Here is a 144179-nt window from a genome sequence, read left to right on the forward strand (position 1 = left end):
TTGTGGTAAATCTTTGGTTTTCTCGTCCAGCTCTTCGGTTGTCTTGTCCAGCTTGAATTTCAGTTCCGCTATTGCTATGTCTTTTTGTCTGAGCTTTTCAGGATACTTTCTGTACTTACTTAACTCCTTCTCCAGAACGCGTACATGATTTTTCATTTCACTAATGGGATCTTCCTCCATCTCTTCAGTGGGAGATATTGGAATTTTCGAACCACATTTATCAATATTGTGGTATTGTTTAGCATATTTTTTCTTCACCCATTTAATTGTCTCATTATGTGTGGCAATCTGATTCACAAGATATTTATTTTTATTTGTTAATGTATTATTATCATGTATTATTGATGCATTCGTCCGTTTTAGTTGTACCAGTTCAGTTTTTAATGTCATTATTTCTTCACTTTTGTGTTCACAACAGTCAATACGTTTTAAATGTTCCTTCAAATCAGACAATGTCTTCTCTAGGTTGCTGTTCTTCTTTTGTAATTGCGACAGTTTTTCTTTTGTTTCATACAGTTCTGTTTTTACTGCCATGAGTTCCTCTTTCAAAGAAATATTTTCTGATTTACTTTTATCCAGCAATGCACTTTTCACTGTCTCCTCATTTTCCTTCTCTGCAATCAGCTCATTCTTTGCATGTATTTCCTTTTTACTCTGTCTGAGTTTTTTGTTTAAACTAACAGAGTTTTCCTCAAGTTGTTTGTTCTGAGTCTCAAGTTGTTTGATCTGAGTTTGGTGGTCTATAAGTTGGAGTGACAACTGTTCTACATGTTTATCACTTTCTTCCTTTTTTTTCTGAAGATTGTTGAGTTGGACTTTGCTTGTCTTCTCTAGTTCTTCATTTCTTAAACCCAGTAATCGGATTTGCTTTGATTGCTCAACATTGATTTCTAATTGCCTGTTGACTTTTTGCTGCAGAGATTTTAGTTGCCTATTTTCTGATTTTAATTTGCATTGTAGGTCATTAATAATCTCATTTTTTTCCACTTTCTGTTTTTCAATTTCTTCTATCAACTTTGCCTTTTGTATTTTATCAGCCTCAGTTTGGCTCTGACATTTTGCAAGTCTTTTATTTAATACATCGTTTTCCTCCTGAAGAGAAACGTTTTGTTCTTTCAGGGTTTCCACAGTCTTCAACACTTTCTTTTTGCTGGATCGTGCGGCCTTGAGAGACGCCTCTAGAGCATGGCCAGACGCCTCTAGATCATGTACATGTTTATTCTGACTATCTAATAGCCTTCTCAGCTCTTCCATTTCTGCTTTGGCCTCTAGATATTTCTCAAGTTCCCTCTCAACTCCCTTTAATTCCCTTAATTTTTTTCTTGCACCTATGTACCGGTAGTTCTTTTGCGATTCTTCCATGTATCTGCGTCTCACTTCAAGTAACGCGTTTTCAATTTCTTTTTCCTCCAAGTCAGCATTCTCTCGGGCATTCTTGTAGTCGGTGAGGGCCTTCACCTGTTCTTTTAAAGGGACATATTCCTCTTTTATTTTTTTATATTTTGCTCTTAGCTTATCTATCTCTAAATTACTTTCATGAAGCTTACTCCTACAATTATGCAGTTGCTTCTCAATCTTTCTTTTATCTGTTTCACATGATTCGAGCTCATCCATTCTAAGTTGGTTGATCAGTTCCAGCCGTTGGAGACTCATTTTACTTTCTTTTTTCTCATCCATGCTAGCTTAAACACTTCCCGTTTACTGCAGACAATTGCAAATAATCCCACTTCTTCTTCTCGGTTTTATTGGCGGATCAAAGGAGCTGTTCAGACTGAGATCTGCCCAAATGCGATATGGATCGGATATGAAACTACCTCCTAACTAACTACTGGAGGTGGTTTCGATCTGGTTTGCAAAAATCGGATCTCATGCGGTTTGGGACTGTTCAGACTTCAAAATAGTCATCCAGTTCAATCTGGATGGGCTAAAAATCGGATATTTGCCTGCAGTCTGAACGCGGCCAAAATGATTCCACTTGCGCAGGCTTTTTTTGTCTGTTTTTCTTTTTTTTTAATTCTTTATTTAAATCTTTAAATACAATGAAAAATTAAGAACAAGGGTAACATAAAAATACAGATTCGAACACCATATTGAAAATAAATAAACAAAAGTATATATAAAGGACAAGACCGTTGAATGTAAATTAAAAGGATAAATACAAATAAAAACAACAATGTGCGAGAGTAGGTTTCATATAGTCAAATTGAGCGATTTACAGAATCAACAATATACTTGTGGAAGTCCCAAAATGTATAAGTGAAGAAATGGCGCGGCGCGGGCATCGCTTATATAAACATGGCCTGCTGACGTCACTGGATGACGTCAATTTGTGAACGTTCGGGAGCTCGCGGGTGTTTAATGCCGCGTTCCATTTGTCCTCGGAAGTCGGAATTCCCCAGTTCCTAGTCGGAATTTTCAACTGGAACGCCACTCGAAGTCAGATTTCCTACTGGGAAAGTGGGAGAAGCTTCACCACCCCTGAGTTACCATTCCAAGTTGGCAGCCATTCCCAGTTCCGATTTCCGAGGTAAATGGAACGCGGCATTAATGCCTGATTTATGGTTCCGCGTTAAATCGATGGCGTACCCTACGCCGGAGGGTCTGCGTTGGTGTAACGCAGGACCATAAATCAGCCTTGAGGGAGAATGAGCCGCGTCGAAAACCCCCCTACACATAACCACGCCTCCAGCAACAGATCCACGAAGCAGGAGTTCTACATGCTCAAACACAGAACATGAGAAAATACGTTTCACTGTTTTTTGTCTAAAAGAAAATAAAGTTTATAATCACTGCCTCGGTGCTCCCGTATGCCCACTCTGCTGGTATCAAGAAAGAGCGACATCGCCGATTCGCCGACATGCATGGTTTCTTTAAGCCTGTCCATAGACATGTATCCGTTTTTTTTTTTTTTTTTTTTTTTTTATTAACAATTGCAAACATAACAATGATAAGAAAAAACTTCACATTATGCAAATTCACGTCGAATTCTAACATATAAAGAGTACAACACAAATAAAAACAAAACAAAAAGCACAACACATTACAACCAGCCAGGGGGGATGAAATTATAACAGAAAGCCAAAACATTTACATACATTTATGGTTTTGATTGCCTTTGAATTATTAGAAAACTTAATAGAGTCCAGATACTGTTTTAGTTCACAATAAAAAGTAAAAAAAGAGGGTTTTTTGCGTAAGAATTTAGATTTGTGGATGTGGAATTTTGCGAGGATAATTAACAAATTAATAATAAACGTTTCCTTTGGCTTTGTTCTAATTGTTATATGGTCAAAAACACCAAACAACACATCCTTGAAAAATAAATTAAAATCAATATCAATTCTTTCAGACACAAAATTACACATATATCACTCCAAAAAGTTTGAACAATGGGGCACAGCCAGAATAAGTGAGTCATTGTTTCCGAATTTGCAGAGCAAAAAGTACAGTTTGAATCAATATTTTTTTTGAATCTTTTTATAATGTGATCATTTGTAGGATAGAATTTATGAATTAATTTGAATGAAATTTCTTTAACTTTGTTAGTCACCAGGTATTGGTTGGGTGAGAGCCAGACCTTCTTCCAGTTAATATTTTTTACATATTTATTCCAATATGGGATCACGTATGGAACTGAGGAGATATCCCTTTTAAATAAAGTTCTAATTGTTTTATTATTTTTATTATGGTTGCAGGATAGGCAAATTTTTCCAACTGTCGTATCAATCAAGGGTAGCAAGGCTAATTGTCGGGTTTCCACTCTAATTTGAGACTTAAATAACATGCACACTCCAGATGGGATTGCTCCAAAAACTTTTGCATAGTCTCCAGGTGATATAGGGATATTATATTCTTCTAAGAATTCAATGTACGAATAGAGACGACCAACCCTGTCAAACAATTGAGCCACAAATATTATGTTATTTTTAAACCAATGTTCAATAAAAAGGGATTTGTGTTTAAAGAGTATATCCTTGTTGTTCCATATGATATATTTATGGGGAGAGAAGTTGTGTTTGAAGATGAGAGACCATGATAGGAAGGCCTGGCGGTGAAATGATGACATTTTTGTTGGGATTTTGTCAATATTGTAGTTGCATGCCAAGAAAAAATTCAGACCACCCAGTTTCGACAGAACATAAGAGGGTATGAAATTCCATATGGAGTGGGGATTTTTATATAAATTTTTAAGCCAATTTATCTTAAATGTGTTATTTAAAGTGCAGAAATCAAGAAAATTTAGTCCTCCATTTTCATATTCATTTAGTAGAACAGATTTTTTTACATGGTGAGTTCTATTTTTCCAAACAAAGTTGAGAAGCAGCCTGTCTATCTCTGTAATGAGTTTCTTGTCTATATGAAGAGACAGAGAAGCATATGTAAGGCGTGATATGCCTTCTGCCTTTGAAAGTAGAACTCTACCCCTGAGAGAGAGATCCCGCAGCAGCCAATGGTTCAGTTTTTTTTTAGTTCTCTGAATGATAGGGTTGAAGTTCAATGAAGTTCTTTTTTGTTGGTCCTTAGTAATAGTGATACCCAGGTAAACAAGTTCCTCTTTGACTGGGATATTACAGATAGAAGATTTGGAACAGTCCTTAATAGACATAATTTCGCACTTCTTGAGATTCAAATTTAGGCCAGACGCCTTGGAGAACTCATTTATGGTATTTATTGCAATAGGGACTTGGTTTTCATTCTTAAGAAAAAGTGTTGTGTCATCTGCCAGTTGAGTAATGGTGAGCTCTCTTCCTAACAAAGTGATGCCCTGTATCTCACTTGACTTGATGTGATCCGCCAGAAGCTGAGCCACCAGTAAGAAAAGGTACGGGGAAGCTGGGCATCCTTGTCTAATTCCTCTTGAAACATCAAATCTAGGAGAAACTCCACCTGTTAGTCTAATTGCACTGTTACTTTTGTAATATAGACTCTTTATTGCTGAGAAAAAATATTTTCCAAAACCAAATTTCTTGAGAGACTGTAAAATAAACGGATGTTCAATAGTATCAAATGCTTTATAGAAATCCACAAAAAGAATAACTCCATCATCCTCCACCAACTCTGAATAATCTAAAATATCTAAGACAAGTCTAATATTATTTGTTATATGTCTTTTATTCATAAAGCCTGATTGGATTTCTTCATAGACATGTATCCGTATCCGCCCCATCGAGCTGCTGCGATACGTCAACGTCGCCGCCATATTGGATGAGGCAAGGCTGCGCTGTAAACTAATACAAGTAAATGGACTTATTTTCATAAAGCGCCTTTCTACAAAGAAGTTTACGTTTTACGTCTAATTTATTCATTCACACACGCACTAATATACTTGGGAAACAGTTAGGCACCAAATATAATATATTTAATTTTCTCAGATGGGGAAAAATTAGAACTTTATTGATCCCACATAGGAGTAATTCATGTTATATCAGCTATAGAGAACAAGGTAGTGCCGAAAAACAATATATATCCCCCTCACAAAAATAAGAAAAATAGAGAAACATATTTTCTCATCAACAAAACATATTTTAAAATTTTCAAGTAACAAAATAACATATTTGAACCATTTTTCAGACAATAAAATAACTGGAATACTGAAAATATGGTTTAGCGGGTTTTTGGGGGCCTGCAGATAACACTATTGAGTGAATCGGTAGATTTGTGTATATTTATGTAGAGAAATCGGCATATATATATATGAAAATTAAAATATTGTGATAAAGTCCTTTATTTTCTGTAATGCAAAAATGTCATACATTCTGGATTCATTACAAATCAACTGAAATATTGCAAGCCTTTTATTATTTTAATATTATTGATCATGGCTTACAGCTTAAGAAAACTCAAATATACTATCTCCAAAAATTTGAATATTCTGGGAATCTTAATCTTAAGATGTAAGCCATAATCAGCAATATTAAAATAATAAAAGGCTTGCAATATTTCAGTTGATTTGTAATGAATCCAGAATGTATGACATTTTTGTTTTTTTAATTGCATTACAGAAAATAAAGAAATGTATCCCCCCAAGGTCACAAGGTCAGCTTCAGGGTTCAGTATCTGAACCATGACCTGTCTCCTATTTATGGAAGAGTATTAGGGCCAGGCAGGAGAAAAATAAAAATAATATTTTAGAGGAGGAAGATTTTTTTTCATTATGCCCTTCGAGAAAAAATGGAAATGTCGAGAAAAAAGTCAAAATGTCGAGGAAAAAGTCAAAATGTCGAGATTAATGTTGAAGTACAATTTCGAGAAAAAAGTCGAAATGTTGAGAAAAAAGTCAAAATTTCGTGAATAAAGTTGAAATGTTGAGAAAAAAGTCAAAATTTCCAGAATAATGTTGAAGTACAATTTCGAGAAAAAAGTCAAAATGTTGAGAAAAAAGTCAAAATTTCGTAAATAAAGTTGAAATGTTGAGGAAAAAAGGCGAAATTTCGACTTTATTCTTGAAATTGTATTTCAACATTATTCTCGCCATTTCGACTTTTTTCTCGAAATTGTACTTCAACATTAATCTTGATTTTTCGACTTTTTTCTCAACATTTCGACTTTTTTATCAAAGTGCATAATGAAGAAAAAAATCTTCCTCCTCTAAAATATTTTAATTTTTCTTCTGCCTGGCCCTAACACTCTCCCGTATCTATTGTACTCAGCGAGCTGAGCACAGTTTAGTTCTTCACTGTAAAGTCAAACAATGAACTAGTGAGATTTTCTAAATGACAGTCAGAATGACTGTTTTTCTTCTTGGAAATCAAAGTGGGACAATCTGGCTCTGTGTTCTTGCCCTGTTCAACGCAGCACAGCCGCTTTCATTGGGAAACTGATCAGGCACAAGAGCGTTCTGGTTTCTGAACACGTTCCACATAGTCTGCATTCGTGGGATGACTTTTCTCAACGGTGCGTTTCCAAATAAACAAAAAAAAGAAGTTGAGTAAGATGAGATGCTGCACTTTTATCACACCGCAGACAAATACAGCTCCTCAACCGGAACTCAGACCTCATCTAATGCCCAATCCCAATACACCCCCTACTTTCTACCACTACCCCTAAAAAAGAAGTCACAGATTTTAGGGCACTTGAAATCTTCCCAGGGCCCTGTGCCAATACTCCCACTACCCCTACTTTTCAGCACCACCACTAATCAGAAAGCTGAGAGCCAAAAGCTGTTTTAATTTCAGCTGTAGCGCTGTTAATATGGCACTTTATTAAGTTTTAATATTTTTTCAGGCGTAAAAGTAACCGTTAAGATCCCCAACCTGGGCTCAGTTTATCCAAATAACGCCTGTTAAGAAATTTGATCCGATGTTTTCGGAGATGATGAGACCGGGGCGCAGCAGCAGCAGCAGCAGCAGCAGCAGCAGCAGCAGCAGCAGCAGCAGCAGCAGCAGCAGCAGCAGCAGCAGCAGCAGCAGCTCACGGCCGGGTCAACCTGCAGCTCTGTGGAGAATTACCGCTGGCTGAAATAAATCATTAAGGAAGATAAATGTTGGTTTAATAGATGAAATCTAACAGTTGTAGCTACACCTGTTAAGAAATTTGCTCCAAAGATTTCAGGATTTCTGACTGCCGGCTCTAGAGCTGATTTATGGTGCCGCGTTAAATCGACGCAGAGCCTACGGCGTAGGGTACGTCGTACGGCGCGTGTCGCCGCGTAACCTACACCGTAGGCTCTGCGTTGGTGTAACGCAGAACCATAAATCAGCCTTTATTCTGGCGAGGTTTGAAAAAGACTTCGCAACAACGGGCAAATGAGTGATTATGTACATTCACTGAGTGAATATTATGAAAGTAAAATATATACTTCTCGCTAGAAATGTAATCAAAACACATTTTTATGCAGAAACTAACTCAAAATATTGATTTTATTCACTAAAAAATAAGAAATGTCCGCCATGTTTTTTTTTTTTATTCAGTCTGCAAATGACGACGACAAGCATTCTGGGAAATTTTTCTGTCCCTAGATCAATTAGTGAGGATTGGAAATCCCTCGATCCGTAGGGACAGATTCCTAGCCACTACACTCGTTTTCTCCACTCCCCCTAGGTGAAAAGAGGAATTGGGACACCACTACCATCACGGGAACGCGCAAAATTAAGGGGTAGGGATGAAAAGTAGGGGTAGTGGGAGTATTGGGACAGGGCCTAAGCCTCTCAATTCACTGGTATATTCTCATTTCATCAACGCTTGCGTCCATTGTTTTTTTTACACTTTAATGAATGTATAGAAAAACGAACAGTAAGTGGCTGGGGATGCAGCAGCACCTTCCAGTTTATAACTTAGTTCATCCTGAATCTTTTGAATTTCTCGCAACGTTTAGTTTTCATCAATGATACTTCTCTCACAACAATAAGCTCCGTGTGAGTAAACGGCAAGTTAGATTCTAAAAAAGGGATACGAGACATATGGAAGACACGATCAGTTTATTTCAACAATGTGTGCGTATTTGCAGCCAAGTGAACACGTTCCCCACAGCTCAGACACATCCCTGAACTTGGTCCCCCTTTAATTCCGCCACAAGAGCATTCAATCAAACATAAACCATGTGACCTGCAGAGAAAAGCTGAATCACCCGAGTCCTCAGACAGCGGAGTTACTTAAATATTTCTCCGTGGATATAAACACGTATTTCACTGTTTGCTTTCACTTATTAATGATCTGTGTGCGTTACGCAGAAATAAGAAGGAACTTCACAGACATCATTCCATACATGAATACTTCGTCTCCTCCCTGGAGCATGAATCAAACTGAACTCAAGAGCATGACACTAATCAACCTGCAGAACTCTTACTGTCACAGTTTGAGTACATTTAAAAAAAACAACCAAACATTTAGAGTGAAAATGTAAAGCGGCATAAAGCGTAAAACGCTGGAGCTTTCAGTGCACGCGTCTCCAAACCAAGTCCAGGAGGAGTTTGCAGGAAGCTTGACGTAAAGACGACCACCTGGCCTGTTAGTCCATGTTCCAGGCCAGATATCAGCACCACTCAAGGTGACCAAACTTGCTTATTATTTTTGAAAATATCTATGTCTGTAAATGATATTTTGCTATGATAACCCTTCCTGAGTGGCAGCTGGATCATAGTTATCAGTTCATGAAGTTCAGAAAATTACATTTTAGATGCTGCTGCATATCCTGGTTTAGACTCATGTGCAGGAAATCTGTTAATGTTTCACTATATTGTCTTTGGTATCATTTTAAGCATTCATTCAAGCTAAGATGTGAATCTTTCTGACCAACATAGACGTCACTGCAGCTCTTTAAACTCACATTTTTACACGATTATCGCCTAAATGATATACTATATTTTAGGCCTGTGTCATCTAGGAACAACAGAGACACAAAATACAGAAACTGGAATACTCACAGGACCATAAGGATTCAGGAAATGTATCACATCTTAGCTTGAATGAATGCTTTAAAGGTCCCCTTTAAAATGATACCAAAGACAATATTGTGAAACATTGACAGATTTCCTGTACATGAGTCTAAACCAGGATATGCAGCAGCATCTAAAATGTCATTTTCTGAAGGGGGTTTTAACTTCATGAGCTGATAACTCTGATCCAGCTGCCACTCAGGAAGGTTTTATACCAGAATATCATATACAGACATAGATATTTAAAAAAATTATAAGCAAGTTTGGTCACCTTGAGTGGTACTGACCAGTGAGATTTTGGGCTCTGGCCCCTGGACTATGTGGGATCATGGATCAGAACAGCCGTCTGCCTCCTGCTACTGAAACGCCTCACGGCCCGACGGTGGAAGAGAAACCGAAAGGAAGAAAAAAAAAAAAAAACTATCCCCAGGACGATTCAACTGAGAGAAGGGGAAAAATGACTTTCTAGATCCCACAGAAGTAGGTCTTCCGGTGCACAGAGATACGGAGAGTTAAGACGGCCTGAAACACGGCAGTCCTCCGGCTCCAGGTTCCTTCCACGCTTTCCTCTGACCGGAGCCTTGAGGGAACACCCTGTGCTGCAGCTAGAAACGCTTCGTTGTGATATGGAGGGACTTTCTGGCAGATCTGCAAGTCTAGGAAGAAGTTCATGATTTTTGAGCTGAAGTCAGAGTTTCCAAGGGTGTGAAAAAACTCAGAATTTTGCAAGTTCAAGTAACAAGTTTGCATGTTTGCAAAGTTAGAAATTCTGAGTTTGTAAAAACTGATTTTACAAGTTTGTAAGTTAGCACCTTTCTAAGTTCATTCAGTCAGAAACCTGAACAGCCGTTTTTTCCACCTTCAAATAGTACAGTATTACACGGAGGAGAAGAAGAAGAGGTGGCACCTCGGGGTGGGATCAGGACTCAGAACAAACACAAATAGGTACATTTTCTTAGCTGTTCCCTAAAAGGTTTCCCTGATTCCTTGTCTTTTGGACTACTGACTTCATTTTCCTTAACTTCCAGGTTAACCGGGGCAGACCTGGACACACAGAAGATGGATGGATGGATGGATCCAGATCAGCGGTCGGCAACCCAAAATGTTGAAAGAGCCATATTGGACCAAAAACACAAAAAACAAATATGTCTGGAGCCGCAAAAAATGAAAAGTCTTGTATAAGCCTTAGAATGAAGGAAACACATGCATGTATCCATATTAGTTATAACTGGGGGAAGATATTTTTTTTTTCATGATGCACTTCGAGAAAACAGTCGAAATTTCGAGAAAAAAGTTGAAATTTCGAGAAAAAAGTCGAAATGTCAAAATTAATGTTAAAGTACAATCTTGAGAAAAAAGTCGAAAAGTTGAGAAAAAAGTCGAAATGTTGAGATTAATGTTGAAGTACAATCTCGAGAAAAAAGTCGAAATGTCAAGAAAAAAGTCAAAATGTCGAGATTAAAAAGGAAAGGAAAAAGGAAGAAAAAAAGAGAAAAAAGGAAAAAAAAGAAGAAAAAAGGAAAAAAAAGAAGAAAAAAAGGACATTTTTGAAAAAGCTCCAGGAGCTCTAGAGCCGCCCTAGTGGCTCTAGAGCCGCCCTAGTGGCTCTAGAGCCGCGGGTTGCCGACCCCCGATCCAGATGAAATATTATGAATTATGTTTTAATCTGGGAAACAACTAACAGGGTAATAAGATAGTGATGCATGTTTTGATCTGTTATTTGAGCATGAACCCCACGCTGCTCACTGAAAACCTCCCACCTATGCACATAAATAAATGAGGTAATAGTTTCTCCGTTTGGCTACAGTCACGAGGAAGACGGCCCTAAGAGTCCGTTATCTGCTTGGCTGTTTTAGACTTGGGTGGTATGATCTCGACCCTGAAAGGGATGAAATATTTGAGAGCAGCTTGGGTGTCCTTCAAGTCCAGAGAGTATTCCTGTGCGATCTTCTCCGGCGTCCAGGTGTGGGGCTGGTGGTGGTGGCCGCCCAGGGCCTTCAGGGCCTCGGCCACGGTCAGCTTGCCCTTGGGGACGTCTGTGAGCTCCGTCAGGCCCATCATTGGCCCGGGGAAGTTGTACTTGAGGGGCCTCCGCTCCACGGCCTGGACCCCGGGCTCCTGCGCCGACGCCTGTGGGGAAACATCCAACCAACACTCCAGTCTAGTTTAAGGCTGCAGCTATCCAATATTTTAGTAATACAGTATTCTACTGAAAATTACATCGATTCATCGGATAAAACATATTTTTGTTTAGTTAAAGAGCAATTATAAATATACTAGTGATGCACCGATTGTTCGGTAACCGAAATTGTTCGGCCGAAAATGGCAAAAAAACACTTTCGGTGTTCGGTGGAATAAGTGGGGAAAAAAAACGAACAATTAATAACGGCGTTGTAAAATAAGGAAATAGACTGGCCGCTCCGTCCCGTAATGTTGCGCACTACATAAATCGTTGGCCAACCAAAAACTAACCCCATAAGAATTTTACCTAACATTCACCAGGAGGTGGAACCAAAACAACATAATGCTGGGAAATAAAAAAATTCATTTTTTTATGTTCAATAAATATTTTCTACCTTGTAATTTTGTAAAAGATTTTTTTCTTTGAAAAGCATGCCTAAATCAAATGTATTTGATTTATGCAATGGTGAAAAAATTGGCAAAATAAATGAAAAACTGCTGAAGAACCATGTTCGGTATTCGGCCAAGTGTTTATTGTTATTTTCGGTTTCGGCCACAAATTTTTATTTCGGTGCATCACTAAAATATACATAAGATGTTAGATGTTAATTGACATTACTATGACTACCATATTGGCCCGAATATAAGACGTCCCCCTCTTTTTCAAGACTCAAGTTCGAAAAAAGACTTTTTGAACACCAAATTCAATTTTCATACAAAAAATAATTACAGTACATCTGAAACAAATGATTATAACAATATATTCGAGAGAAAAAGCATGTTATTTTTTGCCTCATTCAAATCATCATCTTGAAGTTTGCATCATAACTTCTCCTCAGCTGCCGGTTAACCTGCCGAACTTCCACCCACTTTTCTCGTTTCTCCATTTTCTATTATCTCTTCTCTTATTTTCTTATCTTTTCTTTCTTAGTGCTATTTTTTATTTTTCTTCTTCGTGACAGGGGTTCGCTTTGGCCTGGGGAGTTAAGTTCAGCATTCGCTTTAAAGATATCTGGCACCATCTAGTGTTGTGAATGAGTATGATGTCTAGACCCCGAATGGAAGACGACCCCCACTTTTTCAGTCTTATTTCAATGCAAAAAACACCGTCTTATATTCGGGCCAATACGGTAAATTAGATAATACAGTAGGTTCATGGCTGTGCATTTAAAAACCCTGAACTTACACCAGTTGACCAAATTCACTGCCTTCACTCAAAAAACTAAGGATCTTACCAAGAAATGTTCTTATTTCTAACCTAAAAATGCCATTACACCTGATATCAGACATAACTTAAAAGGTTAGGTGTTTTTCCCACGTGTTTCAATTGAACTTTCTTTTGTGTCAAGCACATTTTAAGTTCTAGTTAAGTTTTAAGTTAAAGTCTTGATAAGATTTTGAGTTTTGGCAGTGTTTAAAACAAAATTACTAGACCTGCTGTATTGGAGCACATTAGGCACCAGTTGATGTTTTATCCATCAATGACTACAGAGCTAAAATTGACAACTACCAGTTAGCTTTATTACGTTTTTATTTTTCACCCTCATCACTCTACAGCTGTGTTTTTACCTAGTCTAGTTACAATGTAAGCCAGTGGTCTCCAACCCTGTCCTGCATGTTTTAGATGTTTCCTACTTGTTCCAAAGCAGCGTCAGAAAATTGGGTATTTTTATAAATACAGAGAAAATGTTCCTCTTTCCTGCAGAAAGCAGGTTATTGAGGCAGATCTTCCTGTCAGTTCTGGATTACGGTGATGTTATTTATCAACAGGCATCTGTTTCCACCCTAAAATGACTTGATACTGTTTATCACTCAGCTCTGAGATTCATCACTGGTGACAGTTATTCTACTCATCACTGCATCTTATATGAAAAACTTGGGTGGACTCCCCTTCCTGTCAGGCGTGATAGGCGTTGGTTTCTCTTTGTTTATAAAGCTCTAATTGGAAGACTTCCTCATTACCTTAGCTCCTTACTGAGGCGGCAGAATGGTAGATACTCAACCCGCTCCTCTGATTTTCTCATGCTGGAAGTGTCATGTCCACGGACTGAATTTGGAAAAACTGCATTTAGCTTAGTGGTGGGGAAAGAAGGGGGAAAAAAATAAATAAAAAAAAAAAAAAAAAGTTGCGCTCTTTCGCAATAATTAATCGATAAACTGACGGCAAATATCGATATTTTATTACAACACACATAATGGATTTCACAGCACTATTGTTCATGCACTTTAATGTGTCCGGCTGTTCAGTGTTTACATTTACAACCCTAGGAGGCAGTGAGGTTCTATGCAAATGCACTTTCTTTGTACATTGTATGAAGTTTTGGCATTGAATAAATGCATAACTACAGACGTTTTCCTTGTTATGGGTATTTTTTCTTTTTCAGTCACATATATCGTGATATTATTGTTATCGTGGGCCACATATCGCCACAGTATTGAATCGCGAGTTACCCGTATCGCCCCACCCCTAATTTAGCTACTGCGCGGCTCACAGTTGGAACATTTTACAACATGCATTGAAGTTGGAAACGCTTGTGCAGCTTGGTCAATTCAAATCCTTGATTGCTGACCATTTTACTCATGTTGGTAATTGTTTTTAATATTTCCTCTTTAATTTTTTTTGTATTATTCTTTTTTATATGGTTGTTGTACATTCGGCATTATTGTAAATGAGGGTTTGCTCTCAATGATTTCTCCGAATTCAAATAAAGGTTGATTGATTCCTTGCATCATCACACCTGAATCTAATTAATGGTCGTCATCAGCTTGTCATCCAGGTCTGTACAAGTCTGTTAAAGCAGCACAATGTAACTTTCAGCTTTTGTTGAGTTTGGCTCCTTTGGACAAAAGCGGTAGTGCTTTACCAGAAAGAACACTACATTTCCCATGAGCACCAGCGCGTACTGCCGGAAAACTCCTGTCCCGTCGCTGCATTTGTTTTGATAGTGAATGAAGACGGGACGGACTTTCAAAACTACTTTTCTGTTTCACCAAGTGAACAGACGGAACGCAAAAAAAAAGATGTTAAACTGCTGGAAAGGAACTGGAATTTACCGGGATACCTTAAACAAGGAAGCCAGGGAGCGGTATATGGAGAAAATAATGATTATTAACGGTCTGGATCCATATGAAATCCCTACTAAAGAGTGGAGCTCCTCGTCGGAGCTGCACCCTTTAGTAAGGATTTACTGCCGCAGTTCTGCACAACCCACGTCTCTGGCTTCCTTGTTTAGGAGTGTTTGGCAGCTGCTTTGGTAAATGTTTGACTCGCCATGTGTTTCAATAAATTTGTATAATAGTACAAATTACTTACTTCTCTTTTCTTTTTTTTCTGCTATATTATGTTGAAGAGGCTCCGTGGCGTGAGCAATATTTTTGTTTTCCTCGTGAGATTATTTTTTTCCTCTGCAGCTACAAATAAGAGTTAATATCTTTTCCTCAACAAACTAGTTTTATCTGAAGATTGGGGTTAATCGCACCACAGAGAGCTGGCCAGCAACTGCGTTTAGCTGGAGAAGTGGGAATAAAACCCGTGTTTTGATCCGACCCCGGTCTGTGTGAGTGTTCGTTTGTGGTTTACTGAGGAACGTTATGTTTGGTCGTTACAGCCGCGATCCAACCGAGCCGACGGAGCTGCTGCAGCCACAACACAGCAACGGGTTACCAGCTTCTGCTGAGCTTTGCGCTCCAAGCCCCGCCCATTTTCGTCTCGACTACAAATCGGGAAGGAGGGGGAAGTGACGTATGCTGTAAAGCAGTCAAAGCCGTAAAAATGTGTAGTTTTTTAGTGTGGCAGGGTTCCTACCATGCTCCTCAAAGTTACATAGTGCCAGTGAAGGTGATACAGACCCCTCAGACCATGACAGAGGTTCATTAAACCTGTTGGAAGTTGATGTACCATCACAATGATGATGATGAAATATTAGATTAAGCTGGAAAAGTTACATAGTGCTGCTTTAATGACAAAGTCCTTTGTATCAGGGTGCAATGAAGCAGGGAAACATCTAGAACATGCGGGACAGGGGGTCCTGAGGACCAGGGTTGGAGACCACTGCTGTAAACCACAGAGATGTGAATCTGTACATGTCACGTGACCCCGGTCCGGAGTCACGTGACCCCTCGCCCCCCACTGACCTCTGTCTCGGCGGCTGCCGGGTCCGTGGACTCCACGTACACGGACCTGAGGAGCCCCAGCAGCGGCTCGTTCTTCTGCTTCACTGCAACACAAACACGAGCTGCTCAGGCTTTGTTCTGGAGGCTCCTGGAAGCTTCTGGAAGCTTCTGGAGGCTCGGAGGTCAGCCCCGCAGTGACCCCCGAACCCCCGCCGGCGGCCGGACACTCACCCTCGGACATGACGGCGGGCGGCGGCGCCTCGGCGGCGTGGCGAGGCGCCGCCGTCGGCTTCTCCTTGGAAATCTCTCGGAACGTGCGGTTCTCCAGGTTAAAGTTCCGCACCATCCTCCCGATGCGAGCTCCCATGTTGGATAAGCGTAACACACACCGCTGTCAATAAAGTTGATTCAAACTGTCTACGGAGAGCCGGGAAGGTCACGCTTACGCGGCTCTGACGTCAGAGCCCTCGAAAAGGAAATCAACCGAAATTAGAGTACTAGAATCAAAGATCCTCTATACACGTTTATAGAACGTCTCTGCTAGAATGTAGTCCAAATGTAGTCTCTTACTGGAATAACTTCACTTCAGATCTGAACTGGAAGAAAATATGGTGTTTGCCCTCTAAATATCTTATTATAAATAAGATTAAAGAAGTGACTCTGAAAATGATTCATTGTTTTTATCCTTGCAAGGTATTTTTACAAAGATACAAAAAGGACATTGATGTGGTTTGCTCATTTTGTAAACTTATCTGCAGAAGACTTATGTGATTTATTTTGGTCTTGTCCCATCTCATGTATTTTTTGGCAAGATATGTGTTCACTAATTTCACAACATATTGACTCTGACCCTTTCATATGAAAATGTATTGTTTGGATTCTTTTCTTACACCTCTAACAAAGCAAATCAATTTGACATCATCAATTTAATTTTGTTACTTGCAAAATTTCATATTCACAAATCTAAATTCTCTAATCAATCCAATATTCTAAAAATAGAAAAATCCATCCAAACCACTAAGTAATGTACTACTGTATGTTGACAATTTGAAATAAAGAATTGTGAAAAAAAAAGTTTGATGACTGTTGTTGCGATGATGAGAACAGACCGCCCTCTTGTGGTGACACTAGAAACTACCGTTTTCTTCCACTTAACGACATTATCATCTGTAATTCATTTTAATGACAGAACTATTCATAAATATTAACTGGAAGAAAGTGTGGATGCTCCCTCATAAATGTTTAATTGTAAACAAGGTTAAGGAGGTTTCCTTCATAATTATCCATAAGTATTACCCGGCCAGTCATTATATGCAGAAATTAAAAAAAAAACATTAATACAAACTGCTCATTTTGTGACCTTTATACAGAAACTGTTTTACATATGTTTTGGTATTGTTCTTACACAAAAACATTTTGGTCAAAACTCTGTAGATTTATTATTGATCATCTCACCGAAGATTTTTCTTTGCTTTGGGAAAATGTTGTGTTTGGTTTCCTTTAATGTCCTAGAGAAGAAGAAAAATGTTACTTTTTAATAAATCTATTTTGAAAAAAAATGTATACATAAAAGTAAATTCATTAACAAAAAACTTTGTGTTTCAGAAGGAAATGGAAATGTATTTTAAATCACTTATTGATTCTTCTAATCAAAAGGCGATTAAGACTGTGAATATTTGCAGCCTCTCCAAAGTTTTTGTATAATCCACTGTAACCCCTGGCTCTTCTGTTCTCTGTTCCACCTGTTTACTGTTCACTGGACGTTGAGATCTACTAATGTAGAAACATGCAGCATATGTTGCCTTCATTCTAAGGCTTATACAAGACATATTTGTTTTTTGTGTTTTTGGTCTTTTTTTGGCTCTTTCAACATTTTGGGTTGCCGACCCCTGAGCTAGGCTGATCTCATATACATTTCAAATACTCTGACATAATGGAGAAAACTGAAAACAAACAAATAGAGGCTTTTATTGTGAAAGTGCGGAGCGGAAGCGGCGCTGGCGGCTGATGGCGCCGCCGCCGAGAGTAGTTTGATCATTCCGGCATTGACGGTGGACGGTGTTTGGAGACTGTTCTGTTTACGGGCGGGGGCTGGACTGCTGACGACCCAGACGGATATGAACCGAAGGAAACCTCGTGGTTTATCCCGTAAAAACGTGGATAAATAGGGCTGTTTGGAAACAGAATGCGGGTCCGGAGCTGGCGTCCCCGCGGACCGCTGCTTCATCCCCGGGGCAGCGTTCCTGCTGGCGGACACTTTCACCACTAACTGTCGCAGTTTGGGAACCAAAATCCTTTTTGTTTTGGTTTATTTATTTATTTTTTGTATTATTTTGTAAGAAGCCCGTTTGTTTTGCATGCTTGGTCGCAACGACGGAGGAGGAAGCGACGTGGGCGGTGGATGCTCGATCTCCCCCGTGGGGGGTCGGGGGAGGAGGTGAGAGCCGGGGACCGGGGGGGGGGGGGGCCAGAGCCAAAAAGTGATTGCCTGCCAGAATCTGATTTCTCCCCTGAAAATGGGTCTTTTGACCTGCCAAAAATTGATTGAAGGCCAAATACAGTTAATGAAAGGTTGTTTCTACCTAAATATGATTTGATCTCATTCTTGAGCTTCATAATATAAACACTAGAGCTCACAGGGTTGCTTTTAACTCTTTTAAAGGACCATTACAACACAAAATAGGCATTTTCACCTGCCAAAAATTGATTGAAGGCCAAATACAATTAATGAAAAGTTGTTTCTGCCTAAATATGCATTCTTGAGCTTCATAATCTGAAAATCTGACGTTTTAGCGCTATTATTCAACGGGCTGCTGTGCGCGCTCCCGCGGCCAAAAATCAGAAGAAATCAGATTCTGGCAGGCAATCACTTTTTGGCACAACACCGGGCCACTCTACAGAGCCCCTAAAAGGACTCAGATTTTTTTAATATATATAATGAGTTTTATGCGCGCGCGTAAGCCTAAATTATGGTTCCGCGTTAAAACAGTGGGCAGGTTGGGGTGAAGCTGCTGTGACCTACTCGATTGCGCAACCCCTTTGGTCGTGTCGGCGCTGATCAGAAATCAACTGGAGCCGCGAGCGGCTGAGAGTAAAACAGAGCTCCTGTGGATCTGATCGTTCCTTATCGCCCGTCTACATCCCTTTTTAATTCTCTCCTCAGCCACCAGGTTTATGAACATCTGCACCTCAGAGTTGGATCATGAAACAGACGTTTGCGCTGTATAATAAAATCGCTGCGAGTCGCTCTCACGCTGACTCCCGCTTCCTGATTCAAACGTCTGACGGTCCCGCCCCCCGACCAATCAGTGGCGTGGAGGGTGGTGACGTCGGATATAGTGCCGGCTCAGCCCGGTTAGAACCTCGGCAGAATGGTTACAGAAAAGTATCTGCTTGGCGAGGCTCCACCCGCCTTGGCCCATAGTGGGAAAGCGCAAGACGGGGGCGTGGCGGGTAGAAGCGAGCTGAGTAGGTACTAGTGGAAAAGGGCCATAAGATAGAGATGAAGGGAGTAAATACCCAGTCTGCGTTGAAGTTCTAAGTTTTAAAGGAGCTTGAGGCAGGATTTATGAAAAGAATTCGTAAACATTTTAAGTTGTCTAGTAATAATGTCAGATGAAGCGTTCCAAACCAAAACGAATGATCCTCGAGTCTAGTGTATCTCTCCGTTGCCTTGAACAGGCTGTGTGCTGCAAAATGTGCTGCAGTGCTGGGGCCGAGTTTCCCGCGCTGTCCTGCGGATGTGACGTCATTGACGCTGCATGTGCGTTCTCCCCGTTCTCCCGTGCCGGCTTCACTGTTGGCTGCAGTACCCCCGACGGCCGTCGTGGTGAAGGGTGGCGCTAGAGAGTCTCATTTCTTAAAAGGAGCCTCATGCTCCTTTAACTCCACATTTCCTCCAGAGTATCTCAACTTTTTCTTGCTTGAAAGATGCCCATCATCCATTCCAGTATGGATAAGTTTATTTGAATGCGTGGAGGCTGAAGTGGCTGTTTTAGTATTGCCGGTCCCTGTGCCCCTAAAGAGAGGTAAAGGGAGGGACTGGCTTTCATGCGTAGGCCCACGACTTCAGAGATCGACACGAGATCACCTCACCTCGTCTACCAGATTGTGATGAGGCGTAAAATGTGTTTGTTATGACCACTTGAATGACACAAAGTCTAGCCAGCTTTACTGCTGGCGGTCTGTTGGTCGTCTTGTGTCCGGAGGCTCGCAGCGCTCCACTTGTCTTTTAGTGTGGCAGCCTGACGGGGCAGGAATTTTCCATTGGTACGTTTAGTTTTTGTTTCTCCCCATTTGTTAAGCCATTATAGTGATACCCACCAACCTGAAATAAAAAACCCTCCACTGTTTATAAAGCTGATAAGAAGTTTTATGGCTGTGTAGTGGAGCATTAGCCGTTGCTTACTGGCAGCTGCTCAGACCCATCGTTATCACGTTTTAGTGATCGAGGTGATGCTCTTTTATTTCCTTCTGGAAAAACATTTTCCAATTTCTATCGGTTGTTGCTCTATCACTCACTTTGAGATCAGTCGTGCATACGATGAGATCTTGAAGGCAAGGCAAGTTTATTTGTATAGCACAATTCAACACAAGGTAATTCAAAGTGCTTTACATCAACATTAAAAGCGGCAAGACATAATTAAACAGTAAATAACAAATACAATGAAATAAAATGATAAGAAAAGAGGTAAATTAATAAAAAGCACAAGTTGTTAAAAAGTAAGGGCAATACAGCAGGTACATCTCATTCTTACAATGGCAAGAATTATGTTTCTATACGGTCAAAACGTACAAAGACCGGGTCAAATACAGGATTACTAAAGTAATCTGTGCCGATTTGTGCGGGGAATCAGACCAATCTGACAATTTTACATCACAATGCCTGTATTCAGGACTTATCCATCACTAGTGTAACTTTGAACGTTTAAAAAAAATCACAAGTATTTAATTTAAGAGTACGCTTCAGTAAACAGTACACAATTAAACAGTAAATAACAAATAAAATGATAAGAGGTAAAATAGCTGGAGAAAATTCTGGCACATCCACTCTTTGATTTGGTGAATACAGTTACTCAATGAGAGTAGGGGACTGTAGTCACGTGGTGACAATGAAATATAGAGCTGTGTGTCATCGGCATAAGTATGGTAGGAAATGTGATGTTCCATAATCTGAGCTAGGGGTAGCATATAGATGTTGAATAGAAGCGGTCCGAGAATGGACCCTTGAGGAACCCCACATGCAGTTACACGGTTTTATAGTTGTGGGCGTGGTTTCACGCATCGGAGGCCAACCTCTGTAAATCGTTACGTAACTGTACAGACACTGCAGAATTTGGTTGCTTTCCTCCTTCTCTGAGTTGGCAGGCTTAAGGGAGACCACTTTATATATGTTAAAGCAAGAGAAAACCTGTTTTTCATAATAGGTCCTTTTAAGTAAAGTTGTTAAGGCCTGTAAAGATGCCATTGCAGTAAGATCAGTACTTCCTCTTTCACTTGATAAAAAAACGCTAAACTTCAGTGGGTCTGTGTCGGATGGACAACAAACAACTTTTTTCTTCTGTGCAATTATTTTCACAAAAATGAAACAAGAAAAAAACTGATGTGGGCAGTATGAAGTATCTCCTTACTGCTTCAGTAGGTGGATCATCGGCCCTCGATGACCTGGTCATCAGCAGACGTCCAGACCTGTACGAAAGCACACGTGTGGGTACTTGGCTGGTGTGGAACACACAGGCCAGTTAACACAAAACCAAAGAGGACGAGCAGAAGTGCTCTCAGGGAGGCAATCAGGTTTACAAGTGGGAAATATTCCAGATAGATGCTTTTCTTCCCAGCAAGTTGATTCCCAGGTTAGACCGCGCAGTGTTCAGAGAAAATAGCTCAGGGGTCGGCAACCCAAAATGTCGAAAGAGCCATATTGGACCAAAAACACAAAAAACAAATATGTCTGGAGCCGCAAAAAATGAAAAGTCTTGTATCAGCCTTAGAATGAAGGAAACACATGCTGCATGTTTCTATATTAGTTAGAACTGGGGGAAGATTTTTTTTTTCATTATGCACTTCGAGAAAAAAGCTGAAATGTCGAGAAAAAAGTCGAAATGTCGAGATTAATGTTGAAGTACAATCTTGAGAAAAAAGTCGAAATGTCGAGAAAAAAGTCGAAATGTCGGGATTAAAAAAAGAAAGGAAAGGGGAAGAAAAAAAGAGAAAAAAAGGAAAAAAGAAGGAAAAAAATGAGAAAAAATTAAAAAAAGAAGAAAAAAAAAAGGAAAAAAAGGAAAAAAAAGGTGTGGCAGCTGTTGCTGGAAAAGCTCCAGGAGCCACTAGGGCAGCGCTAAAGCGGGTTGCCGACCCCTGAAATAGCTGAATCAATTGCAAGAGCTAAAAAAAAAACGAGGGGGTGCTCGGATATGAAAAATCACAAACCAAACCCGTTGTCACACCTAAACAAGAGGAACCTGCTTTCAGCTGGATCTCTTGTAATACATTTTCATGTCATTAAGTGCTGGTTGTGTTTTCTTCTGTAGGAACTGAAATGGCTGATGGTTGGCTGGAGTCGCGTGCTGGTGGTGTTACGTCCAAAGAGATGCACCTTCCCATCGGTTTGTCTGACGCGTGGACTCATTTGAAAGTAAGGCGGCAATCTTACCATCTTATTTTTGACCACGTTTTGATGCATTTAGTCTTTTCCGTCAATGCGCAATTTAAAACTGTAAATCAGGAAGTTGTTAGGTCTAAATCAACATTACATAAATTCATAACGAGGAAAGACACAGAGACTACCTTGGAATGGGTTTTTAACGCACTTCTGCAGAAGGGGGAGAGCAACGCTACAGGGGCAGAGCGTTGCCCCTGTAGCAGAGCCCCCAGCAAATGCTTCCCAAAGATCCTCCTTCTGCATTATGCTTTTATTAAGAAACTTGACAGGAAATGACCATATAAGGACAATGAAGAGTAAACAGTAGACAATGGGGTGGAAGTGATAACGTGTGTTGAATCCATCACACTACAGTAGACAGATGTCACCAGAACAGTCCAAAACCTGAGTAGATCAGGAAATGGCTGCTGTGACTTCTGTTAGCCAAGCATGTGACAAAACAAGTTTAAAGGTTGAATTAACCCAGTGGTTCTCAAACTTTTTTTCGTCATTCCCCACTTTGAACAAGTGGGGATTTTCAAGCCCCACTTGCCTCCGTCGCCCCAACAGAAATCTTGACGAATTACTTGAAATTATTTTAAATGTATTGAAATTACTAGCACCAAGTATATCAGTCATATTTGATACTGAATCAAAATCAAAAACGACAATTAACACAAAGTTCAAAAAGAGAACAACTTTATTAGAACAACAGAATAACTTTATTTGCAAAAACATAAACAAGAGAACTATCCCTGCATTAGTGCTGCAGTGTGCCTGTTTTGCACTGCATAAAGTTCAAAAAGAGAAAATAAAAGTGCAGTTGCGCCAACTTAATTTGCAATCTGTGCAAAAAACTAAAACATAAACAAGATAACTTTCCCTGCAACACAGTACTAGTGGCTGCAGTGTGCCTGTTTTGCCCTGCACATCTTTTCAAAACAGGGTTGCAGGCTGGAAACTGCCACCCTCAAATCATGCTCAATGTTGAGCTGGGATCTGTGCTTTGTTTTCAGAGAAGCTACAGCTGAAAAGCCTATCTCGCAGAGATATGAAGTTGCAAAGGGAAGAAGGATGTTAAGAGCTTTCTGTCCGATGAGGGGATATCAGAGGTCATGTCAATGAATTGGTCCTCTTCAGGTTGGCTCAAATCAGCAGGCACTGCAGATAGAATAAAAAAATTGTATTACTTTATTTTTCATTTCATAATAAACATGAAGAAATCTGTATATTTCAGTTAGTAAGTATATACAACATAAATAAAATATATGATTGATTATGATCAATAAAATCTTAAAATACCAACCTGCTGCACTGAATGGATCCATAACCCAGGCATACTGAGGACTGTTGTTCGGGAAGTATTTCTGAAACATTTCTCTCAGAGAAGAGATGTGCTGCTTTATACAGGGGATCACTGTGGTGGCTCCAGTGTGAATTGTTTCAGCAACTTCACTCAGGTTCTTAAATACCCCTTTTACACCAAGCTGGTTCCAGGGCTGGTGCTAGTGCTGGTGCTAGAGCCGGTTTGCGGTTGGTTCTAAGTAAGGACCGTTTGCTTCTACACAGCTGGTTTTGGCCTGGAGCTGGCCAGAGAGCCACGTCATCACGTCACCATGCCCCCTCGTTTTCATCCCCACCCTGATCAGGAAGCTGAGAGCCAAAAGCTGTTTTAATTTCAGCTGTAGCGCTGTTAATATGGCACTTTATTAAGTTTTAATATTTTTTCAGGTAAAATAACCTTTAAGATCCCCAACCTGGGCTCAGTTTATCCAAATAACGCCTGTTAAGAAATTTGACCCAATGTTTTCGGAGATGATGAATTTCTGGCTGACTGCCGGCTCCGGAGCTGATTTATGGTTCTGCGTTAAATCGACGCAGAGCCTACGGCGTAGGGTACGGCTTACGGCGCCCGTCGCCGCGTAAACTACGCCGTAGGCTCTGCGTCGATCGTCACACCATATGAGGAAGCTGAGAGCCAAAAGCTGTTTAATTAAGTTTTAATATTTTTTTCAGGTAAAGTAACCTTTAAGATCCCCAACCTGGGCTCAGTTTATCCAAATAACGCCTGTTAAGAAATTTGAGCCGGCAGCTGCTCTCCTCTCCTCTCCTCAGGAGCTCCTCTCCTCCTCCGTAACATACGCCGTAGGCTCTGCGTTGGTGTAACGTGGAACCAGAACGGCGGGCTGGGAGGCGTCCCCGCGGGCCAGGATTTTTTATTAAATAAATGGATGGAGCTGCCGCTGCATCGGCGGGCTCCGCAGCCTCGCGTCCAAGCGTCCCGGGGCTGGAACGCTTCCCCGCGGGCTGGGAGCCGCTGCATCGGCGGGCACGGAGTCCGCAGACGTTACTGTTGATGGATTGTACCGTAGACCACTGTTGCTTCTGTTTTACATCCATTATTAAATAAATGGATGTAATAATAAAAGAGTCTGCTAACCGCCGTCTTCAACGCTCCGTTGTTTAAAAACGGCGCGCTTCCGCGTTTATTCTGCTTTGGTTGTTCAGTAACACCGTCCCCAGCCCCGCCCCCAGCCCCCGACGTAACTGGTTCTTTGAGCTGGCCCAGCAGCTCAAAGGGGCTGGCGTAGCACCAGTTTTGAGAGTCAGGAGCCGGAGCTTAGGCTGTGTAAAACCAAAGAACTGGTGCTAAGTCTGGCTCTAGCCCAGAACCAGCCCTGGAACCAGCTTGGTGTAAAAGGGGTAAAAGACCTCTACATTTTGCTGATCGAGGCGTCTGCCCCATGCCTCGAGTTTTCGGGAGAACGCAGTGATCTTATCTGCCAGGTGAGGTAGGTTCTTGTCTTTGCCTTGTAGCTGAAGATTTGAGTCATTCAGCTTGCAAAAAACATCGCTGAGATAGGCCAGCTTCAACAGAAATTGTTCATCTCTGAATTTGTTTGCAGCCTCGGACATGCGCTCCTCCTCCAAAAAAAGCCGAATCTCAACTCTCAGCTCAAAGACGCGCGACAACACTTTGCTAGCAAGCCACCTTGCTTCGCTGTGAAACAGCACGGATGTGTGAGCAGCTCCCATCTCCTCGCAAATTGCAGAGAGCAGTCGCGCTTTCAGGGGTCGGGTTTTAATGAAATTAACAATGCCCACAACCTCTGTTAAAACCTCGTTTTAACAGAGCAAGCGCTTCCCTGTGAATGACACAGTGCATCCAGTGCGCATCTGGAGCAACCTTCTTTATCAGTGCCTGCAGCCCGTTTCTTTTCCCTGCCATGGTCTGTGCGCCATCAGAGCAAAAACCCACACAATTTTCCCATTTAAGACCGTGTTCTTTAAAATAACTGTCCATGATCTTAAATAGCTCATCAGCTGTGGCTCACTTTTTTACGTATTTGCAAAAGAGCAAATCCTCGCACATTGACTCGTTGTTCACGAAGCGGACGTATGAAATAAACAAACTGTCCTTATTGCTGTCGGTAGCCTCATCCACTTGCAATGCAAAACGAGTGTCTTTTATGTTTTGTATCAGTTGATCTTCAAGATCATCTGACATGTCACATATACGCCTCGCAATTGTGTCATTTGAAAGCGGGATAGTTTTCAATTTGGCTGCGCTTTTCTCATCCATCATTGCTGTCACCATGTCAAGAGCAGCGGGCAAGATCAGCTCCTCAGCAATTGTATGTGGCTTTTTGCATTGGGCGATTCTGTATGCAACTTTGTATGAGGCCATTTGTGCTTGGCAGTTAACTGACGCAGCCTTTGCCATGCGTTGCTCCTGCTGTTGATATTCTGCCAGTTTTCTTTTAAAGAAATCCAGTGGTTTGGTAGCGTGACTGGGGTGTGTTGTCTCCAGGTGTCTTCTTAATTTGTTTGGTCTCATGCTGTCTGCTGCTAACGGCTTCAGACACAGAACACACATCGGTCTCTCCTCTGCACCGACCACTGAAACCGTAAATCCGAGACCAAGATAGCTTTCGTCATATTTTCTTTTCGGTTGGATTTTTGGTTGACTTGGCCCCTCTGTCTTGTCTTGTGTGTGTGATGTTGCTGGCTCTTTTCTCTTCCGTGTCACAAATCTATCCATCTTGCTCAGAGTTACCTGCTGCCTTGTTGTACTGCTACACTGTAGCAGCTACAGTAATATCGGCCCGCTCCAATTAACATTCCCATGTCAATCATTGTATTTGTTTTAGTTCCAGGGTACATTTTTCTCCGGTCTCCTAATGCTTTTGAATAATTTTAGCTATTAATTATTACTATGTTTGTGTGTGTGTGTGTGTTTGTGTGTGTTTTGTTTAGAATTAATTATCTTTATTGTCAATAGCATTTATAGTAAAATAGGCATGAAATTGAAAACTTCCTCCCGTTTGTCGCGCGGCTCGCGCCCCACCTGTCATGTCTCCGTTCCCCACCAGTGGGGCGCGCCCCACACTTTGAGAAGCACTGAATTAACCTCACAAAGTGAGGATCGTTTTGTCTGCTGTCTCATTTATCTTGGTCCAGATTTATTTGACTTTTCCCCTCCCATGTCCAACAGAATGGTCCGCCTCTAGGCTTAGATAGAGATGTCAAACTCAGACGACTCTGGGGTCTCTGCTTGTTCAGTGTCCATTCAGTAAAGGTTTTTCCAGACTAGAGCCCTGCTATAGCGGGACTGTTTTCTTCCTCCCTCTCCCGCTGCATTTCTGACCATTACCGCCTGCAACCTGTGTGTTCCACTCCCGCCCGCATCCGCAAAACTCAATTTTTTCAACAATTCATGCTGCACAATAATAGAGATGCATCGATTTAGTGTCTTCTCCCGTCCCTCAAGAGAAATGTCCTGGACAATTCTATCTGATTTAATGTTAACATGATAATTGAGGAGCTTGATGGATGATTGACAGTTCATAGGTCACCTGACCCAAAGTTAGATGCAAATCCATCATTGTCGTCATTGCACAAGCTATTTCACCTTTCTCGCAGCATCAATTATGTGATAGAGGTTATAGCAACGAGAGTAGCTGTGAGTGGCTCAAATAACACTAATAAATAACATAAAATAAACAAAATTAACGAGGAGAGAATGTTGCTGACCGACTGCTGGTCCCAATCCCTCGGCTCTTCCAAGATGCTCCACAGACACTAAACACAGTTTCTCCAAATATCTGACTGGCCTTGCTTTGTCTTTGTTTTGTAAAGACCTTGTTTGAGGTTCTTTTCCACCTCATTGATTTCCATCTGGGCGCTAGGATACATCCTGATCCCGCAGTGTTTTTTTTTACCTGCCCCCAGCAAAGTTCAAACCGCCCGCTCCCGCCAGATTAGTGTTGGGTCCCGGCGGGACCCGATCCCAACGCAGCCCTTTAGTCCAGACCGTTCCTCCAAAGAATGCTGGGATTGACTCTAGGCCTGTGTTGAAAAGATCCATTCTCCGATTTTAAATCGATTCTCATATTAATTTCATAAAAATCGATTCATATGTCTAAAGATCGATTTAAAAAAAAAAAAAAAAAAAAAAAAAAGAATTTTGTTTTTTTCCATCATTACATTACAACTTTTGGTACTTTTATGTTTATGCCCAAAAAAGGAATGTTTTGTTGGACCAGAATAACTGGTGCCATGTTTTTGCCTTTAAATATGTTTAAAGGTATGAAAACATTAAAGTTTTCAGTTATAATTGCATAAATTGTCTATATTTCTTTGCTTTATATACTGTCTTGGGGTTACATTTGCATAAATGTTAAAAACCAAATTCTCATAAAAGGGGAAAAAATACAAGTGATTTCTGTTTCCTCCCTGGATCTGTTTGGTAATTCTGACCCACGATGTTTCTGAAAGCAGTTCTATCAGCATTCTGGGAGCTGATTGGTCCTTACAGCATCATTAGCTGCAATACTTGCTGTTGAATCTCAATATTATACTAGTATTAATATGTTGCATAACTAGACAGTCATATAATTCATGCAACAGCTGAAAAAACAGTTTTATTAACAGTAACCCAAATCAATATTGAATCGAATTGGATTGAATCAAAGCGTGATAATCGATTCTGAATCTTAAGAATCGGAATCGAATCGATTCTTGACATTTGAATCGATCCCCAGCCCTAATTGACTCCAGCAGACGCCGTAACCCAGGACAGGAAGAAGCAGCACACCCTGTAAGCCAGGGGTGCTCACACTTTTTCAGCATTAGAGCTACTTATAAAATGATCAAGTCAAAATGATCTACCACCTACTACAAAAAATGCAAAACATATATTTATTTATAAATATATTGAGGATTCTTTATATCGCATGAGCCAATATTGCACAACACAACACAATTAACTATGTTCACTCAAAAAACTAAGGATCTTACCAAGAAATGTTCTTATTTCTAACCTAAAAATTACATTACACCTGATAACACACATAACTTAAAAGGTTAGGTGTTTTTCCCACGTGTTTCAATTGAACTTTCATTTGTGTCAAGCAAATTTGTTCTAGTTAAGTTTTAAGTTAGAGTTTTGGCAGTGTTCAAAATAAAATTCTGAGCCCTGCTGTATTGGAGCACATTAGACACCAGTGCTGCTTGTTTTATCCATGAATGACTACGGACCTAAAATTGAAAACTACCCAGTTAGCTTTATTACGTTTTTATTTTTCTGACATTTTCTGCCTTTTCTTTTAGTTAAAACTGTAGCGGGAACAGAGGTTTATGTACCGGGTAAAGGCTGATTTATGGTTCCGCGTTACAACAACGCAGAATGGTGCGCATCGCAGCGTACCCTACGCCGTAGGCTACGGCGTAGCCGTGGAGAGCCTGCACGTCAGCGCAGCACCGCTAGCCGGACCGGCGCTCTCCGCCCTCGCCGGAGAGCACCGTAGACTCTGCGTTGATTTAACGCAGAACAATAATTTTGGCTTTAGAGGGGGAACATAGGAGCCAGAAGAATATAGCGTGGATTAAAAATAAAAGTTAAGCACTGAACTACATGTGTCTCCCGTCTGGGCCATTGCAGACTGCCTGAGCACGGCATGTTACTAAACAAACATATCCGCCGCCTCTTTCTTCCCCCTTTAACGTGCGCAGCGCATGGATGTATGGCGCAGCGTCAGCGCGTTGTGTCGCATTAAATGTAGTCCGGGCGTAATACGAGGATTTGAGCTAGTGAAATTAAACGAAAAAAAAAAAAAAAGAAATTAAAATTCCTCCATTTTTTGTAATCGAATTACTCGAATTATTCGAGGAATCGTTTCAGCCCTAGAAAAAACCAAAGGCTGAAAACTGGCCGTAACTCGCTGACAAGTTTGCTAGTTAGTTAGCACTTAGCGACCTATGACCTCAGACAAAATTCAGATGTCATCTGATTGGCTGCCCTGTATATCAATCAAAAGACGGGATGGATGATAGGTTGACGTCAATTTTTTTAATGTCACGCGATCTACCAATAATACTGTAGCGACCCTGCAGTTATGTTCAGTTATGTTAGTAATGTTGTCATGTTCAGATGTTCTGTTTAATGTTAAGCCTGTGGGTAGAGAACAGGTAGGGGCGGGGTAAGCACGGGAGTTGTGAGTGTGAGTGTGCGCATGCGTAGAGCGGCTGAGCGGCGCCCGTTAGGAGGCGCGTCAGTTGAACAGCTGTTGAGCGGAGTTGAACAGCTGATTGAGTAACTCAGCAGCGTTTTTGTTGTTTTGGCGTGGTTACGGCCATCAGTAACCCATTTCTGTGACAGATAATAAATCTGTTAAACTGGTTTACGCTTCCTCATCCTTCTGATACATCCTGATCGCTACATTTGGTGTCAGAAGTTAAACAACGGATTTTCCTCCACCCTGCTCTGCCAACGTCAGCTCTTCCTCGCCAGTTAAACGTAATGGCAGCGCGTCAGGAACGATCCGGAGCTCGCCAGAAGGTCAAACAGGAGGGGATGGACGGTGTATGGCGTGATTATGACAATGCCCCAGAACGTTTGTCTCGCCTTAGACAGACAGCCATAGAGCTGGCTGCTGCTGCCGGTTTCGACTCACCCAGCGCGGGGCGGCGCTCCAGCAGGGGAGCTCCTGCCGAAAGTGACGTGGTGCCGGATGTAATCAAGGATGGTGGCGCCCATTATAACCAGTTCCAGGTGAAAACACCGAAATACAATGGTAAAGCGGACTGGGAAGCCTTCCAGGCTCAATTTGAACTGTTGGCTCAGGCTGTGGGCTGGTCTGAGGACAAAAAGGCACTCCAGCTAGCTCTGTGCCTTACAGAAGAAGCCTTATCCTGCTTGCTCCTACTCAGCCCATCCGAGAGGGCGGACTATGGGGCCTTGGTTGGGGCTCTGAAGCGGCGGTTTGGTCAGTGCAGCCAGCCTGGTGTGCTGCGTTCAGAGCTGTCAAGCAGACAGAGACAGCCAGGGGAGCCGCTCCGCATATTGGCTAATGACATTGAAACCCTGGCACGGAGAGCATACGCCCACATGTCTCCTGAGGTGCAGAGCGAGCTGGCCAGGGACCAGTTCATCCGAGCCATAACCCCAAGAGAGCTGCGCATCCAGACTCAACTGGCACACCCCAGCTCTCTGCAGGAAGCACTGGAGCTGGCGTTGGAGAGAGAGGTCGTTGGAGGAGCAGTAGAGGGCGGCCACCCGGAGAGCAACCCTGTTGTGAGGACGGCGATGCAGGGAGACCCAGGACAAGAGAAACCAGCATGGGCGGCCGAGTTGACTGAACTGATCCGTGCTGTGTCTCTACAATCACCACAGAGCGGCACCCGCCCTCGCCGGGGCCCCCTTGTGTGTTGGCTGTGTGGCCAGGCTGGCCATATAAGCGTGAGGTGCCCCAGGCGTGCTGATATTCAGGGAAACGCCCCCGGGTCTGTGTAAATGGGACGACACAGACCCCCACCCCGGTGTCCCACCCTGCCTTGATTTCATTGGACGGAGCCCAGCCGCACGGACGGGGGAGCGGGGCTCCACTCCCCCCAGAAGCAGATGACATCGCTGAGTCTGTGAGGGTGGTTGGTTGGACTCACATGGGGGATTTCTGCCATGTTCCAGTCACCCTGGCAGGGGCTCCATGTACGGCCCTTGTCGACACCGGCTCCACAGCTACATTAATGAGACCGGACGTGGTTCCAGCAGGGACACAGTTGACACCCACTCTTGTGAAGCTGCGAACAGTGACTGGTGGGTTAGCCCCCATGCTTGGGAAAGGGGTTGTGGCTATACGGGTGGGGGGGCTGTCAGTGTCTTTTAAGGTGTGGGTTGCAGAAGTACAGGACCCCTGTATATTAGGACTGGACTTCCTGAGGGCTGCTCGCTGTGTGCTAGATCTGGGGAAGAACACACTGGCCTTTCCAGGGGGTCCCACAGTTGAAATGGTGCACCCCACGCTAGCCACGTCACCACACCCACCAACCTCGAGAGTGGCTGAAACACACCCCCCGCTCCAAATCCCCCCTCCTGCAGCAATGCCCCCCAACACCAATGCTACCCCCAGCCCCGCCCCCAGCCTCACCCCCACTCAACAACCCACAGCTCTGGGAGTGGACAGACTGGCAGCAGTGAGGGAGGTGTGGAAACGCAGCTGTGATAGCTTGGAACCTGAGCAGCAGGAGGAGCTGTGGCAGGTATTGTGGGAGTTTAAGGACATTTTTGCTTTGACAGAAGAGGAGGTGGGCCTGACACACTTGGTGCAGCACGAAATTGACACAGGCGATGCACGGCCCATCAAAACACGCCCCCGCCGCCTCCCCCTGGCCCATCAGACAGCAGCAGACAGTGCTATTGATGAGATGTTGTCAACCGGCATCATTGAACCCTCTGACAGCCCCTGGGCCTCGGGGTTGTGATGGTCAATAAGAAAAGGAGTCCAAAGATGAGATTCTGCGTGGACTACAGACCGCTGAATAGTGTGACCAAGAAGGACTCATACCCGCTGCCCCGCATCGACGAGTGTCTGGACTTAGTGTCCGGCTCGTCCTGGTTCTCCTCCCTAGACCTGCGCAGCGGGTATTGGCAGGTGCCCCTCAGTCCTGAAGCTAGACCAAAGACAGCTTTTTGCACTGGACGGGGGCTGTGGCAGTTTCGAGTTCTCTGCTTCGGCCTGTGCAACGCCCCGGCCACGTTTGAACGGCTAATGGAAAAAGTGCTGGCCGACGTCCCCCGACAGAAGTGCCTGGTCTACCTGGACGATATCCTGGTCCACGGGAGCTCCTTCCAAGCGGCCTTAGGAGCTCTGCGACAGGTTCTACAGAGGATAGCAGCAGCGGGGCTGAAGCTCCACCCCGACAAGTGCTGCTTCATGAGGAGAGAGTTGGAGTTCTTGGGACACAGAGTCGGAGGAGAAGGCATCAGCACCTTGGAGGACAAGGTGCGGGCAGTAAAGGACTGGCCAGCCCCCACTAATCTACGGGAGCTGAAGAGTTTCCTTGGACTTGCGTCTTATTACAGGCGGTTCGTGCGTGGCTTCTCTTGTATAGCCGCACCCCTGTTCTGCCTGCAACGGAAAGACTGTGATTTTGCCTGGACTCTTGAGTGCGAGCTGGCCTTCAGCTCTTTGAAGAAGGCCTTGACGGAGTCTCCCATCCTCACCCCCCCAGACCTCAACCTACCGTTTGTCCTGGACACAGATGCCAGTGATGTTGGGATGGGGGCGGTGTTGAGTCAGGTGGGGTCAGAGGGGGAGAAAGTGGTGGCGTACTTCAGCAAAACCTTCAACAAGGCGGAACGGCGCTATTGTGTGACACGCAGAGAGTTGCTTGCAATCGTGAGAGCAATCAGCCACTTCAGGTATTACTTGTGCGGCCTGCCCTTCACGGTGCGGACTGACCATGCAGCCCTCCAGTGGTTGATGTCTTTCAAGGAGCCTGAGGGGCAGATTGCGCGCTGGTTGGAGGAGCTGGCGCCATACGTCTTCACAGTGGAGTACAGGGCTGGGGCTCGCCATACCAATGCTGACGCCATGTCCCGGCGCCCCTGTGCTCCCAGCGGCTGCCGGTACTGCGAAAAGAGAGAGGATCGGGAGAAAGAGCTCCGGGCAGGGGAGGAGCAAGATCACACACACCATGGGGCCGGGCCGGTCTGCAGAGAGACGCAGGTTATCGACCCAACTGACTGGAGAGCGCAGCAGGAACAGGATGCTGATCTACACCCGGTGCTGAGGTGGGTGGAGTCAGGACAAAAGCCACTGTGGAATGAGGTCGCTGGGTGCTCGCCTGCCACCAAAGGACTGTTTTCAAAGTTTGAGGCTCTCCGGCTGATGGATGGAGTGCTTCAGAGAGCCTGGAAAGAGACTGCTACAGGGGAGGAGAGGTGGCAGGTGGTGGTCCCCAGAGCTCTGAGGGAATCAGTGCTTAGAGCCTCTCATGGAACCACGGGAGCAGGACACTTTGGCGTCTCCAAAACCCTGCGTCGACTCCGCCAGAGCTTCTACTGGGGCCAGCTCAGGAGGGATGTTGAGGACTTTTGCCGTCGCTGTGACCTTTGTACAGCGCACAAAGGTCCCACTGATCAGTCACGTGCCCAACTTCAACAGCTGGCAGTGGGTGCCCCGATGGAGAGGGTGGCAGTGGACATAATGGGCCCGTTCCCACGTACAGAAAAGGGGAACCGTTATGTCCTGGCCGCTATGGACTATTTTACAAAATGGCCAGAGGCATATGCTATACCCGACCAGGAGGCGGTGACCGTGGTAGATGCTCTGGTGGAGGGCATGTTTGCCAGATTCGGAGCGGCTGAGGTCATCCACAGTGACCAAGGTAGAAACTTTGAGTCTAGAGTGTTCACTGCTATGTGTGACCGGCTGGGCATGCAAAAGACACGGACTACTCTCCATCCGCAGAGTGATGGACTGGTTGAACGTTTCAACAGGACTCTGGCAAAACAACTCGCTATCCTCACCGCGGAGCATCAGCGTGATTGGGACATGCACCTCCCTCTCGTCCTATGGGCCTACAGATCGGCTGTGCAGGATTCCACCTCATGCACACCAGCCCTGCTCATGTTGGGGCGAGAGCTAAGGACACCAGCAGAAATGGCTCTTGGCAGACCCCCAGACACACCGACAGTCCCACCGGGACCGGAATACGCCAGGAGGCTCCAAGATAGGATGGAGTCAGCACATGCTTTTGCCCGTGACCAGTTACAGAAGGCTGGCATGAGACAGAAAAGAAATTACGATACAAGAGCTAGAGGGGGGGACTTCAAGGTCAGGGACCTGGTGTGGGTGTATAGTCCAAGAAGAAAGAAGGGCCGGTGCCCTAAGTTGGACTGTCACTGGGTGGGCCCCTGTGAGGTATTGGAGAAGCTGGGAGAGGTGGTCTACAGGGTCCAGCTGCCACCTAGAGGGAGACGGGTGGTCCTCCACAGAGACAGGCTGGCCCCATACAGAGGTGATGCACGCCCACATCAGCGCCTCAACCCCCCTACACCTTCTCAGAGAAACCAGGCAGTCACACCCCCGGATTCAGTGACTGTGTCCCCCTCTGATTCCCCACACTCTCCCCCACCCACAAACTCACCCCCTGCTCTTAGGCAGGATGTTCCCAGACTGCAGGTGCAGCCGCGTGAGTTCACCCCAAGGCGGCCTCAGAGACTGAGAAGAGCCCCGGGCCACCTCAGAGACTTTTTATGCCACCCCTCGGGGCGAGGGACTTAGTAAGGGGGGGGTAATGTAGCGACCCTGCAGTTATGTTCAGTTATGTTAGTAATGTTGTCATGTTCAGATGTTCTGTTTAATGTTAAGCCTGTGGGTAGAGAACAGGTAGGGGCGGGGTAAGCACGGGAGTTGTGAGTGTGAGTGTGCGCATGCGTAGAGCGGCTGAGCGGCGCCCGTTAGGAGGCGCGTCAGTTGAACAGCTGTTGAGCGGAGTTGAACAGCTGATTGAGTAACTCAGCAGCGTTTTTGTTGTTTTGGCGTGGTTACGGCCATCAGTAACCCATTTCTGTGACAGATAATAAATCTGTTAAACTGGTTTACGCTTCCTCATCCTTCTGATACATCCTGATCGCTACAATACCTTTGCGATCGACTGGTAGATGGCGATCGACATATTGAGGTCCCCTGCTGTAAGCAATTGTGAGCCTTGCAGGTCTCCCCTGATGAATGTATCCGTGTCCTTCCAGCTGTCAATGAAATAGTCAATTTTTCTTCCAGATTTGTGTCAGGGCCAGCCGGCCGAGCGTGACCCTGCTCCACACTGGAGACGTGGACACGAGAAGTGCATGAGCCGAGGGCACCGCTGATGTGCTGCTGTTTCTCTTGTCTGCCGGAGTGTAAAGGGGCTGTATCTGCCATCCAAGCGGTTAGATTGGGGTTTTCCCGTTAATGCCATATCATAAGGTCTTGAAAATGCGACAGTGGCAAAAGACAAAAGCAAAGGAAGACGCCATCCGTCCTCTGCCTCTCTGTTTTCAGATATACCTTGTGAGAACACTCCAGAAAACTGGGGCTTGTCTGTTATTTTGCTGATATTCCTTGAAAATAGTGCAGGTTTTTCTTTCCTTTTTGCTCAACTTTTTCCAGACAGGTAGTCAAGCCCATCTGGTATAAATGTAAGAAAAGTTAGAATTTCCTGCTCCTGCTGGGGGGGGTCAGTAACCATAGCAACGCGCAGCATTTTTAGTACGTGTGAACTGTGCGCGCGATTAGGGTTACAGGATTCAGGAGTCGGTGTTGAATAGAAAGGGGTGTGTGGTTTGACCATAAAGTGACGCTGTCACGAAAGACAGACATGTAGGAAGCGGGGGGAAAATATGCCGCGACTGGAATCCAACCCGCGTCGCTGTACCATACGGGCGCGCGCTCGTGTTGAATTTTGCGTTTGTGGTGCCTTCTCAAAATGGCAGGGAAAAATGCACAGCCAAACGAAAATATGAGGACAAACACAGGAAGATTTTAAAAGAGTGGGAGAGTTTACAGCTCCGCATGTCGTCTTTTTTTTCCAGAGACTGGCACTCGTCAATCCATTCATCCATCATTAGCTCCTCCCCGAAGACCAAAAGTTTACCGTCAACATGCCAAATTAATTGTTAACTAAAATAAAAAATAGACTTTAACACCAGCTACTTTTTGCTACCTGCTGTAACCGTCAAAACATATGTAACAGTTGGTTGTTGTCATGGATACATTGTTGCTTTCCTGACGCGGAATGATCTGCTGTGATAAGGCTTTAGAATAGAAGCCGCAAAGTCCTGAGGTCCAAAGGCCTGCGCAAAGTCAACAAACTAATAACAATACCATCTATAATATAACTTAAAGACAAGACTATCTCCCAATGTTTCAAAGCAAAATAAAACTGGATTAAACTGGACAGGCGGGGCATGTTTGCTTCCATGAAATCCAGCTCTCAAGTGAATGACAGCTTCTTGCAAGTTGTGAGGTCTCTGTCTGGTTAATTCAGAAAAACAGCAGATTTCTTTTTCCATTAAAACTTTTCTCAGAATTCTGAGATAATTATCTCGTTAATTCAGAAAAAACTAGCAGATTTTCTTTTCATTAAAACTTTTCTCAGAATTCTAAGATAAATATCTCAGATCTTTCTCCCATATCATCTTGTGATTACTACAAGCATTATTATTTGTCCAAGGACACATATCATACCATACGGAACAGTATTAGGGCCATGCAGGGGAAAAAATATTTGAGAGGGGAAACATTTTTTTAATGTGCACTTTGAGAAAAAAGTCAAAATGTCGAGATTAAGGTTGAAATACAATTTCAAGAATAAAGTCAAAATTTCGCCTTTTTTCCTCAACATTCCAACTTTTTTCCTCAACATTTCAACTTTTTTCTTGAAATTGTACTTTATTCACGCAATTTTGACTTTTTTCTCAACATTTCAACTTTTTCCTCAAAGTGCATAATGAAAAAGAAATCTTCCTCCTCTAAAATATTATTTTTCTCCTGCCTGGCCCTAATACTCTTCCGTACATACCATCTTGAAGCTTTATGATGCATTTTGGGTAATTGTAAGTAACATTCAATTGTACCTCTGTCCTGACCAGCAGGAACCACCTTTTTAATAACAGTGTCTAATTTGTAAGTATTTCCAAAAGTGGCCTCTACCCTCTAGATTAATTCTTTCTTTAAGTCTAAGATGTGAAAGAAAATTGCACTGCAAAAACTCAAAATCTTACCAGGAATATTTGTCTTATTTCTAGTTAAAATGTCTCATTTTTAGTCAAAAAATGTCAAAAAGTTAAAAAAAAAAAAAAAAGTAATCACTAGAAAAATAACTTATTTGACAATTTTCACCTGTTTCAAGTCAATTTTCACTTGAAATAAGTAGAACAATCTGCCAGTGGTACAAGATTTATCTTCTTATTACAAGCAAAAAAATCTTGTTCCACTGGCAGATTTTATTTTAAGTGAAAATCTACTTGAAACAGGTGAAAATTGTTGTTTTTTCCAGTGATGAGTCTTGTTTTAAGTGTAATGAGATTTTTTTTTACTAAAATGAGTATTCTTGTTAAGATTTTGAGTTTTTGCAGTGCAATTTTCTTTCATATCTTAGACTTAAAGAAAAAATCTTTTCTAAATCAATTTTCCTGTCACGTCTTTTAAACTAGTAGTCCAACATACTTACTGACAAAATAAAAAAATACTTTATAACCTGTGAATAACTGAATGTTTGGCAGATCAGCCCTGCACAATTTTAAAGTTCTCAGGAAAAATAGTAGAAATGTTCTATACATTTTCTTTGCATTGCATTCTTTCCTCTAGTACTGTAATTCTATTCAATTGTATTATTATTTTATAAAGCTTCCTCATTGCCAATTACACAATTTTATGATCACTATTATTATTCTGTGTCTGTTGTTGATATTGTCAGTCATTTTAGAATTACCAAAACCCAAGACTAATGTGAAAACATTCTAATTTTGATTCTTATTGAACATAGAACTCTACATTTACATTTGTATCATAACAATTCTGTCTCTTGTTTTATTCCCATAAATCCCCATCGGTCGGACATCCCTCCTCGTCTTACAGCTCACGCCAGCGAGTGAACGCAGTGATTTCCTGCCAGAATCTGATTTCTCCCCTGAAAATGGGTCTTTTTACCTGCCAAAAATTGATTGAAAGCCAAATACAGTTAATGAAAGGTTGTTTCTACCTAAATATGACTTGATCTCATTCTTGATTTTCATAATATAAACACTAGAGCTCACAGGATTGCTTTTAACTCTTTTACAACACAAAATAGGCATTTTCACCTGCCAAAAATTGATTGAAGGCCAAATACAGTTAATGAAAAGTTGTTTCTGCCTAAATATGACTTGATCTCATTTTTGAGCTTCATAATCTTAAAATCTGACGTCTAAGCGCTATCGTTCAACGGGCTGCTGTGCGCGCTCCCGCGGCCAGAAATCAGATTCTGGCACGCACTCACTTTTTGGCACGACACCGGGCCAATGTTTATTTTTGTTCTGGGCATTTAGCTTGTTACTCCCCCGCCTTTCTTTTTTTTTGCCTCCTCCGATAAAACTTTCATTTTCTTGGGTTTTTTTGCTGCTTCTGCCATGATACCAGCTTCTCCTGAGCTCTGCGCTCCACGCCCCGCCCAGCTTTGGTCTCCACTACGAATGGGGAAGGAGGGGGAAGTGACGTATGCCGTAAAGCAGTCAAAGCCGTAAAGATTTGTAGTTTTTTAGTGTGGCAGGGTTCCTACCATGCTCCTCAAAGTTACATAGTGCCAGTGAAGGTGATACAGACCCCTCAGACCATGACAGAGGTTCATTAAACCTGTTGGAAGTTGATGTTCCATCACAATGATGATGATGAAGTATTAGATTAAGCTGGAAAAGTTACATAGTGCTGCTTTAATTAATCCTTAAAATGAATTGACATAGTTGAATTAAACACTGCACTCCTAATGTATAAGGCACACAAGCATCTCCTTCCATCCTTATCCAGAGTCTGTTCCAGGCTAGAGAGACTGCCATAGATAATAGAACCAAAACTAGGATAAATACTAAAGAAAGATGCATATCGGTTGCAGGAGTTAAAATATGGAACAGCCTAAATAATGAATTAAAAAACTGTAGTTCAATAAATACATTTAAAACGATGTATAAATCCAATATAATCGAAAGATACAGAACATTGGTGTGATACAAAACTATATATACACATTGTTGTAAAAATAATATCTACATACCAAAAATGTAATGATTGGTCTTTGGTTTCCTTTAGTTTTCACTCTTCTAGAGATTGTTTCTGTTTCCTCTAAGCATTGATTATTTACTTTCTCTGTTAGTTGTTTTTCTGAGATCCGTCTTCTGTTTGTTTTGTTTTTTTACTAGTTTTTTTCTGTCATATTTATATTTGTCTTCCTTCTTGTTTTGCATGTGTGTTTTACTTTGCTGTTTTTTTGTTGTTGTAGATTGTTTGTCCTTGTAGTATTAGTACAGTAGTAGTACTATGAAGTAAACTAAGGGTGCTTTCACACCTGTGGCCCGTTTGTTTTGTTCCGATTCAGGGGCTGAATCGATACGGTTGTTCCGTTTCTCGTTTGTGGGGTTTGTGTTCACAAGGCCACCGTCTGTAGCGGTTCAAAGTAGAGTTGTCCCGATCCGATCACGTGATCGGAAATCGGGGCCGATCACGTGATTGCAGACTCGATCCGGACTCGGGCGTTATGAGCCGATCAGGAATCGGATATATATATCAGGATTTCCGTTGTCCGGTAAAATATGCCGAAGTCCGGTATTTTATAATCTCTCCGGTCAAAATGTCCGGTGAAAATACTCACTGGGGCTGCGGGACTAGGGACTAGAGTCCCCGGGAGTACCGCGGAGGGACACGCCGAGCCCCGGTGCCGGGAGCCTGGAGGAAGCGGAGCTGCGCCGCAGACATCCACGTGTGCGTTGATTTATGGTTCCGCGTCGAACCGACGCAGAGTCTACAGCGTAGGTTTCGCGGCGACGCGCACCCTACGCCAGACCCTACGTTGAAGACTCTGCGTTGGTGTGACGCGGGACCATAAATCAACGCACACGTGGAGTAGTGGGCTCGGAGCGGCGGCCATACACCGCATGCGCGCAGAGCACGCCTGTTTGTTTTGAAGCTGAAGCAGCCCTATGCTATCATGTCTGTTGTGTGGAATTACTTCAGAGTGAACGAGGATTTTTTTATACTGACTTAAGAATGTTCAAGCTGCCTACCTCCTATGTGCTCAGTTTACAGTACACATGTTAAAATATAATAAAAGGGTCATCCTGCATAATTTTCTTTTCTCTTCTTCATTTTTTATTGTTTTATAAAAGTATCGGATCGGGACTCGGTATCGGCAAGTCCTCAAAATCAAAGGACTCGGACTCGGACTCGGGGGCAAAAAAACCTGATCGGGACATCCCTAGTTCAAAGCTGGTAACAAATGCCATGCTGCACAAACCCTGCCCGAATTGAAATTTTTTTTATTTCACCATGCCGCGCTGGGACGACATCTCGGAGAGAAGGTGGTGGAGGCTGCACCGACTCCTCTCCTTGCGCCGCGGTCGCACATACACAATGAATGGCGTTGTATCGGTTGCTGTGTGGATTATGTTCTCACTACAAATAAAAAAAATGAACCGTTTCAGGTCTGGAATGGAATCGGGCCAAGACCACCTCTCCTAGTAGCTGGGAGGGAATATGTCAAAAATCATAAAGATTGTGCACTTGGTGACAAGTTTTTGATATTTGGCATGGTGTTAGGTATGGACATAAGGTTTTCAAAAACCACCGCAAACAAATTGGGATGGCCCCCTAGTGGCTGGTTTGCAGAAAATTCAAAATGGCTCCCGCTGAAAAGACCAAAGGTCATATCTCAGCTTCTCTTAGTCCTAGATTATTGTTTATTGTCACTTTCTCTACTTGTTTTAGTGCTAGGAATTCAATTCTGAGATATATTTCCTATTTCAAGGTCATGTTGAAGGTCAAATTTAATTTTCAAGGTCATTTTTTGCACAAAAAACTCCATATCTCTAGAATTAAGTCACATAGAAAGATTATATAGGGCTCTAGACCCATATTTTCATCCCCAAGAAATGTAATTTTCTGTTTATTGGACAGGTCACTATCACTGTAGTGTCAATCTCATTGGGTGAGTGCAGTGGCATTCATTCAGGCTTAAAGCTAGGGTCTACGATTTTACATATTGTACATTTTTATCAAAATCATTTATAAGGTTGTTATGGCCCAATAGTGTTACCTATGAAATATGATTAGCAAAAAGAACCAAAAGAAAATATTTCTTCTATCTGCTGTAATCCTGCAAAGAAGTCAACCAATAGGCGCCATTCGGCCCGAACGGCGCCTATTGGTCAATCTGCTTGAATGTCAGTGATTGGACAGTCCTCACCTACTCCCTGCCTCCCAAAGTACGGCAACACGAAGGACATTTGAGAGAGAGTATTTGCAGAAGCGGCGCATCTTTTTGGTCCTGCTGGCTCCCGTACCAGAGGGTGTGTGTCGGAGGCGGGAGCTTCATGTGAGGCAGAGCACAGGGGGGAGGGAGTTTGTGTGGGGAGTAGGTGTCTTTTTTTTTTTTTTTAACTCAAAATCATAGACCCTAGCTTTAAGATGAACATAACCTCAGAACTAAGTCACAGTGAAAGAATATGATTTTATTAAAATAACACACACACAAAACATCAGCTGTGCATATTTAAACTCACTTAAAATCTACAATGCCTGCCTCTACGGCCTCGTTTATTGGGCCCAGAGTATGAAATCAGAGCTACTTCACCCTCACACTTACAAAAGGTGGTACAGCGGAGTCCAGCTCTGTAGCATTTACAGTTTCCCTTACAGGAAACCACACAGCCACAGTGAAGGAGAAGTGCGCATCCCTTGCAGACATCTTCCAGATCTGTCCAATATGCCACCCACACTTTGGTTCTGGCATTCCATTCCCAACCCCAATCAAATGGGTCTGGAATCTTAGGAGTTTTGGAGAGGGATTGCTTCCATCTTGCCATGCTGGAATAAGGCGTGCTGGGTTGGGGGGATTGAATCCAGGGACTTGAGGCTATGGGTGAAAACAAGCTTCCTGGCTTCATTGACTGACTCTACACTGCAGTCCTTGCTATACATTAGAACAGTCCAGCGTTCGAGATGTTGCATATGCACTGATTCCAGTGTGACGCTGGTTGGGTCTTGGGTGATTTCAATGAGGGTGTTGGTGACTTCAGGAAAAGCTGTCCATGCATTCCATGTGTTTTTTTTTGCCAACTCAAAACATTGCTGATACAACGTTACACCCGGTGAATGCGTGGAAAAAGGGCAGTGCTTGGCATTTTTGAGGTCCCAGCATTTCTGAGATGTGGCGAATTGGAATATCTTTATATGCTTTTCCTGATCCAAAGCCAATCCACAGTTCTGAGAGGCCCGGCTCCTTGAACAGGTTGATGGCCAGCACCACTACATCACTATCTACTGTCTTTAGGTAAGCCTTGGAGCATGGATTCAATGTGCTCAAATACATAAACAAACAAAACAAACAAAAAGGCGTGTAGGTTAGTTGGTTTGTTGCTCAGGACAAGGTCAGCCTTTGTTGTGAGAAGGTGGTACTCTGAGCCAGCTGTGATCTCTTGAAGGTTCTGACTAAGGTACTGAAACAGCTGGTCTTTATTTTGACTGTCCTTGAGGAACTTCTGCCATTGAGCTCCCTTTGGCAGAGGCATCTTAGCAGACACTCATGTTCGACACCCTGCAGTCCCACCCCGTTTGACACGAGTTTGGGATTTGAGACTTGCCTCTATATATGTATTCCAGACCGCATCCACTCTTGTCGTTCTGTCAGTCATCAGGCTGCACAAGTAGGGTAGCAAGTGCATTTGAGTGTACTCTCCAAACACTCTGGCACGCTGGGTCTTGATGATATGTATTACTGCTGCCATATCAAGCACAACTACAGAAGCCTCTTTGGCTGATGGAGAGGGGCCAGAACCAGGCATTCCTGGTAGGCATCCACGAATATCTGACTCGGATCCTGACCGGAGCTTGCCTTGATCACATCAGACAAGGATGGAGGCTCACGCTGATTCTCGTGCTCAAAGAATTCATCGATGTCTAGATCAGGACGGGCTTGTAGGGACAAGAAGACCTTGGTGATTAGAGCTGTATTTGCCTTGGCAGAGCCCAGCTTGCTTGCATGCCACCTCAAACTCATCAATGGCCCATAGGAAAGTAGGTTTCAAGAACTCGATGATCTCCTCCTCCTCTTGCTGACCATAGAGGCCTTTGATCCACTATCTTCCTTTAGAAATTTGATGCTGTGCTTCTGACTTTGATCAAGTGCCATTAATGTGAACTTCTTTTCACCACTTTTTACGACAAACTTGCCCTCCATGAAAGCCTCATGTACTGATGGGTGGGTATCTGGTAGACGTGCCATCTTTCAAGAAGACTGGCATCCAGCGGGCATAGTTTGTATGTCCAAAGGCAAATAACCATGGCCACAGATCCTCACAAGCTTTCAGGGTTAGTGGCTAATTGCCCACTCGCTGACCCCGGATGAGGCGGCAGTTGATCATCAGGTAGTCTCTCACTGTCAGCCAGTAAGAGATTGTTGGAGCATTACTCATAAGTCAATTCTACCACATCTCCAAGGTTTCATGAGGCCCATAGCCCTCTAGGCAGTATTCATCATATGCCTGTACTTTGAGTACATGGAGCCAGGCAAGAGTAAGCTGGTATGCATACCGTGTACGTTTGACATGCTTGCCACTTAGAAGAGATGCTGCAACACCAGTGTTGAAAATTTTGCGAGGGAAAACACCCGGTCCCAGCCAGACCCAGCCAACAGCTTACGCCCAGACTCTTGGGACATCATCTTGATGTAAAGGAAGCCCATGAAGCACACCATCTTTGATTCACCAACCTCATTAGGGAACTTCCACTGACATTTTTCTGTTGGGCATACAGAGGACAGTCATCCGCTATGACTGGAATCTGGCCAGGATTCACAAACTCTGTTGCCTTCATGACCACAAGCATTGAGTGTTTCTGCGCCCAATGCTTGACATCTTCATGGCTTTGGCCATGTGAGATGAACCCAGAGTAGGTCACTGGTGTGTCTTGAAGTGTTGCATCGTTTTCTATCAGGACCTTGTGGACATGGTCTAGCCATGCTTCGTCAGGCACCCCTGCTCGGTTGTTTTAAGAAAAAGTTGGTCTGGCTGTTCCAAATAGAATTGATGAAAGCTTGATTTCCCCAGCATATTCAGCTATATACGGCACAATGGCAAAGTCATCCGGAAGCTTGATAGTGGTGCCTTCAGAAGCTGAAGGCACCACTATCCCCCCCATGTTGTCACATGTCAGATGGTTAGTCAGGGATATAGCGGTGCCATGGAGCTCAAATCGACCACACTCGTCAATATTATCAACTCCACCAGTACTTGCTTTCGTTGTGGCTTTGTTCTGAAGTTGAGTTCATCTTAAGCCTGAACGATGGCCATAATGCTCACCCAATTAGATTATTGATACTACAGCGATAGTGACCTGTCCAATAAACAGAAAATTACATTTCTTGGGGGGAAAATAGGGGTCTAGATCCCTATCTAAGCTTTCTATGTGACTTAATTCTAGAGATATGGAGTTTTTTGTGCAAAAAATTACCTTTAAAATTAAATTTGACCTTCAACATGACCTTGAAATAGGAAATATATCTCAGAATTGAATTCCTAGCACCAAAACAAGTAGAGAAAGTGACAAGATACAACAATCTAGGACTAAGAGAAGCTGAGATATGACCTTTGGTCTTTTCAGCGGGAGCCATTTTGAATTTTCTGCAAACCGGCCACTAGGGGGCCGTCCCAATTTGTTTGCGGTGGTTTTTGAAAACCTTATGTCCATACCTAACACCATGCCAAATATCAAAAACTTGTCACCAAGTGCACGATTTTCATGAATTCCCTCCCAGCTATAGGTGATCTCGGATCGCTTGTTTTGTACCGTTTCAGAGCGCGATTGCTGTGTTCACATATACCAAACGTTCTGATCTTTAGGGGGAAACGTTCCCTGTTCCGGTACAACTGCTTGAAACGGTACAGGTGTGAAAGCACCCTAAATTAAAAAGGGTCGGCACAATAAGCTTAGGCTTCAGCTACACCTTTTGGTCAGTTTATTCCTTACTTCTTTCTTTAATTATTTCTTTCCTACAAAAGGAAATGAAATGCTTAGTATTTATCAAATGAAACTGATCGACCAAATAAACTACTTCATCATCATTTAACTAGAAATAAGACAAATATTCTTGTTAAGATTTTGAGTTTTTGCAGTGTGCCATTTTCAAATTGTGCCCTCCTTCCTTGTAATGAGTCCACATCTGTGTTCCTTCCAGGAGCTGGGGTGTTGGCCGGAGGCGCCGTGATGCACTGAGGGGGCAGGATCTGCATCGTCTGCATCGTCTGCATCGTCTGCAACATGCGTAGCGCGGCCTCACGAGTGACGCTGCACGTTCACGCTGGGGAAAGATGCTTCACTCCAACACTGCTGGGCTTCCAGAAGCTGGGAGGATCAACTCCAGTGGCTGGGGGCTCGTTACGAGGCGTCTGAACCTGACGGAGGACGTCTCCATGGCAACCGTGTCCCAGGACTCCTGGTCTCCGGCAGAGCCGGTCCCCCCGACGGGCCCGGCCCCGACGGGCCCCCCGGCCGTCAGCCTGCCTCTCCAGGTGTTCCTGTGCGTGGCCATGGCCGCCATCCTGCTGGTGGCCCTGACGGGGAACGTGGTGGTGTGTCTCATGGTGTACCAGCGCTCGGCCATGCGCTCCGCCATCAACATCCTCCTGGCCAGCCTGGCCTTCGCAGACATGATGCTGGCCATCCTCAACATGCCCTTCGCCCTGGTCACCGTGGCCACCACCAGCTGGATGTTCGGAGACGCTTTCTGCCGAGTGTCGGCCATGCTCTTCTGGTTCTTCGTGATGGAAGGAGTGGCCATACTGCTTATAATAAGCATCGATCGCTTCCTCATCATTGTTCAGAAACAAGACAAGCTGAGCCCGCAGAGAGCCAAGCTGCTCATCGCCGTCACCTGGGGACTCTCTTTTGTTCTCTCCTTCCCCCTGGCGGTGGGCTCCCCGCCCCTGCACTTCCCCCCCAGGGCCCCGCAGTGCGTGTTCAACTACAGCGGCGAGCCGGGCTACCACGCCTACGTGCTGATCCTCACGCTGGTCTTCTTCTTCGTGCCGTTCCTGGTCATGCTGTACACGTTCCTGGGGATCCTGAACACCATCCGCCACAACGCCGTGCGCATCCACAGCCACCCGGACGGCCTGTGCCTGAGCCAGGCCAGCAAGCTGGGCCTGCTCAGCCTGCAGAGGCCCTTCCAGATGAACGTGGACATGAGCTTCAAGACCCGCGCCTTCACCACCATCCTCATCCTGTTCTCGGTGTTCACCGTGTGCTGGGCGCCCTTCACCGCCTACAGCCTGCTCACCACCTTCAGCCGCGGCTTCTACCACAAGGACAGCTTCTTCCGGACCAGCACGTGGCTGCTGTGGCTGTGCTACCTCAAGTCGGCCCTCAACCCGCTCATCTACTACTGGCGGATCAAGAAGTTCCGCGACGCCTGCCTCGACCTGATGCCCAAGTACTTCAAGTTCCTCCCTCAGCTGCCGGGCAACACCAAGAGGCGCATCCAGCCCAGCGCCGTGTACGTTTGCGGCGAGCATCGCTCCGTGGTTTGAAATCCACTCTTACACACTGTTTTGAAAGGAGTCTAACCTGCCGGTAGCAGGGCCGGTTGTGTCACCAGGTTTTGGATTGGACTTCACAGGAACTCAAGGCTGAGAGCAGCACTGCAACTCAATGAGAAGAGCAGAGGTTGGTAGGTCTAATCCAGAACGTCCAGGGCGAGGCCAAACCTGCACCATTTGTTGTGGCTCGTACTCTCAGAGTGACGTCGTGAGGCCCGGGAGTTGTTTAAGTTACAACATTGAACCCGTCTTTCAGCACCGAAACTTTGCAGATCATTTGAAGAAAAAAAGAAGCCAGATGTGTCACATAAAAGTATGAAAATACAGCTGTTTTAAAATGTTTTCCAAATGGAATCCTTCAGGGAACGCCGGGTCGCTTGGACGACTGTCCTGCTTCTAGCTCGCAAGTTTAATTCACGACGATGTGGCAGAACGCAGTAAACCACCACGTATCAAAGCAGCCTCGTTCCTCTAGGGCGGGGGTCGGCAACTCGCGGCTCTAAAGCCGCATGCGGCTCTTTAGCGCCGCCCTAGTGGCTCCTGGAGCTTTTTCAAAAATGTTTGAAAATGGAAGTAGATGGGGGAGGGAAATATATTTTTGGTTTTAATGTGGTTTCTGTAGGACAAAAATGACACAAACATTCTGAACATTTTCCAATACTGTAAAAATGTGTAGAATAAATATTACATTTCAACATTTCTGTTAACGAAGATTTGTACGGAAGAGTATCAGGGCCATGCAGGAGGAAAGATATTTGAGAGGGGAAGATGTGTTTTTTCATTGTGCACTTTGAGAAAAAAGTCAAAATGTCGAGATTAATGTTGAAATACAATTTCAAGAATAAAGTCGAAACTTTGGCTTTTTTCTCAACATTTCAACTTTTTTCTCGACATTTTGACTTTTTTCTCAACATTTTGACTTATTTCTCGAAATTGTACTTCAACATTAATCTTGACATTATGGCTTTTTTCTCGACATTTCGGCTTTTTTTCTCGAAGGGCATAATGAAAAAAAAATCTTCCTCCTCTAAAATATTATTTTTAATTTTCTCCTGCCTAATACTCATAGATTTGCGTAACAAAAAGAGTCACATGGAAAGACATTAGCATGCTACATTAGCAGCCGAAGACCCAGTTATTACTAATATAGAAACATGCAGCATGTGTTTTCTTCATTCTAAGGCTTATACAAGACTTTTAATTTTTTGCGGCTCCAGACATATTTGTTTTTTGTGTTTTTGGTCCAATATGGCTCCTTCAACATGTTGGGTTGCCGACACCTGCTCTAGGTGTTTCTGCACACAGTTTCTAGTTTCAAGTCTTCTTTCAGCTGTTTGACTGTAGTGAAGTTGTTCAGGTTGCAAAGCTGACTTAAGGATAGTTTCTGTCCGGAGTTGGAAGGAACAGTCTTAGTGTCGTTAGAACGTTTGAGGAGAACTGCACTTGCTTGAACACCGGAGGACACGTGGAAACAGGGTGTTAGAAGTTGTTCTGAATGTTTGCTTCACTGTGCTACTTTTATCCTGTAAAATTACACCTCTATTCTCAAGTGAACGCTTATTTCTTGTAAACTTGTGATTCATTTATTTTTGTTCCCTCTCATAATTTAAGATTTGTTTTTCCCTTCTTAGTGGCGTGAAAACTCTTTTGCAAATAATTTCTTCACTTGCTTGGGTTTTCTGCGCTGTGCAGTGATTTAACCCTAACGGCCCGGAGGACGTGAGAGCTGGGGGGAGTGTGGACTAAGATGAGACGGTTCAGCAGGAGATTTGCACAAACAGCAGTACGGAAGTACGTTCGTATCAGGGCAAGGCAAGAGAAAATAAAAATAATATTTTAGAGGAGGAAGATTTTTTTTTTTTCATTATGCACTTCGAGAAAAAAGTCGAAATGTTGAGAAAAAAGTCAAAATTTGAAGACGATATTGATTTGAAACACATATCACACTATGCAGTTGCATAACTTCAGAAACGTACCCTTAGTGGTAGCCTAGTGGTTACAGAGGAGGGCTGGAGTCTGGAGGACCCAAGTTCAAGCCCCTGGATTGCAACCAAAGTCAACCCCTGAGCAAGGCCCTTAACCCTTACTGCTCCCCGGGCGCCGTGCCATTGCATGGCGACCACTGCTACTAGTTCAACTAGAAAATGGGTTAAATGCAGAGAAAGAATTTCCCCATTGTGGGAGTACTAAGGGAAGCTTTCTTTCTTTCTTTTTTCTTTCTTAACGTTCCACTCCAAGGATGTAAGTTAGTTAGTTAGTTACGGCTGCTGCTGCAGAGCTGTCAGTCGCTCTAACTGGATTTGATGGACCAGAGGAGACAGTTACACTTTATTCACCAAATTGTATTTCAACTTTATTCTCGAAATTTCGACTTTATTCACGAAATTTCGACTTTACATGGTGTATTTCAACATTAATGTCGACATTTCGACTTTTTTTTTTCAAAATTGTATTTCAACATTAATCTCGACATTTTGACTTTTTTCTCGAAATTTTATTTCAACTTTTTTCTCGACATTTCGACTTTTTTCTCGAAGTGCACAATAAAAAAAAATCTTCCTCTAAAATATTTTTTCTCCTGCCTGGCCCTGATACTCTTCCGTACAGCAGTGAATCTGAGTGCAGAAAAGCCGTTTCCACTGGAGAAGCTGCTCTCACTCGCTAATGTTAAGTGCAATTGAACCTGGTTCAGCTGAAGCAGAAAGGACGAGGTGGAGAAGGAAAGGAAACAGAAACGGTGCCTTACAGAGAAACATTGAATCGCCATGCCAACAGATGTTATTTTGGCAGCCTAATCGTGATAGACAGACAGCCGAACCCTGGAGTCCGCTCACGCTCCTGCACACCGGAAATCTGCTTGTTGACTGTGCGGAGGAACTTTTGCATGATTTTAAAACCACAAATCTCCTCCAGGAGCTAGTGCTGGGTGTGGGCTCTGCGACGCCTCGCTTCAGACTCGGGCCACCTCTTATGTTCATATTTTGTAACCAAATATATTACCAAACTTCCAAAAACATTCAGCTATGTATTTGACCAAATCATGTGCCGTGGGTTTGCATCTCATTTTCTGTTTGGTCGTGTTGACTAGAAATACACTGAGGCATTATTTTAATGTCATTTTATAACAAAAACAACCTTTTTGATATACTTTATTTTAGGATTTGGATGTTCATTAGTCAAAAAAAAAAAGAAAAACTGCCATCCCCCCTTTCCATCCCTTATGTCATTTCATCAATGAATGTGGTTTTACTGCTATTTCAACATTTAGAGTCATCACCAGAAAAATAACACCAGAAAAATAACTTATTTGACAATTTTCACCCGTTTCAAGTAAATTTTCACTTGACAGAAGTTTATTTGAATATTATAAATTTATCTTCTTATTACAAACAAAAAAATCTTGTTCCACTGGTAGATTTTTCTACTTATTCTAAGTGAAAATCTACTTGAAACAGGTGAAAATTGTTGTTTTTTCCAGTGATGAGTCTTGTTTTAAGTGTAATGAGATTTCTTTACTAAAATGAGACATTTTAACTAGAAATAAGACAAATATTCTTGTTAAGATTGTGAGTTTTTGCAGTGATCCATGTTACTTATCCTGTGAAGGACAGAGTCATATTGATAAGTTCAGAAAAGTGTTTTTTATTGTTGTGTTTTGATGTATTTGATGTAAGCCCAGTGGATATTTAAAGCTTACAGAAGGCTGCATTTAACTGCTGCTATGTCATTCCTGCAGTATTTCTGCACAAATTATCTTTCCACAAATTATAAAATCCACTGGGGATAACGAGACATAGGACTCCCCATTGCACAAAATTCAACTTCAGATATTCTTGATCACGTACAGCTGGTGTTATTTTTTTCCTTTTTTTTAAGACAACATGCTAATATGCTATGATAATCGCTAAATAGGCCAAATATATTCAGAGGTCAGCACCCCCCCCCCCCCCCCCCTTAAACATCTTTATTCAGAGTCACTGCCCATCAAGAAAACCCAACCAGTCCACCTGCTATCCGCCAACGGACTGTCCTGCAACCAGCTAGCAGGAGGCCAACTGCAACTTTTGTGCCGAGACGTTACGTCATCCACCTTTCTGATCGGCCTGCGGTGAACTTTCTGTCTGCTGAATCCATCAGGTCTGAGCGGAGGATTCACGTGTCTACTTGAGGAGTTTTGGTCTGGGCCAGGGTTCGGCAACCCGCGGCGCAAAAGAGCCGCATGCGGCTCTTTTGCGCCGCCCGATTTTTTTTCTCAACATTTAGACTTTTTTCTCGAAATTTTGACTTTTTTCTCGAAATTTTGACTATTTCCTCGACATTTCGACTTTTTTCTCAACATTTCGACTTTTTTCTCGACATTTCGACTTTTTTCCTCAAGATTGTACTTCAACTTTAATCTTGACATTTCTACTTTTTTCTCGACATTTCGACTTTTTTCTCGAAGTGCATAATGAAAAAAAAAATCTTCCCCCAGTTCTAACTAATATAGATAAATGCAGCATGTGTTGTCTTCATTCTAAGGCTGATACAAGACTTTTCATTTTTTGCAGCTCCAGACATATATGTTTTTTGTGTTTTTGGTCCAATATGGCTCTTTAAACATTTTGGGTTGCCGACCCCTGGTCTGGACCTAAGCAGTTTGCTAGTCAAAGGGTCAGATTTACTCAGCGTTGGACGCTCAGTGTTGGATGGAGCAAAAGACACAAGGGAGGAAATTTGGAAAAGGTCTTAAACTAATGGATAGATTTTTTTTTTGGGGGGGGGGGTGGGTGGTCCATTTGGAAGTGGACCAAGACCTCCAAAGGGGTCTCAGTTAGTGTTGCCAACTCCCTGAAAAATAAACCAGGGACACCTCATCGGCAGGGTCGGCCAAAATGAGGGAAACGATTTTTTTTAACTGTTTGACTCAAACCTGAATTGAATTAGATGCATATTTCTGAATGCCATGAACACATGGAAAACACATTATTATCCAGCAATTCACTTTAATACAAAATAACAAAATGAACTGAATAAAATAAGTATCTTTCTTAAACAGAAACCTGTCCTGCTTAACTTAAAATTGTGTAAATTAATATAAAACAATAGAAAGAAAACAGAACATCCATTCTGTAATAGTGCATATTTTTAGTGCAACAACAAAAGTGCAAACAGAAAGTGTGTAGAAAACTTGTAAACGTATTTGAGCCTCAAAGGCCATGACTGTAGCTACAGTTGTAGTGAAACAGAAACAAATAACTTATGAACTCAACAGCTCAATGCCATTTTCCATTGGCATTTTATTACTATTTTTTGTCTCTCACAGTAATACGGGACAAAGTGCGTCTCTTTTCAGCTCAATACGGGACGTACTTTAGTTTATAAATACGGGACGATTCTGTTTTTCAAGGGACGGTTGGCAACACTAGTCTGAGTCTCCTCTGGTTTCATCAAGGTTCCAGTTCAAGTGAACCGCACCAACAGTTTGAATGCACCTCTAGTGTGTTTCTCTATTGGAAAGTTGTTTTTTTTTGTGTTCACGTTGATATTTCAAGATTGGAGGGACAAAACAGACGTGTGGAGAAGGTTTGAACAGGTTAATGTTTGATCTGCAGATGGACTTGGGTGTCAGCGTTCACACACGCTCAACCGAACCGCACTAACAGGGTAACCACATCACCTTTTAGGCTCTGCAGGGAAAACCAAAGGACAGCCAGCCGTTGTTGCCGTTCCGTCCCAGTTTCAACTTGTAGACCAAACAAGTTTGATCTGCTATTACTGCCTTTTGTTAAGACTTACTTTCATTATTCCAATTTCCAATCCACAAGAGGCCACGTTCATGCCAAAATCCACTCTAAATTGGACATATTGTGCCTGAATTCAGGAATAACATTGAAATAAACTCATTTTTAATGCCGGTCTTTGATAGTTTAAATGTGAAACTCAAATTACTTGGCCAGAAGCGATTTTTATCTGAAGCTCTGACGTTATCACTGTAGCGACTACTCTTTTGATGCCGACCTGGCACAACATTCTTCTCTGAAGACACAAAAATGTAATTTTATGTTAGAAAAACATTTAAGAGAAGGAATTTTCTGAAGGAAACCCTATAGTAAAATAAATGCTTTACAATTCCTGAAATGCACTGAGTGACGGATACTGTGTGAGAATATCATGGATGTTTCTTTTTTTCTTTTTGTTTTTTTTCTTCTTTGGGCTGGGTTTGACTTGAACTCACCTCTCTTCCTTTACACCAGATTTCTTGAAAAAAGGTGATGTTTTTCTTTGTGTAGATTCTTTTCAGAAGCCTGTAAATTACCAGCTGAAGTGGTTAGATTGTGGTGAGAAAGGGGACACTAAGCATTTTAAGTGTGTATTTGTATTTAAATGTTTTAATTGTGCCTATTAATTAGTCGATTTGCCAGTCAGAATGCTGCTATATCTGGTGAAAATGTGCAATTTCAGTGTACTGTTGAATATAATAAAGAATTAGACATTTCTTACATTGGTAAACTGCCTCCCGCGGGGTCTTTGCTCGTGTGAGTGTTTGGGGGTCGCTCAGTTGCGTTTGAGTTGTATGGTAAAGTACCTTTGAGATCTCTTTTTCTTTTCACAATAAAGGCATTTCTCCTGGGTGTCAAAGTTGGTGTCTGTGTTCTTGCTGAGCCCGGATTCATATTCCACGGTTGGGGAAAATCAAGTGAAGAAATCGGGGATAAAAATATACAGGACTGTCTCAGAAAATTAGAATATTGTGATAAAGTTCTTTATTTTCTGTAATGCAATTACAAAAACAAATGTCATACATTCTGGATTCATTCAAATCAACTGAAATATTTCAAGCCTTTTATTATTTTAATATTGCTAATTATGGTTTACAGTTTAAGATTAAGATTCCCAGAATATTCTAATGTTTTGAGATAGGATATGTGAGTTTCCTTAAGCTGTAAACCATGATCAGCAATATTAAAATAATAAAAGGCTTGCAATATTTCAGTTGATTTGTAATGAATCCAGAATGTATGACATTTTTGCATTACAGAAAATAAAGGACTTTATCACAATATTCTAATTTTCTTAGACAGTCCTGTGTAAATAAAAAGAAATGAGATGAACAGGCTTTGGTGTGAAATGAGACCTTGTAAAGGAGGATGGTATCGTTATTTTCAGTAAAACACGTTCTGCACAAGCGAGCTGAAAGAGAAAGACACTGCTCCAAAACCACCTGGAAAAGAACAGATTACAGTTTGGAGCTGCTCCCGTGGACACATCTTCATTTTGGAAATGTGCCCTGTGGCCTGGTGAAACTAACATTGAAAAGTAAGGTAAGGTAACTTTATTGATACCCAAAGGTAGATTTGTTTGCAGGTAAAAAGTAGGAACTTACAACACCATACAGTACAGTGACAGTGACACAAGACAAACAGGAGAATAACAAAACAAAACCTTGACGGACAAACAAGACAAATGCTCCAGATTGAATAAGCAATACAATAGATAAATAAATAGACCTAGATGGAGGATGGGAAATCATGTCCTATTTAGGGCATTAATAGCTGAGGGGACAAAACTACATTTATACCTTTTAGTTTTGCACAAAGACATTTTAAACCTACGGCCAGAAGGGAGAAACTGGAATGTGCCGTATAGTGGATGAGATGCATCATCTGGATCAGCTGTAGCTGCCCATTAAAGAGGAGAGAAGTTGAGTTGTGGCTCTCCAGTTAGCTCACTGGCCAGGGGCGTCACTAGACTTAAGACTGTACTGGGGCACAGCTGGGGCACAGAGAATTCATGCGAGTGCGCGAAGCGCACGAGCAAAAAATTTTTTAGCACTTATTTATAATAAAAAAGCTGAAATGGTGCTTTAAATCAGTGTTTCCCAACCCTGGTCCTAGAGGCACCCCTGTCCTGCATGTTTTAGATGTTTCCCTGCTTCAGCACACCGTGATACAAGTGGCTCTGTCATCAACAGAAGTGTCAAGACCTTGATGACAAGCTAATTAGGACCATTAATTAGAATCACGTGTGATGATGCAGGAAACATGTAAAACATGCAGGACAGGGTTGGAGATCCCTGCTGAATACAATCATGTATTGTCCTAGTGGCGTTTCAACTTTATTCAGAGGCTGTAAATCTCCAACATTGTGGTGCATTATCAATTTGTCTACCTGTTACTGGGAAATCAGACCTCTTGGTCTTTCTGGGAACTTTTTTGATTGTTAAGGACTCGCAGATATTTTCTCACACTGGACGGATGCTTTAATTCCACATGACGTTTACAATTTGAAGTTGACGAGGCAGACGTTAGGACTTGTTTTCTCGGCGCAGGTGGACATAATCTTCACAGAAAGGTTTCCTACCGTCAGACTTTTTGGGAGACGATGTGTAAAATTCCCGCAGATAATGATAAGCGGATCATCATCTGACGGCTCGCTGACGCTGCGTCTGCAACGTCTCTCTTCACCTGTCAAGGCTGATTTATGGTTCCGCGTTAAATCGACGGCGACGACTACGGCGTAAGGTACGTGCCGACGCGAACCATACGGTCTGCACGCCGCGTACCCTACGCCGTAGCTTCCGCGTTGGTGTGACGCGGAACCATAAATCAACCTTCATTCGTAAAGACTGCAACGGGCTCGTCGAGCATTTTAAATATGCGCGCCGCCCGCTGGTGAAATAAGAAGGATTATTGAACGCGTTCATGCACAACACTGGTGTATGCTATGTGGAGTTAAAACTCCGAAATACATTTTTTACTGGTGAAATTTTTACTGGGGCACTGCAGATCAATACTGGGGCAAGTGCCCCAGTAAAATCTGTCTGGCGACGCCGATGTCACTGGCACCTCACAATCTGATTAAGCCAGTTTTTATTTTTTAGGGGTAAGTTGCCAAACCTGGGGCCTCATTTAAAATGGAGTGGGTAGAATTCAAACTAAAAGTGCACGTACACCCAAAAGCCGAAAATGGCGGGCGCAAAAAAAAATCCGGATTTATAAAACCGCGTGCACGTAAGGTTCTCTTTATAAATCACAGTCCAGCTGGAAGGTTGCGCAGCTGAATCCGCCTCATATCCCGCCCTCTACACGCCCACTTCATACCAAAAATGGTATGTTTTTGCATATGAATGAGCCTGCTGAGCATGCGCAGTGGCTTCCTGCAGCCTGTTTGGCTTCAGGATGAATGAGGGTGTCCAGCCACCGTGATATTGAATTTCACTGAGATCTGAGATGGAGATGTTGTGGATGAGGTGGAGGACAGGAAAACGACATTATTTTGTGGTCACAGTAAAAGTATAAAAATAAATAGTATAAAATAAAGCGAGTGAGTGGCAGCACGCCGTTGCTGCGCGGAACGCCGTGAGTGCCCCGGCGCAACAGGGGGGGGCATGTCCCCCCGTCTTTTCAAAATCATGTTTTTGCCCCTCCACTTTTTATAGTTTAAAAACTAACGGTAGGATCAGCCATTAACTGCAAATCACACCCTGTGTGAAGGGCCCGGCAGCCCCGCTTCACCCCCCGCTCCCCCTCCTCCCCTCCCGTCTCCCCTCAGAGCTGCTCAGGGCGGGTTTATGGTTCTGCGTCACCAACGCAGAGCCTACGGCGTAGGTGCGCGTTGCCGCGTACCCTACGCCGTAGGCTCTGCGTCGTTTTAACGCGGGACCATAATTTAGGCTTAAACACCCGTACTTAAAGGTTTCCAAAAGGTTTCACGCGCGCGTAAAACTCATTATATATATAAAAAAATCTGTGTCCCTTTAGGGAAGAAATGAGGGGCTCCGTGGAGCCCCTAAACGCTCTACGAAGCCCCTCATTTGTTCTGTCCTAAAGCGGTGGAGGAGGTTCCCGGCGTGTCACCGCGGCTCCAGCACCAGAGTCCTGACTGACGCTGTGTTTCAAACACAGAGGGACACGATCAGCGCTATTATATTTTAAGTCTGATATATGTTGTGATATGTGATGACATTATTAGGAGTATGACATGAATCTGGCTTCATTTCACCACCTCAATCCCTGCGTCGCCAGTTCCCCGTGTCTTAAGTAAATTCTTACGGGAGGGTCCGTGTTGCCGTAAAGATAAGCAGATTTTTCGGTTAGTTTTTTCTTTTTGGATCCGAGGCTTTGCGTAGATGGCGGCTTCCGCAACTTTCAGGCGCTTTTTCTGCGCAAGCAAGCTTTATAGATGAGGCCCCTGGACGCTAAGATAAAAGAGATTAAAGATTCAATAAAACATCTATAGAACATGGTGAGCAGCTTTTTATCAATATGAAAAGATGACAGCTTCCTTAAGCAGTGGAGACGTTGGTTTGCCTTTTTCTAGACGGCCTCACAGTTTTCCATTTAATAACGTTTGAATTTAATATTGTCAACGTTGAAGCGCAAAATAGGAGGTATTATTTTAGCAGATGTTTGTCCAATGAAGCACATCTATCATCTCCTCCAGGTTCTACATCTTTAGTGTTATTGTCTTCTCTGTTTAGATACACAATCAAATATGTCACAGCAGCTTCTCCAACCTCCTACTTCTGCTCTGGGTGTTGAAAAGAAACGAGGGCAAGGCGAGTCGCGCTGAGTAGGTACTAGTGGAAAAGCGCCATTAGAACCTCGGCAGAATAGTTACAGAAAAAGTATCAACTCGGCACGTTAGACCCCTAGTGGAAAAGAACCAAACCAAGGCGAGGAGAGTCGGGCTGAGTAGGTTCTAGTGGAAAAGCGCCATTAGTACGTATGTGGAGAACAGGAAAACAGTATAGTAATTATTTTTATACATTGCTACAGAGACAAGAAGGGTTCAGGTTGTGTTCTGTTTTAAAATGCATGTTGATGTTATTTTTACCCATCCCTGCATATAAATACAGAACGCCCAGCGAAGATGAGCTGAAACCTCCCCCACCTCCCCTCTGATGTCCTCCTGCTCTGCAGCCTTAACCTCCTCTTCTTATTATTAGGAGTCCTATTTTGTGCATTACTTTATCTGTGATGTCTAAATCAGCCGCCGCCACATTTAAGCAGCTTTTCTGTTGTCGTGGCTACACATTACAACACGAGTTAACAGCAGATATCTTTTAGCAGCGTGGCCTCGAAACCAGTGTAGTAAAAATGTTTTAGAGTTCAGAGTTTAACAGAAATAAAGCTCAGCAGAAACTCTCCAGTAGAAGCAATGTGAATTGAATTGAATTGAATTGAAATTTTATTTCGAACATGAAACAGTAGTAGTAGTGAAAACAAAACAAAAAAATAATAATCAATAATGAATAAATGTTTAGAGTATCAACAACTTAAGGCAATAATAAATAAAACATACAAAATTAGCCAATTAGATTTACAACTTCCCGCTAAGATAATAGATTTATTGAATCTAAGCACTTTAAAGTTGTTATCAAAACTCTACAGGTTAATGTCTAAACTGGACGATTCAGTCTCTCTCCCGATCTCTAAGTGGGAGGCGGATCTCTCTCTTAATACCGACCAGTTTTCTTGGTCACAAATATGCTTAAATACGTTTACTATGACTAAAAACCCAAACCTACAACTTATACAGTACAAAGTTCTTCATAGAATACATTATACTGGACAAAGGATGTTCCAGATGGGCTTTGTCACCTCTAATATCTGTTCACAGTGCACAGAGAACACCCCAGATAATTATATGCATGCTTTATGGTTCTGTACACCGGTACAGAGGTTCTGGAAGGAGATTTGTGAGGATTTATCCACATGGATCAACCACAGAATCCCAGTGTGCCCCACGGTATGTATATTAGGTCACCTGGGAGACACTCAAATAGATCCTAATTGGACACACCGGGTTCTCACTGCCTTATGTATCGCAAAGAAAACCATTCTAGTAAATTGGAAACAAAAATCCAGTTTATGTATCAACCATTTTAGGAATCTTTTATTAGATCATATTAGTAGTGAGATAATGACTGCCTCCACTGAACAACATTCGGCTGAATTGCACTCTCTGTGGTCCCCGTTTATTGGCTTCGTTACCTAGTGGGGGCGGGGGGGTGGTGATCTCGTAGCCCTTGGGGTTGGGGGTCGGCTTGGGGGGTCTGGGGCGCGGGCCTCTGGTGGCCCCTGGGGGGCGGTGGGGGGGGCCGCGGGGCCCTGTCCCTAGCCGGTGGGGGCCTTGGGGGCCTGTGGGGGGGGTTACCTCATGGCGGTGGGGGGGGGGGTGGCTGGGGAGGGCTCGGGCGGGGGGCTGTGGCTGGGGCGTCTCTGGGCCTCCCGGGGGGGGGCGGGGCCGTGGACGTGGGGGTCCCACCCGGAGGGCCCGGCCCTGCCTGGGTGGGGGGTGGCTGTCTGCGCTGGGGGGGCATTGCTGCCTTGGTCCTCCGTCGCTGGGCGGGGGCCAAGTGCCCCTGCGGATGTGGGGACTCCGGGACCCTTGGGGTGTCCGCCGGGGTGGCCTCGGGGGGGGGGGTGGGGCCGGGTCCGGGGAGCGGGCCTCCCCTGACCGGGGGGTGCACGGGCGGGCGCGACGGCGGGGTGGCACCATTCCCAGGTATCTATGTCTTATGTTGTCAGTATGAATGGGAGGATGTTGGACCATTTCCCCCTCCGTCTGGGGGCTCCGGCGGCGCCGGGGGCGCCCTTGGAGGTACGGTGGGGCCCTTGCCCGGCTCGGGGGGCCGGCCCCCGTCTACTGGACGGCCGGTGGGGGGACGCGGGTGTCTTATCAGGGCCGGCTTTGCTGGTCCTGCTTCCTGGCTTCGGCCTCCGCTCCCCCTCTTGCCCCCCCTACATATTCATACGCACATAGGCGAAAGGCGGGGGGTCCGGGTCGTGGGGGGCACTGTCCCGCGGGGCCTGGCACTCCCCGCCTCACGGTTTTAACAGCAAAATAGACACTGCACATTCAACACTTTATAAATACACTTGACAAGGACACGTAGTTCGGGAGGGGGGGGGGTCGGTGTCAATCGATACTTGGCCCTCCCTCCTCCCTGTTTTTATGGCATTAATCACATGCACTCAACACAAGGGGCGGGAGGGGGTCCCACATCACCCGCGTTCCCTCACCGGCCTGGGCCTGGGACGGGTGGGTCGGGTTACCCGGGCCTGGCGGGGCCCGCCGTGCAGCCTGGGGTGCCTTCTGGCGGTGCTGGACCCCCCCGGGGAGGGGGAAACGGTGCGTGATTGTATGTCTGTGTCGGTGAGAATGCGGTATGGAAGGGTCCTGCCATGGAGGATTTGAGCCTCCATTGGCAGGACATCAAAAACTTAATAATTTATCAATATTATATTATACAAAGATGGTTATTATTATTATTATTATTAGTATTATTATTAGTATTATTATTATGTATAGTATATTATATTATTATTAGTATAGGTATCGGATAGGTGAATGGATGAATGAATGGGATGCCTGGGTCTGGGGCCCTCCGTTGTCGGGCCTGCGCGGGTGTCGCCTTGTTGGGGGGTTCCCTCTCTCCGGGCCCGTCTCCGGTCCCCCCCGCTGCCTCTACGGCGGGGCGCCCCTCTGGTCTTGGAGGGCCACTTTCGTGGGGGACGGGTGCGCCTGCCCGCGTCGGCGGCCGGGGCGGCTCTGTCTCTCCGGGCAGGCTGGCCCCCTGCCGGGTGGGGGTCGTTGGCCTGAAGGGTGAGGGCCTCCTGGCCGCGTGTCCGGCCCGGACCGGGTGGCCGGGGATTGCCTGGGTCGCGGTCCGCCGCCGCGGGATCCCTGGCTGCTTCTTTCCGCGCCGTGGGGGCCCCGCCCGCGGGCCCCCTCGGCCGCCGCCGGGCGGTGGGTTGCCTCCCTCCTACTTCTCCCCTCTGTGGGGTTGCCGGTGGCCTGGGTTCCGGGCTCTTCCTTGTCGGCCTCTGGTCTCGCGGGTGGCGGGGTTGCTCCCCCCCCTCCCCCACTATAGATACACTTCAGGTGGAGCTTTGTTTGGTTTATTACACACACACACACACATACACACACACACACACACACACACACACACACACACACACACACACACACACACACACACACACACACACACACACATATAGTCATTTAGTCACATGCATACACACACACACACACACACACACACACATGCATGATCATATACATACACACACACACACATAGACATACACACTGGCTTGTTCACCTGCATGCTGGCTCTCTAGTTTTTGGGTTTAGGTAGCGGTAGCGATAGCTTAGCTCAGACTGCGATCAGATCTCAAGATTTAGGTCGATTGCTGTTCGTGTTTTGGATGGCTCCGTGCCGGTTTCGTGCTTTGTTTGTGTTTTTTTTTGTTGCAGATTTCCAGTGCTTGACGTGTGTCTCCGTGTGTTCCTGCTTCCTGGATTGGCAGTGGATGTCGTCACCCCCCCCCCCCCCCCCCCCAAAAAAAAAAAAAAAAAAAAAAAAAAAAAACACTGGGTTTGTATGTGTATATTTATGTATGTGTACGCATATGTGTGCGTATATATATGTATATATTACATATAGTAATAATGCACATATATACACTTTTGGTTTCTACCGTCATGGTATCAATCAATAATATGTGTGCAGACAAGGTTAAAAAAAAAAAAAAAAAAAAAAAATAATGAATAAATGTAAATAAGAAAAAAATAATATAAAAATATAAATATAAATAAAAACATGCATCCATCATAATTAACATGCTTGAAAAGGAGTAGGAAGAAGTAAAAACGTATTAAATCCTACCCCCTAAACTCTATTTCATTATAATCAAAATTAAATTAATTTCTATACAAAAAACAAAAGATATCTATATGTATATCTATATACATATATAATACATACACACACACACATATATATATACATACATACACATGCACTTTTTGGATATGCCATACATATATATACATACACATATATATATATATATATATACACACACACACACACACACAAATGTTATATAAATATAAATAATAATCACACATCCTCACACTTATACACATGTGGATTCAAACAGGCCGCTGGTCATTTTGAAGAGAAATGATAAGAATGGCAGAGTGGAACATAAGAGCCTCTCTGAGTTGGTCTCATCTGTGTGCTGAACCTCCCTCCCTCCTCTGTCACCACGCATCCTCCTGAGACATCCACAAGTTCCTGTTGCTTAGTAATAGTCTTCAGCGCCATGATTAAAGTGAGCTTCAAAGCTCCGTGCACGCTCATTAATCACTGCTAGCTGCATAATGAGTCCCAGGGAGGAAGCTGATTACCAACGCCCGCCTTTATCATCACTGATGTGCTGCAAATGGAACTCTGCTCATCAGAGCACTCACCGCCCCCGTTACCTGAGCCCGTTACCCGCCAGGGGGGAATGGAAATGGAAATGTAAATGTACTTTATTTATATAGCCCTTTACAGCAACCTCTAGCTGAGCCAAAGTGCTTTACAGAATAAAACATACAGAAATACAACATACAATCATAAGACAGAGCAAAAGAAAAATAGAATACCGGTAAAAGAAAAAGAGTAAAAAGTGTCACCACACTACTGGGTATTAAAAGCCATTCTAAATAAATATGTTTTAAGCCTTGATTTAAACAGGCCCAGGTCAGAGATAGTGCGTAAGTTCCAGGGGAGCTTGTTCCAGAGCCGGGGGGGGGGGGTTGAAAAGGCTCGGCCCCCCCAGCGCTTGAACTTTGACCTGGGAACCTCCAACAACAGTTGGTTTGAGGATCTCAGCCCTTCCAGGCTCACGCACCGTTAAAAGCTCCGATTAATAGGCGGGACAAGGCCGTTGAAGGCTTTAAAAACATAATTAAAAGCTTAAGATCACTTCTAAAATGGACAGGAAGCCAATGGAGTGAATAGAGGACCGGAGTAATGTGCTCATGTCTTTTAGTGTTAGTTAACAGACGGGTAGCTGCTTCTGCACTAGTTGAAGGCTAATAGAGGACTTGGAGACGCCAACATATAGAGCATCACGATAGTCTAATCTGGAGCTGATCAGAGCGGGAACAGCTTTCTCCAGGTCGTGACGATTTTAAAAAGATTTCACTTTGGCTAGGAGGCGTAACTGATAAAAACTTGTCCTAACGACGTTATCAACTTGTCTGTCAAATTTGAAAAAAACTATCAAAAATCACACCCAGATTTCTGACATAAGGACTGAAAGACGAGGACAAGGCGCCAAAGCTAGTCGTCACAGTTTCCCCAAACACAATGCTCTCTGTCTAGTCCTGGTTTAAGTGCAGGAAGTTCTGGCCCGACCGCTGCTTGATGTCAGCAACACATGCAAGCAGGGAACTTTGTGCATCCGTATCTCTGAGCTTCAATGGCAGATAGATTTGCAGATCATCCACATAGCAATGAAATGATAGGTTGTGCCTGGCTATAATAGACCCAAGTGATAGAGAGAAAAGAATTGGACCAAGAATAGAACCTTGCGGGACCCCGCAAGAGAGAGAGTCTCCAGTCATCACAGAAAAGGTTCTATCATACAAATACAAAGTAAACCACTCGAGTACAGTACAGTGCCAGGAAGGCCAACATAATTGTTCAGGCGTGACGGGAGGATTGTGTGGTCCACTGTATCAAATGCTGCTGTGAGATCTAGTATCACTAAAACAACAGGGCACTTGGCATCAAGAGCTATGAAGAGACCTGAACCCAGATTGAAATTTTTTAAAAATTGAGTTGTTTTCCAGAAAGTAACTGAGTAAAAACAACTTTCTGTAAAACCTTAGAGTGAAAGGGCGTGTGAGAGACAGGTCTGAAATTCGATAACACTGAGGAGTCAAGATTAGGTTCTTTTAGAAAGGGCCTGACCCCAGCGTGTTTAAAGGCAGCTGGGACGGCTCCTAAACTAAGACAGGTGTTCACAAGTACCAAAAGACTAAGCCCAACAGTATTAAAAGCACCTTTTAACATTTTGACAGGAACAACATCCAGAGGACAGTTAGTAGGTTTCAAAGATTTCACAATGGATGGGAACAACAAGGTGCTGGCCTTTTCTGGGCCGCCAGTGTTGGCCACGTGACGCTGCAAGCAGCCGCTGAACTCATTTGCTCGGCTTTCATGTGTCACAGCAGGTTAACTCCTTTTTGATGACATTGAAAGTGAGCAGCTTTGAACGGAATTACGTTTGAAATGAAGTTCAGGATATGATCAATTTCATCACACGAGCTGCAGATCATGAGCAGGCAGCTGCCAGTGGCAAGTGTCGCATTAGACTTTGGTATTTCTATATTTGTATCAAAGCTTTTAGATCCACAGGCAGAGTACTCGGCTTTAACGCAGGAATAGTCTTCTCTTTTTAAGCAACATATACAATATCAGTGATCTGCACATTTCTGCACTTAGTTTTCCAGATAACACACATTTTTGTTTCTTGTAAAATGTGGTCGAAGACATGAAAATACAGAACCCACAAGCATCTGTGAAACACCTTTTCAATTTTTCAATTCAATTCAATTCAATTTTATTTATATAGCGTCTATTACAACAGACGTTGTCTCTAGGATCTTTCCAGAGACCAGAACATAAACCCCCGAGCAATTATTACATAAACACTGGCAGGTAAAAACTCCCCTAGTGGGAGAAAAACCTTAAGCCAAACAGTGGAAAGAAAAACTCCCCTTTAGGAGGGAAGAAACCTGGACCAGGACCTGGACCAGGACCTGGACCAGGACCTGGATCGTAAGGGGGGACCCTCCTGCTGAAGACCAGCTGCGCAGAGCAGGAAAAGAGAGAACAGATAGAGAGAATGAAGAACAGAGAAAGGAGAGACACAGACACATGGCTAACTGGTGCAATACAAGGATGACTATATAAGCAGATGTAGACAGCAGAACTATTAACTATTATAGTCTTGTTCTATAGCTGCAGCTACGACTACTGACTCTAACACACTAGAGTTTACACTAACTAGAGGTTTACTAAACACCAGCTAGAGGTTTACTACTAAATATATACTTTACTAAACAGAAAGGTTTTAAGTTTAGTTTTTAAAGGTGGAGGTGGTGTCAGCCTCCTTAACCCAGATTGGAAGTTGGTTCCATAGTAATGGTGCCTGATAGCAGAACGCCCGCCCTCCAAATCTACATTTAGATACTCTAGGAACTACGAGTAAACCTGCACTCTGAGAACGGAGAGCTCTGCCAGGAACATAAGGCCCTATCAGGTCCTGCAAATAATATGGAGCTAAGCCGTTTTGGGCTTTATACGCAAGTAATACAATTTTGAATTGGATTCTGAATTTTACGGGTAACCAATGGAGCGACGCTAACACTGGAGAGACGTGGTCTCTCCTGCTGATTCCTGTCAGCACTCGTGCTGCTGCATTCTGGATCAGCTGGAGCCTATTCAGCAAATTACTTGGACATCCTGCTAATTTTCCTAATCTTTGCAATATTACGGAGATGGAAAAACGCTATTTTACAAACCTGATCAAAACAGTCTACACTAGTGGTCCCCACTCCTGGTCCTCGAGAGCCGCTGTCCTGCATGTTTTTGATGTTTCCCTGCTCCAGTAAACCCTGATACAGATGACTGTGTCACTAACAGAACTGTGCAGGCCTGGAGGAAAGATTGGTGATGACCACTAATTAGAATCAGTTGTGTTGATGCAGGGAAACATCAAAAACATGCAGGATAGCGGCTCTCGGGGACCAGGAGTGAGGACCAGAGTCAAGTCAGAGCCTAGGGAAGTCTCTAAAGCTGAAGAAACACCTACAACCGGCTGGTTGATTTCTTCTCTAATTCTCGTGATTTTACTGTTTAAGAAGCTCATAAAGTCTTCACTACTGAGAGCTGCAGGAATGCCAACATTGTAGCTCAGGCTCTGCCAAGCAGAAGTTGCTGGTTTGATTCCTGGCCCGGGACCTGGGAAGGTGAATGTGGCTCGTAGTTTCAAAGCACTTTGACTGGTCAATGAGACTAGAAACTTGTTTACTGGACAGAAACACCCAGATGGAACCGTTGTTGTTGTGGTTTGTTGTACCGTTCCGTCGTATTCTGAATCTGATACTTCGGGTGTTAATGTCTCTCCTCTCCTTGAAGGTTTTGGTTTTACTCATTACAGAAGGAGATGGCAAACTTAAATAACTGAGAATGAGCATAATATGGCCACTTAAAACATATTTGTGCTTCTTTCACTTTAAAACTGGATTTAAATGTGCCCCGATCATAACAGAAAGGTTGACATCTTTTTATTTAGTTCCTATGAAGCTCCCAGACCCCTGAGCTTCATCTGGATCTGTTGGTTCCTATGAAGCTCCCAGACCCCTGAGCTTCATCTGGATCTGGTTTGTTGTGGTTCCAGAACCAGAACCAAGCAAGGTTAGGAGCGTTCAGTTATTCTGCTCCTCACCGGTGGAACAAACTTCCTGTAGACCTGAGGTCTGCTCCAACTGTCAGCTCCTTTAAATCAGGATAAAAACATTACTGTTTACTGAAGTTACTCTTAAATTAACTACTCACCTGCTGTACTCTACTGCCCTTACTTTTAACAACTTGTGCTTTTTATTATTTTACCCCTTTTCTTATCATTTTATTTAACTTTATTTATTATTAAAGCATACTCTTAAATTAAATACTTTTTGAAAACCGCACAAAGTTATGGATAAGCCCTGAATGCAGGCATTGTGATGTAGAATTGTCAAATTGGTTTAATTCACTGCACGAATCGGCACAGATTACTTTCTAATACTGTATTTGACCCGGTCTTTGTACGTTTTGACCGTATAGAAATGTAATTCTTGCCATTTTAAGAATGAGATGTACCTGCTGTACTCTACTGCCCTTACTTTTTAACAACTTGTGCTTTTTATTATTTATTATTATGTACTCTTTTCTTATCATTTTACTTCATTTTATTTGTTATTTATGTTTAAATTGTGTCTTGCTGCTTTTAATGTTGATGTAAAGCACTTTGAATTACCTTGTGTTGAATTGTGCTGAACAAATAAACTTGCCTTGTTGCCCCCGGTGACTGTTGCCCCTGGTGATGGTCTTACAGTCTTACAGTCTTACAGTCTTACAGTCTTACAGTCTCCTACTTACCGCTACAAGGGCAGAACCATAAGGTACAGAACATTTAGCTTCACACCATTTAAAAAAAAGTCCTGTTTCCTCCTGAGCCGACGTAAACAGTGGTGGTTTGTGCTAAAGATACATAGAGAAATGCTTGTGCTGGAAACGCTGCTGTCACTGCGTAGGCCTCTCACAGCACCCAGTGTTCCTGCAGTCATTAGTGAAATGTGAGCAAAGGTGAGTGTGGAATGGGCTTTTAGGGTTTTATGTAAACAACAGCACTCTCATTGACTCGGTAAATGCAGATTATCCTGACTGTGTGCACGACCGACTGCTGTCATTAATGGTTGATACCTGCAGGGGCCAAATGGGATTAAAATGATATTCAAAGACCAAATAGCAAAGCAAACAAAAGCAGTATTCAGTTGAAGTACAGCTTTGAGCTTCAGTACTTTAGTGTATCTGAGTTTCACTTTTTGGGTCAGGACTCACCACGTTATATGAACCCGTGAGTATTCAGTATTCTTACCTTTATTCTTTCAACATTTAAGCAGCTGCTGTTGAATAAAATGAACAAGAATCCGTCAGAGTCTCTTTCTCTGATTTCCTCCTCCGGACTCAGACGTCTGACTCCAACCCCCCGACCAATCGGTGGCCTGTATTGTGATGATGTCAGATACTCAGCAGCTTAGAACCTCGACATCTACTCGGCACGTTAGACCCCTAGTGGAAAAGAACCAAACCGAGGCGAGTTTAGTCGGGCTGAGTAGGTAATAGTGGAAAAGCGCCATTAAGGTCTCACCGCAGCATATCAGTCTGGATCTTAACAAGACCATGTGTGTGTGTGTGTGTGTGTGTGTGTGTGTGTGTGTGTGTGTGTGTGTGTGTGTGTGTGTGTGTGTGTGTGTGTGTGTGTGTCAGAGGTGGAAAAAGTACAAAAATATTGTACTTAAGTAAAAGTACAGATTTTCTGCTTGAAAATTACTTAAGTAAAAGTAAAAAGTACCCATTAATAACATTACTTAAGTAAAAGTATAAAAGTACCTCAAATTAAATATAATAAAGTACCAAAAGTACATGGTGTAAAATGTACTTAAGTACAAAAGTAAAAGTAAAAAGTACAAAGTACAAAATTCTTTTCAAAAGGATTGCAAAGAAATGAAGTCCCAACATTGTCATGCTGTCGAAAGTGGCTTTATTCCAAGAATTTGCTTACAACTCTAAATAATGGTGATATTATTCTGACCCCTTTAGCGTTTGTTTCCATTACCCCATTTTAATTTGTCCCTTTGCTCATCACTGCTGCTGTACCCATTGGCCCCGCTGACAGGTATGTCAGCGGGGCCTATTTTTGATGATTTTACTGTTGAAGAAGCTCATAAAGTCCTCACTACTGAGAGCTGCAGGAATACACGGCTCAACAGAGTTGTGACTCTTTGTCAGCCTGGCTACAGTGCTGAACAGAAAACGTGGGTTACTTTTGTTATCCTCTATCAACGTAGAATAAGTTCTGGCTTTGCGAATGGCTGTTTTGTATACTATTAGAATATCTTTCCATTCACGATGAGAGTCTACAGACCTACAAGAGTACCACTTCCTTTCCATTTTACGCACGTTTTGTTTCAACATGCGGATATCTGAATTATACCAGGGAGTTAAGCTCCTGTGGCTAGAAACCCTCCTTTTCAAAGGAGCAACTTCATCTAAAGCTGAATGCAACAAATCAGCAGTGTCACTAGCAAGGAAATCAACATCTGCAGAGGTAGAACCCAGGTCACTGGCCTCGACTACATCACTATTTTCGACTGTCGTAAGATAAGCAATGGCCTCCCTAAATTTAACAATAGCTTTATCAGACAAACATCTGCTAAAATAATACCTCCTATTTTGTGCTTCAACATCAACAATATTAATTTCAAACGTTATTAAATAGTGGTCGGATTGGAGGGAGTTTACAGGTGACACCAACAGATCAGCAGTTTCAACACCGTAGGTGATAACGAGATCCAGGGTACGATTAAAACAGTGCGTCGGTTTGTTTACTTTTTGTGAGAAGAGAATTAAAATCTAATTTAAGATTATTGCTTTCAACATCCATATGAATATTAAAGTCACCCACTATGATGACTTTATCTGTATTGATCAATAATCCAGATAGGAAATCTGAAAATTCAGACAGAAACTCTAGATAAGCTCCAGCAGGGGTCGGTACACTACCACTAACACAACTGGCTTCTCTGATTTCCAGCTCGGGAGTTCCAGACTAAGCGTGAGGCTTTGAACGTATTATAATTAGGGCCCGAGCACTTGCAGTGCGAAGGCCCTATTGTAATTGCAGGAATTATTAGGGCCCGAGCACCTTCAGTGCGAAGGCCCTATTGTATCTGTAGGAATTTTTAGGGCCCGAGCACCTTCAGTGCGAAGGCCCTATTGTATTTGCAGGAATTCTTTGTATTATTTTTTTTTTTATTATTATTTTTCTGACAAAAGGAAGGCCTTTTTGCCCCCCTAAACATGCCCAAAAAGTCACCAAATTTTGCATGCAAGTCAGGCCTGGCGAAAAATTTGATATTTCATGGTTTGCATTAATGGGCGTGGCAAAACGGCTCAACAGCGCCCCCCGGAAAACTTTGTGCCTCAAGCCCCATGATACGATTTGACGTACATGCACGAAAATCGGTACACACCTGTATCATGGCGCAACTTAAAGAAAAGTCTCTGGGCGTCATGTCGAGAAACCGAACAGGAAGTCGGCCATTTTGAATTAATCGTGTCATTTTGGTGAAATGTATGCCTTCCTTCGGCAGTTAATACGGCCCGAACCGTAACGTGCACCCACGTGTGTTATTCATCAAAATGTGCGTCTCCATCCTCTGACACCACGCATTACTTTTCTCTTTTAAAAGCGTTACCGTGGCGACGCTAGACGCCAAAAAGCGCGCCCACCCTTCATCTGATTGGTTCAAACAGAAAAAACTTTGAGCCTCAAGCCCCATAATACGGTTTGACGTACATGAACGAAAATCGGTACACACCTGTATCATGTCGCAACTTAAAGAAAAGTCTCTTGGCGCCATGGCCGAAACCGAACAGGAAGTTGGCCATTCTGAACATTCTGAATTCATCGCGTAATTTTGGAGCAATATATGCCATTCCTTCGAGAATTAATACGGCCCGAACCATATCATGAACCCAGATGTGTTATACATCAAAATGTGCGTCTCCATCCTGCGAGTACGCGCATTACTTTTCTCTTTCAAAAGTGTTACCGTGGCGACGCTAGACGCCAACAAGCGCACCCCCCCTTCATCTGATTGGTCCATATTTGATAGTTCCCCAAAAGTCACCAAATTTTGCATGCAAGCCAGGCCTGGCGATAAATTTGATATTTCATGGTTTGCATTAATGAGCGTGGCTTAACGGCTCAACAGCGCCCCCTAGAATACTTTTCTCTGCCATAACTTTTGAATGGTTTGACATAAAGCGTCGTGAGTGGTGTCATCAGATTCTGTATGGAGTCCTCGACCTTCATTGGCCTTAATTAGCCCCGCCCCTTCTTCTGATTGGTTGTCCCTTTTTTCTGTTATATCTTTTGAATGGTTTGACATAGAGGGGCGTGGGCGGTGTCGTTTCTGATATGCTTATGGGGGGCGGTGGCCGTGAGTGCGAGGGCCCGTTCATCGCTGCTTGCAGCTTTAATTTTTCTTTTTCTTTTTCTTTTTCTTTTTCTTCTGACGAAAGGACGGCCTTTTTGCCCCCCTAAACGTGCCCAAAAAGTCACCAAATTTTGCATGCAAGTCAGGCCTGGCGAAAAATTTGATATTTAATAGTTTACATTAATGGGCGTGGCAAAATGGCTCAACAGCGCCCCCCAGAAAACTTTGTGACTCAAGCCCCACAATACGGTTTGACGTACATGCACGAAAATCGCTACACACCTGTATCAGAACACAACTTAAAGAAAAGTCTCTTGGCAACGTGGCCGAAACCGAACAGGAAGTCAGCCATTTTGAATTAATCGTGTCACTTTGGCGCAATTTATGCCATTCCTTCGGCAGTTAATACGGCCCGAACCGTAACGTGCACCCAGGTGTGTTATACATCAAAATGTGCGTCTACATCCTGCAACAACACGCATTACTTTTCTCTTTCAAAAGCGTTACCGTGGCGACGCTAGACGCCAAAAAGCGCGCCCACCCTTCATCTGGTTGGTTCAGACCAAAAAAACTTTGCGCCTCAAGCCCCAGAATACGGTGTGACGTACATGAATGAAAATCGGTACACACCTGTATCATGTGGCAACTTAAAGAAAAGTCTCCTGGCGCCATGGCCGAAAACGAACAGGAAGTCGGCCATTTGAAACATTCTGAATTAATCGTGTAATTTTGGAGCAATATGAGCCATTCCTTCGAGAATTAATACGGCCCGAACCGTAATGTGCACCCAGGTGTGTTATACATCAAAATGTGCGTCTCTATCCTGCAACTACGCGCATTACTTTTCTCTTTCAAAAGTGTTACCGTGGCGACGCTAGACGCGAAAAAGTGCGCGTCCCCTTCATCTGATTGGTCCATATTTGATAGTTCTCCAAAAGTCACCAAATTTTACATGCAAGCCAGGCTTGGCGATAAATTTGATATTTCATGGTTTGCATTAATGGGCGTGGCCTAACGGCTCAACAGCGCCCCCTAGAATACTTTTTTCTGCCATAACTTTTGAATGGTTTGACATAAAGAGTCGTGGGTGGTGTCATGGGACTCGGTATAGAGTCCTTGACCATAATTGGTGAAAATTAGCCCCGCCCCTTCTTCTGATTGGTTGTCCCTATTTCCTGCTATAACATTTGAATGTTTTGACATAGAGAGTCGTGGGTGGTGTCATGGGACTCTGTAATGAGTCCTTGAGCTTCGTTGGCCTGAATTAGCCCCGCCCCTTCTTCTGATTGGTTGTCCCTTTTTTCTGCTATAACTTTTGAATGGTTTGACCTAGGAAGTCGTGGGTGGTGTCATTTCTGATATGCTTATGGGGGGCGGTGGCCGTGAGTGCGAGGGCCCGTTCATCGCTGCTTGCAGCTTTAATTCTTCTTCTTCTTCTTCTTCTTCTTATTGTTCTGACAAAAGGAAGGCCTTTTTGCCCCCCTAAACATGCCCAAAAAGTCACCAAATTTTGCATGCAAGCCAGGTCTGGCGAAAAATTTGATATTTAATGGTTTGCATTAATGGGCGTGGCAAAATGGCTCAACAGCGCCCCCTTGAAAACTTTGTGCCTCAAGCCCCACAATGCGGTTTGTCGTACATGCACGAAAATCGGTACACACCTGTATCATGTCACAACTTAAAGAAAAGTCTCTGGGCGTCATGTCGAGAAACCGAACAGGAAGTCGGCCATTTTGAATTATTCGCGTCATTTTGGCGAAATTGATGCCTTCCTTTGGCAGTTAATACGGCCCGAACCGTAACGTGCACCCAGGTGTGTTATACATCAAAATGTGCGTCTCCATCCTGCGACTACGCGCATTACTTTTCTCTTTCAAAAGCGTTACCGTGGCGACGCTAGACGGCAAAAAGTGCGCCCACCCTTCATCTGATCGGTTCAGATAGAAAAAACTTTGCGCCTCAAGCCCCACAATACGGTTTGACGTACATGAACGAAAATCGGTACACACCTGTATCATGTCGCAACTTAAAGAAAAGTCTCTTGGTGCCATGGCCGAAACCGAACAGGAAGTCGGCCATTTTGAACATTCTGAATTAATCGTGTAATTTTGGAGCAATATATGCCATTCCTTCGAGAATTAATACGGCCCGAACCGTATCGTGAACCCAGATGTGTTATACATCAAAATGTGCGTCTCCATCCTGCGACTACGCGCATTACTTTTCTCTTTCAAAAGTGTTACCGTGGCGACGCTAGACGCCAAAAGGCGCGGCCCCCCTTCATCTGATTGGTCCATATTTGATAGTTCCCCAAAAGTCACCAAATTTTGCATGCAAGCCAGGCCTGGCAATAAATTTGATATTTCATGGTTTGTATTAATGGGCGTGGCAAAATGGCTCAACAGCGCCCCCCGGAAAACTTTGTGCCTCAAGCCCCACAATACGGTTTGACGTACATGCATGAAAATCGGTACACACCTGTATCATGTCGCAACTTAAAGAAAAGTCTCTTGGAGCCATGGCCGAAACCGAACAGGAAGTCGGCCATTTTGAAATCTGATTGGTCCATATTTGATAGTTCTCCAAAAGTCACCAAATTTTGCATGCAAGACAGACTTGGCGATAAATTTGATATTTCATGGTTTGCATTAATGGGCGTGGCCTAACGGCTCAACAGCGCCCCCTAGAATACTTTTCTCTGCCATAACTTTTGAATGGTTTGACATAGGAAGTTGTGGGTGGTGTCATGGGACTCTGTAATGAGTCCTTAAACTTCGTTGGCCTTAATTAGCCCCGCCCCTTCTTCTGATTGGTTGTCCCGATTTTCTGCTATAACTTTTTAATGGTTTGACATAGGAAGTCGTGGGTGGTGTCATGGGACTCTGTAATGAGTCCTTAAGCTTCGTTGGCCTTAATTAGCCCCGCCCCTTCTTCTGATTGGTTGTCCCGATTTTCTGCTATAACTTTTGAATGGTTTGACATAGAGAGTCGTGGGTGGTGTCATCAGATTCTTTATGGAGTCCTTGACCTTCATTGGCCTGAATTAGCCCCGCCCTCCTTCTGATTGGTTGTCCCGATTTTCTGCTATAACTTTTGAATGGTTTGACATAGAGAGTCGTGGGTGGTGTCATCAGACTCTGTATGGAGTCCTTGACCTTCATTGGCCTGAATTTGCCCTGCCCCTTCTTCTGATTGGTTGTTCCTTTTTTCTGCTATAACTTTTGAATGGTTTGACATAGAGAGTCGTGGGTGGTGTCTTTTCTGATATGCTTATGGGGGGCGGTGGACGTGAGTGCGAGGGCCCGTTCATCGCTGCTTGCAGCTTTAATTGCATTTAAGTTTGGATTTTGTTTGAAGACTGGAGTTATAGATCGCCGCTACTCCTCTGAGCCTCTCTTGACTTCAAAGGCACAATCCAGAATCCCAGAGAGGGAAAGACTAAGCTACAAGTAGCAGCGAAAACCTTGAAGACGTTACTGGAACTGTCAAACTACCCTTTCCATCAGTCTACCACGTGCACGTAGTGAACAGTCAAGAACCCGCCAGAGTGGGCTGATTTACGTTGCCGTAGAAACAAAAACAATAGAGAGGAATGTTGCTGATGAGCCTCTCTAATTCCAGGGTGGTTTTGCTATTTTTGTTTGTTATTTTTCATGTGAATCATATTCTCAGAGTAGGTGGTTCTGTTTTCCAGTCTCCTGTTTTAGAATGAAAGTCCCTCCTTTGGACGCCACCCACAGACCTCTGTGGAAATCACAAAGTACAAGAGAAACAGAAAGAATCTGCCCTCCTTAAGGAGCTGCTTGTTTCCATGGCAATGTGGAGCATGTGCTGATATGTGTGATGACCTCAGTAATGCACATGGCAGCCTCCCCCAGCGCCGGGGTGCAGCCAGCAGCCTCCACACACAACGCTGACGTCAGATGTGAGCGGCCACGCCGGGACCTGAGACGCTGGACGGATCTAAGTTGAAGGTCATCACATTCAAGCTCGTTGATTGTGCCATGTTACACTTCATACTCCGCCTTATCTGTTCACACATCCTTTTCGTTTCTTAGATAAGAGATGTCTGTGCCCTCCCTCCTCCACTATAGTTACAGTTCAGGCAGAGCATCGTTCAGACTTTACACACACACAGCTACACAGACATACACACCTGCTCACTCACCTACATGCTCACTCTGCAGTTTTGGGGGACAGATAATTGTAGTAGTCTAGCTCTGATTCAGTCTCAGGGACCTGGAATGGTTGCTGCTTGTGTCTCTGCTTGTTCTTGTGTCTGTGTGTTTTTTCTCTTACAGATTCCAAAGGCTTGTGTGCTCGTTGTGCGTTTCCTTGTGTTTTTCGCGTTTTAAACTAGCAGCGGATGATATATATATATATACTGTATATATGTATATATATATATATATATATATATATATATATATATATATATATATATATATATATATATACATACATACACATATATATATATATACATATATATATATATATATATATATGTATATGTATATATATATGTGTATATATAGAATGAATGGGTGACGACATCCACTGCCAATCCAGGAAGCAGGAACACACGGAGACACACGTCAAGCACTGGAAATCTGCAACAAAAAAACCACAAACAAAGCACGAAACCGGCACGGAGCCATCCAAAACACGAACAGCAATCGACCTAAATCTTGAGATCTGATCGCAGTCTGAGCTAAGCTATCGCTACCGCTACCTAAACCCAAAAACTAGAGAGCCAGCATGCAGGTGAACAAGCCAGTGTGTATGTCTATGTGTGTGTGTGTGTATGTATATGATCATGCATGTGTGTGTGTGTGTGTGTGTGTGTGTGTGTGTGTGTGTATGCGTGTGACTAAGTTACTATATGTGTGTGTGTGTGTGTGTGTGTGTGTGTGTGTGTGTGTGTGTGTGTGTGTGTGTGTGTGTGTGTGTGTGTGTGTAATAAACCAAACAAAGCTCCACCTGAAGTGTATCTATAGTGGGGGAGGGGGGGGAGCAACCCCGCCACCCGTGAGACCAGAGGCCGACAAGGAAGAGCCCGGAACCCAGGCCACCGGCAACCCCACAGAGGGGAGAAGTAGGAGGGAGGCAACCCACCGCCTGCGAGGCCCCCCCCCCCACCCGGCGGCGGCCGAGGGGGCCCGCGGGCGGGGCCCCCACGGCGCGGAAAGAAGCAGCCAGGGATCCCGCGGCGGCGGACCGCGACCCAGGCAATCCCCGGCCACCCGGTCCGGGCCGGACACGCGGCCAGGAGGCCCCCACCCTTCAGGCCAGCGACCCCCACCCGGCAGGGGGCCAGCCCGCCCGGAGAGACAGAGCCGCCCCGGCCGCCGACGCGGGCAGGCGCACCCGTCCCCCACGAAAGTGGCCCTCCAAGACCAGAGGGGCGCCCCGCCGTAGAGGCAGCGGGGGGGACCGGAGACGGGCCCGGAGAGAGGGAACCCCCCAACAAGGCGACACCCGCGCAGGCCCGACAACGGAGGGCCCCAGACCCAGGCATCCCATTCATTCATCCATTCACCTATCCGATACCTATACTAATAATAATATAATATACTATACATAATAATAATAATAATAATACTAATAATAATACTAATAATAATACTAATAATAATAATAATAATAACCATCTTTGTATAATATAATATTGATAAATTATTAAGTTTTTGATGTCCTGCCAATGGAGGCTCAAATCCTCCATGGCAGGACCCTTCCATACCGCATTCTCACCGACACAGACATACAATCACGCACCGTTTCCCCCTCCCCGGGGGGATCCAGCACCGCCAGAAGGCACCCCAGGCTGCACGGCGGGCCCCGCCAGGCCCGGGTAACCCGACCCACCCGTCCCAGGCCCAGGCCGGTGAGGGAACGCGGGTGATGTGGGACCCCCTCCCGCCCCTTGTGTTGAGTGCATGTGATTAATGCCATAAAAACAGGGAGGAGGGAGGGCCAAGTATCGAGTATCTTTTACATAATTCAAGTAACTGAGACATAAGAAACATGTCACAAATTTTTTTTTCTCAAAAATATTATTTATTTACTTTTTATCACATGTCCCTTGTAGGGGACATCGGGTCTACTTTGAAGTAAAAATACATTGAAAACCATCAGTTTGGTATTTGCGAGATCTCATTTGATTTTACATTTTTTCTCATTAAAAACAATATAAAACCAATATAAAACACATTTCATCACTGAACATTCATATTGTAACTTTAAGAAACATTTTTTAACTACAAAAAAATACTACCTTTTAAAAACTTTAAAAACTGAACCGGGGATGTGTCAATACACATACAATATCATGAAAACATCATGCATGGTACATCAGGAAGCAATTCTTGGCCTTTGAGACACAAAGAAACATGTTGCACTTCACACACTTCACAAATGTCTTCCCTTTGCATCCTTCTCTCCTGCACCTTGAAGAATTTGCTGTCTCCACCATTTTTGGCAAATGTAGTGCTCCATACTTCTTCACTTCTTTGTTGGGCTGTGGCTTAACAGACCCCCTTTTCTTTTTGGGAATGTTCTCTTCATCCCCCCAGGTGCTCACCTCATCTTCCTCACCACTGGACACCTCTTCATCTTGACTGTCTGCACCACCCTGTGCCTGGGACAGCATTTCCTCCGCCAGTAGCAGCTTGAAATCAAAGTACTGCATCCTCTCTTTTGCTGGTCTCCCAGAGGCCTGGTGGTCTGACCTGTACTGGATCCAGCTGTTTGTGGCAGCCAGATCAAAGAAATGCAGCATGGTGCGGACGGTCCACTTCTTTGTGCGGCTTGACATGGGATAATAGCTGATCATGCGGTCACACAGATCAACCCCACCCATGTTGTTGTTATACTCCGCCACAACAGCAGGTCTAGGCACAGTGACATGGCGCTTCTCTTTTTTTGACCACCTTGTGCAGCTATCCTGGGGCTCTATCCCATGGATAGTAGATGCCATGAGGACTTCTTTGTTGTCGAACCAATTAGTCACAGCAATCTCTGTTCCTGGTTTCCTTACAACCATTTCGGAGGCACCTCTCTCTTGTTGCCGACGCATGGTGTCATTGGACATCTTGGCCTTACAGATGGCAGGGATTCGATTCTTCATAATGGTCCCTGTTGCCAGGAGACCATTTGCCTTCAGTTGATCCAGGACTTTGACAGATGTGAAATACCTGTCAAAGTACAGGTGGGAACCCCTTGGCAGTGATTCTGCCATGCGAATGACAGCATTCCCCCCAATGCCCACCTGCTTATCTCTGAATGTGTTTTTCCCCTTGTACACTTCAAAATCAAGCACCATGCCACTGGGACTGGCAAGCACAAAAACCTTCAGACCAGTAGGATTTGGCTTGCCTGGCACAAACTGGCGCACAGGACACCGGCCTGTGAAAGGAATCATCTGTTCATCTATGCAGGCCTTCAATGGTCTTGGCTGATTGAGGCAGCCTTGTTGCACTCTGTTTAACAGAGGCCTGACCTTCCAGAGTGCATCCTCTTTTTTGTGGTCATCTGAGATGGCAAAGTCATCTGTCACTTTGATGGACTGGCGGATTTTGAAGAATCTGTCCCTGGTCATTGAGTTGGTGATGATAGGGACCCTTGTCTTTACTGCCCAATACATGCGGATCCTTGGGTATTTGAGACATGACATGTACATTGCCATTCCAAAGAAGGTTTTCACCTCCTCTGGAGGGTTTTAAGGGTGTTCCCAGAGACCAGCCCTTCCCGCTGGTTGGTACAACTAGAGACTTCCTCAAAAACCTGGTCATCTATGTACTGTTTGAAGTACCCAGAGGGCCTCAAGACTTTGTGGTTCGGGGTGTTGATGTCCATCCTCCTCTCATCAAGGACAGGGTTGAAACTTAATTTGAAGAGAAAGGAGAGGTATAATTAAATTTAACTATAACAAATGTAATATTATATGTGTGTCTGTGTGTGTGTGTGTCCGCGTGTCTGTGTGCGTGTGTGTGAGTGTGCGTGTTTCTGCGTGTCTGTGTGCGTGTGTGTCCGCGTGTCTGTGTGCGTGTGTCTGTGTGCGTGTGTGTGTGTGTGTGTGTGTGTGCATGTCTCCGCGTGTCTGAGTGCGTGTGAGTGTGTGTGTGCGTGTGTCCGTGTGTCTGTGCGTGTGTCTGTGTGCGCGTGTGTGTGTGCGTGTGTGTGTGTGTGTGTGCGTGTGCGTGTGTCCGCGTGTCTGTGTGTTGTGGGTGTGTCCGCGTGTCTGTGCGTGTGTCTGTGTGCGCGTGTGTGTGCACGTGCATGTTTACGTGAGTGTGTGTCTGTGTTTGTGCGTGTCCATGTGTGCGCGTGTCTGTGTGTGTGAATGTGTGTACAAGATAAATAGCCTGTTTTCCCTCCCTTGACCCTGTATTAATAAACTAACTAAACATCAGAGCCCTAGCTTACTTGTCACTTCTGATCCAAAATGGCCGTTGGATGACATCACTTTCTTCTTCCTCGTCAGCTGATGAGTCCTCCTCTGAGCTTTCATTTTCCTGCTCTACTGCCTGGCCACTTTCTTCCTCATCTTCTGACAGCTCAATATCTGACTCTCCCTCAACAATTCTCATCAGAATCCTTTCTGCCTCACTCAGTGCTCTGTTTCCTTAAAAATGCAAAATGGCTGAAAATTAGTGTAAGCAATTCCCACTGTCCCCTACTAAGGACATGGACTAAAAAGTATATTTTAAAAGGCTTAAAGTTGACATACACCTCTGAAATCTTAGTAATAATATAGTTAAGGTTTTCATGCATAAAAAACAAAATAATTTTCAACAATACAAATGTGATATTTGTATAAATTTGATCACTTACCTCCCTTAGGACCATAGAAGGTGTTTGCTGTGATTCCTGCCATTTTTCAAAGAATGACAAAGGGATCTGTTGGCCACACCCCCTTTTGTGTGACATCACTGGAAAGCCCAGGATGTACTCTTCACAGTACATGAGGACTCAAATAGGCTACATGCATGGTATTTAAAAGAGAGGCCTCAGTGCCATGTCCCCACAGAGGACAAAAGTTAATTGCCGGGTCTTAGGAGGACTTACAGGACTGTCTCAGAAAATTAGAATATTGTGATAAAGTTCTTTATTTTCTATAATGCAAAAATGTCATACATTCTGGATTCATTACAAATCAACTGAAATATTGCAAGCCTTTTATTATTTTAATATTGCTGATCATGGCTTACAGCTTAAGAAAACTAAAATATCCTATCTCAAAAAATTTGAATATTCTGGGAATCTTAAGCTGTAAGCCATAATCAGCAATATTGAAATAATAAAAGGCTTGCAATATTTCAGTTGATTTGTAATGAATCCAGAATGTATGACATTTTTGTTTTTTTAATTGCATTACAGAAAATAAAGAACTTTATCACAATACTCTAATTTTCTGAGACAGTCCTATATATATATATATATATATATATATATATATATATATATATATATATATATATATATATATATATATATATATATGCCTCAGGTTTTTACCAACATGGTATTAACCATTAATATATATGCAGCCACCAAAAAAAAAAAAGATAAGAGACGTTTGTATAGAAACACATGAGTTGAAAACTAGTTGTTGAGGTGACCTGTGATGGACGGTGACTGGTCCTGATGCTGCAGCAGGATCCAGCCTCTGGATGGGGGCCGGCGCTTCGCAACCGCCTCTGCATCGGCTTCCCGCCTGCACGGGGAGACTACAAGCTCGTGCAGGAAGAGCAGACAAAGACACGATGTAGAAATCCAGTTCACTGACATCCTACCTGCTTTTTTGGCAGTTTTTCTTTCTTTTCCCGTTCTGCACTACTTTTTATTTTTCACTCCAATTTATATACTGTTTATATTTTTGAATTATATATATATATATATATATTTTTTTTTTTACCCTTCCTTTGCATGTCTGTTATACTGCTGCTGCACAAAGAGAATTTCCCCATTGAGGGAATTGTTTAATGGCTTTGCATCCGGCTGTCCTGCACTAACCCACGAATTCTGACAGGCTTCTAAAACTAAAACAGCAAATGCTGACGTTGTCTACCAGAACACTTAAGAATCACATCTTCAACCTCTCAATGTCATTTACAACAGTCTCTAGATTTGTGTTAAGGTGCCCATACCGACCTCACCACTGCTCCATGTATCATTCATTAAAGTGGTTTAATCAGCTCAAGAAGACGACACCACTGGCTCCAACTCATATTCAAATGTATCCACTTTAGTTATCCATCTTACTTAAAACAATATTTGATTCCATATACATCCTCATATTCTCAGAAACACTCAGCAACCCTTCCCTTTCGTTCCTCAGACATGACATGCTTTTAAATTTAAAGCCCCATCAGACTGGAACAACCTACCCATCAATATAAGAGAACTTAATTCATTACATCTCTTTAAAAACTCACTATTTTCCAATCTCAATAAACCATGTAGTTGCCCCTAGTGGTATTGCCTTCTGATTTTTTTTTTAAATACATAATGTATCTATTTTTTCACATGTATAATAATAATGATGACAATGGCAATTATTAATATAGTTGTTCTTGTTATTACCGTGTTATATGCAGTGTTTACTTGTGCTCTTCAGGTGTGGTAGGTCTTGGGGACTGGTGTGTGAGAGCCTTATGCATTATATGTTGTATGTAACTGTTTTGTACTGTGTTGTATGTTTTATGTTGGACCCCTTCGAAAACAAGATAATTCATCTCAAGGGGCTATCCGTTAATAACATTCTTAGAGAAATCAGAGGCATCATATTTGTTCCAAGTGTGATGCGTTAAAGTGTCCTGTTATCTTTCATGACTGCATAAAAAACACCTGGTGGACGGATGTTTCCTGGCTCGAGCTGCTGCTGCCCCCCCGTGGCGACACAAGGAATTACACACACGCGAGATATGCACTACCACGAGGCGCCACCAGAGGGCGATGCTGAGGCTTTATTTTTGCTGCTTGGGAGGTTGAAATCATTCCAGTAGAAAATACAGACTTATTACATCCAGTGAGCTGGCTTTCTTTAAACACAGACCAAAGATGAAGGGCAAACATTTATGAAAAAAACAATTATGTTGTGAATAAAACTTAAATACACAGCTCAACTGTCAAATACTGTGAAGAGGAACACATTTTATGGAGACTGGAGGATAAACTGCAGCCACACTGATGTTTCCAGATGTGAGGACAGCTGTGGTAGTAGTGGGAGTTAGATGAGGGGATTTAGTGACTGCATGAATCAGCACCTGCTGACGCCGTGAACTGGAACAGAGAAACAGGAAGTTTCCTTTAATCATTAACATGATGCTCAGACGGAGGGGAGGCAAACACGCAGGATCACCAGCTGACTGTTAAAAAGTTAAGACCCATTTTACAGTATCTGTGACATTTATTCCTGTTCAGTCCTCGGAGACGGACGTCTTCTTCTGGGACAGCACCAGGTCCTTGACCTGAGGCGTGAGGGCGGCGAGCTGCGAGCGCACGGCCCGAGCCTCCTCGTCCTCCCTGTCCCCGTCCTCCACCTCGCCACCGTCCTCCAGCTTCCTGCTCTGGCTCTGGCTCACCAGCTGCTTCACCACCAGGCTCTGGTAGGACGCCAGCAGCTGCTGCTGCTCCTGCAGGGGCACACACGCACAGACGCACAGTCGTTACCGTGACGCTCAGCCGTCACCGCGACGCCCAGCAGCAATAAATATTTTATATTTATTTATACATACTATACTATAGTCCGCTTCTTTTTAACCTCTACATGCTTCCCTTGGGGGACGTCATCAGGAGACACGGCATCAGCTTCCACAGCTACGCTGACGACACACAGCTGTACATCGCCGTGTCTCCTGATGACACAGGGCCACTTGATGCCCTTTTTAACTGTATTTTAGATATTAAGTCATGGATGGCAGATAATTTCCTACAGCTCAACCAGGACAAAACAGAGGTTTTAGTTATTGGTCCTGAAGGCCAGAGAGAGAAACTTTTACCAAAACTACAAGATTTTAAACCTTCGCAATGTGTAAAGAACCTGGGTGTTATTTTTGACTCTGAGCTCACTTTTATTCCACACATAAAGAATATTACGAAGATAGGTTTTTACCATCTTAAGAATATAGCCAGAGTCCGCCCGTTTCTCTCTCAGGCCAGCACGGAGGTGCTGATGCATGCTTTTATCTGTAGTCGTTTAGATTATTGTAATGCCCTGCTCTCTGGTCTTCCTAAAAAGAGTATTAAGAACCTACAACTACTACAGAATTCAGCCGCTCGCGTGCTGACGAGGACCAGAGGGCGGGAGCACATTACACCTGTTTTAAAATCGCTGCATTGGCTCCCCGTCCGCTTCAGGATTGATTTTAAGGTTCTTGTACTGGTTTTTAAGTGTCTTAACGGTCTTGGGCCATCTTATTTATCTGATCTGCTTTTACCGTATCAACCCTCACGGACCCTGAGGTCCTCTGGCACCGGCCTTTTAACCATTCCCCGAACCGGGACCAAAACCCACGGTGAGGCTGCATTCAGCCATTATGGCTCTTATCTATGGAACAGCCTGCCAGAGAACCTCAGGGCCGCAGAGAATGTTGATATTTTTAAAAGGAGGCTCAAGACACACCTTTTTAGTTTGGCTTTTATCTGATCTCTTTTACCTAGTCAGTTATTTATTGTGTTTACTTCTTTAGCTTTTTTATTATCTTTAAAACTTTAATCCATTTTAGTGACTTTTTATTTTATGTTATTTATTATTCATCTTAAGTTTTATATAGATTTCTCTAAAATTTTACACTTTTAGGCATTTTTTACTTTCTTTTAATCTTTTAGTTTTTAGCTCCAGTGTTTCCTCAGGGGGGTCGTTCACACTGGGAGGTGTGCCTGCTCCGCCCATGGGGGTGTCGTCATGGGGGTCCCTCAGGCCTGGGTAGCTGGGGGTGGGACTCCTTCTTCTGTGTGGGGTCTGTCCTGGTCTGTCCGGGTTGGGGGGGTCTCTGTGGCGATGCTCCTTGTGGTCATGGCCGGTGGAGCCTCTCGGTGGGGACGGCCACCCATAGGTAGTGTTTTCCTCACCTGGATCGTTAGTGCTAAGCCGTGTCACCAGTCCACTTATTGTGTGTGTGTGTGTGTGTGTGTGGGCGTGTGAGTGTGTGTGTGTGTGTGTGTGTGGGCGTGTGAGTGTGTGTGTGTGTGTGTGTGTGTGTGGGCGTGTGAGTGTGTGTGTGTGTGTGTGTGTGTGTGGGCGTGTGAGTGTGTGTGTGTGTGTGTGTGTGTGTGTGTGGGCGTGTGTGAGTGTGTGTGTGTGTGTGTGTGTGTGGGCGTGTGAGTGTGTGTGTGTGTGTGTGTGTGTGTGGGCGTGTGAGTGTGTGTGTGTGTGTGTGTGTGTGTGTGTGTGTGTGTGGGCGTGTGAGTGTATGCACACATGTGTATGAGTGTGAGTGAGTGTTTGTGTGTGTACGCGTGGGGGGTGGGGGTGGGGTCGTATGGGATGTTTTAAATTGTGTCTATAGTATACTACACTATAGTGTAGTATACTATAGTATAGAATACTACACTATACAATTTTATTCACTAAAAAATGAGAAATGTCCGCCATGTTTTTTTGTTTGATTCAGTCTGCAAATGACGACGTAAAGCATTCTGGGAATTTTTCTCAGGCCCTCGGTCAGCGAGTCAGTATCTGAAATCCCTCGCTGTGAAGGGCTAGATTCAGACACACTAGCCCTCGTTATGCCCACTACCCCTACATGCAAAGAGGAATTGGGACACCACTACCCTCACGGGAACGCGCAACATTTAGGGGTAGAGCTGAAAAGTAGGACTAGGGGGGGATTGGGACTGGCCCTTAGGCGTCTCCGTTCTGCACCAGTCTCCACAGCAAAAGCACACGCCCGGGCCTTGAAGCGGGCCCTGAGCGGTACTTTACCTACACCACCCCGGTGTGAGTGTGCTGGTACGTACGGCGGGGATCCGGCCGGTGAGCGTGCCCACCACCTGCGGCACGCAGCGGCCCGGGGCGTGCAGCATGCAGCCGGTGCAGCTCTGGAACAGCAGCACGCTGGTCAGGTGCAGCACCAGGGCCGGCTCCTCCGTGTCCCTCAGCTGCTCCAGCAGGGCGTGGCGGTGCACGAACAGGGCCTGCCTGCACACATGCACACACCTGTGAGCTTCCTGGCCGGGCCGGAACACTCCAACCCCCAACCGCGGCCGTTACCTCTCCTTCTTCTTGTCTCCTTTCTTGAGCATGAAGCCACACACTTCGGCACACGCCTCCATGTTGGTCAGGAAGTCTTCAACGGCCTGAAACACAGAGGAACGGGAAGGTGAGAGCAGCGCTGAGCCAGGGACCGGCCTTTAGTCGTGAGTGGGAGTGATGAGGGGAACGGGATGCTCCACGGATGCACCAATCAGATCGCCATTTATCTGTTCTGAAAAATTATTCCTTTTTATTTGTATCCATTAACGGTCTTGTCACGCCTCCGCCCACCGCTCTCCTTCCCCGCCAGTGAGACTCTCATCCATGCCTTCATCACATCCAGACTGGACTACTGCAACAGCATTATTCTCTACGGCTCGTCCTCCAAGGTCCTCAATAAACTTCAACACATACAAAACTCTGCCGCTCGCCTGCTCACTCACACCCTCCACAGACCGCGTCGCCCCCAGTCCCTCAACATCCATTTCAAAGTCGTCCCCCCCCCCCCCCACAAAGCCTTCTACAACCAGGCTGTGGCAGGGTGGAGGAGTAGCCACTCAGTTGATTGGGCACAGGTGTGCCCAATCAACCTCTTCACCCTGCCTGCCTTCATAAGAAGTGGCTGCACACCCGCCAGAGGTCTCTGCTGAGGGTGACTGCACGTGTGTCTGGTGAAATAAAGAGTTCCTGCACAAAACCCCGTGTCCTCTGTCCTGTCGGTCGGCCCCAGTGGCAACGAGCTGGCTACACAGGCCCCCTGCTACCTTACCGACCTGCTCCACCGCCACACTCCCTCCTGTAGTCTCCCGTCCTCCCATGCCAACGTCCCAGTCTCCACCACTCAGAACCAATTTCAATGTAAATTGAAAATGTATTTGTTTACATATGGGATACCTTGAAGACAATTGTGTTAAGTGCTTGTTTCTGGTGAATTGAGTTGAGTTATCTGAGATCCCAAAAGGTAAGGAGAGTTTGGTTTTGTCTCTCCACTTTCTTTTCTTATATTTTTATTTAGGTATTGGTTTATTTTTCTTCAACCAAGAAGTAAATAATAGAGGTGCTGTATGAACGGATTGTTAGTATGAATGTTATGGACGTGTATTGTCTGTAATATGTGTCTTAAGATGAAAATATTGAGTGAAAATGTAATATTAGGACCCCAGTAAGAATAGCTACTGCATATTTGCTGTATCTAAACCAAGCACCGGACCTGGGGGACCGGACCTGGGGGACCGGACCTGGGGGACCGGACCTGGGGGACCGGACCTGGGCCACAGAGCTTCTCCATAGCCGCCCCCTCTGGAACTCTCTCCCCGCTCACATCTGCAATTGCACACACTTACCCACCTTCAAATCACATCTCAAAACTCACCTCTTCAAAACAGCTTTTAATGTGTGATTTGTTTCTTATCCTTTATCTTATATCTCTCATCTTTTTTATCCTGTGGTTTTTAATTTTAAATTTTCTTGATCTCAACGTTTTATCTTTGTGTCTGTGAAGTGTCTTTGAGGTCTTTTAAAAGCGCTCTATAAATAAAATTGATTATCATCATTATCATCATTATCATCATCCATTAACTGTCTTGAATCATCAGTTTGTTTGCAGGTGAAATTCCCCTCACACTTTACACCACAGAGACCCAGAAAGTCCCAGAAATACATTCCAGGCCGCTTCCGCCCACAGGAAACCAACTTACTTTGCCGTTCAGACAGTTGTGCAGCTTCATGAGAGGAGCTTTGGTCTCCTCCGGCAGTTTGCCCAGAATCTTCAGCCGGACCTGCAGCAGAAGAGAGGAGAGGCTGGGATGAAGCGGCCGGATCCGAGGGGATCCACACATGGAAACAAGACAGCAGACGTTTCCTCTGCAGGCTAGTGGAGGAGCAGGGAACCTCGCTGGTGATGGAGCCGGGGTTCTCCACGGACATCATCAGGTCCGTGGCCAGGAAGTTGACCAGGATGTTGGTGACGTCGCTGCACACCGTCTTCAGCACGTGCTTGCTGATGTGGACCTGCGTCTCATCTGCACACACAGCAAGGAGGCAGGCACACGTCAGCAGGGTTTTAGACTGTGTTTAGACTCAATGACAGACTCTGTCATCTCATCCCAGTTTATGTTCCCACTCATGAACACACCACAAGGGGAAAACAACTTTTAAAGGGAAAGAAAAGGAAACTGAAATGTACAAGTTTCAGTGTAACCTGCAAAGGTCCAAAAATGTGGAATGAGATTGATGGTTGCTATAAAAGAGTCTGGATCTCTCTCAATTTTTAAAGAGAGACTAAAACAAAAATTGTTATTAAATTATGTCTTTTATTACATTTTTTTATGTACCAATACCTGATGTATTATTTTTATAGGAATATCTTTGTATCTAGGAAATCTGAGGAGGTCGCAGGGTTTTATTGCGTGTTTTTTCTTGTTTAGGTTATAAGGTTATTATATGTATTATATGTGTAATTTATAGTAGTTTTGCTGTGTGACTGGGCCCCTATTCATAAGCTACAGTAGCTTCTGGGGAGTCCCATTTTACAAACCTCGATTGATTATCATCTGTATTTTAGTTTTTTAATTATTTGTAAAATAAACTCTAAACTCAAACTCAGGGTTCAGGAGCGTTGGAAAACTGCAGACCAGCAAAGAAAAAGGGACATTTTTCATCCCGATCTTGGTGGAAACAAAATGCAAAACTGCGTTGTTTAAACATGCTGATTATGGATTTATGTGGACATGTATTCCTAGAGAAGCCTATACTTGAGTTTTAACCAAGCTGAATATTGTAACACCTCACTGCCTGGAGATTTGGCCATGTACCCATTCAACTATTATCAACTATCTTCTTTCCTCTCCTTCCCTCGTTTTTTTTTGTTTTCTTTGTTTGTTTCTCTGTTTACCATTGTACATCTATTTCTCCCCCCCCCCCCCCCCCCCCTTTTTCCTCCTTTCTTCTTCTTCTCTACAGGACTGTCTCAGAAAATTTGAATATTGTGATTTTCTGTAAAGCAACAAAAATGTCATACATTCTGGATTCATTACAAATCAACCTAAATATTGCAAGCCTTTTATTATTTTAATATTGCTGATCATATATTGCTTACAGCTTAAGCTTTTGAAATCCTATCTCAAAAAATTAGAATATTCTGGGAATCTTAATCTTAAACTGTAAGCCACAATCAGCAATATTAAAATAATAAAAGGCTTGCAATATTTCAGTTGATTTGTAATTAATCCAGAATGTATGACATTTTTGTTTTTTTAATTGCATTACAGAAAATAAAGATAGTTCTGTATACTGAATAACTGCGAGGTGAGCTGGAATGTCATAGCTGTGATGTCATAGCTGGGATATCTGGGAGTGCAACTCGGTGAAAGTGTAACAAGCATTGCTCAGCTTGCTCAGATCCAGCCTGCTGGTTCCATTAGAGGAGGACGAGGGACGGGACGCACCAGAGAACAACTTGGAGCCCTTTTCAAACAGCCGGATGTTGTTGCAGAGGTTGGTGATCTCTTCCTGCACGTCTTTCATGCTCTTCTTCTTCTTGCCCCCTGAGGAGGAGCTGGTGGAGGACATGAATACCGTCCGCAGAACCTCCTGGTAGCTTTTAGTCAGCGGCCTGCAGAGACACAGACAGAGACAGAGACAGAGAAAGGACTGATTGGTGGAAGTTTGTGTCTGGAAAAGTGTCAGCACAGGAAAGTGAGTTCAGACGGAGAGCTAGGAGATACCTCTGTAAATGTTCTGCCAGCTCAGAGAGGATTTCTTCTGGGAAGTCGCTCACTCGCTCCTCTAAAACAGCAGCGATCTCCTCCCGGGCCATGAAGGGGGCTTCAGTCTGTTTGCTGCGATCTTGGCAAACGGAAAAAACACCAGCTAATGAGTCTCACTGGGAAACGTCGCTACCTTTTGTCTTGTGTAAAGAATAAAACCCAGCAACGCGGGCGAGAGCCCCCACGGCAGCCGCAGTAACGAGCCTGGCTGAGCACGTTTCACTCTCTGTCCTGGTAAAGATCAAATGGCTTTCAGCCCTTGCCGTACGTACTTTGCTGCGCAGGTCCAGTCTCTTCGTCGCTGTCGTCGTCTCGGCGGCCCTTCTTCTTGGTTTTGCGGATGCGGATCTCTCTGGCGTTGCCTCCTCCTCCTTTCATACTGCCCTCTGGGAGACAAACAGAAGAGCGGTGGGCCGTCGCTAAACCTGCACCCAGACCATCAGCCTCTCCTCACAGCCCGGCGGGCCAGGCATTCAGGTGCTCCAGTGTGGATCCTACACGGGAATCTAACCCAATCATCAGAGATGCATCGATCCATCGGCAACCGATCGGTATCGGCCGATAATGCCCGTATCGGTTTTGATTGGCGTTCTCTAAATAATAGTTCAAAGCAGGCTGATACGATGACGTTTACAACAACAACCCGCCACCCGTGCGTGCGTTCCCACATCTCAGACTTGGGGCCAGATTCACAAAACATTCTTAAGAAAAAAATCTTCTTAAGTGTCATTTTTTTCTTAAGTTCAGTCTTAAGAAGAAAAAAGAGAGAAGTAATACTCTCCAAAAAAATTCTTAAGTATTTTCTCAACTTTCTTCTTAAGAAAAAACTTAAGAATAAATGGTATTCTTGAAATAAAAATTCTCAAATTTGTTCTGGACTTTTTTCTTAACTTTAAGACAACCTTGACCTGTCTTAAAATTTCTTCTGTGAAAAATAATAGTAATAATAATAATAATAATAATAATAATAATAATAATAATAATAATAATAATAATAATAATAAAAATAAGCCTCTAATATCACCTTTTTTAGACAGGTTTAGACTAGTAGGTCATAGTTTGAGGATATACTTTGTAATAAATTACACAAAGAGCCTGTTAACTGTTTGTTAGCATGTTAGTTAGCGTGGTAATTAATTATTATTCATTTCCCCCAATAGTAATTTTTTTTCACACATTAATCTCATCCACCAGAACCTTGAAAAGTTCCTGCATCTCTTTTTCTCCTTCTCCATGTTTAGTGAGTGACTGACGGTTAAGACCAAACTACCTGTATATATAATATATTTATATATAAATGTTGTTTGTTGGCGCGTGCAATGACATATTTTAAGAAGTTCTTAAGTAGGAAAAATAAGAAATTCGTAAGAAATGACAGTTCTTAAGACGGTTCTTAAGAAAATATTGAGGAATTGCACTTAAGAACTTTCTTATGAACTTCTTAATTTTACATCTTAAGACATTTCTTAAGATCGTTCTTAAGAACATATTGGTGAATCCGGCCCCAGGTCTCCTAAGGGGGCGTGATCGGCCTCGTCAACAAATTTGCAGTTTGCAAGCTGTGTGCAAAGGAGATCCCCAAGGAGGAATGTTATAGAAGAATTTCAACACAACGAAGCTGATAGGACATTTGAAAGTTTTTCCCTATTTTATTTGATTCTCACACTCCTCGTTAACCCATTTCCTTTTCCATATACCAATTTATAAATAATATTTTGCATTTCTTTTTAAACAGATTAATATTACTTTGTTTCATTTCCTGATCCAAACTGTTCCACAGAATCACTCCACAGTTTGATACTTTAACTAAAACAATATTGCAGTGAATCTAATAACACTTTTTTTCCAGTGTCTAAATAAGTGATTAAAATCCTAAAATAGGATGTAACAAAGGTTACGTGGATCTGCCTGAGACAGCAAGTAGCATGGATGCGTGCGGGGTGTGGTGAAAGCATCGCTCCAGTGTTCTGGAGTCGTGGTGGTGATGAACGAACCTGTGGCTTTCTTCTTACGCTCCGCCTCCCTCTTCTCCTTCTTGGAAGGAGCTGAGCTGTCCGTCAGCATGGACGCTTGCTTCAGGTCGTCTTCAGTTATCAGGAACACTGGATTGTTTCTAACCTCCTGTAGAGCAGACAAACAGAGACGGTACTGCACCTGCACCCCCACGTCAAACTGCAAGGGATTATTCTCAAATTTACTTGGCTTACATCTATCTGCACACGGTATGACGCCAAGATATTTATCTTTCTGTAGCATTTTTGCACAGCAGGTCTTTTAAATGCCCCCCCTTGGTAACGACCAGTACTCGAGTTAAAAAATCAGGGGGGGTGGTGGATTTTATCATATGAGGACAGATAATTTGTGCTGATTACAAATAATATAATATATTACAAATAATAGCAGTGACCAAAACAGCTGCAGAAATACTGCAGGAATGACATAGCAGCAGTTAAATGCAGCCTTCTGTAAGCTTTAAATATCCACTGGACTTACATCAAATACATCAAAACACAACAATAAAACACACTTTTCTGAACTTATCAATATGACTCTGTCCTTCACAGGATAAGTAACATGGATCAATGCAAAAACTCTAAATAAGAATATTTGTCATATTTCTAGTTAAAATGTATAATTTTAGTAAATAAATCTTATTACACTTAAAACAAGACTCATCACTGGAAAAAACAACAATTTTCACCTGTTTCAAGTAGATTTTCACTTGAAATAAGTAGAAAAATCTGCCAGTGGAACGAGATTTTTTTGCTTGTAATAAGAAGATAAATCTTGTTCCACTGGCAGATTTTCCTACTTAGTGAAAATTTACTTGAAACGGGTGAGAATTGTCAAATAAGTTATTTTTCTGGTGTTATTTTTCTGGTGATGACTCTAAATGTTGAAATAGCAGTAAAACCACATTCATTGATGAAATGACATAAGGGATGGAAAGGGGGCATGGCAGTTTTACAGGGGGGATGATTTGGACCGTTTTTATTTCAGGGGGGATGCCGTCCCCCCTCAACTCCAGTACTGGTAACGACACCCCCTTCTCACAGCGCTCCTCTGTTACCGAGACCACATTCGTTCTGGTGTGGTCTTGACGGCAGCAGAAGCTGCACTTTCTTACACCAACACTGGCATCACAGAAGGGCCTGATGAAAAGCCGTAGACCGTGCAGGAGCTGGATTTGGGACTGGCTGCTCATAGGAGTCTGGGTTGTGCTTTTTGGGTTTGGCTTGGAGCACACAAGTGTCATTTCTTCCACAAAAGATGTGGGATGCAGCTTTGTGTGACCACGAAGTGCTTTTCTAACGTGTGCTGGCTCCAGAGGAGCAGAGGAATGGACAGCGGTTTCCCCTCAGGGAGCCAGGATTGGTGTGGGGATACGAGCTACTGATGAATGATGGTCCTGGTACAGCTGAGGGATGGCAGATGGAGACGGCAGGTTTACGCCCCTCCATACTCCCTGGACGCTAGAATGAAACGATGCACTGCAGATGGAGAAACATCCCTATCAAACCTTGCAAAGCCTTTCTCTTTTGTGAACTTTACTTTTTAACGTTTCAGTGATTTCCTCACAAGTCCATTGAGGTAGAAATCTTCTGCCCATCTGTTCTCCTCTAAGACTCCTAATGGATGTTCAAAACCATCATTACCGCCCCCTGCTGACATCACCGGGATGGAAGAACGCTCTTCTAACCCCTTTTCATGTATATAATATATAAATAAATAAATAAATAAATGGGATAATGTCTGCTTATACCACAGTCACTTACCAAAAAACAAATATTAAATCAGTTATTCATGCTTTGACGTGTTTTCAGTTGAAATCATTAGTTTTATAACAAGCCAAAGCTGAGCGGACTATTTAATCTCTCGTCTGCAGCCGTTGCAACCTGGTAAATTCTCTTGGAACCTTTGAGAAATGGCAACTATCCATGCGGTAATTGTGCCCAATGTAACAATACGCATAAATCTTTTGACTTTAAACATCCCAGGTCTGGAAAAAGTTACCCGGTGAGAGGTTTCATTACATGTAACATTAAACATGTGATTTACATACTCAAATGCCCCTGCGACATGGTGTATGTAGGCAAAACTATACGTAGTCTGAAGCAGAGAATTAGTGACCATAAAAGTTCCATCAGACGTGCTGATCCTAACTATCCAGCTGCCAGACATTTTAATGCTTTGTCTCATCCCATCTCTTCCCTCCGTTTCCAGGGAATTGGGCATGTACACTTGCCAAGAGGAGGTGACATTGACAGAATATTATGTTGAAGGGAGCTCTTTTGGATACACACATTGGACTCTCTTTACCCTAAGGGCCTAAATGTTGAGTTTGACATGAGTGTTTGGTAGGGGTGTAACAATATATCGTGCCACGAAATTTCGCGATACAAAAACGTCACAATACGTGTCGTGGAGGTGACAAAGTGTATCGCGATATTGGGTTATTAATATTAATCTATTGTGTTGACTAGTAACGCACATCCGACCACGACCGGACCGCGCGGACCAAAATCTTCCTCCGCTCAGAAGAAACTAGTCCTGTTTTGAGGTCTGAACCTTTACTGATGTAAGGCTGGTGTAGAGTTAAGCCTTACCTTATTAAATTAAACCTTTTTGGGGTGGTGAGTAGGATAAACACGGAGACAACTTCTGCTAAGTTCCAGTGTACTTTAATGTCGCTCAACAGTGTAGGATTTTAGAACATCAACACAGCACCTAGTGCCGTACTGTGGCGTATCACTCCGCCCAATCTAAAACAGACTAATCACTACAGATAAACTGACTAGTGTCATTATAGTCCCTGATTTACATCAGAATATAAAGAATATATTTATAAAATAATGAACCCTGAATTACCAAAATAACCTTCTTAACAAAAATAAATCTCCTTTTACACTTATAAGGTGAGCATGAATCAATCTTTTTTATGATGTAAAATTGTATGTATTTATTTACTTGTATTTATTTATTTAATTTTAGTTGTTAACGTTCTGGAAAAGAAAAAAGTCAAAACATACATGACAGAAACTATTCAGTTTGTGGGTAAATATTTGTACTTGTATGAAACTGAAGATGCATAATGCAAACCTGACATTTACTTTTAGTTCAGTTTATGGAAAATGGTTGGCCTGGCTTTCTCTTTAAAACATAAACAGTTATAAAGCATTACAAACTGGAACAATAGGGCAAATGCACAGCATTATTTTGTATTTTGTGTCTTTCAAATAAAAGACCATTTCCTCATGACTACCTCATTCAAGGTTGTTAAAAAAATACTGCTATATCGTATCGTATCGTTATCGTGACCTCAATATCGTGTATCGTACCGTATCGTGAGATTAGTGTATCGTTACACCCCTAGGGTTTTGTTATAATATGGATTTTTGTAGATCTGTCGTGGACCTATTATGGAAGGGCTAAGGGCACAACATTTTATGGTGATTTGCCTGATGTTTATGTATTGTCTTCACCCTTTATTGAGTGGCATGTATATATACTGTATATTTTCATTTTTCTTTCTCTATGGTTTAGTCTTTTTCTCTAGTTGTTGTTGTCAGCATATGGTTCTTGTGCAATGTTCCTTTTACTATGACTATTACCCTGATGAAGGTCTTCTGACCAAAAGCTTGGTTTATTAAAGATACTTGCATTGATCCAAGTGTGCAGATCCTCTTTTTTACATAACCTGGTAAGTTACAAAGTTTTTTAACAAGCCATAACTCAGTTTCCTTGGCAACACCTGAGGGTCTGACTAATACCTGGAGCAATCACTACCGTCCCATAAGCTCCTTAATGGACACAGTGTTGATTCTCCAGTAACCAGGACGGACCTGAGATACGACTCAGCAACGGGAGATATTCTAGTCCACTCAGCTATTATCTTTTCTCTCCTCTTCTGCATCCTGGTCATCAAAATTGTTAAATTTACCAAATAAATTAAGAAATGACAAAATCACTCATGTCTCCGTCCTGCAGTGGCCGGCTCTTCTTCTCTGAATCTCCGTTGCCGTGGTTACCACCTGGCAGTTGATCCAGCGCAATGATATTAAAGTTATCAGGCAATTTGACCAAACTTGTTTTCCAGGTGTAGGTTATCACTTTTAACCTACACCTGCCAGCCAATCAGAATGGAGTATTCACACAGACCGTGGTATAAATATAATATATACAGGACTGCCTCAGAAAATTAGAATATTGTGATAAAGTTCTTTATTTTCTGTAATGCAATTAAAAAAACTAAAATTTCATACATTCTGGATTCATTACAAATCAACTGAAATATTGCAAGCCTTTTATTATTTTAATATTGCTGATTATGGCTTACAGTTTAAGATTCCCAGAATATTCTAATTTTCTGAGACAGTCCTGTATGTGTGTATATATATATATATATATATATATATATATATTTTTTTTTTAATAAAATAAATATATATGATATAAAAATGCATATATGCCTTAGGTTTTTACCAACTTGGTATTAACCATTAATATACAGTATATGCAGACAAAAAAAAACAAAAAAAACACAGAAATGACAGTTAAATTGCTGAATCTCTGCAACCCTTCTTCTTTTTCTTGTGTTATTTCAATCAGTTTCATGTGTTCCGGGGTGATGGATGGAGACGAGGCCGTACCTTCTCAGCCTTCTGCTGCATCGCTGCTTCAAACAGGGAGAGGCAGTTACTGATGAACGTCTCACTGATGACGACGGTTCCCCCCAGCACTCTGGCAGTGGACTGCACGTTGGTGTTCCTCATGGCCTGGGCGATGAGCATCCCACTGTCCTCCGCGGACAGGCAGCTGGGCAGGATCGGCTGAAACAAATCAATCCTCTTCAATACCATCAATTCTTCTAGATGTGGCGGCTGGTACGTTCAGGAGGCGTTTGTGTAGTTACCTGGAGGTCGATCCACGTGGCGGAGCTGACGGCTTCCTCCACGGAGGCTTCCACCTGGTCCACCAGGGTCTTCCCCACGCAGGCGGCCCGGAGGAACAGCAGCTTGCTGGACTTGAAGCGCTTCTTCACGTAGCCGGAGGGGTCGGGGATGCCCAGTCTCACCAGAGCATCGAACTCTGCCAGAGGAAGATTACATCAGCATTACATTACATTACTGAGCACTGCAGACGTGGAGAACTGGTGAGAACACGGCCGATGAACCGCACTGCCCAACCACAACTCACCTGTTTCTGCTCAGTTGTTTTACTACGCCGTATTGGCCTGAATATAATGGCGCTTTTCCACTAGTACCTACTCAGCCCGACTCAACTCATATTGTCTCGACTTGCCCTCGTTTCTTTTCAACACCCAGATCAGAAGTAGGAGTGAAGCTGCTGTGACGTGTTTGATTGTGTGATCTAAACAGAGAAGACAACAACACTAAAGATGTAGAACCTGGAGGAGATGATATACAGGACTGTCTCAGAAAATTAGAATATTGTGATAAAGTTCTTTATTTTCTGTAATGCAATTAAAAAAACAAAAATGTCATACATTCTGGATTCATTACAAATCAACTGAAATATTGCAAGCCTTTTATTACCTTAATATTGCTGATCATGGTTTACAGTTTAAGATTCCCGGAATATTCTAATTTTTTGAGATAGGATATTTGAGTTTTCTTAAGCTGTAAGCCATGATCAGCAATATTAAAATAATTAAAGGCTTGCAATATTTCAGTTGATTTGTAATGAATCCAGAATGTATGACATTTTTGCATTACAAAAAATTAAGGACTTTATCACAATATTCTAATTTTCTGAGACAGTCCTGAATGTGCTGCTGGGACTGTGGCTTGTGTTCAATATCAAGTTAAAAAATGAGAGTGAAAGAAGCTTCAAGCGGCGATGCTTTTTCTTTTTTTAGTTTGTCTCAGCGCTGCTGAAAAGTCAGCTGGAGCCGTGAGCAGCTATGAAGAGACAGAGATCCTGGTGGATCTGGTCGTTCCTTATCGCCCGTCTAGATCCCTTTTTAATTCTCTCCTCAGCACCAGGTTTATGAACATCTGACCCTCAGAGTTGGATCATGAAACAGACTTTTGCTGCCGTTGCTGTTGAATAAAATGAACAAGAATCCATCAGAGTCTCTTTCTCTGATTTCCTCCTCCTGACTCAGACGTCTGACTCCAACCCCCCGACCAATCGGTGGCCTGTAGTGTGATGATGTCAGATACAGCCGACTCAGCCGCTTAGAACCTCAGCAGAATAGATACAGAAAAGTATCTACTCGGCACGTTAGACCCCTAGTGGGGTCGAGGCGGGCTGAGTAGGTTCTAGTGGAAAAGTGCCATAAGATGACCCTGATTATAAGACGTCCCCCTCTTTTTCAAGACTCAAGTTTGAAAAAAAGACTTTTTGAACACCAAATTCCATTTTTATACAGAAAATAATTACAGTACATCTGAAACAAATGATTATAACAATATATTGGAGAGAAAAAGCTTGTTATTTTGCCTCATTCAAATCATCATCTTGAAGTTTGCATCATAACTTCTCCTCAGCTGCCGGTTAACCTGCCGAACTTCCACCCACTTTTCTCCAGATTGGAGAAACTACGTTTCTCCCTTTTCTGTTATCTCTTCTCTTATGTTCTTCTCTTTTCTTTATTACTGCTATTTTTTATTTTTCTTCTTCGTGACAGGGGTTTCTTTGGCCTGGGGAGTTAAATTCAGCATTCACTTTACAGATATCTGGCGCCATCTAGCGTTGTGAATGAGTATGATGTCTAGACCCCGAATGTGAGACAGCCCCCACTTTTTCAGTCTTATTTCAATGTAAAAAACACTGTCTTGTATTCGGGCCAATGCGGTGCCCACCGTTTCAGTGGGTAGAGGACAACACGGTGGGAGGAAAAGTACGGCATCCAGCTGTGACTGAAATGGAGCAGTAAAGCGTACCCAAGTAGCCGTTCTGCTGGAGGAAGGAGTCCACCCAGGTGTTCTGGGTTCTGGCGTAGATGTCGGGGATGTACACCGCCTTGTCCTGCCGGCCCCCGACCACGCTCCCTTTCAGACGGCCAGAGTTCACCAGCTCCTCCAGAACAGCTGGCAACCACAAAAGCTTGGTAAGAAAAATAGACGCAAAAAAAAAAAAAAAAAAACTGAAACAAAGAGTGAGAGGTGTTTCTACGGAAGAGTGTTAGGGCTAGGCAGGAGAAAAATAAAAATAATATTTTATAGGAGGAAGATTTTTTTTTCATTATGCACTTCGAGAAAAAAGTTGAAATGTTGAGAAAAAAGTCGAAATGTCGACATTAATGTTGAAGTACAATTAAGAAAAAAGTCGAAATGTCAAGATTAATGTTGAAGTACAATTTCGGGAAAAAGTCGAAATTTTGTGAATAAAGTTGAAATGTCGACATTAATGTTGAAGTACAATTAAGAAAAAAGTTGAAATTTCAAGAAAAAAGTTGAGAAAAAAGTCAAAATTTTGTGAATAAAGTTGAAATGTTGAGAAAAAAGTCGAAATGTCGACATTAATGTTGAAGTACAATTAAGAAAAAAGTCGAAATGTCGACATTAATGTTGAAGTACAATTAAGAAAAAAGTCGAAATGTCGACATTAATGTTGAAGTACAATTAAGAAAAAAGTCGAAATGTCGACATTAATGTTGAAGTACAATTAAGAAAAAAGTCGAAATGTCAAGATTAATGTTGAAGTACAATTTCGGGAAAAAGTCGAAATTTTGTGAATAAAGTTGAAATGTCGACATTAATGTTGAAGTACAATTAAGAAAAAAGTCGAAATGTTGAGAAAAAAAGTCAAAATTTTGTGAATAAAGTTGAAATGTTGAGAAAAAATTTCGACTTTATTCACGAAATTTCGACTTTATTCTTGAAATTGCATTTCAACATTAATCTCGACATTTCGACTTTTTTCTCAACATTTCGACTTAAAATCTTCCCCTCTCAAAATATTCTTTCTCCTGCATGGCCCCAATACTCTTCCGTAGTGTTTGAGCAGCTGTGATGACTTACAATACAGCAGATGTTCCTGGAATCCAAACGCCCCGATGATGCTGCTGACGGGGGTCGGCCTGCAGGACACCAGGAAACATAAGCTGATCACAATCAGGCTCATTTTGGTTAACCGGGAAATCACGAGTACGGATTCCATTTCAATCAGGATTTCACATTTTTGAAACAATAACAAAACAGTGAAAGTCACGAATCCACTGGGGCGTCGTGTTTGTTGCCAGGCAACAAGATGACGTCACATGAAGAGCATAAGAACATTCAAATTATTAGTTAAGCAACATCTTTTGAATCAGTATAAGTAACAATTATAGAACATTGAAACTAAGGCTGCGTTCAGACTGCAGGAAAATCTGATTCCTTCTCATATCCGATTTTCAGGGCTGACTGTCCACACTGTTTTTAGCAAGTGTCCAAATCGGATCTGGCTCTGTTCAGACTGGGCCACATCATTGACTGATCTGACGGGTTGCCGTAGCAACGACGTCGGAGCGGAGGCGTCACCCAGCGCATGTATTGTGTGAAGTCATGTAATTGCGACATCAAAAACAATAACAATGTCCTGCCCACCCGATCAAAGGTTATGGGGATCCTTTATTTTTTTATATATATAAAAATAATCCCAAAATATCTGTACCGTTTCTGATTGGGTCGGCACTGCGCATCATTTTTAGACACAACAATGAACGCATACCGCAAAAGTTGGGTCTCGGCGGAGGGACCCGACGTCCCAGCAAAATGAGAAACAGAGAAAAGTGTTCACAACAAAACCACCAGCAAACTAACAAACCAACCAACAAAGCTCAGAGTTAACAAAACGAACCAGCAATGAACAACTGGCAGCCCTCTCTCTCCTCCTGATGAGCTGACGGGCTGCAGGTTCAGGCTCTCAGCGCGACTGAAGGCTGATTTATGGTTCCGCGTTACACCAACGCAGAGCCTACGGCGTAGGGTACGCAGCGACCCGCACCTACGTGGAAATGTGGTCTTTTTTCCTGCTATTACATGATTTGTAATGTGAATTTGCAACACTCAAACTACAAATAATAGTTTTTGACGTGACATCAGAGATTGTACATGCTCTCTGTGAAAGGATGAGTAGCTCCACAACTGGAAATGGGCGGGTGGTTTGGAGCGTCTGGGACAGTCATATCCGATCTGAGTGTTTGGATGTTCAGACTGAGACGCATCTGCCCAAATGAGATAATGATCGGATATGAAACTACCTCCCGGAGGTGGTTTCCATCTGGTTTGTAAAAATTGGATCACATGCGGTTTGGGACTGTTCAGACTTCAAAAGAGTCATCCAGTTTCAATCTGGATGGGCTAAAAAATCGGATATTGGCTGGTAGTCTGAACGCGGCCAAAGATCAGTGAAACCAGCAGCTGCTGAGACTGACTGTCTGACCTGCTGGAAATGGAAACATAGTTGGTTATGACTGTTGTGTATTTTTTTCTTTTTTCTGTATTGGATCAGCTGTGAAGTTCTAGACTACAAATGAAATGAAATTGTGGACTGTTTTTCAGACTTTTTGACGACCTCAGATGAACTCTTAACTGTGCAGTGTTTTTGTTTTGTTTTCTTTTATGTTCTCATTTCTCTGTCTTCATTTTGTGGAATGTCTCTGCTTTTTTTTTGGAGAGTATTTTAAATTTGATATTCTCTTTATGTAGTAGAAATGTATTTGGTTTGCTTTTATTATGTTATGTTTTAGTACTGTATTATTTCAAAATGTAGGAAAAATAGCTGCAGTCATGCTGTAGCTAATGGAGATCCTAATTAAACAATTAAACAGGAAGCATGGGAGGTAACAGGGTGAGCTCCGTCAGACGGCCGCGTTGGCAGACTGACCCTGCATGTGGTCAGGGAGCTCTGCAGCGCTCCCGTCCCGCTTCTGCTGGACCGTTTGCAGATTTTTGTGTGTCCGTGTCATCCAAACTCTGTAGAGACGAGCTGGAGTCTGAAACACGGTCTTGGAACACGCGATACGGGGAAACAAGGGCTGGGGATCCATTCAAATGTCAAGAATTCAGTCAGATTCAGAATCGATTATCAAGATTTGATTAGATCCGATTTGATTCCGATATTGATTTGGGTTAGTGTTATTAAAACTGTTTTTTGAGCTGTTGCATGAATTATATGAGTGTAGTTATGCAACATATTAATACTAGTGTTATGTTGAGATTCAACAGCAAGTATTGCAGCTAATGATGCTGTAAGGACCAATCAGCTCCCAGAATGCTGATAGAACTGCTTTCAGAAACATCGTGGGGCAGAATTACCAAACACATCCAGGGCAGCAAACAGTATGAAATATTTTTTTTTTCTTCCCACATTCCGTTTTTATTTTTTCCATTTTCGGTCTATTTCGGATTTTAATTTTTGAGAATTTGATTTTAAGCATTTTATGCAAATGTAACCCCAAGACAGTATATAAAGTGATGAAAACTCTGGACAAATGTCACATTGGTTCTGGCGGCTCCCTCATGCAGCCTGTGATGCTTCACTTTTGTTGACAGGTGTGGACATTCAGAAACTTTTAATCCCGTTAAAAAGGCAAAGTCGTTAAAAATATTGTCAATAAGCACAAACAGGCACAAAAAACAAAAGTGGTTGTGACATAAAGCACATATTTTGAAATGTGTCTGCACTGTGCACCTGGTGATTGCGCTGAAAAGTCCTCGTATTCTGGCTTTGTGCCGGGCCACAAAAGCTGGGGTGAATATGACGCCCCTGTTGTACTGGTCCAGTTCTCCCTGGATGAGCTTTCCCAGACGCTTCGACAATTCCTGAAAGAAACGAGAGAACACACGCGTCATATTCTTCTGCAAGAATGGACAAGTTTAACGAGACTTAAATCTGAGACTACAAAGACTGACTCACCTCAGTGAGGAAATCTCCGGGGAGGTCGTAGCTCTTACACAGCTCTGCGATGCTGATCAGACCGGCCTCCTGCAGCTTGTCGTTCACCTCCTCCCCGACGCGGTCCAGGTACGAGCTGCAGAACACAGGAGGAGCAGGTCATTTTATTTCTCTCATTCAAAGAAAAACAAAACAGTTCAATATAATTACAACAAATCTCTTTCCTTGAATGAAAGGGAACAGAAATAAGACTAAGGCCCAGTCCCAATCCCCCCCCCGCCCTACTTTTTAGTCCTACCCCTAAATTTTGCGTCCCAATTGTCCCAATTCCTCTTTGCATCTAGGGCTAGTGGACATAACGAGGGCTAGTGTGTCTGAATCTAGTCCTTCACAGCGAGGGATTTCAGATGCTGACTCACTGAGGGCTAGAGAAAATTTCACTACCACTACCACTAGCCCTTAGGGATGCAAATTATCGATTATTTCATTAATTGATAGTTGATAACCTTATCGATCGATCATCGATTAGTTGATAAGCGGCGTTTTTCCCCCATCTGAGATACAAACATAATTTTTTTTGCTTATATAAAATACAAAGGACATTTTAATGTATTCCTTAATCAAATATTTATTTGATACAAAATTAACAAAAAGACATTTTTGTACCACAAGGAATATAATATAAAGTGCACTTCAAGGCTATTAGTAGTAGCAGCAGCCATAATAGTGTCATTTGTGTCAAGCAAATTTTAAGTTCTAGTTACGTTTTAAGTTAGAGTTTCTGCAGTGTTCAAAATAAAATTATGAGACCTGCTGTATTGGAGCACATTTTCTTTTAGTTAAAACTGTAGCGGGGACAGATGTTTAGAGAAACCTATGTATGTACCGGGTGAAGGCTGATTTATGGTTCCGCGTTACAACGACGCAGAGCCTACGCCGTAGGCTACGGCGGCGGCTCTGCGTCGATTTAAGGCGGAACCTTCAGGCTTTAGGGAGAAATATCGGAGAACAACCAGAAGAATATAGAGTGGATTAAAAATAAAAGTTAAGCACTGAGCTACATGTATCTCCCGTCTGGGCCATTGCAGACTCATTGCCTGAGCATGATATTACTAAAACCAAACATATCCGCCGTCTTTTTCTTCTGTGCGCGCCGCGGCGGCAGCGTGTTGTGTCGCATTAAATGTGGTCCGGGCGTAATACCAGCTGGTGAAATTAAACGAAAAAAATAAATAAATAAATAAATAGATTAATTGTAATCGTTAATTTTAATCGGGTAATTTCATAACGGCAATTAATCGAAAATCGATTAATTATTAACATCCCTACTAGCCCTAAAAATGAAGCCACAAGGGGTAGGGTTTTGTAATGTTCCCTAAGGATTGGGACACCACTTGCTACGTCACTGCGTGGTTTACGTTCGGGTACGTAAGCAGTCCTGGGCATTTCACGGATTTTTGTGAGATCAGGTTGTAAACGTTGCAGCTTCACATTAAGCCTGATTTATGGTTCCGCGTTAAATCAACGCAGAGCCTACGGCGTAGGTTACGCTGCGACGCGCACCCTACGCCGTAGGCTCTGCGTTGGTGTGACGCGGAACCATAAATCAGCCTTTATTCAGCCTTATTCTGAGATCTGAGAAACCTTTGCAACAACGAGCAAGCGAGTGATTATGTACATTCACTGAGTGAATATTATGAAAGTAAAATATATATTTCTCGCTAGAAATGTAATCAAAACGCATTTTTATGCAGAAACTAACTCAAAATATTGATTTTATTCACTAAAAAATGAGAAATGTCCGCCATGTTTTTTTGTTTGATTCAGTCTGCAAATGATGACGTAAAGCATTCTGGGAAATTTTCTCTGGCCCTCCGTTGCGAAGTCAGTATCTGAAAACCTTCGCTGTGAAAGGATAGATTGATACACACTAACCCTGGTTATGTCCACTAGCCCTACATGCAAAGAGGAATTGGGACACCACTACCCTCACGGGAACGTGCAAAATTTAGGGGTAGTGCTGAAAAGTAGGAGGGATTGGGACTGGCCCTAAGAATACTACTAACAGATATTACGGCTGCGTGCTACCTACTTTTGAGGTTTCAGTAAACGCAGCATCATGTGAACGTGGATGAGCTAAAGACTGAGACGCCGGATTATTCTATTCTGATCTGGACCTGTGATGTCACAGCGAACGTTGTATATTTGGACAGACGCTGCAGTGAACTCCAGTACAAATATACTCACTCTTCGATCAGCTGTCCCAGTACAAGCTGAACCCCTCGGTCAGACTTTGCAATGTCACCCGCTCTGCTTTCAACATGGACCCAATCCACATTGATGAGCTGAAAGGAAAGAGATCAAGAGATGTTTAAGGAAGAGTTTTGCACGTCAGAATGAGTGGAGGATGACGAGTTTGTTGGAAGCTTGTGACGGACTACGGAGTCAATAACAGGCCGGAGCAAAAGCACACACCTGTTGGAGGTCCACAATGTTGATTCTTCCTGTAAAATAGAACGACAGACTTGTTTCAGCGTGATGTCCACATGGCAGTATGCTCCAGATATCCTTTACCTGCCGTGTATCCGGATCTTATTTTCATTTCATTTTTTTTTATTTATTTATTTAGCACAATTTTGCACGGAGGGAACGAAGCCTGAAGGGCTCGTGCAGTTCCACTCCCATCAACAACTGTTATGAAGTAACAAAGATAATGTACAACAAATTCAAAAAATATATAAATGGAAACGTAAAAGAGAACATGGATACAAGGTCTGGATTACATTAAAGATATTGAAGGTTAAGACAGAATAAGATGTTTTTTGGATCTAAATGTAATATTAAATTGATGACCAGATGTTGGACAGAAGGGTAAATGAAGATTACCAGTGTGTCTAGTTGGATACGAATTAAAATCAGATGAAAAAGTAAAAAACTGCTGGAAAGTGACAGGAAGATCTTGTTTTCTATTGATAAACTTATGCACAAACAAGTGTGAATGAAAAACATTAGGTTTATGAATGGATAATAGTGAATATTTCATAAAAAGAGGTGCACGTAGGAACATGAGAAACGGAAAAAAGTAGAGTGGTGTGTAAGTTGTGCCAGGCAGAACTAAAGTACAAGAGCAACAAGACAAACCTGCGGAACCACTTAAGCCGACACCATGCGGATTTAATAACTTAACTACTTGGTTTTATATAGCGCCCTTCTGCATTCACGCCCCCCCCCACACCTCTGGTCATCCCGCTGCTGCTTCCACCTGCCTGCTGTGTGCTGTCGACGTCCCTGACTCCCCCAGTCTGGCTTTCGGCAGGAGGGTCCCCCCTTATGATCCAGGTCCTGCTCAAGGTTTCTTCCCTCCTAAAGGGGAGTTTTTCCTTGCCACTGTTTGGCTTAAGGTTTTTCTCCCACTAAGGGAGTTTTTACCTGCCATTGTTTATATAATAATTGCTCGGGGGTTTATGTTTATGTTCATGTTCTGGATCTCTGGAAAGCGTCTAGAGACAACATCTGTTGTATTAGACGCTATATAAATAAAATTGAATTGAATTGAATTGAATTCAAGGCACCCAGAGCTTTACAGAGATCATTATTCATTCATACACATCCTCACTGGTGGTGGTAAACTACATTTTGTAGCCACAGCTGCCCTGGGGCAGACTGACGGAAGCGTGGCTGCCATATCACGCCAAACGGCCCCTCTGACCACCACCAACATTCACACACATTCACACGGGGCAGGTGGGTAAGGTGTTCACCACTATGACAGCAACTGGGACAGAACGGGATTCGAACCACCGACCTTCCGATCATTGGACGACCCGCTCTGCTGACCCAAAACAGATGCCAATCTGCCAATCCTTGCTCCCTGCCGAGAAATGCTACTTTGTGGTTCTGCGCATGCGCACAGTGGATTTTCAAAGTTTGATTACTACAACCATCATTTCTTGCACGATGTAAAATGGATAATATGGGATGTTGAGTATTTGATCCTTCAAAATACACTATACATGACATTAATTGCATTACACTCATTCATTTGCCTTTATTTAGCCAGGCATGTCATTAAGAACATTCTTATTTACAATGACGGCCTGGCGAGCCACAAGGACCACTTGGGGAAAAAGGAAGTGGTTTAGGGAGTAAAACACAGTCAAATTGTAGCTCTACAAAAGGTAAAAAACCACTAGGGAGCTTTTTTTTGGCAAAGCAGCAGAAATTGGCAGAACACCGGTGTCGTGCCAAAAAGTGATTGCCTGCCTGAATCTGATTTAGGGGGCGGTCGCCACGGGGCCCACAAGCTCATAGGGCCCAATGATAGGGCCCCGTTTTGTGTGATACGTTCATATGTGTGTGTATATATATATATATTGTAGTGACTATCTTTAGACTTTAGACTCTTTCTTCTTTTGACCAAACATCTTACTCACTTCATGAATGGTAATGACGACAGGAGATTTTTTACGCGTTGAGTACGGCAACAGAACCGTCAACAGAACGGTAAAACGCTGTGTTGCTCCACCGTCACTCGTTTATTCTTTTTAACTGACATAAGCATCAAAACAAACCATCAGCTGCTACGGAAGCCCCACTGGCCCAAACTACCGAAACCATTAAGGCAAAACAAATATTAGTAGTGAAATTTAGGTCTTAATCACTAAACTATAAAATAATAACTCTCAAAACTTAAACTGAAATATATTCCTTCTCTGTGAACAACAAGGCATAAATAAAAGGCACAATAAAAGAGTTAACTATAAAGTAAATTATAAGCTATACATGGCGCTTACATATATATATATATATATATATATATATATATATATATATATATACACACACATACATATATATACACATATAATCGTAAATTGTAGGTTATAATAACGATAAAATGTGCATTGTGCGGCCAGTGTAGGCTAATTCTTACTTTACAACTGTCTTTAACGCATCAAGGCTGTGAGCCAACGCTGATTGGCTGTAAAGCCTGAATTACTGTTCCGCGTTAAATCGACGCAGAGCCTACGCCGTAGGGTCCCCGGCGACGCACCCCGTACGTGCGCATCGCCGCTTCCCATACGCCGTAGGCTCTGCGTTAGCGTAACGCAGAACCATAAATCAGCCTTTGTAAGAGTTTGGGAACAAAAGAGCAGAGAAACGCTTTTTGTGGACGAAGAAAAAACTTGTGTTGTTTATTCCAGTCTCTCGTTTTTTAACCCCCCATTACCAACAACGGGAACAGAACACTAACAGAAAACACATGGTCATCATCAATAACGGCTAGATTCTTGTGAATTCTAACCTACTGAAAGTAAACAGTGTCCTGCTCGTGATTGGCCACTACACCTTAACAGTTTCAGCCAATTTGCCAACTCGGCAAGTTGGCTGCCATGAAGGAGATGAGCGCTAAACTTTAAAAGAGGACTAAGTATGTACAAAGATTTGAATGTTACCCTGTTTTCCACGTTACCTGGATTATTTTGTTCGGGCCAAGGGTTATGGAAGAGTCAAATGCCATTGGTGAGTCAGTGTAACCTTCATAAATAATCTCTTTATCAGAATATCGTGTAGCTTTGACCAGCTGCCTATTTGAATGTTTGTGTTGTTGTCAACTAGACTATAGTCTATTCTCTGTTATAGAGCTCAGAAATGATGTTATAAACCGCTGTGTCTGTATCTATCTAAATAGATTGTGTAATGTTTTTTTTTTTGTATTTAAGCTGTATCAAAGATGGAACTGAGTCAGTCCGTGACTATCTGAGTTTTCAGCGCCGTGTGATTGACAGCTGTCAGGCCTGTGTGTGTGTGTGTGTGTGTGTGTGTGTGTGTTCTTCTGAACAAGTTTGTGACTTTACTCTGCTTTCTGCAGCATAGGCCTATAGGCTTGGCTCAATAAAAGTGAGAATAAATGTTGTTTGATGGGTAGGATGAGGTGTTGTTGAACGTTAAAATGACTATCATAAGGGCCCATGGAGAATGCTCCGCCTCTGGTTGTAATGGTCCTTTGAAAGAGTTAGAAACAATCCTGTGAGCTCTAGTGTTTATATTATGAAGCTCAAGAATGAGATCAAATCATATTTAAGACCCATTTTCAGGGGAGAAATCAGATTCTTGCAGGCAATCACTTTTTGGTACGACCCCTGTCGACCCCGGTCCTCTCCTCCGTGGCAGAGGTGGGTAGTAATGAGTTACATTTACTCCGTTACTTTTACTTGAATAATTTTTGGGAAATGTTGTACTTTTAGGAGTAGTTTTGAATCACTATACTTTTTACTTTTACTTGAGTAGATTTGTGAAGAAGAAACTGTTCCTCTTACTCCGCTACATTAGGCTACGTTGAGCTGTTACTTTTCTTTTATCCCTTTTATCCACGTACGCGTCAATCTCATGACATCACTGAGTGATTCTTTGGGAAAAATGTTTGTTTTTGCATGTTTTACACAGACTCAAACACACACAGAGTTTCTATGAGTTCATGTTGTTATATTTCTGCCTGGTTAAAAAAGAAAAGTACAAAGGCTGGAAATTTTGTGCTACTTGTGCTCAATTTATTTTTTTATTCTGTTATTATTTTATTTATTTTATTATGTATTAAAGTATTTGAATTTACTTTAAGATTATTTTAATTTAAGCTATTTTTTATTTTTTTTAAATAAATTTTAATTTATTTTATTATTTTATTGATTTAATTTACCTGAAGATGATTATTTTGACGATACTCAACAGTTACTCAGTACTTGAGTAGTTTTTTCACCAAGTACTTTTTTACTTTTACTCAAGTAATTATTTGGATGACTACTTTTTACTTGTACTTGAGTCATATTATTCTGAAGTAACAGTACTTTTACTTGAGTACAATCTTTGGCTCCTCTACCCAGCTCTGCTCCGTGGTCACACCGGTGTTTCTGGTTTATTAGTGCTGACCCAACACTCATCATCCGGGGCTGATCCCCCGGTTCTCCCTTCACTCACCCCCGTGGACGTAGAGCTCGTCCCGGATCTCCCTGCTGATCTGGGTCGGGGTGATGTACTCCTTCCCGTCCAGCGTGTGCACCACCTCCAGCTTTTTGTCTTGAACCAATTTGGTAATGATTTCAATACAGTTCCGTTCCGACAGCCTGCAGAAAAGCAGCACAGGTAAGCGCATATGTTTCCCCCATGTCCCCCCTGAACCAGCTGTTATCAGCACCAGCTCGGGAGCGTTTACCTCTGCACGCTGTCGGCGAACTGAGCTCTCTGGAAGTCCGCGGCGAGCCGCCGGATCTCCTCCCAGTCCGCGGCCATCGGGGCAGCTGAGTGTGGGGTACTCGGGACCGTTTAAAGCCCACTGTCAACAAGTTTCAGCTAAACTCGGAGCTAATCTCTGCTCGCAGCTACACGTCAACGCAGGGGGACGTCACTACGGCGGCCCAGGAGGGCCAGCCATAGACATGTATCCGTATCCGCCCCAAGGAGCTGCTGCGATACGTCAACGACGCCGCCATATTGGATGAGGCAAGACTGCGCTGTAAACTAATACAAGTAAATGGACTTATTTTCATAAAGCGCCTTTCTACAAAGAAGTTTACGTTTTACGTCTAATTTATTCATTCACACACGCACTAATATACTTGGGAAACAGTTAGGCACCAAATATAATATATTTAATTTTCTCAGATGGCAGAAATAAGAACTTTATTGATCCCACATAGGAGTAATTCATGTTATATCAGCTATAGAGAACAAGGTAGTGCCGAAAAACAATATATACCCCCCCTCACAAAAATAAGAAAAATAGAGAAACATATTTTCTCCTTGCTCCTTTTCTCCTGGAACTGAACTCTTTGCTTAAATCTCTGATTTTGTTAAATAACAAAAAAACGAATACCTTATTTAGCCATTATGGAAAGTTTTTTTCCTGAAACCCCTGTTTGATTTTTTTTTTTTTTTTGTACTCTCGATTTATGTATTTAGTTGTTTTTTTTCTTATTCTTTTCTTATTCTATATTCTTATTTTTTCTTAAACCATCTCTTATAATGACTTACTTTTATCTAATATATATATAACTACCCCTGATGTAATTGATATACTTTTATGTACTGTCAACAATGTGCTGTTTGTTACTGTATACCTGTTGTTTTCTATATTTCTATAATAAATTAAAAAAAAAAAACTTCTCGATCTCCCTTACTTTCAGTAACTCCAGAATAAGGAGATATTTTGTACCTTATTTTGTTTTCCTATGTTTTTGTATTTGTATTATTCAATTGTAAATATCTACACTGAGAAAGATTTTATTTTACATACAAAATGATTGTCTGTATGCCTGCAGTTTTTCAATAAAGTTTGGAAAAAAACCTCTTCTCGCACTCCACGTGACCAGGTCAAACTGCAAGTTTCTGACATGTCTCATGTTTGTTTCTTTCTTCTGCTGGCAGGATTTAGGATTTTCTACACGAGCAGACACTTTAAATATAGGTTACATGAATTAAATTGAATTGTTTATTGATTTCATAAAATATTTCAAATTTTTTAAGATTTTCCATTTGGGGCTTTCATAAACTGTGAGCCATAATCATCAAAATTATAACAAATAAAGGCTTGAATATCTCACTTTGCATGTAGTGGGAAATAATATATTTGTTTCACCTTTAGTTGAATTTACTGAAACGAATGAAGTTTTGCAATATATTCAAATTTTCCAACCTTCACCTGTATATTATGACATTAATAAATAACAGAGAGCCAACCAACATATGTTGCTGTCTTTAATGTCCTTTATTTTGTTCATTATTGTTAGTTCGTTGTTCATGTGTGTGTGACAGACGTGCATGGGAACAATTGTGAAATAAGGAATAAACTGCGTTTCGTATTGGTTCAATAGGGAACGCAACTTTTATTCCCAATTACGTAACAATTCGGTTTTTCAAGGGACGGGTGGCGACCCTGGTCCTCCAGCTTCCTGCCCTGGCTCTGAATCATCCGCTGCACTGCAAAAACTCAAAATCTTAACAAGAATATTTGTCTTATTTTTGTAGTTAAAATGTCTCATTTTTAGTCAAAAAATCTCATTACAGTCAGACAGAGTCATAACCAGAAAAATAACTTGTTATTTGACAATTTTCACCTGTTTCAAGTTAATTTTCCCTTGAAATAAGTAGAAAAATCTGCCAGTGGAACAAGATTTATCTTCTCATTACAAGCAAAAAAAATCTTGTTCCACTGGCAGATTTTTCTACTTATTTTAAGTGAAAATCTACTTGAAACAGGTGAAAATTGTTTTTTTTTTTTCCAGTGATGAGTCTTGTTTTAAGTGTAATGAGATTTTTATTTTTTCTAAAAATTAGACATTTTGACTAGAAATAAGACAAATATTGTTGTTAAGATTGAGAGTTTTTGCAGTGTGCTCCAGCAGCAGGCTCTGCAAGCAGCTGCTCCCACAGAAACCCCAGCCTGAGCAGTTAGAGCGACACCGCAGCAGAAGGAGAGCAGCAACAGCTGCTGCGTTTCAAAACGCCTTGAAACCGTCCAAATATGAAGCATTTAGGCCACGCTGAAGAACAAACGCACATCTGTTCTGACAGAGCTTTATGAAAATGCACACCTGTTTCTATTCCTAACAAGATGCTGACGTTCATGTAAACTACATCTGATACAAGCTGCTGCCACAGATATTTGTCACCCGGCGTATGCCGGCTGAACGCTCGACATTAGTGCAACAGCGAAGATGGGCAGAGTCGGGTGCACGTTCATCTGGTTTCACGCACCATAATCTGAACAACAGGTGCTGCATCTCTGACAGTTCATGATGTCCTCGTAAAAACAAAACAACCAAAAAAAGACAATTGTCTGGACACTGGATATTTATACCAGGTGTACCTAGTACAGTGGAGGGTGAATATGGTTGTTTTTATATTCAAATAATTTAACCCCTGTGCTGTCTTCAGGTCAAGGAAGGAGGAAGGGAAGAAGGGAGGGAGGAAGGAAGAAAGGAAGGAAGGAAGGAAGGAAGTGAGAAAGAAGGAAGGAAGGAAGGAAGGAAGGAAGGAAGGGAAAAAGAAGGAAGGAAGGGAGGAAAGAAGGGAGGAAAGAGGGAAGGAAGGGAAAAAGAAGGAAGGAAGGAAGGAAGGAAGGAAGGAAGGAAGGAAGGAAGGAAGGAAGGAAGGAAGGAAGGAAGGAAGGAAGGAAGGAAGGAAGGAAGGAAGGAAGGAAGGAAGGAAGGAAGGGAGGAAAGAAGGAAGGAACGAAAGAAGGAAGGAAATAAGGTCCGGAGTTTATGGTCCGGAATGGTATCCAGCATGTCACCACTGCCCCCTGGCACCCGGCCTCTAACGGCCTGGCCGAGAGGGCGGTCCAAACACTAAAATCCCTCCTGAAGAAGAGCTCAGGCGGTTCAGTGGAGACAAAGCTGTCACGTGCTCTGTTCAGTTACAGGATCACCCCCCAGTCTACTACGGGCAAATCTCCTGCAGAGCTGATGATGAATGGGAAGCTGAGGTCTACACTGGACCTTCTGCACCCAGACCTCCAGTCTCGAGTGCAACACAAGCAGTGGAAGCAGAAGGAACAGCATGATCAGCATGCCAGAGCCCGGAGTCTCCAGGAGGGGGCTCCCGTCTACACCAAGAACTTCAGTGCTGGGCCCAGCTGGATTCCTGGCACGGTGGAGTCGGTGACGGGTCCAGTGTCATGCACAGTGCTGCTGGGTAGTGGTCAGCGGGTAAGAAGACATGTTGACCACGTACGCCATCGTTCACATCCCCCATCACCTACCCTATCACGCGCCGATGCTCCTATGGAGTTTCCCCAAGTTCCATGTCCTTCTTCATCCCCACCCATGGACATAACTACCGATCCCTCCGGGTATGAGCAAAGTACCAATGTGGAGTGCTCCCCACCTGACCCACCAGCGGCCACTCCACCAGCCCCACCCGTGCTCAGGAGGTCTGGCCGGGAGTCTCGTCCCCCAGACCACTATGTGCCTTGAGGGACTTGATTCCTACAGGGCACTGTTTCAGACTGTCTTCATCAAGGATGGGAGGGTGTGATATTCTGTGTCTTGTGTTCATGTCATAACCTCACCTGCCCACTAGAGGCAGCACTCCCTCTCTCTCTTCCATATAGGCAGTGCTTAATTTGTCCAAGAAGAGGTCCCGGAACATCGAGGGGGTACCCGGGGGGGGGGGGGTCCCGGGGGGGGCAACCCCCCCCCCCCCCTGGAAATTTTTTGAGCATAATGCATTTAAATGCATCAATCTGGTGCACTTTGGAAAGCTAGAATAACAATAATAGGGTGTCTGCTGCCTTAACTTACCTTGGAACATAGCTCCGGAGCTTCTCTACCCGGCTAAACTATTCTCCGCTCCTCTGTTTGTGTGTGATGCCGCGTTCCATTTGTCCTCGGAAGTCGGAATTTCCCAGTTCCCAGTCGGAATTTTCAACTGGAACGCCCCTCGAAGTCGGATTTCCTACTGATTGGCTGCATCAACCCCAAAATAACGCCGTTTTAAATCGTACAAACACAATATTGGTATCGTTGGAAAGGGAAACATGTCCTCTTAATTTTGGGGGGGCTGAGATCAAATTTGGGGGGGCTTCAGCCCGTTTTTTTATTTGTAGTGAGAACATAATCCACACAGCAACCGACACAAATCCATTCATGTGTATGTGTCCGCGGCGCAAGGACCACATTGATTGCGCTGCAGCTGCCCTCATCGCCGCTTGTTGCTTTTCTGATTCGTTTTGAAGAATCATGCAACTCTTCCTTCTTTTGCTCGCTGCTTGCTCCCCAGATCCAGCAAATTTCCAAAGTTTTTTTGGTCGGGGGCGTGGTTTGCTGGCCCATCTTTTCATTGCATCAACAAATCTCAGACTCTTTCAAATTACGTTAAATCTTTATAAACAACATGAAATTCTTGGGATTTATTCTGTAAATGAATTTATGCATATTATTATTTTTTATACATTAAAAAAAAACTTTTTATATTATTATTGTTTTATATATATACGAGAGGTGCCGGATCTGCCCAAATAAGTCCCGGAACACAGGGAGGCCAAAATCGAGAGGTGCCGGATCTTGTTCCGGCAGGATCCGGCACAAATTAACCCCTGCATATAGGTGTTGACCTTTGTCTGAACCCTGCCCTGTGAGCAGCCATTTTGGGACTGCTGTTTGAAATGTTTGCTCTCCCTGATATGAGATAAAGAATTAACCTGCCTTGGTCTTTGTGATTCTTCCTTGGATGTTTCAGAAGGAAAGGAGGAGGGAGTAAAGAGGGAAGGAAGGAAGGAAGGAAGGAAGGAAGGAAGGAAGGAAGGAAGGAAGGAAGGAAGGAAGGAAGGAAGGAAGGAAGGAAGGAAGGAAGGAAGGAAGGAAATGAGGAAGGGAGTAAAGAGGGAAGGAAGGAAGGAAGGAAGGAAGGAAGGAAGGAAGGGAGGAAAGAAGGAAGGAAAGGAGGAAGGTAGTAAAGAGGGAAGGAAGGAAGGAAGGAAGGAGAGAGCAGGATAAAAGAAGGACAGGAGAATTAGGTCATTTTGACCCAAAGACAGTACAAGGGTTAAACATGTAATCCCACATAAACATGGTTGAGAGGTTTGTGGTGTCACAGTTTAGACACTGTTTAGTTATAGTTTAGCTTTCTATGTCTGTTCTCTCTTTTCCTTCTCTGTCCAGCTGTTCTTCAGCATGAAGATCCCCCGTATGATCGATCCAGGTCCTGGTCCAGGTTTCTACCCCCTTATGATCCAGGTCCTGGTCCAGGTTTCTTCCCTCCTAAAGGGGAGTGTTTCTTGCCACTGTTTGGTTTAAGGCTTTTCTCCCACTAGGGGAGCTTTAACCTGCCATTGTTTATGTTATATTTATGTAATAATTGCTCGGGGGTTTATGTTCTGGTCTCTGGAAACATCCTAGAGACAACTTCTGTTGTAGTAGACGCTATATAAATAAAATTGAATTGAATTGAATAATAAGACACACTTAAGTTAAAAGACTCACTATGTTATAATTATGTTTAGTTGTTTCCAGGGGTACCAAAGAATTAGTTCTATTTTTATTAGTTTGTTTGTCTTTTAAATGACCCTTTTTGTCAGGATTTGACATGTTCCTGTTTATTTTGAAAGCCCATGTCTTTGTGTTGGAGTTCTGTCTTGGCCTTCCTGTGTCTCGTTTACCTTTGTGTATATCTAGTCTTGTCTTTCCCTGCTCCTCGCTGCTCCCTCCATGTTCTCCTCATCCAGTTTTCCAAGTTTTCTGTTTCATGTTCTGTTTTTTTATCCTGCTCAGCAGCGTTTTTGTTTTTGAGCAATACATCTCAGTTTTTTAAGAACTCCTGCCTCCTGCTCTCCTGCATCTGGGTCCTCACTAAAACCTTTCCTGACACTTTTGAACCACAATTCAAAAGTATTTTCATACGTCAATATTCAGTAAACTCTTATTTATCATCACTTTGATGATTTCAAGTTATTTCAGTGACCATAGTGTTTTTTTTTTATATAAATAAAATTGAATTGAAATAGTTTAAACAACCACCAACTTGGTGAAAGTGTAACAAACATTGCTCAGCTTGCTCAGATCCAGCCTGCTGGTTCCATTAGAGGAGGACGAGGGACGGGACGCACCAGAGAACAACTTGGAGCCCTTTTCAAACAGCCGGATGTTGTTGCAGAGGTTGGTGATCTCCTCCTGCACGTCTTTCATGCTCTTCTTCTTCTTGCCCCCTGAGGAGGAGCTGGTGGAGGACATGAATACCGTCCGCAGCACCTCCTGGTAGCTTTTAGTCAGCGGCCTGCAGAGACACAGACAGAGACAGAGAAAGGACTGATTGGTGGAAGTTTGTGTCTGGAAAAGTGTCAGCACAGGAAAGTGAGTTCAGACGGAGAGCTAGGAGATACCTCTGTAAATGTTCTGCCAGCTCAGAGAGGATTTCTTCTGGGAAGTCGCTCACTCGCTCCTCTAAAACAGCAGCGATCTCCTCCCGGGCCATGAAGGGGGCTTCAGTCTGTTTGCTGCGATCTTGGCAAACGGAAAAAACACCAGCTAATGAGTCTCACTGGGAAACTTCGCTACCTTTTATCTCACATTAAGAAGAAAAAGAAAGGAAACAACGCAGGGGAGAGGAGCCACGCCAGACAGCTATCACTCTCTAAAAAGCCTCACTGAGCAGGTTTAACGTGCACGCAGAGACATCGTGTCCTGGTGAAGATGAAATGGCTTTGTGGGCCTCGGTGGACTTTGCCGTGAAGGTCCAGTTTCTCTGTCAGTGTCCTGGCTCTTCTCCACCTCTTCTTGGTTTCTCTGATGTTGCCTGTCCCCTGCTTGCACCCGAACACTGCTCTCCGTGAAGCAAACCGTTAGCGCAGTATGATACATACATTCTTACTTTTGTTCAATGTGTTGCAGGTCGCAAATCCAAAAATGGATTAAATAAAGCTGAGAAAAAGCAGAACAAAAAACAAACAGGAAACATCTTGGGCTCATTCCGCCTGCAAAGGAATAAAACTATTATTATGATTGTTTTTCTGACGGCACATAAAAAGGCAGCTGGACGTCCTCAGCTTTTTGCTGCTTGGCCTCGTCAAATAAAAAGAGCCAGTTACTAATAAACTCCTCACTCCAAGAACTTTTGGCAGTCGACTTGACGTCAGCGTTGGTTGCAGCCAGCTGACGACCATCCAGGGGTCGTCCACCGACCGGCCAGGCTGGCCAGAATAGCCAGAACAGCCAGAACAGCCAGAACCAATCTTAGTTTGGGTATCCGGATACTTTTTTTTTGTCACACCGTGGTGAGGTTCTGTTTCATTCCTTCCAGACTGCCAGTGGCAGTAAACAGAGTGGATATGTCTCCTTGCGCTCCGCGCAGCTCGAGATTTAATAACAACAGTGTCACGTGAGTGACGTGTAGGCTACCTGTGCGTCTATAAATACCGCCCGGTAGACTACATCCGGCCTCTTGAATCTTCTCGCTGTTAACCTGTCGTACTTCGCGGGTTAATCGCTCCGTAGATCCGTGTTTCGGATCTATATTTTCTGCAGGTTCGGGGAGGTAAGCTCAACTCTGGTTGGTGGTGTTTGACAGCCTGCCTGTGACTCTTGGTCGGAGCGCACGTTGTGCCCTCTAAGGCTGTGGCTGTCAAGCCATCTTACCTCTCCCTTTTTCCATCTGGATCGAGCGCCCGTGTGTCGGGCTGGCTCGCTCCCCAGCCACACGAACGGTCTTGAATTGTTTGTTGTTGGGCTGATTCCTCCACATGCTAGATGTCCCAGCCGCGTTCAGTGGTCCGCCCACTGCTCTCGTCTGTTGGTTCCTAGCCTGGCTTGGTAAGTATTTTTTACTTAAGCTTTAAAAAAAAATAAAAAAATAAAATATATATATAAAAATTAAAAAAAATATATATATTAAAAAAAAAAAAAAAAAAAAGCTAGTCCAGAGGTTCCGGACGCGTTCTGTGGCCACAGTTCTCGCCTGGATTGCCTGGCTCCACACTGAATTGTTTGGATTAAAAACAGTGGTGTGAGGAGTCCGTTAGATGTTCTGATCGAGTCTCAGTTCTCGCCCAGATTTCCTAACTTGACCATTTTATTTTTTGGAGGAAGCGATGATGGCTTGTACATCGTGTGGCACTCTACTGTTGGTAGAGGATGGCCATGAATTGTGCCCCCAGTGTCTGGGGGTGGGGCACCTGAGGGAGGCCCTGTCCGACCCCTGCATCAACTGCAGCATTTTGCCGCTCTCGGTGAGAGAGGAACGGCTGCGTCAGGTGGAAGGCCTCCTCTTTAGGAGTGACCTCCCACCCTCTGGGCCCGCTCATGTCAGTGTAGGTTCCCGCAAAAAGCACCGGGACAAGCGCAGGGCGGGGCCCCATGACGAGCGCAGTGGCCCTACGCAGAAGAAGGCGAAGGATGCTCCCTCACGCAGTGAGATGGAGGATTTACGGGCTGAACTGGAGCAGCTTAAGGCCTTAGTGAGGGAGCGGGCTCTGCCCTCCTCACCTCTGGCGGTCCCCTGGGAGTCAGATTGTGGAGACGATGCTATGTCTGCCATGGCTTCAAACTCCATGTTTCAAGGTCGTGACAGGGTGTTTAGCTCTGGCGAGTATCCCTCCCCTGAGCTGCCGTGTCTGGTGGTTGACCCAGCTAGCATACAGGCAGAGGCTGGCTCGGAGACATCCCTCAGGAGCTCTGGGAGCACTGAGCTGGGAGAGGGCCCCTGCCCTTTGCAGGCAACACTGTGTGCGGCCCTGGCTAAGGTCGGGCTGGATGATGCGCCCGCTGCCCAACCGGCGAGCAACCCATTCTTTCGCCGGACTCCTGTAGCCCCACCCTTTGATGTCCCGCCCTCGCCTGCTTTTTTGCAGGAGCTGCAGCGCTGCTGGGCAGATCCAAAGGCGTTTGCCTACCATGGCAAGGATGCGAGGACTTTGGCCTCCATGCGCCAGGCGGAGCAACATGGCCTGGTTCACATGCCTCCGGTGGACCCGTGTATCGCCTCACTGGTCCTTTCACCAGATGAGGCGCTCAAAGATAAGGCCCGCTGTCCTAGGCCTCAGTCAGTCCTACGTGCCTTCGGTGGAAGGCAGACAGCTCAGGAGTGACCCTGTGGCCAAATGTCGCTTTCCTGCCAAAGGTGTTACCCCCTGACCATGCCAATCAGGCCATAGAGTTGGCAGCATACCATCCTCTCCCGTTTGAGTCCCGGCTGGAGGAGCGGGCTAATTTGCTGTGCCCGGTCCGGGCGTTGCGGCTGTACCTTCAGGCAACACAGAGCTTTCGACGCTCTGAGCAGTTGTTTGTGTGCTACAGGGGGGCGCACAAGGGCCGTGCCCTGTCGAAGCAACGACTCTCCCACTGGATTGTTGAAGCAATCAAACAGGCTTATGACGTGGCAGGTAGACCTCCCCCTTCAGGCGTTGTCTGTCATTCCACCAGGGGTGTGGCCACTTCCTGGGCGGCAATGAGAGGGGTACCGTTGTCTGAGATCTGTGCAGCGGCATCCTGGACGGTGCCGTGCACCTTCTCCAGGTTCTATCGCCTTAACGTGGCCTCTGGGTCCACGCTGGCTTCGGCCGTTCTGCCTTTGGCTTCTGCGGCTGACCACTAGGTGGGTGTTGTTCCTCGTGACAGTGCTGGTATGAGTCATCCACTCTGTTTACTGCCACTGGCAGTCTGGAAGGAATGAAACAGAACGTAAGTTACGGATGTAACTATGGTTCTGTGAATTCCTGGATGACTGCCAGTCACACCGGTCACTCCGAACTTCCTGCGAGAAGATTCTGGGAGGCCGGATGTAGTCTACCGGGCGGTATTTATAGACGCACAGGTAGCCTACACGTCACTCACGTGACACTGTTGTTATTAAATCTCGACCTGCGCGGAGCGCGAGGAGACATATCCACTCTGTTTACTGCCACTGGCAGTCATCCAGGAATTCACAGAACCATAGTTACATCCGTAACTTACGTTGTCTTGTCTTGGGTTTTTTTTTGTCCTGTCGTTTCCTGTTTTATTTTGGAAAGTAATTCTCCTCTGGTTTCAGGTCACTAGCCCTTCCTCATGTGTCTCAGTCTGATTGTCCTAAGTGTTTCCACCTGTCCCCTATTTCCCTCCTTGTGTCTAAATAGTGCCTCCGGTGGACCCGTGTATCGCCTCACTGGTCCTTTCACCAGATGAGGCGCTCAAAGATAAGGCCCGCTGTCCTAGGCCTCAGTGCCGGGTAACGGATAGCCTTCTCTCGACGGCTTATGATGCGGCAGGCCGCATGGCTCGCATTGGGAACTCCCTCTCCGTGCTCCTCCTCGTCCAGTCCCAGATGTTGCAGTCGGAGCATGAGGGCGGGGAGTTGGGTGACACGAACGACGCTGCGCTCCAAGCCTTCGGGCTGATGACCAGAGAGCTTGGCCGCCTGATGTCCACCCTGGTGGTGACGCGGCGTCAGGTGTGGCTGGCGCAGGCACCCATGTCTGACGATTGCAGGCAGACGCTACGGAAGCTTCCTGTAGTGCCGGGCCGGTTGTTTGGGCCAGAGGCAGAACAGGCGTTGGAGCGCAGGAAGCAGTCGGGTCAGGCATCAGAGGCCTGGGGTCGTCGGAGTGCGAGCATGGGACCCCCAGCTCAGCACTCCAGGAGACGGGGCGCACAAGACCTGCGCCGCTCACATCCCCTTAGCCCCCCTCCGCAGCCCTGGCAGCACAGCCGGGTTGCTGGGGGTGGTGGGCGTCAGCCAAGGGGCGCACACCCTCCACCTCGCCGGTCTCAGCGGGTGCAGGGGCAACACCAGCGTCCCCCCAAACCCCCAAATAATCCTCGAGGCACTCTATGAGGGCCACGGGCCGGCGGTGGGCAGGTTTTCACATCAGCACCTGGCCTATTGGGCAGCCCATTCTCCAGATGTATGGGTTTTGAAAACACTGTCCCAGGGCTACAGGTTGCAATTCCGCCGCCGGCCCCCACCACCCTCCGGGGTCAGGGAAACCTCGGTCAGAGACCGCGGGAGGGCCCTGTGTTTGTCACAGGAGATAGCCAAACTCTTGGACAAAAAGGCCATCACAAGAGTTCACCCACATACACAGAGCAGTGGGTTTTACTCAACATACTTCCTCATTCCGAGAAAAGACACTTCTCTTCGGCCTGTGCTGGACCTTCGGGGTCTGAACCAGTACCTGAAGGTCCTCCCATTTCGGATGCTGCGTACACGCGACGTCCTTCAATCTGTCACTCCAGGGGAGTGGTTCACCTCCATAGACCTCAAGGACGCCTACTTTCACGTCCCAATACACCCAGACCACAGACGGTTTCTCAGTTTTGCCTTTCAAGGCCACGCCTACCAGTTCACCGTCCTGCCTTTCGGCCTGTCCCTGGCTCCTCGCATCTTCACCAGATGCATGAGGGTGGCCTTGACATCGCTATGCCTGTCGGGAGTAAAGATTCTCCCATATCTGGACGACTGGCTTACATGCGCCCCCTCGCTCCAGGAGGCGGAGCTGATGACATCCAGGGTCCTCACACATATCGAGGCTCTGGGCATGTCGGTAAATTGGGAGAAGAGCTTGTTGCATCCTACGCAGCAGACCACCTTCATCGGCCTGTCCCTCGATTCCGTATCGATGCAGGCACGCCTTACTGCAGAGCGGGCGGAGCGGATTCAGGACCTGCTACGGTCCTTCCGCCTCGGGATGAGGTTGCCCGTCCACACATGGCTCCGACTGCTGGGGATGCTGTCGGCGGCCTCGGCTGTGACACCTCTGGGGCTGCTGCACCTGCGCCCCCTGCAGATGTGGTTCAACAGCCTCCAGATGGACCCTCGCCTTCACAGGTGGGTCAAGGTCAAGGTTACACACCAGTGCCTTATTCATCTCCACCGGTGGCGGGACAGCACCTTTCTATTGCACGGTGTTCCTCTCGGCTCAGTCCCTTCGAGGCGAGAGGTGGTGACAACAGATGCCTCACCTCAGGGTTGGGGTGCGGTATGGCAGAAGAGGTCAGTCCAGGGGGTTTGGGGCCCTCTGTGGTGGGGACGGCACATCAATGTCCTAGAACTCCGGACTGTCTACTTGGCGCTGAGGCACTTCTTGCCCTTTCTCAGGGGCAAGCATGTCCTCGTCCGGACAGACAACACTTCGACAGTGTTTCATGTCAACCACCAGGGGGGAACCAGGTCGCTGGACTCCTTGAACGAGGCCCGGAGATTGTGGATGTGGGCTCATCCTCAACTGGCCTCCTTGAGGGCAATGCACCTCCCTGGCAGAGCCAACGTGGTGGCGGATTCCCTCTCACGCCGGCGGCTGCCCCCAGGGGACTGGCGGTGCACCGCCAGGTGGTGCGAATGATTTGGGATCGATACGGGGAAGCCCGTGTGGATCTGTTCGCCTCGGAGCGTACGACTCATTGTCCACTGTGGTTCTCTTTGGCAGAGACCAGGGCCCCGCTCGGGATGGACGCTCTCGCCAACACTTGGTCGAGAGGCCTCCTTTATGCGTTCCCTCCGATTCCCCTGGTGATGCCCACGCTTCACAGGGTGAGATTATCGGGTCACAGGGTCCTCCTGGTGGCGCCCAAGTGGCCCTCGAGGATTTGGTTCTCCACGCTCCTCAGCCTGTTGGATGGGGAGCCTTGGCAGCTCCCAGTACGGTCGGACCTCCTGTCCCAGCTGGGCGGGGAGGTATGGCATCCCTCTCCGAGCCTCCTTCAACTCTGGGCCTGGCCGTTGAGAGGGGAGGGTCATTCTTGACGCACCTTGAGCCCTCGGTATGTGAGACCTTGCAGAATGCTAGAGCTCCTTCCACAAGAAGGGTGTATTCGCATTGCTGGGCCGCTTTCTCCTCCTGGTGCAGGGACGGGGGTTTTGACCCGATCTCCTGTCCGTTACAAATTGTACTGCGGTACCTGCAGTATCTGTTTGAGGCGGGCCGGGCGGCCTCGACCTTGAAGGTGCACGTAGCGGCTATTTCTGTCCACCATGGCCACATCGATGGTAGACCAGTTGGTGCGCATTACTGGGTGGCACAGTTTCTGCGGGGTGCCAGGAGACTGCGCCCCCCCAGAGTGCAGCGTACGGCGGCATGGGACCTGCCGCTGGTCCTGCAGGCCTTGGGCGAGGCACCCTTTGAGCCTATGGCAGGGGGGTCCTTGGGGACGACGTCATGGAAAACTGCCTTTCTGTTGGCTGTTACGTCTGCCAAGCGTGTGAGCGAGCTCCACGCCCTTTCAGTCAGTCCTACGTGCCTTCGGTGGAAGGCAGACAGCTCAGGAGTGACCCTGTGGCCAAATGTCGCTTTCCTGCCAAAGGTGTTACCCCCTGACCATGCCAATCAGGCCATAGAGTTGGCAGCATACCATCCTCTCCCGTTTGAGTCCCGGCTGGAGGAGCGGGCTAATTTGCTGTGCCCGGTCCGGGCGTTGCGGCTGTACCTTCAGGCAACACAGAGCTTTCGACGCTCTGAGCAGTTGTTTGTGTGCTGCAGGGGGGCGCACAAGGGCCGTGCCCTGTCGAAGCAACGACTCTCCCACTGGATTGTTGAAGCAATCAAACAGGCTTATGACGTGGCAGGTAGACCTCCCCCTTCAGGCGTTGTCTGTCATTCCACCAGGGGTGTGGCCACTTCCTGGGCGGCAATGAGAGGGGTACCGTTGTCTGAGATCTGTGCAGCGGCATCCTGGACGGTGCCGTGCACCTTCTCCAGGTTCTATCGCCTTAACGTGGCCTCTGGGTCCACGCTGGCTTCGGCCGTTCTGCCTTTGGCTTCTGCGGCTGACCACTAGGTGGGTGTTGTTCCTCGTGACAGTGCTGGTATGAGTCATCCACTCTGTTTACTGCCACTGGCAGTCTGGAAGGAATGAAACAGAACGTAAGTTACGGATGTAACTATGGTTCTGTGAATTCCTGGATGACTGCCAGTCACACCGGTCACTCCGAACTTCCTGCGAGAAGATTCTGGGAGGCCGGATGTAGTCTACCGGGCGGTATTTATAGACGCACAGGTAGCCTACACGTCACTCACGTGACACTGTTGTTATTAAATCTCGACCTGCGCGGAGCGCGAGGAGACATATCCACTCTGTTTACTGCCACTGGCAGTCATCCAGGAATTCACAGAACCATAGTTACATCCGTAACTTACGTTGTCTTGTCTTGGGTTTGTTTTGTCCTGTCGTTTCCTGTTTTATTTTGGAAAGTAATTCTCCTCTGGTTTCAGGTCACTAGCCCTTCCTCATGTGTCTCAGTCTGATTGTCCTAAGTGTTTCCACCTGTCCCCTATTTCCCTCCTTGTGTTTAAATAGTCTGTGTTCCCCTTGTCTTGTACCAGAGTGTCTTCGTCCTTGTCCTGCACCAGAGCCTTGGTCCATGTCCACAGCCGTAGGAATCACCATAGTAACCGTTTATTTCCTCGTGACGAGTGATTTTTTGTTTGTAATTTTTTCCTTAGCTAAATTTCATAATCCTTCCTTTTCCTCGTTCAAGAGTGATTTTTTTTTTTTTTTTTGTAAATTTTCTACCATAGCTGATAGCCCTTTGTTATTTCCTTGTTAAAGAGTGATTCTTTCTTTTTTTTGTGTGTAATACTTACCTTAGATTCATAGCCCTCTGTTTATTGATCGTTAAAAAGTGTTCGTTTTTTTTTTTGTTAATTCATATCCTAGTTTAGATTCATAGTTCTTGGTTTTTTCCTCTTTAAGAGTGATTTGTGTTTGTAGCCATATTATTTTATATAGGCAGGTTTTTCTTCCATACGGAGCATTTTGTGTTTGTTTTTATTAGTTATTTTTCCCTCCTCTTGGAGTGTTTATTCTCTCTATAGTCAGAGTAGAGTGTCTAGTTTTGTTTTATAGCCATTTGTTTGTCACTTGGTCCGAGGTCTCCGGTGAATTCAATAAAAGCCTTTTGTTATCTAATATCTCTGCATCTGAGTCCTGCTTCGAGTCTCGGCCGGACATTTTTCCTGTTTCCCAAACACCTGGCAGCAGCGTTGGGCGCTCTCACTCGCAGGGAGTCATGAACGTCACCTGCAGGAATGCTTCTGCTTGTTTTACATGTTAAATTAGATTCAGTTGTGCCGTAAACTTTAGATTTAGTGATGACATGTTGGTCAACTGTAAATCCCTCCCACATTGCATTTATTCATAGAAAAGAGGATTTTTGTGGCATTAAAGCTCCATGTGGCACCCAATAAGATCAAGTTCTGTTTTTAAACAAAGTTTCTAATTTCCTGAGGGGTATAGGAAGCAGGTTCAACAAACTCTGAGTTTAAACCTGAACTCTGAGTTGACTTACCCTGAGAAAGGAAACTCAGAGTTTTTGGTTCCAGAACAGCCGATATGAGTTAGTTCAATCAACTCTGAGTTTGTTAACCTTGAGTTAAGCGCGTGCGTGAGGGAAATAAAAAGCCATCAATGGAGCCCTGATACGAGTCACCATGGCAACCGGCGACAACAAAAGATCCACATACTTTTTCTTTTTTTTTTTACTTTATTTAACATTTCAATTTACAAAAACCCTTTTGAGGAAACATTTGTTTGCATCTGAAGATCCACATACTTCACGCCACTGGAGTATGAGAGCATATTTCTGAAAAAAAAACCCACAGCTGCAGCAGCAAAGGAGAGACAATTGGCGTGGGAGAAAGTTGCTGCAGTCAATGTGTAAGTTTGAATGCAGTATTCATTTAATGTATTATGTAAACGGAATATTCCGCATGTTTCAGTAACCGGAATATTACCAATAACCCGAATTTTGACTGCATGTAAACATAGTCATAGTCTCCCAAAGAGTCTGATGGTAAAAAGTGAACCTTTCTGTGTAAATGATGTCCACCTGCGCTGAGAAAACAAGTCTGAGCGTCTGCCTCGTCAACTTCACATTTGAAACGTCATGTGGAGTTAAAGCATCCGTCCAGTGTGAGAAAATATCTGCAAGTCCTTGACAATCAAACAAAGTCATCGTGAAAGACCAAGAAGACCCAACAACCCAAACGACCCCAGTCACACTGCTGCTCCTTCAGGGGGAGGATTTACCTGCAACAGGTAGAAACACTGATAATGGACTACATTGTTGGAGATTTACAGTCTCTGATTAAAGTTGAAAAGCCACTAGGACAAAACATGATGGTATACAGTGAACAGTTTTAGGACAGGGGGGGGTTTCATTCGTACTTCTCACCTAAAAATATTGAAATGAACTGAATTTGAACTAGTTCAAAGTGGAAATGGTGAACTATGAACGTGAACTGAACTTTGAACTAGTTCATAAGAAGTATGAACTTGCACAACACTGTTGAAACTGACAAAAGTAATGATAAACAATAATTTACTGAAACGGACAATGAATCAGGCATTGCTGCTGAACTGTTGTTCAACATATGAAACGGAGAGCTCCAATGAATCACACTGATTAGTAGTGCGCTATGCTGAAGTGACTTTTATTTGCACATTTTAAAAGGACTATTGCTAATCTCACTGGGTGACCTAGCGGCAGGTAAACTATTCTCACTGTTGGACTCTTTCAGACGGACCACCTTAGTTGCCCTCGCCTGGAAGGGGCATAGCCGTTACAACAGTCCTTAAAACAAAATCTGCAGGCACAAAGTTCAACAAATCTGCACAAAAAGACGTCTTGTATGACGAACTGTTGAGATACCTCTGGCACGTCTACCCCGACAAGGATCGCTAGCACTGAAAAGCCCTCACGTTCTGGCTTTGTGACGCAACGATGACACTACTGATGCGCTTGGTGCTTTCTCTGAGATGCAACAACAACTTCTGAAAGAAATGACAAAACACGCCTGTCATATTTTTTATGCGTTACTGAGACAGTTCAACGAGATTGCAAAGAGGGAGTCTCAGACCACAAAGAGCAGTCAGTCATGGTGAGGACCAAACCTCCCGCGAGTTGGCAGCTCTTGCACGGTTCTGCAGCATCGATAAATCTCACCTCCAGTTCACCTCCTCAGCAAGACCATCCATGGTTGTGCTGCAGACCATACAGGAATATCCACGTGTTTATCTCCTCAAGCTCTGGAGTTGCGTGTCGCTTTGATCTGTGCATCCCCGTTTCAGTTTCCCGAGCCAGCTCCGACTAGTCGCTCACACACCAAACATCCTTTCCTTCTCCGCACCTCTTGACTCAACAAATCTTTCAGGGTTCAACGCACAGTTTCAAACCCAGAACATAAACTTCATTGGCGAGTCTACCACGTAAAACATGTCGAGCACTGGCTCTAATGGCACTTTTCCACCAGCACCTACTCGGTTCTACTCATCTCAGCTCGGCTCGACTCAACTCGGCCTGGTTTCTTTTCCATAACAATTCAGCACCTGGAGCAGAAGTAGGAGGTTGGAGGATAAAGATGTAAAACCTGGAGGAGATGATAGATGTGCTGCTGGGTCTGTGTCTTGTGTTTGATATCAAGTTAAAAATGAGAGTGAGAGAAGCTTCAAGCGGCAACGCTTTTTAATTTTTTTTTGTTTGTCTCGGCGCTGCTGAAAAGTCCGTCGGTAGCCGTGAGCAACTATGAAGAGACAGAGCTCCTGGTAGATCTGGTCGTTCCTTATCGCCTTTCTAGATCCCTTTTTAATTCTCTCCTCATCCACCACGTTTATGAACATCTGCACCTCAGAGTTGGATCACTGTCAGAGTTGTTCTTTCTCTGATTTCCGCCTCCTGACTCAAACGTCTGACTCCAACCCCCCGACCAATCGGTGGCCTGTAGTGTGATGATGTCAGATACAGCCGACTCAGCAGCTTAGAACCTCGGCAGAATAGTTACAGAAAAAGTATCTACTCTGCACGTTAGACCCCTGGTGGGAAAGAACCAAACCGAGTGGAGGCAAGCCGAGTCGGGCTGAGAAGGTACTAGTGGAAAAGCGCCATAAAACAAACGTGCTGAACTGAAGTGCAACTCTGAACTGAAAATGAAGCATGAGAAAACTTGATAACTTTAAATATACTTTCATTCAATATTTGCTTATACTAAACTTTGACAAATTAATATTGAGCCACAATATCAATGGCAGCCAAGATCAAAGTGGCCGTCTTAAAGGTTTCCTTGTTTACTGTCTTTATCTATATTGTTGTTATGATGAATAATACTCTTATGTGACTCAAAGCTAAAAAAAAACGAGAGAAAATCCAAAGTAAATGTATATTGTAGTATTTGTTGGACTGAGTGTGAGGTCCGGAACACAGCAGTCAGACTCCAGCGCAGGCAGCAGATTAGGGGAGTTTAATTACAGCTGTTGCTGGATGGGAGTGAACAGAACTAACAGAAAGAGTTAGCTGGTGTAGCTTTCATGCGGTGACATGAACAAGACAACACTACACAGCGAGGAGGCGGAACACAGGGTATAAATAGGTAGGCACTCAGGTGAGACACATGCGATTAATGAGGAGGTCCCAGGTGCAGACCATGATGATATGCAGGCCAGAGCTTCAGGAGCTGCATCCTGACCTGCAGTCCCCCCTCTGATCATCCCACCGCTGCTTCCACCTGCCTGTGTGGATGTTTGGTATATACCTGCTGACATCCTGACCTGCAGTCCCCCCCCTCTGATCATCCCACTGCTGCTTCCACCTGTCTGTGTGGATGTCTGGTAGATGCCTGCTGATATCCTGACCTGCAGTCCCACCCCCTGATCCTCCCACTGCTGCTTCCACCTGCCTGTATGGATGTCTGGTAGATGCCTGCTGACATCCTGACCTGTAGTCCCCCCCTCTGATCATCCCACTGCTGCTTCCACCTACCTGTATGGATGTCTGGTAGATGCCTGCTGACATCCTGACCTGCAGTCCCGCCCTCTGACCACCTCAGTGTCTGCTGTCTACATCTGCAACCACTTCCACTAGGGGAGTTTTTACCTGCCATTGTTTATGTAATAATTGCTCGGGGGTCATGTTCTGGGTCTCTGGAAAGATCCTAGACTTCTACTACTTCTGTTGTAATAGACGCTATATAAATAAAATTTAATTGAACTGAATTGAATGGAATGAGTGACTGAGGAATCCTGGGGACTGTAGTCTGGGCCGGTGGTCAGTATTGTGGGGAAGCTGACCTGGGTAGAGGAGGAGGAAGAGACACTGAGCTTAGCTTCAGCAGGGCTGTCGTGGATGTCCCTCATCTGCAACACATCAAATGTGCTGCCGATCCAAACTCTCGGGTGCCGCTGGCAGAGAGAAGGACCCTGGGGAAGACTCTGTCTATCCTGGACAACACGAGACACAGGCACAAGCTATAAGACTGTACAACTCCTCACTGAGGGAGGGTCATGATCAACCCACACTCAGACGCACATCACAACTGTTTCCACATTACACAATATCATATTCATTTATTTTTTGAAATAGTAGAATTTACATTAATGCACTGCACTACTATGTCATTATATGTTACTAACCAAGTTTTTCTCTTTGTTGTTGATACTAACCTGCATTTTGGGCATCTAATACTTTGATCATGCCACATTGTTTCATGGAAACCACTGTTATCAACCTACAGATGAAGTGATAAAGTGATGTGACCAGCTGGTCCATTTTGTTGAAATTTCATTACAGCAACTCACTAGTTTGTGTGTGCCCACCCCCCACCCCCGTCATTGTTGCCCCTCTAGTGTACCTGTTGTTAATATTTTACTACCAAGGCAGCTGAAACTGATAACCAACCCTCCCAGCTACTTGACTCTGGTTAAAGAGTTTCTTTAGGTCCAAACGTTGGTCATGAACGTCGGGCCTCACTCAGACCCCGACCAACTCAGCCGTCTATTTCTGATTGTAAACGAGTAAAACTGCATTTTAAAACCCTCTCTGATTTGATTTTCTTTTTCCTCCACCACTTTATGGGAAACAATTGTCTCATGCCGTTTCATTGCATGTCGCCTGTAATTGATGGACAACAGTAAAATAAAAGGACAATAAAAATGAATTTACTTGCGTGTGGGGAGGCAACGCTTTTGGCGTCTGTTACAGATCATGACCACCTCATTGAGTATGAACCAGCTGAATATCTTCAACTACTGACCACATCTGGAAAGATGACTAAGACATTATAACCAGGCAGTCTAAACTTCAGCTTTAACGCTTTTCATTTAACCTCTATATAAAGACAAACTATATTAAAAGAGCAGTGATGTACAAAGCTACGTCTGCATGGAACCCACTTCCCAAATGTCAAGGTTGACATTCCCCCCAGCCTTCAGTTTCTGTGTCCCATCTGCCCTGATTGTGTCTGCACCTGTGTCTCGTCATGTCTCGTTATTCCCTCAGTATATCTTGTCTTGTCATTCCTTTGTCCCTGGTCAGACCGTACTGTTTCCTCCCTCCATGTGGCATGTCAAGTTTGATCCTGTTTAAGTTCTGGTTTTTGGTCTGCCTTTTTAGATCCTGCTAAGCAGCGTTTTTGGTTCTTGTTTTTTGTAAATAAACCCTTTTTTGTTGCAACTTCTGGCTCCTGCTCTCCTGCACTTGGGTCCTCAGCAAACCGAACCATGACACCAAACACTTTAAGCAAACTATTAACATAAAAGAATTCAAATTGTTAGTAAAGAAACATCTCCTGAATAGATACATGTATGTATTTATATAATATAAATAAATGAATATTTATTAAACATGGTTATTGGTGCAAACTATGATAACTATGCATTGTTTGAATTTGTTGATGTTATAAAATGTTTGAATATGTATTGTTTTTGCTTTTAGTTTTTTGCATTATGTGTCAGATCCCAGGAAGAATAGCTGCAGTTTTGCTGTAGCTGATGGGGATCCAAATAAAAACTATAATCTATTAACTAGCTTTGTAGACTGGATTAGGCCGTAATTAACCATTTCAAGGGGCCAAATTCGGGGCGCCATTAGACACACTCATCAGGAGGCGGGGGGGTCACAGAGGGAGCCCCACAGCCTTCTTGCCTGATGTGAAGATTGCAGTATTGCACCACTACTTTGTAGCAGCGGCAGACAGCCACCATCGCAGGTTCAAACACAGCCAGTTCCAACTGGTTTGGAAACACCATTTTCTGAGCATGAAAGGAAGAGAAATGTAACCGAGGTGGCAACCTCACATGCAGGAAAAACCCTGAACATTATGTCCTGATGAAAATACAGTCTCTGGTCTGCTGGGGCGACGTGCTGCTGCTAACAGCAGGTGCTTTTACCTCTGGACAGCAAACTGAGCGGCGAGCCTTCGGACAGAAACCATCATCCCAAGTAAACGAGGGCAGTTCTGTGTTCAAAACTTTTCAAAACCCACTCTCTCTGTGATAATAATTACATCCCAAACTTTAGTTCAACATGCTAGAGTAAAATCATTTTACATCTTTTCTAGGTGTGCCATCTCATTTTGACGATTCAATTCAATTCAGTTTTATTTATAAAGCGTCTATTAAAATTTAAAAAAAAGTTGTCTCTAGGATCAGAGACCAGAACATGACCCCCGAGCAATTATTACATAAACATAAAACATAAATATAAAAACTGGCAGGTAAAAAACTCCCCTAGTGGGAGAAAAACCTTAAGCCAAACAGTGGCAAGAAAAAAGAAAAGAAACCTGGAGGCCAGCTGGGAAGAGCAGGTAAAGAGAGAACAGAGGGACAGAATTATTATAGTATTAATTATCTGTGAGCAAAAAACTAAACAAAAAAACACTAAAATATTAATCACTGGAAAAACTTGCTCATTTTAAGTCAATGTACTGATGACATCATAAGCACTGGTTATCTATAATGCATTAAAAACCTTTTTTTTCCTCCTCTCCTCCCGTTTTTTAATCGTTGTCTATAGTTTTCACTGCGGGAAGAGTATTTTTGTTCATTCATATACTTTTTAACAACCAGTTTCCATCCAGCATTCTTAATCATCTCCAATTTATCCTACTTTTATCAATTACTAGTATTGATCTACTACCACCTTTCACCACCATCTACAACCTACTTAATCTCTATGTTTGTGCAAGCGTTATTATCATTACTATTATTGTTAATAATAACTTCATCATGAATTATTCAACACCCAACCCCCCCCCCCCCCCCCCCACACCTCCACCCCCCGAAAAAGGTTGTTGCATCAAATATGCTCATCTACCACAGCTATCAATCTTTGAAGAAGAACACACACATAAACTATCTACAGTCATCTATTGACTAATTAGCATGATTGATTGGTTTTAGCCTCTGAGAGTTGGTTTCGATTCATTCTTGATTAATTGCCCAGCCTTATTGTAAATGTACAACATTCACATCGACATCAGGAGAGAAATTCTGTATCAGCAGTTCAACTCAAATTTAAATCCGCACTGAGGAACCTTTTTCCTAATCGTTGCTCTGAGGTTTTCTCAGACTGGTGGAGGTTAAGTCACTTTCTCCCGCTCAGCCTCTTCCTCGGTCCCGCTCTTGTCTTCTCTTCGGTCTGTACTCCTCTCTGATTCAGTCTTTTATTTTGTAACGTCTACCGCAGCTAAATGAGCTAATGCCATCATTGTTGACATAGTTCTGTAAATTAATACGCATTTATCAAATGAGATGGCTGGTTGTTGCCTACAAGAGTGATGGGAGACTCAAAGAGCAGGACTAAAGCCTGATTTATGGTTCTGCGTTAAATCAACGCAGAGCCTACGCCGCTGCCGTGACGCCGTGGTGAATCCTAGTTCGGACTTCTCCGTCACTCCATTTCGCCACGGTGCAGTACTATGGGCTCAAATTAATGCCATAAGTATTTTGTATCTGTGAATAAACTTTGTACGTGTGGAAAAAATATTTGTACTTGTAAAAATATTTTGTGTGTGTGAAAAAAAGATTTGTACTTGTAGAAATATTTTGTGCATGTGCAAAAAGTATTTGTACTTGCAAAACATATTTGTACTTCTAGATACAAAGCTACAAACTTTTTACAAAGCTACAAACTTTTTTTACAAAGCTACAAACTTTTTTTTACGAAAGCTACAAACTTTTTTTCAAAAGCTACAAACTTTTTTTACAAAGCTACAAACTTTTTTTACAACTACGAGTTTTGGCAGTGTTTTGACGTGCCAAAACTAACAGCCAATCAGCGATCTTTGGCACGGGTTTCAAAGGGTTTCTGGAGAGCCAATCAGATCATTGCATCTCCTACTGACGTCGCCGCCATATTGGATGTGGCAAGACTGGGCTGCAAACTAATACAAGTAAATGGACTTATTTTCATAAAGCATCTTTCTACAAATAAATTTACGTTTTACGTCTCATTTATTCATTCAAACACGCACTAATATACTTGGGGAAACAGTTAGGCACCAAATATAATATATTAAATTTTCTCAGATGGCAAAAATAAGAACTTTATTTATCCCACACAGGAGTAATTCATGTTCTATCAGCTATAGAGAACAAGGTAGTGCCGTAAAACAATATATATCCCCCCTCACAAAAATAGAGACATATTTTTTTATCAACAAAACGAATAAAAAAAAATTCAAATAACAAAATAACATATTTGAACCATTTTTCAGACAATAAAATAACAATAACATAAAATGTAATGTAATGTGTAAAGATGTAAAATATGCTTTGTTAATGAGAGAATATGTTTCTCTATTTTTCTTATTTTTGTGAGGGGGGATATATATAGTTTTTCGGCACTACCTTGTTCTCTATAGCTGATGAATTACTGTGGGATCAATAAAGTTCTTAATTTTTGCCATCTGAGAAAATTAAATATATTATATTTGGTGCCTAATTGTTTCCCAAGTATATTAGTGCGTGTGCGAATGAATAGATGAGACGTAAAACGTAAATTTCTTTGTAGAAAGGTGCTTCATGAAAATAAGTCAATTTACTTGTATTAGTTTACAGCCCAGTTTTGCCACATCCAATATGGCGACGACGTCAGTAGACGATGCAATGATCTGATTGGCTGTCCAGAAACCCTTTGAAACCCGTGCCAAAGATCGCTGATTGGCTGTTAGTTTTGGCACGTCAAAACACTGCCAAAACTCGTAGTTGTAAAAAAAGTTTGTAGTTTTGTAAAAAAAAGTTTGTAGCTTTGTAAAAAAAGTTTTTAGCTTTGTAAAAAAAGTTTGTAGCTTTGTAAAAAAAGTTTGTTGTGTTTTGCAGGTACAAATATTTTTTGCACACGCACAAAATATTTCTACAAGTACAAATATTTTTTTCACACGCACAAAATATTTCTACAAGTACAAATATTTTTTGCAAGTACAAATATTTTTTGCACACGCACAAAATATTTCTACAAGTACAAAGTTTATTTACAGATACAAAATACTTACCCATACAGTACCCACCAGAGTACTAGGGGGGTGCGTTCTCTTCCTAAATGGTTTATCCGACTTTTCCGGTCACAGTGAATCAAAGAAAGAGATAAGGACAACTATTGTGCAAAAAAACAAAAAAAAGGCTACGGCTAAGGCCTAGCCCTGGCCGTAGGGTGCGCGTCGACCCTCTGCGTCGATTTAACGCAGAACCATAATTCAGGCTTTACCCTCCCTATACCAAACAACCAATCAAACTTGCAAAGTTGGAAGCAAATCTGACTGCAAACAAACTTAACAGTTAAGGCTGAATTATGTGAAATTCAGAATCTGCGTGAAATCAACGCAGAGCCTACGCCGTAGGGTACGTGGCTACGCGGGAGTCTCTCCGTAGCCTACGCCGTAGCCTGACCTGCACCTCCCAAAAAATGGAACTACGCGTCGAAGCCACGCAGACCCGACGCAGACCGAGAGGGCTGTGATTGGTTCGCTTGGTAGCAACGCATTTCCAGTTCCGGTTCGTGAAGCAGTAGTGAACTTTCAGCACTCTTTTCTTCATGTGTGTGTGATTTTTTTTTTTTTTGGGGTTGTTTTGGTTTTTTCCACAATAGTTGTCCTTATCTCTTTGATTCACTGTGACCGGAAAAGCCGGAAGCTAAACAAAGTATCAACTAGCGCTCTGGGGGGGTACTGCACCGTGGAGAAATGGAGTGACGGAGAAGTCCGGAAGGTTCACGACGGCGTCACGGCACCGGTGTAGGCTCTGCGTTGGTTTAACTCAGAACCTTAATTCAGGCTTTATGGATGAGGGGTGGTCAAAGGTTTTGTAAGTGGTACGATGATGGCTGCACGAGCGCATGAGTAGTTCCTGTTGTCAAATGAAACCACTCAATCCTCCTGACTGGTAACAAGGCGGTGAGGAAGACGGCGCCGTCTGCTGTTACAGATGTTTGCATCCAAACAATCATGCCCAAAACGGCTCACATGCTGGTACACAGAGCCGGCCCAAGGCATAAGCCAACTAAGCAGCTGCTTAGGGCCCCGTTATTACGAGGGGGCCCCCAAGAGTTAAAAAAAAATATATATATATTTTTTATGTGTGAGTGATGATTCATATATTATCAAAGGTATGTTATTGTACAAAAACACAATAATTGATTGATTTCTAAACAATTTCCGTTACCTTGTTTCTGGTACCTCTGTTTATTTACATCATTATTTAAGTATTTGTTTGATTTTATTTGTTTATTCTATTTAATAATGTCAGTTTTTGTACATTTGAATTTAAAAACACCACAAAAACTGGGCAGCACATCTTTTCCTCACATCTAGCTCTTTGGGGAGTCTGGAAGATCAGTCGTCTGCAGAAGAAAAGGTGAATGCTGCCACGCCGGCATTTACATGTGCTTCAAACATGAGGCCAGTTATGTCGAGTGGCCCTCATCTCAGGAAAGCAGCTTCACTTGAAATCGGGAGCAAGTAAATACTGCATGTCCTCCGAGAGCAATTTCTCTCATCAATCCAGGAGCAACGTGAGCCCTCCCAGCGCGATGGAGCACCCTGTCACAAGACAGAGCTGATCCAGAGACTTTGTTTCAGGTTTCGGAGCCATGGCCTTTACAAAAACCCTCGTTTTGGAGCCAGTAACCTTAATAAATGTCATCACAAACAGCTAAAGAGAAATATAATATTAAATGTAAAAGCAGAAACAGTTGTAATATAAATACATAACCTCTGGGGAGCAGCAGTCTACAAGGCAGTAAACTCCTTTGCCTTTAACGGATACTGCTGGCTGATTTTTTATTTTTTTTGGTCTGCATATATATTAATGGTTAATACCATGTTGGTAAAAACCAAAGGCATATATATATATATATATATATAATAAATATATATGATATATTAAAATATCTATGATATATATTATACATTAAAAATGCATATATATTTATATTATATATTTATTTAAATATATTTATATATTATATATACATCAGGGGCGGAGCAGGGGTCCCAGCCTAGGGGGGGCGAAGCATTTTAGATGGGCCCTTGAGGCCTAAACATCCCGTTAAAACATAATCGCTAAAAATGCCACAGATCAGGCCCAACCAACCACAATTCCAACAGCAGCAGCGACACGGTCAGAACCATTCAAATGAGGTTTCAGCACCATGGATTTACCAGTCATTATGTCAAACCTAATTATAAGCCTAATGCAGACGTTAAGATATAAGTATCGAACTGGAGATAAAAATCAAATGACATCCAGTGATGTCTATGGAAGCTCATTTCCGCCAGCAGTGTTGGGGGTAACGCGTTACAAAAGTAACGCAATTACAGTAATGTATTACTATTTGCTGTAACGCAGTAATATAACGCATTACTAATAAATTTTCGGTAATATTTTACTCGTTACAATCTAAGTAACGCGCGTTACAACACATTTTAACCCGTTTAGCTGTTGTTTTTTAAAGAATTCACCAACACCGCGTCCGCGAGACATCCCGACAACAGAAAAAAGCGTTGGGAACGCGGCGCGGCGGAACGTAGCGCCGCTGGACACTGTTTGTGGGGACTGTTCAGTGAGCAGAGCCGGCAGGGAAAAGTCAACAGTGCGGCGTGTCCGCGTGTAACTTAAATCTACCATGGTCTCAGCGTTAGGGCTCGGCCAATTGAGGCTTTATTAATATATGGGCTTTATACATTTATTAAATATATATGAGCGCGGAGTCGGCGAGGAGCTGCGCGCGGCGAGGAGCCCAAGCCGGGCTCACACTCACAGTCAGTCGCGCTGTGAGAGCGGATTTATGGTTCCGCGTTAAATCGACGCAGAGCTTTCGCCGTAGGGTACGCAGTAGTTCGCGTAACCCACAGCGTATGGTCTGCGTTGGTGTAACGCGGAACCATAAATCAGCCTTAAACCACACCTGCAGCCCATCAGGAGGAGAGGTTAAAACAGCTGCGAGTTGTTGATTGCTGGTTTGTTTTGTTAACTCTGAGAGCTTTATTGGTTTGTTTGTTAGCTTGCTGGTGTTTTTTTTCTCTCTGGGAGTTATTTATGAAGAAGTTCTGAGTTCCGTGTGAGCAGTATTCGAGTTGAGGGGGGATGAGGGGTGATGTGATGGCACCCCCCCCTGAAATAAAAACGGTCCAAATCACCCCCCCCTGAAATAAAAACAGTCCAAATCATCCCCCCCTGAAATAAAAACGGTCCAAATCATCCCCCCTGAAATAAAAACGGTCCAAATCATCCCCCCTGAAATAAAAACAGTCCAAATCATCCCCCCCTGAAATAAAAACGGTCCAAATCATCCCCCCTGAAATAAAAACGCTCCAAATAATCCCCCCTGAAATAAAAACAGTCCAAATCATCCCCCCCTGAAATAAAAACGGTCCAAATCATCCCCCCTGAAATAAAAACAGTCCAAATCATCCCCCCCCCTGAAATAAAAACGGTCCAAATCATCCCTGAAATAAAAACGGTCCAAATCATCCCCCCCTGAAATAAAAACGGTCCAAATCATCCCCCCTGAAATAAAAACGGTCCAAATCATCCCTGAAATAAAAACGGTCCAAATCATCCCCCCCTGAAATAAAAACGGTCCAAATCATCCCCCCTGTAAAACTGCCATCCCTCGTTTCCATCCCTTATGTCATTTCATCAATGAATGTGGTTTTACTGCTATTTCAACATTTAGAGTCATCACCAGAAAAATAACACCAGAAAAATAACTTATTTGACAATTTTCACCTGTTTCAAGTAAATTTTCACTTGAAATAAGTAGAAAAATCTGCCAGTGGGACAAGATGTATCTTTTTTTGCTATTTTGTTGAAAGTAACTCAAAAGTAATACACAAGTAGTGTAACGCATTACAATTCAGATATAGTAATATTGTAATGTAACTAATTACTTTCAAATGACAGTAACTAGTAATATATAATGTATTATATTTTGGATGTAACTTGCCCAACACTGTCCGCCAGTAAAACAAAAAAATAAGATGAAATCTTAGCCTTAAAAATAAAAATATCCCCACGGTAAGTCATAATTATGAGAAAAAGTCATCATTTCGACTTTCTATCTCATAATTTCGACTTTTTTATCCCATCAGCCGGTTCTTTACCTTTCAATCACTTTGCTCTTATCAACGGCGAAGTCCCTCTGGATTGAGAGCAAGGTGAGGTTGCCAGGTTGGGCAGGTTTCAGCCCAATTGGGCTAAAAAAAATATATATTTGGGCTGCTTTTCCTGGGTTTTACTAAATATTTAGGAGAAATTATTAACAAAAAAAAGTTTCCATTATGGCAGAGAAAAGTAGAAATTTACACAATAAACTCACTGATAATATATATTCTGCTCCATTTTATTGTAGTTTTTCTTTGGAGCCTGAACTTTTTTTTAGGTTATTTAGTAATGTGAAGATGAAATGTATTACGCATTTAATAATTTATGGTTTTAACAAGAGAATGTAAGATTCGGGCTGGTTTTTCATTATTTCGGTGGGTTTTACGTTGCATTTGAGCTGGAACCTGTCAGATCTGGCAACCTCAACCGCAGCACTGGATGTCTTAATGAATCGTCTTTTTGGTCACAATAAACTTGCTCTCATCAACGGCGATGTCCCTCTGGATTGAGAGGAAGGTGAGGTTTGGTAGTCTGGCCTCATCCATGCAGCCCGGAGAGAGTTTTTAATCAACTTCAGCTGCTGAAACTCAGCATGAGTTTAAGGCTCTGATGCGACAACTGGCTCGACGCATTGCTACGGCGTAGGCTACGCGGCGACGCGCACCCTACGCCATAGGTTCTGTGTTGGTGTAACGCGGAACCATAAATCCGCCAGATGTGCGTGCGAACCCGTGCATGACAGGGAGACACACACGGGGAGAAGGGACTATTTGTTTCATTTTTATTTTTTAAACAACTTTATCCTTATGAACGCAAGTGTTATACAGTCCAACTTTCCTTATTTTATTCAGAACACTTTTTTTTTTCTCCTCTTCGGAGTGGGCCCCCCCGGAGCAGTGGGCCCGGGGCGGCCGCCCCCCCTGCCCCCCCGCCTGCTCCGCTACAGATATACATATATTATATATATATTCAATTCAATTCAATTCAATTTTATTTATATAGCGTCTAATACAACAGAGTTGTCTCTAGAAGCTTTCCAGAGACCCATACCCAGAACATGACCCCCGAGAAGTTATTACATAAACAATGGCAGGTAAAAACTCCCCTAGTGGGAGAAAAACCTTAAGCCAAACAGTGGCAAGGAAAAACTCCCCTTTAGGAGGAAGAAACCTTGAGCAGGACCAGGCTCATAAGGGGGGACCCTCCTGCCGAGGGCCAGACTGGTGGGTCAGGGACGGCAACGGCACAGCAGGCAGGTGGAAGCAGCAACGGGATGACCAGGGGTGGGGACCACAGGCCAGCACGCAGCTCCCAAAGCTCCGGCCCAATCAGCAAGTCCCAGGTTGGGGTGCAGGGTCAGGGAAAGACTTGTGCTCCGTAATGCAAGCTACAAGCCACCCACGACCACCTGCAGAGAGAGAAAAGGCCTCTCAGAGAGAGGATTGCATTATGTAATTAGCGACTCTAAAACTGTAGGATTACATGATATTGGCGACTCTGGCCAGGTGCCTAGCAAAATAGAAGTGGTTGCAGTTCCCCGCCCTCCAAAAGTTCACCAGGTGCAGCGTTATAGAGGCGTTAACCAAGATAACCTTGTAAAAATTAAAACCAATGTACATTTGGTACCAATTACAGATCGAAAAATTAGATGCGGACTACTAAATATACGATCATTAAGCTCTAAGTCTCTGTTAGTAAATGATATAATTACAGAGAGCAGGAGTGATATTTTCTGCTTAACAGAAACATGGTTACAGGAGGAAGAGTATGTTAGTTTGAATGAATCAACTCCGCCCGGCTACTTTAATCATCACATTCCTAGAAGCACGGGCCGAGGCGGAGGAGTCGCAGCAATCTATAACTCCGGTCTCCAAACAAAAATTGAACCTAAGTGCATCTATAATACATTTGAAAGCCTCATGCTTGGTCTGAAATTTCCGAGCTGGAAATCAGAGAAGCCAGTTGTGTTAGTGGTAGTGTACCGGCCCCCTGCTGGTGCGTATCTGGAGTTTTTGTCTGAATTTTCAGATTTCCTTTCTGGATTATTGATCAGCACAGATAAATTCATCATAGTGGGTGATTTTAACATTCATATGGATGTTGAAAGCAATAATCTTAAATTAGCCTTCGATTCTCTTCTAGAATCAATGGGTATCTCACAAAAAGTGGATAAACCGACGCACTGTTTTAATCATACTCTCGATCTCGTTCTCACCTACGGTGTTGAAACTGATGGTCTGTTGGTGTCACCTGTAAACTTCCTTTTATCCGACCATTACTTAATAACGTTTGAATTTAATTTTGTTGATGTTGAAGTGCAAAATAGGAGGTATTATTTTAGCAGATGTTTGTCTGATGAAGTTATTGTTAAATTTAGGGAGGCCATTGCTTATCTTACGACAGTGCGAAGTGGTGATGTGGTCGGGGCCAGTGACCTGGGTTCTGCCTCTGCAGATGTTGATTTCCTTGCTAGTAGCACTGCTGATTTGTTGCATTCAGCTTTATATGAAGTTGCTCGTTTGAAAAGGAGGGTTTCTAGCCACAGGAGCTTAACTCCCTGGTATAATTCAGATATCCGCATGTTGAAACAAAACGTGCGTAAAATGGAAAGGAAGTGGTACTCTTGTAGGTCTGTAGACTCTCATCGTGAATGGAAAGATATTCTAATAGTATATAAAAAAGCCATTCGCAAAGCCAGAACACCTTATTATTCAACGTTGATAGAGGATAACAAAAGTAACCCACGTTTTCTGTTCAGCACTGTAGCCAGGCTGACAAAGAGTCACAACTCTGTTGAGCCGTGCATTCCTGCAGCTCTCAGTAGTGAGAACTTTATGGGCTTCTTCAACAGTAAAATCGCGAGAATTAGAGAAGAAATCAACCAACCGGTTGTAGGTGTTTCTTCAGCTTTAGCGACTTCCCTAGGCTCTGACTTGTCTCTAGACTGTTTTGATCCTATAGACCTCCCTGAGCTGACTTCACTCGTTAATAGAGCTAAGTCAACCACATGTATGTTAGACCCCATCCCGACTCGACTATTCAAACATATTTTTTCTCTTATTGGTACGACAATACTGGACCAAATTAACTTATCCCTAAGTTAAGGATATGTACCACAGGTTTTCAAAGTCGCAGTAATTAAACCTTTACTTAAAAAACCTTCTCTTGACCCAGACACCTTAGCTAATTATAGACCAATTTCCAACCTTCCATTTGTGTCTAAAATTCTGGAAAAGGCAGTTTCAAGCCAGTTATGTGACTATTTGTATAGAAATGATCTGTTTAAAGTCTTTCAGTCAGGGTTCAGAATGCATCATAGCACAGAGACAGCACTTGTTCGAGTCACGAATGACCTCCTTATGGCCTCAGATAAGGGATTAGTGTCCATACTGGTTCTACTGGACCTCAGTGCTGCTTTTGACACTATAGATCATGGCATTTTACTGCACAGGTTAGAGCATGTTGTTGGGATTAAAGGGACAGCTCTATGTTGGTTTAAATCATACCTATCTGACAGGTTCCAGTTTGTTCATGTACATGAGGTTTCTTCAGAACAGTCAAGGGTCTGTTATGGTGTTCCGCAGGGTTCAGTGCTAGGGCCAATCTTGTTCAGTTTATACATGCAGCCGTTGGGAAGTATAATCCAGAATCACGGCATACACTTTCATTGTTATGCTGATGATACGCAGCTCTATTTGTCTATGAAGCCGGATGAAACAGAACCGTTAGTTAAACTTCAGGCATGTCTTAGGGACATCAAGGACTGGATGTCCAGAAATTTCCTGCTTCTAAATTCAGATAAAACAGAGGTTATCATTCTTGGTCCAGAGCATCTTAGGAAGGGATTAGATGGTGTTGCGATGGCTTCCAGTGCAACTGTGAGAAACCTTGGTGTTATTTTCGATCAGGATTTGTCGTTTAAACCATATGTCAATCAGGTTTGTAAAATAGCCTTTTTCCATCTCCGTAATATTGCAAAGATTAGGAAAATCCTCTCGCAGAGTGATGCAGAAAAACTAGTTCATGCGTTTGTATCTTCTAGACTAGATTACTGTAATGTGTTGTTAGCAGGATGTCCAAGTAATTTGCTGAATAGGCTCCAGCTGATCCAAAATGCAGCAGCACGAGTACTGACAGGAATTAGCAGGAGAGACCACGTCTCTCCAGTGTTAGCGTCGCTCCATTGGTTACCCGTAAAATTCAGAATCCAATTTAAAATTTTATTACTTGCGTATAAAGCCCAAAACGGCTTAGCTCCGCATTATTTGCAAGACCTGATAGTGCCTTATGTTCCTGTCAGAGCTCTCCGTTCTCAGAGTGCAGGTTTACTCGTAGTTCCTAGAGTATCTAAATGTAGATTTGGAGGGCGGGCGTTCTGCTATCAGGCACCACTACTATGGAACCAACTTCCAATCTGGGTTAAGGGGGCTGACACCACCTCCACCTTTAAAACTAAACTTAAAACATTTCTGTTTAGTAAAGCCTATAGTTAGTGTTTAGTAAACCTCTAGGTAGTGTAAACTCTAGTGTGTTAGAGTCAGTAGTCATAGTTGCAGCTATAGAACAAGACTATAATAGTTAGTCTCAAATATAGCTTCGCGGTAGATATGCTGCTATAGGCTTATGCTGCAGGGGGGGCCCCGACATGATCCGCTGGGCGGAGCCTCTCACCCTTCTCCTCTCCTCTTCCCTTCCTCTCTCATTACCATTTTTATCTATTATAAATATCTCATAGCTATCATTTTTGTCCATCGTACCTGTAGTTTCTTGTGCCGGCCCCCCTTTTTTCTTTTTTTCTCTTTTGTGCATGTTTGCAGGCTGGAGCCTCGGGAGCTGCGTTCTGGCCTGTGTTCCCGCCCCCCCCCCCCCGGGGGGGGCGGGAACACAGAAAATAGACGTAAATAGACGTAAATATATTTTTACGTCTATTTTCTTTATTATTATTAAACACTCCTGCAGTGACTTGGATACAGCGATCTGCAGAAGTGAAAAACAATTTTACATTCCAGATCTGGAAATTTTAATTTTTTTCTCGACATTTCCACTTTTTTCTCAAAGTGCATAATGAAAAAAAAAATCTTCTCCCAGTTATAACTAATATTGATACATGCAGCATGTGTTATATTTGTTTTTGGTCCAATATGGCTCTTTCAACATCTTGGGTTGCCGACCCCTGGTATAGAGGAATAGACGATCTGGCAGTGAGAGTGCAGGAGAGTGGAGCTTTTATACTGTCTTGATTGCTGAGGAGCTGCAGCTGGGAGAGCAGGTGAATGGACTGACTGATGAGGTGGGCGTGGCTGAAGAGGTGGGCGTGGCTGACGAGGTGGGCGTGGCTGGCAGGTGAGGTGAGCAGGAGAGAGGGGAGTGGAAAAGTACTGAAGGCCGGAGGACCAACCATGACAGCATTGGTCAGTTACATTTTCCATGTAATATTATGTCTAACCTCATATGGAGGAAAATATAATGCTAAAAAAATACCCCCTTCTCCTAAGTGGGATCAAAACAGGGTGATAGAAAAAATAAATTACAAACAAATAAAGTGCACATGTAACAGCAGGGAATGTAACTCAACCTATAAAGTGCAGACTTGTCCAGGCGGCTTTTTTGCAAGCTGCTATCCAGCGTTTTCGGCTTTTGACCGGGGGCGGGGGGTTATTAACGCGGTTATTAATGCGGTTATTAACGCGGTTATTAATGCGGTTATTAACACGGTTATTAACACGGTTATTAATGCGGGGTACCACCAAGCACAGCGCAGTAAAAGAGCTGCCTGTTTTCTTGGACTTGAATTTTAGTCAGAAATGTTGTGAAGGGGTTTTATTTATTTATGTATTCATTTAGTTTGGAAATATAAAACATTTTGAAGCTCAGCCTAATCTCGTCAAACGTCCGCTGCCCGGGAATAGTTTATAGTTTATAGTTTTATTTGGATCACCATCAGCTACAGCAAAACTGCAGCTATTCTTCCTGAGGTCTGACACATAATACACAGTACATTACAACAAAAAATTTAAAGAAAACCTAAAGATGTAGCATATAAAAAAAAAACAGAAAATAAAGAAAAAATAGAATGTCATTCCGTTTAACATTTAGATATAAATAAAAACAATACATATTCATACATTTTATAATATCAACAAATTCAAACAATGTATTATCATAGTTTGCACCGATAACCATTTTTAATATTTATATATATATTAATGGTGGCCAAATTAACGAGTTAACGCAGCGTTAATTCCTTGCTATATTGACACAATTAAAATTTTTAACGCATAACGCAAAAATATATCTTTCTGGAGCCGGAAAAAACTCCAGCACTTCCGGCTCCGAAATAACAAACCAATCACAACTGCACAATGACTGGGAGGCGGAGTGTTGAGGAAAAGCTGGTTTGTGATTCGTTTACTCGTCTGTCAATCAGCAAGCAATCACAAAGCTTGTTGTACTTGTTGTACTTTTCTGCATTCTGGATCCTGTCATTGTGACGCTGTGAAGTCAAAACGGATTATATGATCATATATAAAAATCTTCCTCCATCATTACTGATTTAAATCAGATTTTAAAACCTTTAAAAGATCAGCTTTAAAAAATGTTTTCACAAGTTTCACCCACATCTATTTAGACAGACTACTTTATGAGAATTTAACGATTACTTGCAAATTCTATTCAATTCCTTTGACTTTATTTTCAGTCTTAGGTATTTGTTCTTCATTATAATTTGTGGTGACTGATTTTATGAGCCAGTGTTTTAGTTTTGCCCTATTGCAAAATGGTTGTTGTGTTTTGTTTCATACATTTATGCAATTGAAACAGACTTTATATTAAAGACTTTATTTCTTTAATCGTCCTAAATGAAAACCACTTTCTGTGGACTTCTGTTGTTTTTAAATGTGAAACATAAAAATCACAGGAAGTTTTTAAATCATAAGAAAAGTAGATTTTTTTTATTGACATTGAAATGTTTTCCCATTCTGCGTCGGAGGCTACGCGGCCTAATTTAATCTTCCAGG

At 43.5% G+C, this 144179-nt stretch overlaps 3 protein-coding genes across 3 annotated transcripts; 1 reads left to right on the plus strand and 2 right to left on the minus strand.

Moving 5' to 3' along the window:
• Positions 1 to 8410: 8410 nt before the first annotated feature.
• On the minus strand, positions 8411 to 16044 carry ndufaf4 (NADH:ubiquinone oxidoreductase complex assembly factor 4). Its single transcript, XM_061707090.1, has 3 exons — positions 15900 to 16044; positions 15690 to 15772; positions 8411 to 11504 (listed from the first exon to the last, which is right to left on the minus strand). Exons 1-3 carry the CDS (start codon positions 16033 to 16035, stop codon positions 11199 to 11201), a joined length of 525 nt encoding a protein of 174 aa, XP_061563074.1. The 5' UTR covers positions 16036 to 16044; the 3' UTR covers positions 8411 to 11198.
• A 1644-nt stretch (positions 16045 to 17688) lies between these two features.
• On the plus strand, positions 17689 to 50383 carry gpr63 (G protein-coupled receptor 63). The gene is made up of 3 exons (XM_061747087.1): positions 17689 to 18105; positions 22199 to 22302; positions 45553 to 50383. The coding sequence occupies exon 3, from the start codon at positions 45686 to 45688 to the stop codon at positions 46901 to 46903; it is 1218 nt and encodes a 405-aa protein (XP_061603071.1). The 5' UTR covers positions 17689 to 18105; positions 22199 to 22302; positions 45553 to 45685; the 3' UTR covers positions 46904 to 50383.
• Positions 50384 to 81448: 31065 nt separating this feature from the next.
• ufl1 (UFM1-specific ligase 1) lies at positions 81449 to 108738 on the minus strand. The gene is made up of 19 exons (XM_061746848.1): positions 108546 to 108738; positions 108311 to 108456; positions 103811 to 103839; positions 103583 to 103680; positions 101357 to 101471; positions 101132 to 101262; positions 98476 to 98534; positions 97396 to 97542; positions 95400 to 95575; positions 95137 to 95316; positions 90481 to 90607; positions 88759 to 88872; positions 88445 to 88565; positions 88166 to 88332; positions 86610 to 86740; positions 86417 to 86497; positions 84738 to 84823; positions 84485 to 84665; positions 81449 to 82158 (listed from the first exon to the last, which is right to left on the minus strand). Exons 1-19 carry the CDS (start codon positions 108620 to 108622, stop codon positions 81943 to 81945), a joined length of 2382 nt encoding a protein of 793 aa, XP_061602832.1. The 5' UTR covers positions 108623 to 108738; the 3' UTR covers positions 81449 to 81942.
• Positions 108739 to 144179: the final 35441 nt, after the last annotated feature.

Source organism: Cololabis saira, chromosome 18 (genome assembly GCF_033807715.1).
Source record: "Cololabis saira isolate AMF1-May2022 chromosome 18, fColSai1.1, whole genome shotgun sequence".
In the NCBI taxonomy this organism is placed as follows: domain Eukaryota; kingdom Metazoa; phylum Chordata; class Actinopteri; order Beloniformes; family Belonidae; genus Cololabis; species Cololabis saira.

Coding starts and splice junctions, on each gene's coding strand:
- ndufaf4 (XM_061707090.1), bottom strand. CDS start 16,035: ATGGGAGCTCGCATCGGGAGGATGGTGCGGAACTTTAACCTGGAGAAC. Junction 15,773..15,899: donor GCCCGCCGTCATGTCCGAGG/GTGAGTGTCCGG, acceptor TTTGTGTTGCAG/TGAAGCAGAAGAACGAGCCG. Junction 11,505..15,689: donor CGGCAGCCGCCGAGACAGAG/GTCAGTGGGGGG, acceptor GTTTCCCCACAG/GCGTCGGCGCAGGAGCCCGG.
- gpr63 (XM_061747087.1), top strand. CDS start 45,686: ATGCTTCACTCCAACACTGCTGGGCTTCCAGAAGCTGGGAGGATCAAC.
- ufl1 (XM_061746848.1), bottom strand. CDS start 108,622: ATGGCCGCGGACTGGGAGGAGATCCGGCGGCTCGCCGCGGACTTCCAG. Junction 88,333..88,444: donor CTGGCAGAACATTTACAGAG/GTATCTCCTAGC, acceptor GTGTCTCTGCAG/GCCGCTGACTAAAAGCTACC. Junction 82,159..84,484: donor TCACCGGCCGGATCCCCGCC/GTACGTACCAGC, acceptor GTGCCCCTGCAG/GAGCAGCAGCAGCTGCTGGC.